The sequence below is a fragment of the Panthera leo genome, chromosome D1 (genome assembly GCF_018350215.1).
Source record: "Panthera leo isolate Ple1 chromosome D1, P.leo_Ple1_pat1.1, whole genome shotgun sequence".
Classification (NCBI taxonomy): Eukaryota; Metazoa; Chordata; class Mammalia; order Carnivora; family Felidae; genus Panthera; species Panthera leo.
Genome location: NC_056688.1, coordinates 25,318,564 through 25,462,207, shown reverse-complemented (window position 1 = coordinate 25,462,207; position 143,644 = coordinate 25,318,564). Strand labels below are relative to the sequence as shown.

Here is a 143,644-nt window from a genome sequence, read left to right as displayed (position 1 = left end):
AAGCATGGGCAGGGATGTGGAGAAAAAGGAATTCTCATGCACTTTGGCAGGAATGCAAACTGTGTTACATAATCACTGGGTAAGACGGTATGGAGTTTCGTCCAAAAAAATTAAAAATAGAATTACCATACGATTCAATGATTCTGCTACTGGGTATTTATTTACTTAAAGAAAATAAAAACCATAATTTGAAAAGATACATGCACCCCTATGTTTATAGAAGCATTATTTACAGTAGTCAAGATATGGAAGCAACACCGAGTGTTCATGGACAGATGAATGGACAAAGAAGATATGAGACACACACACACACACACACACACACACACACACACACACACAGGAATATTGCTTAGCCATAAAAAAAAGAATGAAATCTTGTCTTCTGTGACAATGCAGATAGACCTAGAGGGTATTATGCTGAGTGAAATAAGTCAGACAGAGAAAGACAAATACCATATGATTTCACTGACATGTGGAATCTAAAAAGAAAAAAAAAAAAAAACAAATGAACAAACAGAAACAGTCTCGTAAATACCGAAAACAAGCTGATGGTTGCAAGAGGGGAGGAGGTTTGTGGGATGGACCAATGAGGTGAAGGGGATTAAGAATACAAACTACCAGTTATAAAATAAATATGTCCCGTGGAGATAAAAAGTACAGCACAGGGAATATATTCAGTAATGCTGTAATACCATTGTACGGTGACAGATGGAGGCTATGCTTACCATGGTGAGCACAGTGTGATGTACAGAATTGTCTTGTCACTATGGTCTACACCTGAAACTAATATAACATTGTATGTCAACTCTACTTGAGTAATGAATGTAAAAAAGAAATAAGTGATATAAAATGCAAAAACAAAATGTTCTCCTTAGGTTTCTACTTACCTTCGCAGGGCTCATAACAGACTACCCACTACCTATCTATAAGGATTCTCTCTGTACTATTGACTGCTGTCTTAGAAGGGTCTTGCGAGAACGGTTTAGGCAAACCATACACACACTGTCCCAAAAGAAAACAGGGCTAGACAACTTAGATTTCTCCTTTATATAATTTAGAATCAAAATTTCCTCCCTCAAGACCCTATTCCTACAGCTCTGGTACTTGACATTGAGTTTTGAGAAAGACTCTGGGGAAATATCAAAAGATGGGGATAGATATTAACAACACACAGGGAGTCCAGGGAATATGTTTCAAATGGATTCAGCTGCAAAGGATTATTGAAGACTTACCTATTCTTGGGGATTCAAAGGCAGTTGCCTCAAGAGTTTACAATATGAAAATACAATGTCCCCAAAGTGGTTTGAACTGGAATTCAGGAAACGTTTTCTGACTGAAGCTTAGGGGAGTGTTCTTGCCAATGATTTCCCTAAATTTCTTGGTCCCAAACCCAAATAGGTAGCAGAACACCATTGCTCCATTTATATTCTAGTGGTTCTCATCAGGGTCTGGGAACAGAAGCCAAGGACGTTAGCCTTTGCTACTCAACAACTCAAGGTGACTCTGTTCAGTTCCAAGGGTATCACTACATTCTCAGCACCGTTGGCCCAGTTAGAAGTGGAACAGCCCCAAAGTAAACTTCATCCAGCTCTACTTTGAATGATTTTTTGAATATTATGGAGAATGTTGTCCCAATTAACGCACGCAAAATGTCCTTTGGGCCTCAGTGGTCATTTTTGTCTGGGCCACTATACTCTCTTCGTTGTCTTTACTGAGCTTAAGTGAATGGACAGTTGAAAAATGGGAAGAGAGTGTAGATAGTGAATGCTGAATCTAAAAGAATAGTGCTGAGTTTTTGTCTGCAGCTCAAGGGGAACGAGGGCATAGGAGATTCTCGAATGAGAGAATCTTACTGGAGGTAGCAAACTACCCTTCAGGGATGAGAATACCACCTGTGAAGCTGCTTTTGTTAATTAGCCCCTTAACATCGATAGATTTAACCACATCAAATTCTAGCAGAGTTTGATTCTCTTAACTGAGATTTTTTTATGGAGGTAGAAGGACCATGAGAGAAGAGAGAAAGAATGAAAAAGAAAAAGGAAAATAAAGGTTGGGCCAGTGGAGATTAGACTCCTCAGGAAATCTTTCTATGAATCTGCTGCTTCTCCTTTTGTGTCTTATTTTTTAATCCTCTTGCTCAATCCCAGGAATGTTAAGGGCCTGTTATAGTAAAATAATATCTACCTTATATTAGGATTCACATAGGCTATGACATGGATTATATATATTTAATTTTTTAAATTTATTTATTTTGAGAGAGAAAGAGAGCAGGGGAGGGGCAGAGAGAGAATCCCAGGCAGGCTCCACACCATCAGCATGGAGGTGGGGCTGGAACCCACAAACCATGAGATCACGACCTGAGCCAAAACCAAGAGTTGAACGCTTAACCAACTGAGGCACCCAGATGCCCCAACATGCATTTTATATTTTATTTTGTTTTATATATAATTTTCTTACACATATTTTATTTAATCCTTCCTACATATGAGGTAGGTATTATTCCCATCTTATAATGGAGTAGTAAACTGAGATTTAGATACGGGAACAGGCCTCGGCCCTTCACTAGTAAGCGGTACAGCCAAGATTTGAATCCAGGTAGACGCAGCTTCAAAGAATAGTGTTTAAACACCTCCAAACATGCCGCCTACACAGCCCATTTGCCTTCTTTAAGGAGTACTGGGTAGAGGCTATATTTTATGGATTTCCTAAAGCTGATGAAAGGACGGCACAAGTCCCCATACGTTGGGAGAAGCTGGAAATTTCAGTCTGGCAATCACTATCATCAAAACTTCTGCACAATTGATTGACTGAAAAATGAGTGATTATTATTACATAGGCCCACTTTTTGGTTTTCCCTTGGCATTTGTCCCCTACTGGTTCCATGATAATGGAATGTCTTGTAAGAACATCCGTTCGAGGTGTTTTTACAGAGTAAGATCACATGAAAATTCAAAAGCCAGGATTGTGTAAAGATGGCCAAGATTCTGCCTTGCTGTGAATCTTGGGTCTTTATTTGAAAATTAGGAGGGGCATCTGTGTGGCTCAGTGGCTTGAGTGTCTGACTCTTGGTTTCGGCTCAGGGTCATGATCTCCTGGTTCTTGAGCTCGGGCCCTGCGTTGGGCTCTGTGCTGGTAGCACGGAGCCTGCTTGAGATTCTCTCTCCCTCTCTCTCTTCTCCTCCCTCTCCCTCTCTCAAAATAAATAAATAAACTTTAAAAAAATAGGAAAGGTCGTTGTCCAATGCCTAAAGAAATGGATGAAAGGCAGTGCATGCACAGTCTGAGTAAGAGACCCTTCTTCCCTGTGTCTGTTTTGGGGGGAGGGGTGATCAACAGTTGGTTCTATTTTGTTGTCATCTATGGATGATTCCTACTCACATGCGGTTGTTTGATAGGAGGTTATTGTCCCATTCAGGTTAGAGTATAGAGATTTTCCTGTTAATATATTTCCGTATTTTTTTCCTGGTCACAGAGGCAGGGACCCATCAACTCCTACGAAGATCCTCGAATGGCCTGTGGTTTCCAGTCCAGTTATCACCCGCAAAGAGCTTACTACCCCTTCTGGGATGAGATGGCCACTCAGGAAGTTCCCACTGGTCTGGAACACTGTGGCTCAGGTAGGAGCATGAACAGAGGCTCGGGGTGCGGATAGAGATGAAGGACAGTGAAGTGTGATGAGGGCTGCATTCTCTGTAGCAACAACAGCTGCCGCGGCTTATGTGGGGACAAGATGCTATTGTTCTCCGGTGGAAAGTCCCCGGACTTCTCCATAATTCCGAGTTGCTTTCTTCTCCAACAACAGGAAGATGAAACTCTAGGAATGAGCCCAAGAGGGGTTGCTTCAGGTCTCCATTCTGTAAATAGTTCTGTCCACTGTGCATTTCCTGAGAGTTACCCGTTGCAGCCTCATTGTTGACAAAGGGCCTAGAAGGTCTGTGGTCCTGAAGGAAGAGCTGGATAAACAGTTGGCCTTCTTACAAAACATCATTTCTTTCATTCATCTTCTTTCCCGCATTGTCCTCGATCTCTTCGCCTGTGCCCACCTGCGTCTGGCTTCTTTCTGGTCCGCCCCCTCTCTCCCTCCTCTCAGCTCTCCTTTGCAGACCTCCTTCCTCTCCTCCCAGCATTCTCTTCTCTCCCAGGCTTGCTGCTCATGGTGCTGCCCCCTGGTGATCAGGAATCAAACTCCTCCAGAGAGTTCTCCCCCGGGTCTTGTCTCCCAAAGACCCGACAGGTTTTGAGCGTCCTTACCCCCATTCTGTTTTGCCGAAGTCACTGGGTGTCTCACAAATTCCATTAGTCTGTGCTTACCTGCTAGCGTTTTTGTTAGTTTCTTTTTACTGCAAAATGTAAACCTTGATTTGGGGATTCTGAAGTGGTGGGTTCTGCTATTAAGTTCAATGGATCATGAGACCAGATTATGTATCCAAATACCAAAAAGCCAGTTCAAATCTGTATTTTCTTCCAGGATGAATTCTTAGCCTAAGAAATCTCATTACTCTCACAAATGGAAAATATATAATTCCGGGGGTGCCTGGGTGGCTCGGTGGGTGAAGTGTCCAACTCTTGGTTTCAGCTCAAGTCATAATCTCATGGTTTGTGAGTTCAAGCCCCATGTTGGGCTCAGGGCTGACAGAGCAGAGCCTGCCTGGGATTCTCTCTTTCTTTCTCTCAGCCCCTCCCCTGCTCACACACTCTCTCTCAAAAGAAACAGATAAACTTAAAAAAATAATAAAATAAAATATGTAATTCTGAGGCTAACATAGGGAGAAAGCCACTGGGGCACTAACTTAAAAATATGTAATTCTGAGGCTAACACAGGGAGAAAGCCACTGGGGGACTAACTTAAATGCAACTTTTTGTTTAATGTTTCTTTACTCCACATAACGATACTACTTTTTATAATAGTGGAGAGGGAACACAAGTGTTAGTTTTGTTGCCCATTCTTCGTCTTTGACCAGAAATACCAAGACACAAAGCAAGATGCTGTAGCATCTTGGTGGGAGTTGGAAGGAAGGCATGTGAGTTGCTTTCCAGTTGCCTGGCTCTTCTTTAGGGCAGAATGAAATCAATCCTTGTGTTCCCTAGTCTCTCAAGTCAATAGCCATTGATATTTGTCATATTCTTCAGGGCACTGCCCTTGGATTTCAGACATCAGACATTATGCTGTCACTTTCTGCTTGGTTCTCCCAAGCATAAATACAAGTGTCTCAGTAACTATCTACCCATTTAAACAGGAGACAGGGAGGATTTGCACCTGTTCACAGGTTAGACTTAAGGACTTAAAATTCTAAGAGATGAACAAAGCCATCCTTTTTGATTCTAAACAAATAGATCTTTTTAAATAAAATTTTTTTTTGAGAGAGAGAAACAGGGGGAGAGGGAGAGAGAGAATCTTAAGCAGGTGCAGGGCCTGATGTGGGGCTCAATCATGACCTGAGCTGACATCAAGAGTTGGACGCTCAACCGCCTGAGACACCGAGATGCCCCTAAATAAATAGGTCTCATTTGTATAAGCAGAGGGTCAGAACGGCTGTGCCTCTATTTGTATAATTCTTGAAACTTACCAATGCCGCTGGGCTTAAGTCTTGTGTCTTTGAATGCAATCCAGGTTAAAGTTACCTTGCCTTAACCCTCTCTGCTCTAGACGGTGCTTCTGTTTGCTGCAAGTTACGCCGTATTAATAGCCGAGGTTATTCCACACTGGTCCATGGCCTCAAGATTAGATGTCCCTTCTTCATAGCTAAAAGACATGGTCCTTTTTTTTTTCCCAGCTAAGAACTACATAAATTCCCAAGCAAAGATGGTTTTTCATTCTTTTCCTTGTCAAGGTCCTCAAAGGCAAAGGAGGTTTTTTTTCGGAGCCAATGACACAGTGTCTGTGACGCATGGGAAGACCCTCTCAGGGCGAAGCTGCTTTAAAATGCAAGGATTCATAGCCATATGATATAGTCGTTTTCCCCACTTCGTCCCTTTTATTGTTGCAAGAAGAAGGGAGCTGGGGTCACCCAGACTGGTGGCTTTTTAGTAGGATGGGAAGATGGGTCCTAAGAGGACCTGGGTTGTCAACAACCACAGCTCAGAAAATACTAGAAAGCCTCCATGGGGAGCTGTGCCTTGGTGGCAAATGTGAGGTCCGCAGTTCCCTCTGCCCTAGGCTCCCTCTGATGGAAGTATCTGGCAAGAACCCTGAGCTTTTGCAGCCCCTCCTTTGCCTTTTGAGCTGTCCAGACGAAGTAGCTGCAGCGATTATTTCTGGGCTGTGGTCCAGCCCTCCTCAGTGATGGGTGTCCTTTGGAAGGAGATTTGGGGTTACAGAGAAGGGAAATGAAGATGTGGACCAACCAATGATTTCTCCAGCTGCAGCACATTTCCTTGGAGATGTGTTGAGTAAGAAGAAAGAGAGAAAAAAAATACGCTACATTTTTTTTTCATCTCCTTTTATCCTATTTTTAACTTCAATTTCCTTCCCGTCCTCCGTCTCATGGCCACTCCCCACCCCCGCTCCTGTCTCACGTTTTGTGCTCGCAGAAGGGATGAATGAACTTCTTTTCCAAGGACTCCACATCTGTCAGTGACTGGAATACCCAGCAGGAGGGGCACTCCAGGAACATTAGGCCCTTTGCTAATAATGTGGCTCCTATTCAAGGAGGGGCAGAGGCTGAGGAGGAGGAAGGGGGTGAGGGAGGGAGAGGGAAGAGAGAGAATGAATCGAAGAGAAGCCGTGAGTGGGAGAGAGCCTGCCAGGTGAGCGGGGAAGGGGGGGGAGTGGGGGGGTGGGAGGGTGGAGAGGGGGGAATACTCAGTAACCAAGAGAGTCAAGAATGGGTTGGACAGAAGAATAGACGGTAAAAGAAGCTGCTGAGGAAGACAGAGAAGGGTGGAAATAGACAGGAAATAAAGGTATTGGTAGAGAAGTGGAGGAGGATGGGAAGAGAAAACGAAAGCTGAATGGGAAGGCAGACGAAGGGGAGCCCGGAAAAAGACAAGGCAAGAAGGGGAGGGGAAGATGATATGATATGAAAGAGCACAACAGATGAATCTGAGGACATTAACTATATGGCTAAAAAGGGAAGCCACATTTGCATGCAATTGCCTGTGCAGCTGTACATTTCTTCATGACAATCTTGTAGTCATCATTTTCTTTTATTTCTACCTCCGCCTCCCGTCCGCCTCTTCCCCCTCCTCCCTATCAGCCTGGAGCCATTCGCAAGAGCCAATGGGGACGGCGAGCTGGTGTTCTGCATGAATGAATGGCCCTTTCTGTCTCAGCTCTTCGTCATCCCTCTGTCAGGGAGTCTTGTGAATCAATGGAGCCCCTTACACGAGACACGGCCGAAATGTCTGTTACTGTTTATAGTCTGACTGGAGTGGAGCCCACTGACCCTGCCTCCTCTCTGTTCCCGTCCTCTCTTGTGTCCCCAACATCAGCCCTTCCTCTCAATCATCATAGCTAGAATCACTTTTTCTGTCAGTCTCTGACTTCTTGTCCCTAAGAACTCATTGACATTTCACTGCCATTAACTATTATGACTAGTTCCTAACCGCAGCCCTGTTGAGAAGGGACGGAGTAGATGGCAAACCATTTTGGGATAGGGCCAGTGAGCTCAGAGTGGTGCCAGACCCAGCTGGAGCCATGCCGTGCCTGTTTTCCATTGGGAACTAGAAAACTGACATCGGAGACCCAACTGAGCACCCAGGCCACAAGACCACAGTCCATCCCTCTGATTAACACCCGTCCATATTTAATGTCAGTATTATGAATGACAAGAGTGCATATCAGAAAATACGATGCTTATGGAGCACCCTTCCAGAGTGATATCCTATCAAGTTATTTTTCATTTCACGGGTGGATTTGTCTTGAATTAGCCAAACTTACGGATATGATGCTGTAACCGGGGTTCACTTTTGCGAAATAACTGCTTAGGGCTGGAAAGCCGTCTGTAGCTGCAGAACATGGTACACCCAACTTATACCCTTATGGGAATGAACCTATAGTGTCATTACCACGGTCCTTGATTTCAGAAGTAAGACAACGCTCTTTTTCTTCTTGTAGAATGCACCTTGGTATGCTTTTGGTCATCAAACACGGTAAAAACGTCACCTGCTCACATTTACAGCATACTTTCCACTTCTTAATTCTTCACGAGAGAGGAAGTATATAGAGTATGTTGGTAAAGAATCCAGATTGTGGAGCCAGATTGCTTGGGTTTGCACACCAACTCTTCCTAACCGGGTGAGCTTAGGCAACTTACTTTGTCTCTGTACTTCCGTTTCCTCCTGTACACCAGGGGTTCTCAAAGTGCCAGCATCACCTGGAGGGCCTGTTGAAACACAGGTTGTTGGGTTCTATCCCCAGGGTTTCTGATTCGGTGAGTCTAGGGTAAGGCTGAAGAATTTGCATTTTTCACAAAGTCTTAGGTGCTGTTGCTGCAGCTGCTGCTGGTGCAGAGACCACACTTTGAAAACCACTAACTTAATCTATGTAAAGCTCAAAGCAGTGCTGTCACTTAGCAAGCACGATATGAATGTTTGCTATCATCACTCCTTGCCCCGAAATGTCCAGAAATGTCTGAGCATCATTGAGTCATAAAGTGACCCCACTGATTGGTTGAACACTTTGGGTGGTCGAGTGCCATCCACTGGAAACAGAGATGTACGGAGAAGGGGAAGACTCACCCCTTGTCTCGAAGCAACGTTGTTCAAGCGTGTATGGGGGGGGTACGTTTACACGATAGACGAAATGGTTCCCATGTGAAATATTATACTTATTCATAAGATAATGTTTGGCAGCGTGTGCGACTTTGGATCTCACTCTTTAATATTTCCGCGATAAATTCACTAGTAAAATGGTAGAACGAAAGAATGTCTTTCTCAAATAAACTTTGGAAGTTCAAGTGGGAGATGTGCTGGGAGACTGAGTTTCTGGTCTCTCCTGGGGCTTTGTTGGAGGGCCGGGGCGGCTGGGAGAGATCAAACCCCGGCCAGTGTTTGGAAAGGGCTATTGACAACCAGGTGGGAAGTTTCAGCAGGAGAAACATGCCTCCAGTTTGGCTTTTAAGCGTTGAGAACATTGAGAGAATGCCAGGCACACTTGTTGAATGGACATTCACCTTGCTCTGAAATGTTTACTCTCATAGCAGGTTTGGCCTCTCAACCGACTATCTCAGATGGCCCTGCGGTTTTAAGGAACAGTATTTTAAACACTGTCTGCTACACATATCTGGTCTTTCCTCATTTGGGGTGTGTTTTCCTTCTCTGGAGGACCTGTTTCAGTTTCTTGGTTCTTTAAAAGCAGTTCTGATCCTGTGTGTGTATGTGGGTTTCTGGGCTGTTGTGATGTGCATCATTCCTCTGGGGGAAAATTCTGACCTTCTCAGATGCTGACTTGATAGATGCCGCCTTTGGGAAGGAGGAAGGTCTAACCGTGTCTTAGGTTTTGGCCATTCGCAGAAGGCTCTGGCTGGGGCCCAGCTGCCCTGACAAGTCACATCCAGGGGACAGGGTTGAGGGAAGCTTGATGCAAAAGTACCCTCTCCCCACCTGCATCCCATCTCTGAGAGGACCAGAGAGGACTAGAGGTTGCCAGGAGGGAAAGAAGCAGGGCCTGCCTTGCCTATGTAGTGCATTAGGAAGAGACTCTATATGCAAAAAAACGACCCTCCACCCTTGCTATATTATTCTGGTCTTCCGGTAGTGAGATGTCTACAAATGCCTGACCCTGTTCTCCATAAACGAAGGCTATCGCTCTGGCCATGGACTCAATTTGCTCCTACTCGCCAACGTCACATCGCCTCCTCCTTTCTACTCCCACCTCTTGACCCCTTGGCAGCTTTCGAGCCTGGGCTATCTCATCTTCAGATTACATGAACTGATCGGAAGAAGTTTCTGAGTGTAAGCGGAAGGGTGTTGAGTCCAAACAAAGGGTTTAGCAGTGGCATAATGGAAAAAGAGCATCAACGTGCCTGGAATCTTGTGACCTCACCTCTAACAGGTGGGCTACGTGTGCTGATTGCAACCAGAAGCAAGGCAGACCCTGCTTCTTTTCCTCGTTTTAAACAGGGGTAACACTTAAAAGGCCATGACCTATAGCAGGTGGTCAATAAATGTTACCTTCCTTCTTGTGCATTTCAGCATGATTTCAGCATGAGCCAAAGTAACTAGATGCCCCACCCTTATCCAATGAATCTTGCCCACTTATCTTGCCCAAGGGCAATTTTCTGACACCCTCCCATTTTATCCTTTATGTGTCTCCTTTCACCAGTGAAGGGAGAAGGGAGCCTGGTAAGGACCAGAAAGAGAAGCTCCACCCCCACCAGGGCCCAGAGACTTTCTCTCTCTCTCTCTCTCTCTCTCTCTCTCTCTCTCTCTCTCTCTCTCATGACTTCAGCAGCCCAGGGCGGTAAGCAGTGTAAAGGTCTTCACAGATGTGAATCATCTTTGTAGGTGCTTGGGGAGGAAGGACCCCCAGAAGAAGAACCCGTTCGCGGAGTTACAATCAGAATACAAGCATTCTGTTGGCTACCCTCTCTGCATTGCTTCTCAAAAATCCTAGGATGTAACAACATTGCACTGAAAATCCCAGGGGGCTGGGGAGGAGGAGGGGAAAAAAAAAAGTTCTCTGAACTTTTTCAAACCACAAATATTTGGTCCGAGTTGGGAAAAGGTCCCCGGGGCACCGAGTTCTTATTTGATTCAAGCAGTTTGACCCCTTTTCTGGCACTCCTCGAGTGGGGGGTGGAGGGTGGCTGGGGACGGTGGATGCTGCGCCTGGCGTCGGCCCCCGCTTGGCTCGGCCGGCCCCGCTGCACTCTGTGAATGGAAAGCTCAGGCTGGGTGAGTGGTGTGGGAGCTGGAGTCCGGCAGGGAGGAGAGGGCTGCGTGGGACCGTGCAGGGGTGGGGGGCTGGATGAGCAGAGACAGCCTGTTTTTCTCAGTGTCTGGCCGCGGAGAGACTCTTACTCTCTCTCTCTCCAGATGTTCTCTGTGTTTATAGCTGCTGAAGCAGGCGACCCAGCTCCCTCATTAATAAGTTTCTTTCTTGCACTGCGGCCAGGGGTCTGAGCCTGGAGCCCGCAGCTGGAGGAGGCTCGGTGGGGGAGGGCCGCCCGCAGGGGGAGGCGTCTCGCTCCCTCCCCCAGCCTCCGCGTCCCTAACCCCTACCCCGCCTCCCTCCTCTGCAATCCTCCCAAAATACACGAGCACACAAAAAGAAAAACACCAGCAGATTTTTTATTTCAGAGAGTAAACACTTGGGCCATGGGGGTCTGGAGGTTATGGGAAAAGAGGAAACCATCAGGCTAATCAGGCAGGCACACACTTCCCCTGCTGAAATAAAACAGAAATCATTGCTCCGCAGGGCTGGCGGGTTAACCCCCGCGCTGCCAGCGAAGCTGGCGCGGGCGGAGAGAGCCAGGAGGTAGGGCGCTGGAGGACGAGAGAGTTCTTAAATCTAGATCCAGACAGGGAGGAGAGGAGAGGGGAGTGAACTCCCTGGGCCTGAATGCCTTCCATTCAGTCTGTGGTAGCACATCTGCCCATGGCCTGGCTTTGGAAAGAGACGGTTGGAACAGAAGAGATTCTGCACTGAGATGCAGTGTTGCAAGAGGTCGGAGGGAGTTCTAGGTAGGTCAGGGAGATAGAGAGATAGGTAGGGGAGCCTAACGCTCTACCCAGAGCACACGTGTGGATTGTTACCGTTTAGAAATGAGCGCGAGGGTTTTCCGGGTCAAGGTTTTGACCCTGCTGCCTACAAGCTCTGTACCCAGGGCCAAATCACTGAGCCCTTCTGAGCCTCAGTTTGCCCATTTGTAAGACAATAGTGCCTCCCTCACAGAATTAGTGTGAGGAACAAAACACCACACTGAAGGTGGAAATGGCAAACACCAAAGTCAATTTCATAGATTGCTGTAAATTGATCAGGTTCCTGTCTCCTTCTGCCCCCTCCCTTCCATTCATTCCTTCCCTTCTCTCTTCTTTCTCTTCCTCCCTTCCCCCCTCCCTTCCTCCCTCCCTCCCTCCTTCCTTCCTTCCTTCCTTCCTTCCTTCCTTCCTTCCTTCCTGTCCTCCCCTCCTTTCTTCCCTTCCCTCTTAAATGCCTTGCTTCAGCTTGGACCTTCACTCCCTCGCCCTGTTGCTTTCTGTCTGGAGAGCATAAATATCTCTTGGGCCAGAGGTCAGAGGCCAAACATGAGTCCTAATTGCACTGTGAGAGAAATTACCTTTCCGCTGATGTATAGGGCCACCTTCGGCTCTCAGAGGCTGCCGGTGTGAGTGGTCCGGCAGCTTTCCGTTCAGACCCTGCCCCTGTGTGGCAATCTAGTCAGTTGACCATCCCCTCTCCCAGATCACTGGTTTATAAAAATAGGGGCGTGCGTCCCCCAGTGCATTCCTGAACACCCCAGTGAGATGCACTTCCCACCTCTGTGAAAATGAGTGGCTCTTTCGGACTCTCTGGCTGCTGAAGAAAATAGACCTGTGGGACCTCTCATCCTTGCAGGGTGGCATTAACAAAACAAGACAACAGGGCTGATTCCCCAGGCTGTTCTGCCTCTTTCCCACGTCTCCCTGGACTCGATGCAGTGGTGCTTGAGAAACAGAGGTGTGGGTGATTTGAATAGCCACAGAAGCAGGGTTCTGGTCACCTTTGCTGTTCTCTGGATTTCTTACCCGCTTCATACATCGTGTTAATCAACCCTGACAACTTTCTGCCAAGTCTCAGACCTGCAGATTCTCATAGAGCAGGGATGCTTGACCTGGCTGAGACTCAGAAAGGCATGATGCCTCCGCGATTGCATGCAAGGAGTTTTCCAAAGGGTCTGTGGCTTTCCTCTGGTTCTCCAAGTGATCTGAGACCCCCAAGAAGTTAAGAACTACTGCTGTCCAAGAGAAAAGGTACTTTTGTAGCCCCAACAGCATTCATCATGCTGTATGTGGAGAGTATGCAAGGCCTATTTTGTTGAACTGGACTGAATTCTGTGGTGGAAGCTTCCTTCCTATCAATCCTTTGTCACCACTCTGGCCAGGCCCAAGAGAGTGTATTTAAATCTGGAAGCTGAGTCTATCCCATTGTGTCAGAGACACTGGGCATTGAAGTCTTGGCTGAAGTCCAGCCACATCTCTCCTTTTTCTTTTCCAACACCCCCTTTCATTTCATGCTCTTTTAGAATGATCTCTTCAGGGCCGCCCAGGTGACTCAGTCGGTTAAGCGTCTGACTTGATTTCGGCTTAGGTCATGATCTCAGGGTCGTGGGATCGAGCCCCGCATCAGGCTCCGAGCTGAGGGTGGAGCCTGCTTGGGATTCTCTCTCTGTGTCCCTTCCCCGCTTGCACTCTGTCTCCCACTCTCTCAAAGTAAATAAAATAAAATAAAATAAAATAAAATAAAATAAAATATCTCTTCAAATGTCCATGAAGGTTATGGATTTGTGGCCTCTCTCCTGTGAGGTGGAGATGGGGGAGGGGCAGAGCACTCCAGGCCACTTCCGAGTGCCGCAGGAGAGTCACCCGGTGATCTGCTTCTCACAGACTTGTCTCTGGTGACAGACCAGCACCGCTATCCTCTGGGGGGTGGAAAGTGAGCCGTGGAAACACTGCCTCCAGAGGGGGTGGGAGTCCAGAGCTGACACCCCCACCAGCAACGTGGACAGAAACAATGATGGCCCACAAAACTCCAGAAGCTGCATATTCCCAGCCAACCGCCTCCCACTCTGGGCATCCTTCAGGGTCTCAGCCCTCATTTCTGACCTTTGGCCTCTTGTGGAACCATTGGCTGTTATATCCGCACCCACAAACTGGCTTGGCCAAGTGGAGACAATTTTCAGAAGCCTTCCATCTAGGGAGAGAGATTACCCCACCCTGGGTCGGCTACTTTGAACGGCCCAGTGACATCTCAGCATTTTCTTCTTTGGTCAGTACAGGTGGATGTTCTTAACTGAACAGGGCTTAGAGCTTACATCGCGTTGATAAGTTGAATGTTGGGTTTTATAATGAAAGTGGCTGACATGCCTGCGGCCCTGTTCGTGGACAGTTGAGTAAAGACTGGAAAGAACAGAAAAGTTGTGTCTGCTTCAGCCATACCTGAAATATTCAGGCATTTCATCAGTACTTTGTGCTTTGAAAATCTGAGGTTAAAGTTCCTGAACAACAAAGCCAACCTATCGTAATGCAAAATTCCTTTGACTCTTAGTTTTTATTTTTTTATTTTTTTCCCCAACATGGTTCAGCTCCCTCAGAATTTCCAGTTAGATAGCTGTGCCTGTCTCTATTTCCTGTGACTTCTCTCCTGATTAATTAAAAGAATTAAGAATATAGAGTAAAAAATAGTCCATATCCCATTCTTGTTTAATTTTAAATATTCTTATTGTGCAAGAGAAGGCCTGCCTTCTTTCTAGAACAGATTGAGAGGATGACTAATTGCCGCTCATTAAATACTTTCTGTATGCTAAGAATTGCACATATGTGGTGATTTCACTCTTCAAACTTTCTTGTGAAGGTGATCTTATGACCCATTTTGCGGGTGAGATGAATGAGGCCCGGAGAGGTAACTTTGCTTCCCCAAAGAAGTCTAGCTGTAACTCTGGGAGGTGGGGAGAGGGTCATTTCAACTGGGATCCTACCCCAAAGCCCATGCTCTGAACCATGAGGCAAACTTGGCCTGCCCCCAAAATGTTACTTAGGACTTCACTGTTGCCTAATGCCTGCCCTATGGGATAAGAGAATGTAAGTTTCCTAGTTTTTCCACAAACCAGAGACCCGTGAAAATCTTGGGGCTGAATAGAGACGGTGAGCGTGGGTAGCCTATCTTTCCGGACCTACTCTCTGGTTCCTTTTAGTCTGACATTGGGCACGAAGGAGCACGGTCATCTGCGAGCCCTCTTGGGAGAATGTGTTTTCCTCTGCTGGGCATTCACTTAGGGTCTGTCACCTAAGCATCACACTCCCTTCGCCCCCTTTCTCCTTCTCCACCAACTAGCGTTTGGAGCAGACAGAGTCGCTGAGCAAGACTAAACCCTAAGAAGTTTGTGAAAGGTTATACCCTTGAAGCTATCCACAGTGAACACAGCACGTGCTGAAGTTTACACAGACTTCTCAGACCTCTGAATAGAGGGACTAATTGTGGGGAAGCTGCTTTTCAGCACACAGGATGGGCTGTTCTCTGTGGGTTTTACTATCAAAAGGCTTTTAAAAGTGCAGTGTAGCCATTGTTGAATATTTCACAATGAATTAAATACCATTTTTCTCCTCGCAGCTGTTCCGTGTGAGTGAGCGTAGAGTGCTTTTTTTTCCCCCTGGCAGAAGACGTCTGCTGTATAAACCCAAGCGCTGGGGTAATGAGATTATTTGTGTGCGAATTCTTTAGGAAAAGCATTTCTTTATTTTCAACTCAATGTGATTCGGGGCTGCTGCTCTGGAGACGGGAGAGGGGGAGCCTTGGAAAAGAATGGAATGGAAATGTCTCTAAGCAGAATTTGGAGCAGGCAGGGGTGAGGGGCTCAGAGATGGGGCTTCTGGCCTCAGTGTATTTATCCACATTTCCCCCGGGGCTGCCTGCCTCTCCCAGCCCTACTGACTGGGCTACGGAGGACGGAAATTCCATATACAATATATAATATATGAAAATATATAATATATAATTATATATTCTATTCCACATATAGTATATAATTCTGTATATAATATATTATATATGTTATATATAATATGTATATTTAGTAAATAATCACTTTTCCATCTGCCTTTTCAAAATTTCTTCCTGCTCTCACAAGTTTTAGTGGAATTGAAGGAACCCCGGTTTTGCTCTCTACCTGTTTTTACATCAGAGAGCACCTGAAAACTGTAAGTTGTGAAATATATAAGGAAAACTGCTTTCCTGTACCACTTAGGGTGGTTTCCACAATTAGGACATTTTCAACCTTACTGGTGCTGTGCCATCAAGTGCTATATCAAGGGAACACTCCTCTTCCCTTGCTTGAATTACTTTTCCTCTTCAAATTTTTCACTGCCTTTCATAGAAATCGGGCTTCAGGTAAGCAGTGAGTTGGAACTGAGTATAAAATCAATTAAGATTAAAAACTATGAGGACTTCACTCTTCTTTGTAAAGTATTATCAGGGAGTTACCAGGATCCCTTCAGATCTGCTGGAGACTGAGGGGAAAAAATGGGGAAAAAATGGGAAAACAGGGATTTAGATGAACTATGGTGAAATTTAACTCTGAAATCCATTATTCCAGGAGTTTGTGAATTGCCTATCTTCTCAAATGTCTTTCAGGTTATTTCTGAAGTAGGTTGAGTAATTTTTTATTATCCTTCCACTTCTATAATGTAAGACAAAAATTTTGAAACCTTTTAAGGGAACTTGAAGGGAATTTTAAAAAAATTTTTTTTAAACATTTATTCATTTTTGAGAGCGAGAGAGACAGAGCATGAGCGGGGGAGGGGCAGAGAGAGAGGGGGAGACACAGAATCCGAAGCAGGTTCCAGGCTCTGAGCTGCCAGCACACAGCCCGACGCGGGGCTCGAACCCACAGACTGTGAGATCATGACCTTAGCTGAAGTCAGACGCTTAACTGACTGAGCCACCCAGGCGCCCCTCAAGGGAATGTTTTAGGAAGCCATCAAGTGGGAAAGAGCAGGTCAGGCATGAAAATAAAGCTATTGACTTTGAGAATAATCTTTTAGAGTTTCTTCAATGAGTGAAGCAAAAAGGGGATGCAGCGAAGCATGCCCTTAGGAGAACTCACCGAATAAGATTTGGGGGCAAAGGGCAGAAGGTTTGAAATGTAATTCTGAATCTTTTCCCATTGCTATCAGTCACTTACGTAATCTTTACGCTACCCAATTTGCCAATATCTATGGCAGGTGGGCAAATGGAAATTAATCATTCTTCCCTCCCTCTAACCAAAGTGAAAAGCAAGAGGAAAGCAAGCGAGGCTGTGTGCAGTTTGGGTTGCTTTAAAACACATAATCATTTCCCTCTTCCTGGTGTGTGCTACTATTTCGCCATGAGCATATATGCCCTGCTTATTTTCTTTGCAGTAATTATTATAAAAATAATACATCGCTTTAAAGAAGATGTGTCAGTTAAAGAATACTTCGGGGGAAAGGGCACTTTGGTTTCATAAGTTAATGGTTACCGTTAAAGTCTATTCTCTGGATATTTTTTCCTATGAATAGTTCACCTGGATATCACACAGTTATCCACCTGAGTTCATCGCTTTCTCTCCTGCCTCTGTAACCTAACCTACACCCTTCGTCCTGTCTGACCAAGTGATCTACCAATCACCAGCCTTGAAAACTAGCTATTATTGACACCCTCCTTTCTGGGACCCTTGTGTTGTTTAAGGCTCTTTTGGTTTGCCCGTGGCAGAAATCTGGCTCAACTAGCTTAAATTTAAGAGGGAATTTCTTGATTTACAGAACTGAGAAGTCCAGAAGAGCCAGTCTGGGGAACCCTACGGAATCAATGATCTTGTCAAGTCCTTTGCCCTCCTCTTTCTCTTTCTTTCTCCTTCTCCTCCTTCTCTCTTAGCTCCTGTCTTGTGTTTTCTAGAAGGGAAGTGGGAGGGGTCCTGTACCGGAAGAAGAGGGGAAAACTATAGGGATACCAAAACAGCTGATGACCACTATATCCTAATATTAAGTTGGGTACAAGTCCTGTCAATCTCATCTTCTAAATTTATAAGGATTATTGTTATTATTATTATTATCATCGTCATCATTGTCAATCTCTTAGTTCAGGCCCCGGTTGCATTCCCCCAACAGTGGTGAGTACCTGAATTGTAGAGATTACCCGACTGTATTGCGATCACTGGTTTTTGCCTTTCCTGTTAGTCTATATGCACCTTGAGTGTAGGCTTTTGTCCTTGTCCTGTTCCTAGTACCTAGTAGAGTGCCTGAATTGTCACAGGCACTCAGTTAAGGTCTGTTGGATAAGTAAAACAGGGTTATGAGATTCCTCTGTCAGGAAGATCGTGAAAACTACCCAGGATTTTAAAATCAGTTAAGAAGTTACTAAATTAAAAAGACAAAACAAAACAAACAAACAAATAACCCCCCAAGCCTTTCAGACAAAATCCAAAGATTGTTCCATAAGGCTCTTTGTATTCAGTGTCTCTCCCTGTAAGGCCGAGGGAATTTACCATTTATTTCCATCTCCTCAGTGCTTAGCCCCAGTACCTACCATAGAGCAGAGGATGTGATGAATGTCTGTATCCTGGTTGTCCAAGCTCATCATAGCTCCTGGTGGGGTGGTTGGCATCTTGGTCCTCAATTGGACCAGAGGTAATTCAAGGTTTTTGAGCGGTTTAGGGTCTTGGTTACATTAGAGAACTTTTATTCTGTCTCTATCAATCAACACATATTTGCCAAGCCCTTATTCTGCATGAGGTATTGGGCACACAAAGTAGGGTGGTACACTTATGCTCAAGGAGCATCAGCATAACCTTGATGGGAGGCTAAGACAGACGTGACCACGCTGGGCAGTCAAAGGAGCGCCGGGAGTGTGGGAATTGTAAGGAGAATATTCTTGCTGTATACCAGAGTGAGGAGACACCAAGGCGACCTGGTTCCTCCTGTGGCCTCTTTGCAAGTGACGTGAAAGTGAAGAAACAGTGTGTTTGCGTTGAACAGCACTCACTTGTCCAAACTTGGTCAGCGGAATGAGGATGGACAGTTTGATGTGAACGGGGGTTGTTTTACTGATGTTTAGAATAGTGGCCACTCTTGCTCTGCTTTATGTATCCTCCCTCACTGTTATTCTTTCCTTCTTCACCCTGTGTTGATTTTCACCTCCCTGGCCCTGATCTGGGCCTTCCTGACCGCCTTCGGAGATGAGTTTAGACTCTGCTCGGGCCTCCCAACCTGAATGAAATGTTCCATTCGTTAGGTCTGCTGCTCCTCACTTCATTAGCGTTCCTGATGTTTATAAAGCCAGGAGATAATATTTTTAGGTTCCATTTGGAGTTTCCCCGGGCAGCCTCTCTCTGAGCCACTTAGGAAGTTTAGAAAAGAAGGTCATGGAAATGTTAGATGTTTTTCCACTGAACTTTGGCTAAGCAAATGGTCTTGAGATGATGTTCATTGACTCCACTGGGCAGGCTTTACTGGATGATAGGAAATTCTTTTTCTCTTTTATTTGTCTTGACTTCACCTCTGGAAAAGCAGAGGTTTTTTTTTTTGTTTGTTTTTTTAGAAAGTTTTGAGATGAACTTTATTGGGATATAATTCATACACTATGCAATTCACCCATTTAAAAAAAAAAAATTTAAGGTTTTAAAATACATTCCCCACAATTTAATTCTAGAACATTTTTGTTTCTCCTAAAGGAAATCCCATACCCATTAGCAGTCAGTCACATTCTCCTCATCCCTCCCACCCTTCTGCACTAGTGGTGCAACTTTTGTCTAGAACTTTGCCCATTCTGGCCTTCTCTTGTAAAGGCAGTCTTACAATATGTGGCCTTTTGTGACTGGCTTCTTTGACTCCTTTCAAGAGTTATCCATGTTGTAGCATTTATTAGTACTTGATTCTTTTTCATCACTGCAGAGTATTCCATTATATGGATATGCTACATTTTATTTACCCATCATTTGATAGACAGTTAAGTTGTCTTCACTTTATGTCTGTTATAAACAATGCAGCTATGAACATTCATGTATATATTTTTGTGCCAAGGTATGTTTCCATTGCTCTCTGGTTTATACCTAGGAGTGGAATTGCTGGCTTGTATGGTAACTCTCATGGAACTGACAAACCATGTTCTAAGGTGGCTGCAACATTTTACATTCCCACCAGCAATGTACAAGGGTGTCAATTTCTAGGTAGCCTCTCTGACACTTGTTCTTGTCTGTCTTTCTGATAGCTGTCCTAGCGAATGTGAAATAGTACCTCATTGTGGTTTTGATTTGATTTTCTTTAAAATATTTTTAATGTTTATTTATTTTTGAGAGAGAGAGAGAGAGAGAGAGAGAGCACACACAAGTAGGGGAGGGACAGAGAGAGACACACACACAGAATCTGAAGCAGGCTCCAGGCTCTGAGCTGTCAGCACAGAGCCGGATGTGGGGCTCGAACCCACGAACCAAGAGATCATGACCTGAGCCAAAGTCAGACGTTTAACCGACTGGGCCTCCCAGGTGTCCCGATTTGAGTTTCTTAATGATTAATGATCTTGAGCATTTTTTCACCTTCTTATTGGCCATTTGTATTTGGAGAAATGTCTGTTTAAAACTTGGCCAATTTTTTTTAAATTGGGTTGTCTTTTAACTACTGAGTTATAAGAGTTCTATATCGTCTGAATACAAGTTCTTTATCAGTTATATATGTTGCAAATATTTTCTCCCTTAACATGGGTTGTCTGTTACTTTTCAGATGTTGTAGTTTGCAGCACAAACACTTTTCATTATGATAGGCCGATATATCTATTTTTTTTCTTTTGTTTCTCGAGGTTGTGAAGATTTACTCCTATGTTTTCTTGTAAGAGCTTTATAGTTTTAGTTATTACATTTAGGTCTATGATCTACTTTGAGTTACTTTTGTGCATAATGTAAAGAAAGGGGTCCAATTTCTTTCTTTTGCATATGTATAGCTCATTGTCCCAGCACTATTTCTTAAAAGATTTTTCTTATTTTGGGGTGCCTAGCTGCCTCAGTTCATAGAGCAGGTGACTCTTGATCTTGGGAATGGGAATTTGAGACCAGGTGGGGCACAGAGTTTACTTAAGTAAATAAGCAAAGATTTTTTTCTCATCCTATCGTCCTGGCACAGTTAATAAACACATATTTTTAAATCCATAAACCACCTATGTATTTCTTAATCTATGGCCTAGATATTCATTTGTATTAAGTGCTTTTTCAATATTGCCTGCTGTGATAAGTATTTTTTGATGGAGAGTAGACTTAGAGGGTTGAGGATACCTGAGTTCTCAGTATGTTTTGGAGTGTAATTTTTAAATTTTGGAACCTGAAAAAAAATTATTATTTATTTTGAACCAGACACTGGTTCAATAAATATTATGTATATTATCTTATTTAAATCTTAACCAAAAAATCCTGTAAGTTATTATTAAGTCCATTTTATCAAGGAGGGAGCTGAGCTTCATAAAGTTTGTAGCTGAACATAAAGTTGCACTGTTAGAAGTTGTAGACCCCAAATTTGAGCTTCTATTAGCCTCGTATTAAACCGGGTGCTGGACCTTGGGTAGGTTCCATGAATGATAGTCACCAGGAAAAGGCAGCAGAAAGCAGCCACTGTGCATACCATTTATGAAGAATGCAAATCTAAAAATCTCGTTATGCTAAATGGATATTAATTGCCTCACCTCTGAATGGGAACATGGCACTTTCCTCTTACCTCTTGTATTACAATTAAGCCAAAACAAACAGTATTTTCGCAATGGTTATTTATTTTTGATAAATAAACATTTTGCTTTGAGAAAGAGAGAGGGTGTGCACCAGCAGGGGAAGGGCAGAGAGAGAGAGAGGGAGACAGAGGATCTGAAGTACGCTCTGCACTGAGCAGAGAGCCCCACGTGGGGCTCAAACTCACAAACCATGAGATCATGACCTGAGCCCAAGTCGGATGCTTAACGGGCTGAGCCACCCTGGAGCCCAAAACAAGCAGTATTTGATTTTTAAGTTACTTCAGTGTATTTCTTTTTGTCCTTTTTGATGCAATGTTTTTAACATTGTGGGGGATGTTAAGAGGATTCAATAAGGCAAAGGGTGGATAAATCAATCAATCAATCAAACTCCAAGAACTTCTCTAACTCCAAGAAGAAAAAAAAAAACAACAGCAGGTTTTTCTAAGAAAATTTTATTAATTCATTTTAGGAATTAATTGTGTAAATATCATTTAATGCATGTTTGTTTGCCCAGGACATCAATACTGATATTTATTTATTTATTTATTTACTTATTTATTTATGTTTTTGAGGGTCTTACCTTTGATAGATTTCAAAGAAAGTCACTCACAGTTGTTTTGAAAATATCCTGAGTCTGTAAGAGGTGGCCATAAAGAAGACTTTTAGTAAAATTAATACATTCGATTTGGGCATCTTGAAGGGATAAACATTGTGCATCTAAGGGAAGCCGAACTGCCTCTTGTTAGAGGTGTCAATAAATGTCACCTCTGAAATCAATCCCCCAAGTTCTCTTCCCGTTTCTTTCCTCTCTCTTGCTTCTTTCGGGTGCTCACTTGGCCTTTGGTGAAGAATGGGGGTATGTAACTTTAGAAGGACGGAACATTTCCCAGAACGTATTGTGTGTGCATTTGTAATGAATGTCTTACTTGTCCTGAAATCACTATTGGAACACGTTATTGTAAAATCCCAATATACATATATAAATAGAAAAAAGACAATTAGAAATATGTGTTTGTGACCAGCTGCTCTTACTTCTAATGCTTCCCAACATTTTCCTGCTGCAGCTGTGAGATGCACGGCCGATGTTGAGTGTTCTGAGTGCAGGAGTTTACTCCATGTCAGTTTCCCTTGCCTCTTAGTTCCCATGGGAAGGGAGCTGAGTCCTTCCTCCCCTTTCCCTTAATCCCAGCCCTTATTTCATTCTTCCTCTGGTTCATCCGTGAGCTCAGCCAGATGCATCACTTGGGATCCTACTCTATCCACCTCCCAATGACAGCTCTGCTTATTTCTATTTTGAGTGAAGATGGCTGGGAATTAATGCAATGATAATATATTCTCCACCACACCACGCCTTCCCTCCTTCTCCCCCTCACACTTTCTTGGTGGGAAAATAATGACTCAGATGGTTTATAGTACATAAGTGATAAAGGGTCTAATAAGAAATCCAACAAAGGAGACAAAAGACTTGGTGGGGAAAAAATGGCATTTAAAGGTCTCTGAGTGGTAGGTAAGAGCGAAGTGGGACATATGAATAATTTCAAAGAGTTGAGCAAATGTGTGTCTTCAGTATGTTGCACAGCTCTCGTAGATCAGAGTTGAGTGACTGGACAGACACTGGCATGCTGAGGGCTGGGATGCGCCAGCCCTGGGATGCGTACCCTCTTCCTAGATATATCTAGGAGGTGCTGGGACACGATGTTGGTGGAAGTGTTTGTGACCTTCTAGGCCAGACCAGGGAAAGCGTTGCTGTTCCTTTAATCAGAGGAAAGGCACCATGCTTACTCATATTCAGTCCTGAGGTTTGGCACATAAAGGATTGAAAATGACCCAAATTCTAGGAAGGTAGTGTGAAATGGATGTCTCCTGATTGCCCTCCTAAGGGCTCTCATTTGCAGAGATACATGGCCAGCTTACTCTGAAGTCATTGCTCAAATAACCTGCTAACTGGAATGTATTGACATGAACTATCAACACGGCTGTAATATACCATCAATTCTGAGCTCTTCCTCCTCCTAATGAGAAGATTCTTGTGTGTCTTGATTTGTCTATTTTATGGCTTTGAATGTTGCTGAAAAACCTCAATTGGATTTAGAAAGCAGCCATTTCTATCCCACATAAAGTATGCTATTTTCCAGGACCTTAATAATATTGTGCTTACCCAATGTCCTTAATCCTTGTACCCATTATCTCTGTGACAGTACTCACATCTACAAACACAGTTCTTACCTTGTGTTCCTACTCTTTGCTTAAAGTGCATTGATTATATGCATTTGGTATTTCTCTTTGATTAATACGGTGGCATTCCCACTTACATTCATTTCCAATCATTCTTCTCTTGGTACCATGTTTTCTATTTATTTTCATTGTAATAGTTTATTCCTGCCATGGAGCTTATTTGATCTGTTCTTGATAAATTAACAGGTGTGATTTTTACACGCTCAATGCTCAATGGCTGCTTTGTATTCACACTAAGCTGTATCTTGAGGAGACAGATCCATGTAGAAATGCAGGCCTATTTTTCTTCATTTATTATTCTATTTTTACATACCTTAGAGGTCTTGGATGCGTCTTCCTTAAGGCAAGATCTGAGAATGGGGGCACACTGTGGCAAAGGCAAGTAATAAAGAGCTTATTGCCAGCCAGAATCTAATTTTATGGCTTTCAATCCGTTATGATCATTATAAAGTGGACATTCCACTTTAGCAAGTAGGAAGTTTGCCAGAATAAAGTGACTGTCAAATGAATGATGGTGTTTTCTCCCTTAGTTTCAGGTTGGATGTTATAAATTCTTTTGCTGAAATGGTCACTTATTGCTTCCGTAGGATCGTGGAATCTTCCTCTGTGTCTGTTGTTTTTTCTTTTTCAATTTTTAAATGTGTCTTCATTTTTTGGGACAGAGAGACAGACCGCGAGGGGGGAGGGGCAGAGAGAGAGGGAGACACAGAATCTGAAGCAGGTTCCAGGCTCTGAGCTGTCAGCACAGAGCCCGACGCGGGGCTTGAACTGGTGGACCACGGGATCATGACCTGAGCTGAAGTCGGATGCTTAACCGACTGAGCCACCCAGGTGTCCCTCTTCCCCTGTGTCTTTATGCCTTGATTTCTCTCTCTATGGAAGGCACCCTCAAATATTAGAAAAACATCTTTTTAAAAATCGAGATTGTGGTGGCAATGTAACAAGGAAAGAACCAAACCCAAGTCATCATGTTCAGCTGTGACTTTAGGGACAAATCATCCGGTGGTGAGTTTTGCTATGGGGCTTTACATTTGCGTGTTTGTTTATTTGTTTAATTTTTTAAAGTCAGCTCTGCATTCAACGTGGGGATTGAACACATGACCCTGACTGAGGTCAAGAGTCACATGCTCCATCAACTGAGCCAGCCGGGAGCCCCAAGGCTTTATGGTTTAAAGATGGGAATCATTCCATGACTTTGGCTGTTTTTTTAATGTTGGGGAAGTTGGCAGATTTCAAAATCTCTTTTGCCACATGCTTTAATTTTTTTTTCTTTTTCTTTTTTTTCTAATTTGGAAGCCCATTAGTATTTCATGTGCAACTTAAATTGTATATGGGATTACTTTGTAATTTAGGCATCCACTCATTGGCATAAGATGCCCAAGAAGATTGGTGAGTCTTAAAAACACTTGGAAAGGAAGATTTATATGGTCCAGTGAACAAATGAGCTGGGAACCTCAAAGACTAGAGTGGGTTTGAAAAGTTGAGCTGTAGAACTTTGAAGCAGATTTAGAAAATGGCTTGCCTGGTCTTTCTCCACTTTATTATTTTAAAAAATTGTATCTGAAAAGTATGTGCATGTGTATGCATGTGTGTGAGGTCGGACCATTTAGGAGAGAGGGAACCATGTCATAAAACAACAGCGCCCCTTTTCAAGCACACAGTGCCAGGCACAGTGAAGCTGTGCCCAATTCTACCCTCTCAGATCACATTTAATGTCAAATGGTTGTTTTATTCATTTACCCACTTACTCATTATTCCATTCACTCACTCATTCAGGTTTTTTATTCTTTCACATTTATTAAGCATTTAGGATGTCCCTATGTCCAAGTCGCTGTGTTTTCTGCTGGAAATTAACATGTGAAATAGAATATGGTTCCTACCCTCCAAGGGCTGAGGTGTATTTTCGGGAAGGTTGAATGTGCTCAGTCAGAAGCCTGTGTGTGCTGACTCAGAGGCATTTCACAGTGAGAGAGCAGAGGAGGAAGTGTCGGATTTTATCCTGAAGGCCCAGGGAAACCTTCACAGGGGTGGTATGTTTGCTGCTCTGTCTTGACAGATGGGTGGGACAGGTGGACCAGGGCTTTCCAGAAAGGGCCAGGCCTGCAGAAATGCACAAAAGGGTGAAGCACTTGGGTGTGTTCAAGGGATTCCAACCAGCGCAGGTGCACGGGAGAGCAGCGTCCCTCTGAGAGAAAGAAGGTGAAGCGTGGTTGGAAGGTGGGCAGGGGCCAATTTTGGCCTCTTGGGCGGTGCTTGGATTTTATCTGGTTAGCAGTAAGGAGACTTTGAAGGAGTTCATTATTTCTACATCATGTTTAAAACATTTTGGTTGAAGGGCACCCGGGTGGCTCAGTCGGTTGAGCGTCCGGCTTCGGCTCAGGTCATGATCTCTCATGGTGTGTGAGTTCGAGCCGTGCATTGGGCTCTGTTGCTGACAGCTCAGAGCCTGGAGCCTGCTTCGGATTCTGTGTCTCCGTCTCTCTCTCTCTCTCTCTCTCTCTCTGGTCCCCCACCCCTGCTCACGCTCTGTCTCCCTCTCAAAAATAAAAATAAACATTTAAAAAAAAATTTTTTTTTAAAAACCATTTTGGTTGAAATCTCTCCTTATTTCCACTTTCCTCTCTAATACCTTTTCGAAAACCTTGTGCTTCATCTGTCACACACGTCTGCCTACTTCCGTGGTGGAGAACTGCCCCGTGGTCCCTTTTGGCCATGTCTTCCCCAGGCTCTGAGACCTTTGTTGAAAGTCCTTCACACTCACTCCACTCCAGGGGGTGGGACGGTAGGGGGGGTGGGGGGTGGGCAGCACTTTCAGTCCCACGTGGGTGGGTTCCCACCGAAGATTTTACCTTGGGACACAAATGTTGCCTTCCCAAATCATTCATGTATTTATTTGTTTGTTTATTTATTTATAAATAATGTTAAATAATACTAGCAAATAATAATAACAGGTAACAATCAATTTTACCCATTCCTCTAAGCTGGAGGTGACTTAAGTCTGAGCTCTGGATGAATGTGGGCCATGAACAGAGTCGACAATACGGATAAGGTGGCTTTTCCAAGGGGGAATCTTAGGAGTGGTACTTTGGCGTCTATCTCCAGGCGCCTTGCAGAGGTTTTGGACAGAGGAAAGCTAATCAGGAGACCTGCATGGGGAGAGAGGCGTGTTATTTAATTAGCTTTACAATGGGCTGACTTGAAGGCACGTGGTGGCTTTAATAGAGGGAGATAGATGTCCTTTTTTACAGGGCTAATTGTTGGGGAAAAGCAAGGTCTTTGTTCAGACCCAGCATGAGGGCTCTGATCTCTTGGAGCCTAGGGCTGCCCCTGCTTATAATTTTAGACAGAGCTATTCAAGGCTGCTCTGTAGAGAAAAGAAGAACAAGAACAGTATTGTGCCCGCAGGACCAGTGCCCAAACCTCCCCAAAGTCACTAGGAAAAAAAAAAAAAGAACGACAGGACGCAGCCATGTGCATGTTGGAGTATTTCCCCATCATTTATTTGCCACGGTCGTTGGAAAGGGCAAAGCTACACTTTAATCAAGTTGGAGCTGAGGTGGGGTGACTTAACCAAACACCCCCAGAAAACCAGTTCAGTCCACTTTTCCAATGATACGGCATTCATCTGGCCAGAACGGAGCAGGCAGCTAGTGAGGACACTCTGTGTGTTCTAATGTGCCAGCCTTGATGGCTAGGTGCCAAACACTGGTGGTGCCAGAATACAAATGATAGCTGGTGCCCCCGAAATAACAAACTCTGTGTGGCTATTGGGCAACGCAGAGCAATGAGGGTTCCGACGGGCAACAGGAGGGGCGGTGTGAAATACCTCTCCCTACGGTTCTTTCGGGCAACTGGTCAGTGCAGGTTGGCGATGCCAGCAAATAAAACCCTTCTGAATTCTGGGTGGCACGTCTAAGCTTGGAGAAGTGCAACACGGGTCCAGAATTCTGTAACTAAAATGCACGCGTATGGCGCCACGGGTAGTTTGAGGTTCAGATTTCCAGCCCAAGTTCAGGGGGTAGAAAACTCAGAAAAAGAGCGAGCCAAGAGAAATGTAGAATGGGTAACATACGAAAAGACTTCTGCGAAGTGAATGCAACGGCGTACTGCCCGACGGGGACCGGGTCAAGCAATGTCTCAAACGGTATGGTAAGGGGTATATATGAGACAGTGTGGAAGGTTCTGCCAAGTCACTGGCCAGCTTGAGAGCCAAATGGCAAAGCTCTTTGCTTATGGTCTTATCGTGCTCTGGCTGTACAAGTGGGTATCAGACCTGCAACCCCGAGTGGGGACGACCCGATATTGGAAGGAATCCCAGGGGGTGAATATTTCTCTTTGCTGCTAATGTGTAACATAGCTGTGAACATGTGACAACAGCTTCCATAACTGTACGTCACGTGTACGTAATGGGCATCAATCCCCTTTCGTCCAAGAGGATGGTGTCAGACTTCATGTGGTTTACGTACCCAGACCTAAAATTATCTTTATTATTATCTCATGATTTAATGGCACACAGCAAGCGGGACCACCATATCCTAAGCTCGTCGTGGAAACGCTGTGCACCACAGCTTGGATTAACTTCCATGAAAATGGTATGCTCACTAACTCCAAAGTCATAATTCTGACTTTTCATATTGAAAATAGGGGCAAAGTGTTGTCGAGTGCTCTTTCTGCATCAGACACAGGGCAAATTACTCGACACAAGTTCCTTCCATATTTAGTTCAACTCTGCGAGTGGGGCATGATGATCACCTCCATTATAGATGAAGAAACTGAGGCTTTCTGAGGCCAAAGGACTGACAGCTGGAGGGTGGCCAAACAGAAACTCAAACTTTTGTCCAGCTACCGCCACATCTGTGCTCTTAACCACACTATTACATTGCCTCCTCAGTTATTTGAGAGCTTAAGAGCCTTCTGTGGAGTTAAGAAATCAAAGCCTGATAGTCAACCCGACAAGAAGCTTCAGGTCTTCGTATGGGCTATTTCGAAGCAGGAACACTTGTTTGGAATCGTCTCTTTACCTCTGCACCTCAGTTCCATTCGTTCCAATTACCAAAATACTCTCCACGAGAGACAGTGTTAGCTCACTGAAAAGGAAGAGTGTGTATGGACGCGGGAAAGGCCGTTGCCAGCCGTCTGGTCTCTCTCACTGCTTTGGAATGCCCTGAAAGAAAAGTCCGTAATCTTTTTGATATTTGACGATTCTCAACATTATTTAGAATTTTTAATTCCTGGAAAGGGATCTCTCCGGGGAACCTGCCACAAGAGAGCTGCCTGCTGTTTATTCTTTCTCCCACAGTCTGCAGCCAGCTCCCCGCCCAGCTGCACCTCCCTCCTCCCCTCCCCAGTAGGTCTCTAGTGGCCCTTCCCACCCAAGGCCTTTTTGTGATGAAGTCTTTCAAGATGGTTTCCCAGTCTGGGGAAAACACGTGTTTCTGATCAGTCTGATGAAATACATTCCCATTAAGAAGTAACTTCTCTATTTTCTACTTTCTTCATTCTCCACATTACCTATCATTACCTATCATTTCAAGCCCTGGACGCTTGAAAGTGCTTCACAGGCCTGACTGATTAAATGGCGCCTTCTTGCACGTCACACATGTCAGATTTGCTTCCCTCCTCTCCGCTAACTCCAAGGAAGAAAGGTTTTTATTGTATAGAAGCCAATCCAGATAGATGAGATGTGAGCTGGGGTCTGTTCCACCTCATGCGTCACCGCCGGGACCATCCACCACATTCTGACTCCTTCACGTGAGGTGATGTAAGATGCCGAGCGAACACAGCTGGCTTCCTGCAAATGAAGGAAGGCTCCATCTCTCCTTGGCTCTTAAGAACAGAGAACTACATGTGAGCTCTAATCCCAGAAAGTTGACATATCCCTTCCTGAGGTTGTTTCAACTGTTGACTTTCTATCAGTGGCACGTTGGGTACTGGGTTCTAAAAATGAGTAATTACGCAGGACACCCTAGCGTTGTTTTCATGGGTCTACGGTCCTGAATGTGTGCGAAACTGGGACCCTGTGCCCATTTTTCAGGGCAGTGCACATACCAAGGGACATCCGAAACTGCAAGGGAATTTAAAAAATCCTCTGCATTGCACGATTCAGCAGCGGCAAAGGTGGCATTCGTGGTAATTCATTCTGACACGATAATGTTCAGTGAAGGATGCTAAAGGTAAGATAGGGATACATTCCTGAGTCAGATGTTTGTAGATGCCCACGATGGTGGTACCCAAAGGATGTTATTGTTATTAGCTAGTAAGATGTTCTCAGTGTGACAGGTTCCATTTTTTTTTTCTTGGGCCTGCTGTATGGACCGAGGTCTGGATGAAGTGGTATAAAATAATGTGTGGTTTATGATCCTCACCACAGCTTGGTGGTAAAGGTGGACCTTAACCACACCCGTTATTTCCTTGGTTTCTATGGTTTAAGATCAGCCTGCTTTTCTGTTGCGACACTTCCATTATCCGTTAGCAGACATAACTAAGTACAGAGAGTGGTAGTCTGTCACAGTCCAGCCAGCAAGAGGGGTTAGGGTTTTTTAGTGTGTTTTCTTGTGCCATCTGTTAGGTGCTGGTGGCTCAGTTAGCCTCTGCCTTCCCCATTCCCATCACCTGTCACTCTGGGGGGGTGCCTACAGGAAGGCCAAAGGATGTTTACAAATGTAGTGCTTCGGGGAACCTGACCAGTTCGAGCAAATTTGAGAAGGTAAAGGAGATTGGTAACAGGTACTGGCCTCCCTACAAGCATCTGATGGTCCATTCTTCCTAATGAAGATGGAGAAAATGAGGCCCATCGCATGCATTCTCTTGTCTCTTACAAATAATGGATGTAATGATTATATATCGTACCTTCATGACAATCAGTGAAATAAAATTCGATTCAGCTTGAAGTCCAGAACTCCCTAAAGAACTACCTCTGGGCAGCCGAGTGAGACTATGGACCATATATTGTATAAACGTTCAGACTTACGACAAAGCAACCGGTTGGCTTTGTGGGAAGCCAAGTGCCATCTTTTCACAAACAACTATCCCCAAAAGGCTCAGATGAGAAATAAAAAGAATATGCGGACCTTAAGCAACATTTTCCTTTAAAGGAGGTGGGAGATGACAGGAACAGAATCAAACTTCATGAAGACCTTTTCCGTTGGAAAAGAGTCACGTGGCTAGGTCTTTAAGTCTTACATTTTGGGGCAACTTTGAGTCTCGCATTCGACAAAACTGAACAAACGAGCAAGTCAGTGAAATGAAATCAAAGACTGATGTCTGAGTTCAAGATCCATTTGTGGAATGTTGGGAAGTCACCTGTTCATCAGTGAAATAATCAGTGTAGTTTAGTAAGCTCCTCCCGTCCTGAGCTGGGCACCGGAAGTTATGATACTGAAACTAACTGGTTGCTGCCTTTAGGTAGAGGGGGAGGTGGATGTGCACATTCAAATATTCACTCGGTGTTTGCACCGGCTGCTGAGCACGAGGAGCACCTCGTGGGGACCAGGAGGGAAATTCTTTGAATATAGCACATCCACATCCACGAGGGGGAAAGTCTGTGTTTGGTGTCGATTTTCAGCTTGACCTTCCCTTGCATCTTCTGTGACCTCCTCCTGAGATCCTCTCCCCTTGATCCCATTCTGTATCCTTTGCAACTCTTCCAGCTTGAGAACCTCCTATTGATTTGTTTTGTCATTCTATGACTGTCGGCCATGCGGGACAAGTAAATGGACTCTGTGACAATACTGGGACACGTTACTGGGCCTTCATTTCATTTTGGGATCTTGGGGCTTTCAGTCCTCAAGTGACCAGAACACAGAACAACTGTCACTGTACCTCCTCATGCCTGCCCCCGACCCCAACTTATCCTTTCTCTGTTCTCTGAGAAGATTCCTTCCTAGCGCTTCCTCCCATACCATTTTCCTTTTTCCCGTCAGGACTGTTTCTTCTTCTGGTGCTATCTGCTTCCTCTGCCTGCCTTACGACATCAAGAACAGGATGGAGAGGTTTTTCCACCCTGTCTCTGCTCCTTCATCTCTGGGGTGGTAACTGGTAGTCTTTTGGGGGCAATTGTCTTGGCATTTTAAAATGGAAGGCAGGGGAGGGGGGGGGAAGGGGAAGATTCCACAATGATATTATCTTAATTTAAGATTCAGACCACAACTGCAGAGAACATCTGTTTTGAAGTCTGCTGTTGTCTTTGTAACCCAAGAGAAAAGCAGGGGGAGATCAGAGGAAGGCCTTAGCCTTCCTCCAGATGAAACCACCTGCAGCCGCAGGAGGGGGCTGGGATTCCGTTCTCCTGGGGCACGGAGCTCCTCGCTAGGAGCCTGGTTCTGTGCTTCTGCATGTTATTAAAGAACACTGGTTCTCCTGCCACCTGTGCTAATGCTCTCCTCCCTCTACCTCCTCAAGAGGCCAATTTAGGACAATTTAAGTGGGAATCCAAATTACACGATCCCCAAAGGCTCCTAGGGTAGCCTGCGTTCTGCATTATCCAGGCCCAGGAGGGAGCAACAATCCCAGGAAACAGGGTCAGTCTGGGTGTGGAGGAAGCCTCAGAACCCTGGAGCCTTGATGGGCAGCTCTTCACCTCTTTCTGCATGAGCAGAGCCTGATTTGCTGCTACAGGAATACGTGATGTCTAAACTGGTAGCTTTTGTAATGTCGCTTGGTCTACGGATGGGGCCAATCCATCCCGCATTGTTGGGGCTGCAGATGCAGCTGAATGGTTCTTAATTGCAGTCTAAAGAAACTGCAGACAGCAATAGAGCCAACCCAGACCCTTTTCCTTCCTACCGCCCATGCCAAGCTGTCTCCCGCAGGGAGCGCTAGTGCGGTTATCCTGCGCTAGGCTTGCCCAAAGACGACACAGCGGGTGCGGAGAACACTGTCAGGTTTCTAGCAATGGAGTCGGATCATCATCCATCTGTGCCTGTGTACGTGGGATCCTGCTTTGTGTCTCCAGAGTGCCCGGTAACAGACTACGCTGAATGGGAGTGGCTTCTGCCAGCGTGGTATCTGTAAACCCAAGGAGAGGCCACAGACAGAAGTGCAGTCGGGATCCTGGACTGCCTTTGTCGTTTTCAGGCCATGTGGCCTCGGGCAGAATGACCTCTTCTCTCAAACTCATGTTTTACCCCTGGTAGGAGCAGGAGGGCTGGACTTGACCGTCTCTGAGAACCTCCCACCTAGCTCCGACATGTGATGAAGCCAGGACCTAAGATTTTGTGTCCACAGAGGCGCCACAAACACGATCTTCCTTCTGCATTTGAACTACCGTTTTCCTATACTCTTAAAACAAATACAGATCTGCGGTTTTTTCTTCTAATCAGGTAGTGCTGGAATGTCTCCAATGAGGCCAAAGCTGGGCAGGTTCCCAGATCAGGAATTGAGGAGAAGGGGTCTGGAGAGATTTTTTTCAATTACACACGATCGCTCGCCCTATCTCTCCCCCGAGGACAGTTCAGGTGAAGAGAGGATCCGAGTTACTCGGTAAAGGGGATGGTCATCGAGGTTCAGCATGATTTCTTGGCTATTCTTCCTCATACTGGAAACGAACACCAGTAACAATATGTAACTTTCACTGAGCACGTCTTGTGACCTAGACAGACACTGTGCGAAGGGCTTTGCATGTGTCATCTCATTTAATCCTCCAAACAACCTTAAGGGTGGGCGCTATTATGGCCTCTACCTTAAATGTGGCGGAGTTGAGGCTTTCGGGTTAGTGATTTAGGAGTAGTAATTCAGCTGGCTGGTTGGCAGAGCTGGAGTTTGAACCGGAGTCCTACTCCAGAGCCTCCACTGCTCACTCTTCTCTTTGTTTTATTGTGGAAGCTTCCCCCCCCCCCACCCCCGGGGGCCTACCAGCCCCTAAGTCCTACCCCTCCCTGCACCCCGCCCCCACCTCCTGCCCAACTCCCGCACCCCCCTCCCCCAACTACTGCACTTCTTATCGCCCATTGTTTATTGTACCTTCTAAACAATAGCTAATGAGCCTGTATTACACGGTAGGAAGAGCCAGGGGTGATTTTATTCCATGAAACAGAGAGGAGGTTGTGACACAGAAAGGTTAAGTGGCTTCACTGAGGTCACAGAGCCAGCCTGCAGCAGAGCAGTCCTGAGCCCGCGGCTGGGGTTCTTGAACTGACCCTCAGGCCTTCTGGCATCAGAGTTTAATTAGGAGAGTTATTTTCATTTTCCTTTCCATCTCCAATTTGCCATTTTATTGCTACTTGATAATGGTAGATATCGAAGCCCCAGGCCTTTTTCTGCCCCGGTGTGCTTTTTTAATGACTCAACTTATCACATAGAAACCACTTGCTTTAGAGTTAAGCTTTAGACGCCTGTTTCTAGGTCCCTGTGTGTGATGGGGACTGTTGCCTTTTCTCAGAGAAAAACAACCACAAACGCAACTCAGACAGGTTGTTGAGGACCTTTTTTTTTTCTTTCTTTTTTTTTTTTTTTTTAAATCTTACATTTAAACCAGTAAATCAACATCTGTGAGTCATAAACGTGTTCTGGATCAGCCGTTAGTGGTCTGAATGTTTTTGCACCTACCTCCAATACAGCATATTTTAGCTCAAAACTCAGAGGTTCTTTTGTTTGTTGAAGCTTAAGATTCCAGAAATAGACAAATAACTTATTCCAGCACAGTTGTGGAGAGGGGGAGTCCATCTTCCACGATTGTTTGAAATGGGGTGTATTTTTTATGTTTCTTTTTTTGTTAAGGCTGGCGTGGCATTAAGGGGGGAGTAGAAAAGAGAAAGGTTATGTTTTTGACATCTTCTATGTGTGTGAGAGAATTCTGTGTAAAAATGTGACTAGTTCTTTGATACCGTTAACATCTAATCGCATTCCCCTATGCCCCAACCCCTGCAGCTTTGTTTTGACCCTTATTGACACGATGTTCCTAGTTTAAGGAGTTTTAGCCCTTGAGGGATGTAATTCCCTAGGTTTCAGGGATGTTTAAAGATACAATTCTGTTTTCTCGCAAGTGCAGGAGGAACAGACTGCTGCATTACAAACAAAAGCGAAGAATTCCCTTGGATGATTTTTCTTGAGTGCCTCGAAATCAGAGAGTCTTGAAACAACTTGCCAAGTAGCTGGAAGGCAAGGCCCAGCTGATCTTGTTTTGCTGGTGGGGAAACTGAGGCACAACTGAAACTAAGTGGACATGAACGCTGGGGAACAGGGGTTCTGCTCTGCCCCGGGGGACAAGGAGCAGACCTAGGGGCACAGTCACTGACATTTTGTAGTTTATCTTCACAAGCCATAGCACAGCCAACTCACTTAACCTTTAAATTAGAAAGAGATGGTGACAAAGTAGGTGCCCACAGTGACCAGGAGGTTGACAGTTCATTACTGCGTACATATTGATTGTCTGCCATGTGTCCAGCACTGGGCCAGGTGTTTGTTGGTTTTTAGGCTACAGTAAGATAGAACTGCCATCGAAAGTCCATAGAACATTTACAAGAATCTACTTGTGTCATAAAGAGAATAAAAATCCAATCAAACTTGATTGGATACTTGCAAGCCTGATTGGATTATTAATATCCCAAATATGTAAAAAATGTTTTAACTTGTCTATACTAGGGCCCCTTGTCCCAAGTGAAGTTTCAGTTAGGTCCGAAGTTAGATGCATAATTTCTGATAACTTCACTATTCACAATCAGTGTCAATCAAAAGTCGACTTCCTGGAGGTCCGTGGTGGTCTTTGGCTATCTCACCCTCCTTCTTGTCTTCACCTAAACCCCTTCCTTGATTTGGACCTTCAGCTATTTTGAGTTTCTGTGCTGCAGGACTGGGTTAGAGAAAAGGATGAATGACAAGGAGAGATGTCACTTTTAAGGAACCGAAATAATAAATTCCCCCATTTCCAGAGTGGAAAGTATTTATGGTTTGATCATGGTGGCTTCTTCTAGTGTCTAAGGGTGAGGGGTGTTGGCAGCAGGAAGAAAGCTGAGGAGAATTCTGGGGAAGACAGAAAAGACTGGCTCCGAGGAAGCTTCCTTTGCAAATAGAGAAGTACGCACACTTGGATTTTAAAAATACCAGCATTTTCTTAACACAACATCAATAAAACAAGATTCCCCAAAGCAACTCTTGATTTGTTCAGTTGTTTTGCTGATGTGTTCAGAACGGGCAAGGCAGGATTGGTTCAAGATCCTCTCCTTTGCGGCTCATTTGGACGTATAAATGTACAATTCATTCATCAGCGGTTTCCCCCAGCTTTTCCCGGGATCAGAAGTGTCTGTTCTTGTCATCTGGAAGCCAGCATTGTTTTCTCACACCTTTTGGAAATCTAACAGTTGGATTACAACAATCCTTCAAAAATTAGGATTATCACATACAAATATTTTCCTCTTGTTACTGAAGGAGGGGCATCATCTGAAGTTTGAACCAAGAGCTAGAGCTTTATTTTCTGTTCCTGGCTCCTTCTCTCATTTGCTGTGGGAAACCTGCAAGTTACTAATGCTTCAAGGAGACAAAACTGGGGTTAGGTAAAGGTAAGCAGGTGTGTTCAAATTGATGGGGTGGGAGGCGGGGGGGGGGGGGGGGGGGGAGAGTGTTGGTCAGCAGTTACATACAGTTAACAGGCAGGTGGTGGTAGTTCAACATATGCTTAGAAATCAGGAAACAGTATTAAAAATAACTTTTTTCTGAGGTTCAGAAAGATATATGCTTAATCTTCTAGTTAACTAAAGGTAGATCTCAATGTCTGACTCTAGCTATACCTAAGCGTGTCTATGTACGTACCTCTATATTCACTGGTTGCTTTGTTACTTAGAACCAACTACCTCCACTTATGATAACCAATGTGTTAGTGCAAAACCATTAATTATTTGGGATCGCGTTGCGGTGTCCGAAGTGTCCGAAATTCCCAAGTGGAACAGGGGTTGTGCATTGTTGATTGTGTCACAGCTGTGAATGATGTACTCCAGAAATTCAAAACCACAGGGCCTCTGCATTTCTTTCCGTGCTGGTGGTAGTTGTGGGGTTTCCAGTTTTCTCCAGTGGAAGAGAGTCTGTGAAAGGAAGGGCCCATGACTACATAATTAGAAGAAAAATAGCTTCCCCTTCCACTCAACCACTGCTATAGGTAAACTGGAAGCTTATGGAAGCCCATGATTGGATTCCAGTTTGGGGGCCCTGTTCTATGCTCTTCTAATAACACAGAAGTATTTGGGCCTTTGTCTAGGGGTCTCCAGGAGGCCGCCTTGAGCTTGATCCTTCTCAAGGACAGCGAAACAAGATTTCAGCTCTCCAACGCTGCCTCGTCTTAAGTCATTTCGTAACCATGATACGGGTGAGCTCTGAAAAGTCTAAGGCTCCTCCAGAAACACTGAACCGATTCCTGACTCACAAACCGGCTGCAGTCCAGGACTCATAAAGCCCTTCGAGGACACTGGCTTCAGAACCCCCTGCGCCCGCTCGCACGCACGCCCCTTCCTCCGCATGCCTCACGTCCTGTGTGTCAGTCTTTGTGAATGAATGATGTACACGCACTCGGAAAACTATGCTGCTACTGGGGGGGGGGGGGCAGGAGCGGGTGACCAAGTCCTCAAGAATGCGTGGCGAATCAGACGGACTTTCCCCAACGGCCGTGGCAGCCTCTGCACCCAGCCTGCTCGCCGGCCCTGGGCCCTTCCCGGCGCGGCAGAGGGCTCAGCGCCCGGCCGGCTCCGCGCTCAGCTCTAGGCAGCAGGGCGGCTGGGCCCCGGCAGGCAGCAGGCAGGGGGCTAGGGCGCCGGCGGCCGCGGAGCCCCGCCCCGCCTTCCTTTCGTTTTGGGCCGCCGCCGACAATTGGCCGCTGGCCTCTGGCCCCGCCCCCAGGCCGCCCCCGCCCCGCCGTCCCCGCCCCTCGCTCCTCCCCCCCTGCCCCCCGCGGAGAGCCTGGGGGATGGGGGGGGGCGGGCGCGCAGACCCGGCGGCAGAGCCTCGGCGCCGCGAGAAACGCCCTAAAGAGGAGGGAGAGAGGGAGGGAGACCGCGGCTCCGGAGAGCGAGAGCGAGCTGAAGCTGCCTGCCGGCGGAGAGGAGGAGCGGGGCGAGGACGAGGAGGAGCGGGGCGAGGCGCAGGCGAGGCTGGGACCCGGGGCGCGCGCACTTCTCCGCAAAGTGCCAACTTCCCGGGAGAGTGCCGGGCGCGCACCTTCTGGGCGCGGGGAAAAGTCAGCGGCAATCTGAAATCTTAGGGAAGAAAGTCGGATCCCCCCCCCCCCTCCCGTCCCCTTTTCCCCTGTTACTAATCCCCATTAAAAAGACAAACAACAAGAATAACAGCAAACTTGCCATAATCCTGTCTGCCCCCCACTCCTGGCACCATGAAGGCGGCCGTCGATCTCAAACCGACTCTCACCATCATCAAGACGGAAAAAGTCGATCTGGAGCTTTTCCCCTCCCCGGGTGAGTGGTGACTGTCGAGGCCCCCACGCCAGCTTTGGGCCGGAGGCTGGGGTCCCCTCCGCTTCTCCCCCCCCCTGCTTCGCTGTTCCCTTCCAGGCAGTTCGTTTCTGCCTGAGCAAGGCGATGCTGGGAGCAGCTGGAAGCAAGGTAGAGAAGACTGTTGGTGGCCTGGGACCCTTGTTTGGGGGGTGGTATTTATTTTCACAGCTGTGTTTTTGTGAGTAATGGGAAAAAGCTTATAGAATGTCCAGCACCCCCATTCCTGCTTTCTTATCTTTCCAAATGAGTGAGAACGCTCTGGCCTTTTCCCCTAGCTTTGGGGGGGGGGGGTGGACACTGCCGCAGAAGACATCATCCACTGGCCCCCGCATTACCAGAGCTGGAGTTGGATGGAGGGCCCTGGGCAGTAAGAACCGACATAGTGTGTAACTGACTGGCCTGCAAGCACGTTTCAAACATCTTGCCGTCCTGCGCCCCTCTGTCACATGTCCCTTTGCTATCTAGCTCCTCTTTTCTGGGTTGAGGGCAAGGACATGGGAGGAGAACTGAAATGATCGTCTTAACTTCTGGAAACATCCCGCTTCTATTCCTGCAGGTTACTTACTTTACCCATCTTCCTAGTCTGCCATAAATTTGCCCTCTGCCACCAAAGATCTGTTACAAGAGGGAACAACGTCCTGACACCAAACGCGACTTTGTGTCTTTGGTTGGTGGTTGGTTGTCCAATTCCTTGGTTTGAAGGATTTGAAGAAGAGGATAGGAAAGGAATGTGATTTTGTCTTGGAATCCAGAATCCCTGGGATAGATGCGCTTTGAGAAGAGTAGATGTTTTCTTTTAGGATGGGCAACAGCCAGCTATCTTTTAGAAATTAGTGATTTTAGAGGTAAAGGTATATAATAAGATACAGTGCGAAGGTGATGCCATCTGGAAAATAATTCACAGAAGTAACCTGCTTCTCTGTGGTATCAATAAGTTTAGCTGCTCCCGCCTGTGGTTCAGGCTTCTTTGCCTCTGCTGTAATGAGTTGCTTAGTTTAACCCTTTCTTAATCTGCTTAAACTTCAAACCCAAGCCCAGCTGATGTTTTGTCATTTGGAGATCATTCCGAAATGTTCATAAAGACATGGATGACCATGTCCTCTCCTGTTAGACCCCCTCACATTCAGCCCCGGTACTGGGGGTTCCACTGGGAGGTGCACAAAGAAGGCTAAGACTGTTTGTTGTCACAGGGATGTTGATGGTCAGAGCAACGCTGAGTTCAGCTAGAACCGTGGAGACATTTCGGGCACTTAGAGCTACAGCTCAGAAATGATGCTGCTGTGATGGTTGTGTTTGGGGTTCAAGGAAGCCAGAATAAATTCTGTTAGTCACAATTGCACCAAACCATGCATGAAAGAAATGATAGTTCGCAGCCAAGATGTAAGCTCATCTCGTAGGTTCTTTCCTTAAGAATGGCTTGTTTGTATGCATGCCTATGGGGAAGAGACAGATTCGGCTGTCTGGGAAATAGCATGTAAGCTGGTCAGTTTCCATACCTACAGTGGATTTCAGGGGCTAGGAGTGAAGAGCCCCTGGCACCACGTGTTTTGGGTCACAGTGAACAGCTGAGGTGATCTGGGGGGTAAGTTAATATTAACACTAGAGATTTTGAGCATATGGAGCTGTTATTTTGGTTATTGATAAAAAAAATAAGCCCCCGGGCAAGTAACTTTGCTTAGCTTTCCCATCTGTAAACTGGGGACAGGAAGCCCTAATGCTACAGTCAGCATCTATTATAATAGGAATCTTTACAATGCCTCTCTTTTCCAGAAAAGGTTGACAAGCCACTGGTCAGGTTTTGTAAGCATCCTTCAATACAACAAAATGTCAGTGGGTCAGAGAAATTGGGCAACCTTCTGCCATTTATCGTAAGGAGGTTTGGTTTCTGGCACTGTCTTGGGGAAGACAGAGAATCTTGAAAATATATACAGAAGTTTTTGGTTTTGGTTTTTTTCTGGATTTTTGGTAGCGTATATGTGAATATTGTACCCATATCTTAGAGAGGAAAATACAGGCACAGAGAAGGTAAGTCACTTAAGAAAATCTAGTAAGCCCGTGGCTAAGGTAAAATTAATCCCTTTTCTAACTTCTCAGTGTACGTTGCCTTCCTTGAGTGATACTGCAAATTACGTTTGAAAAGCTCAGCAAAGAAACGTCAGTTGAGGCTTAAACTTGCAGGTGCAAGGATAGAAGAAACATTCGCCATGGCTGCTGCCTTTGTTGGGGGGTGGAGAAGACACTGGCTAAGTGGGGATTTGCTTTGCCCATCAGACCATATAGGACATGTGTTTAAAGTTTAACTTCTCACAGCGTGGCTTTGTGTCCACAGCTGTGACTTAAATATTTTTCACAATGATTCTTTGGGTTGTTTAGTTTCTTATGTGTGGAGACAACTAGTGTGGGATCTTATCTGCCTTAAATAATTAAACCAAGATTTTCCCTCCCCAAATCCAGGAGCCAAAGAGAGGCAGCAGGGAAGTAGGTGCTGAAATGGGAGTCCTGGGTTTTTTGCCTGTCTTTTGTGGCTAGGACCTGATCCTGAACCTTTTTACACTTTTCTTCTAGATTGAGACCTCACAGATTTCCAACAGCTTTAAGTACCAAATTAACCTACGCTTTGAAATAACATTGGAATTGCATATTCCTTGTAAGTGTAAAGTGGGTATGCCATTCTAATTGCAATATATGATGGCAAGGCTCTCGGGTCTTACATGGGCTAAAAGAAACAAAGCCATGGAGAGTCCATGAGTTCCCTCTTGGTGTGGAGCTCACTGAGAAGGGTGGAGGCTGGGTGCCAAAGCAAATACATTCCCAAGCCGCTTAATTTTCCCCTCCTTCTCCACTCCACCTTGCTGGTGAGGTGAGCGAAATGCTCAGGGAGGAGCGGGAGTGCTGATTCTCCCATGTTTGCTATTTTATGAGAATGAAAGGATCACCCCCGTCCTCCATCAGACACCCACATAGTCCTCAGAGACAGGAAGAAGATGTGTTCCTTCGGTCGTCCCTTTGGTCAGTCTTTATGCCTTCATCCGTGTAGACAAGAAAAACGGGCAGCGTTGCCCAGGCTATTAAGCTCACTGTGCTCCCAGACCCCCGCGGACCACACTCCATTAGTGACTAACAAGCCCAGTGGTTCAGAGCCCGGAGTCTGGAGCCAGCCTGTCTGGGATTGAATCCCAGCTCTGCCACTTACTAGCTGTGTGACTTTGGACAGATTACTTCATGTCTCTGTGCTCTAGCTCCTGCATCCGCAAAATGAGTGTGATAGTTGTTCTGTCTCACAGGGCTGCCAGGAGAATTGTGTCTGTTGAGATGTACAAAATCTTAAAGCAGTACTGACCCCAAGTAGATTCTAAACAGTTAACTAGAAAACAAGTCAACAGAAAACCAGTGTAGAATTTTCAGGGACCCCTTGAAATGTTTAATAGGGGCTGTTGCTGTATAATGTACTTCCCCTCATCTCCTTTTTTGGGAGAGAATGTAAAGTTGAAGAGAACTTTTTCATCTCCTTAGCTGAGATCTCATACCAGTGAGGTTCCATTCTGTGGCCCACAGAGCAAACACAGTGAACCAGGTAACTTTCAGAGTGTCCAAGTACCTCGAGGTCCCAACTCTCTGCTAAGGCACGGGGCTTGGTCAGTAACTTTGGGTGATGGGGGTTATCAGTGCTATCTCTAAGCAAGCAAGAGAGCCACCAAGACTAGGAGTCAGGGGGACATTTGAAGGGCTGACGGAAAAGTAGTGTTTCAATTATGCAGAGTTGAGAAATGCATCATGTCTAGTTATTATAAAGTATCTCACATTTTATTTATTTATTTGGTTGGCAAAGCTTGCATTCCTGGCATTTTTGGTTGGTTTGTATTGCTGTGTTTTGTTTTTTTTTTTTTGTCTATGTAACTTTTTTTCTTTCTTAAAGAGACCAGACCACCCTGTAGGAGGGTTCCCGCCCCCGGGAGACAAACCAGCCCGTGGGCAGCCTCCCAGAGCCCGGCTTACTCTGGGCTCCAGCAAAATCTCTACAAGGCAGAGAGCTGGTTAGCATAGGTCAGGATTTTTCAGGAAAGCAGCTCTCTCTATTTCAAAGAGCACAGATAACTCTACAATGGCTATAGCAACAGCATAATTACAGACGTCTCTCTGGTTTGCGGAATGAATAACCGGTGGCTATCATGGCAGTCCATGAGCTTGCATTGGAGGTAGTCTCTTGCCATCCCAAGTTACAGGGATTTCTCTGAAACATGCATGGAGCCTGGACTTTCCCATAAAATAACACTGTGACCCTTCACCTGGACTCAGGTGGGGAGAGCTATTTTTTTTATCTATTTTTCAGATGAGGAATGGGAAACTCAAAGAGATACATAATTTTGCCCAAGGCCACACTTGTTAGAAACTTACAAACTGATGAGCTGTTTGCAGGCATGTTATACCTAAAATAGAAGCCCCGTGTTATTCACAGACACTCTGGAAATTAAAAGGGATGCTCGAGAAAGCAGTGATGGTGGGTGCTCTGGGGGCTGAGGAGATACAGGGCTCCCTCCTTGCATGACTCCTCTGACCTTAGGGAAAGGGCCTATTCTGCAGACAGTCTCCAGGCCTGCCAGTCCTGACGTGTTGCCGTAGGAAGATGCTTGAAGGTTCGAGCAATGCTTGCCTTGGACCACCACGCGGAGAACCCGGGTTCTTGTTTGTCTGATGTCTTCCCAGATGTATTCTGCTCTGTCACAGGTGGCCAGATGATGCTGGTCACTTCCAAGTTCACATCCTTCCTGGAGCCTCCTGATGCTCCCTGTTTTGCCTCTTGTATCACAGACACAGCTCTGCAGAGAATCTCACTCACAATCTGGTTGATGAGAGACATAGATCAGCAACTAGTGTGTTTTCTTAGTTCGGTTGTAGTTTAATTTTCCTGCTTCCGGAAGAAGCTATAGGCGCCTACATTTTCTGTCTCTGCACCAGATGTTTTATTTTTTCCAACTAAAATGTAGCATTTTCAAGTCCGTTCCATGAGTCAGGGGACTGTTTGTAGTTATTTTGGCACAGGGAGGAAAGGCGAGCTTTGGGATTCTACCTGAAGATTCACCAACCCTCTACGACCCAGGGTTAATAGGGAACAAACAGATGTCCTGACCACTTGTCCATGGGGTAGGTATTGTTCCCTCTATCACTGCCTTATGGGGAGCATTTTCTCCCAAGTAAGTAACATCCTCGGGCCCACACAGTCATCGTAGAGATGGATTTGTATATTGACAACACAGTTTCCATCTTTTTATCTGGCTACTCCAGAATGAAATGTTGGTCCCACTTCTCCGCTCAGACAGAATCTCTTACAAGATTTGCTCTCACGTTCACAGCCTTTTAGGCCCACTCTTTGCTTACAGCTGCTAAGCTCTTAACTCAGCACTGGGAACATCAAGACAATTCCCCAATGTATCATTTCTGTTGGTCATGTGCCTATGGCTTTGCTTTTTTTCAGTTGGGTTAAAGACATCTTTTTTCAAAAGGTCGGTAGATGTTTTTCAAATTGCATTAACAGGCTATTTCTACTTGGCTACTTTTCGAAGCCCTGTGCCTATCTGTGTTACTTTTTTCATTGTGTAGTTTGGAGTCTCTGTGCAGATACGAAAAGAAATTGGTCTGTGTTGGAGGTTGCAGTATATCCAATTTCATTGGCAGGGAGCCATGCTTACAGACACACTCAAAATACTGCTGGTCAAGCCATAAATATTTATTGATTCTTTGGCCAATTTCGTCATATTTCCCAGGTGCTTTCCAGTTTCTGCTGCTTGTGTCCAAGCCTGTCACTGGGCACTTCTTACTGTCCTGTCACCTCTTTTCAATTGTCCTTTTCTGTAGCATTTAGTTTTGTCCCTGAGATTTGTAAAATATTGATGCAGATGGTGCTTGAAGGCCCAAAGTAGTATTGGCCAGTTTTGTATTGGGTTTCAGATCTTGATGTTGTACAGGTAGTGAGTTCATTTAATTTACCATCTAAACTGGGACGCTTTTGAGAGTGTGATGGGCACTGTGAATAATGATACTAGAATGATGGACATAAACTGAGACTCTCCCAGCAAACGAGGGTCACACTACTTAGACACTGAATTGAGATGACAATACTCTTTATGATACCTACTCTCAGTCGCTAATCTTGGGGGCTAGACCTTCCAAACTAAGCTACGAGGACCAGATTAAGAGTTTGAAGCAATTCAAGTTCAGTGTGGTTTCCCCCAACCATGAGTTATATTTTTAAATGTGTTTTTGACGCATAATATAATATTTCTCAGAGCCTGAGAAACAACTACAAATCAACCTCAAACAAGTCCACCTCAGGCATTTGAAACCTCTTGGTAGCTTTGGGTAGCTATGCTAAGCTGTTGATTTTTGCTTTGCAAGGTTCTGCAGAGAAACTGTAAACTTTCTGCATGTAGTGTGTGTGTGGTTGTGTGTGTATGTGTGTGGTGTATCTGTGTATGTGTGGTGTGTGTGTGTGTGTGTGAGAGAGAGAGAGAAAATGAACTTTCGAGTAGGGGGGAAATGTCATCATTACACAAGCAAAGACAATTAACATTTTTGCTTTGTTTTGTCTTAATGCGCGTCCACGGTGAGAAGTTTTACTGGTGGGATCAAAAAGGGCAAGGAAAAAAAAAGTTTTTTTGGTACCATTAAAGTGGGTAAAAACAAAAGCAAAAAGCAAGCCCTCGGTGCTTTAGGAGAGGAGGAAGGGAGTGGTGGATTCAGTTGCAACATCCCTTTTGGCTAAAAAGGAAGAGACAGAAAAACGAATGAGGGCAGGAAGAGAGTAAGAAAGTAAGAAAGAACTCATAAAGGAACAAGAAGAAATACTTAAAGAAAGGAATGCAAGAATTCACGTGATTATTTCATAGACTTTTGGAGAACTCATAGGGACCCATCTCAGGTGGTCAAGTGGGTGACCTCAGCTCTGTTGTTCCCACTCTTAGGCTGTGGAATCTTTTCAGAACCCCCTAAATCCCTCATAGATGCACGGCTGGTCAGGGATAATCAGATGGAATCTTCCCTGTGTTCCAGATGCTTCCATGGCTAAACATGCAGGAGAACCATTGTGTGAATTTATGGAACTCTGTGTGGATCAATGATTATTTCTGTTTCCTGGGCCCGTTGGGTTCTTTCTTCCAACACTTCTCAGCTAGAATAATTTCACGGGTCAGCTTTAGAGAGAACGTGGCTATTTCAGAAGCATTGGAAGGGGGCGTAAGAACAGGGAAAGGATTATTTTAGATAGAACAGTGTGGGATGAATGCCAAAAGTTTAGAGTTAAAAGAAAGGCTTACATAAATATGAAGAAAAATACCTTGATTGTAGAAAGGGAAGAGAGAAGGAAGTGTGAGGCCAGGACCCATGTAAGAACATTTTGAATCTCAGGATGAATTTTGCCTTTGAAGGTAGGGAGATTTTAAGGACAGAGAAGTGTTACATTGAATAGGCTTCTGAGAGGGGTGAATTTTTTTTTTTTTTGGTAGCATTACTTTACCTCCTACTCATACTGTTAAAACCTCTGTATCAGTTTATCAGAATAGGCGTTAAACCTCAGAGAAGATGACAGAATCAATCAGGTACGTATTTTCAAGGTACGAATGAAAAATAAAGAATCTAGGTCAGGCAAGGGCATTCCTAAACCAGGGAGTGTTTGCAGATCATGGTTTTTGAAGCATTTAGGAACTCTAAACTGGGTGCCAGGTACTGTAACGGCTCCTCTCTAATGACTTTTTTGTGTGATGACAGTTTAGTGCTGGGGAAATTCATTACTTCAGCGTTTAGGTTTAAAGTAAGAGTGTTTTGGAGTCGGATTTTAAAATAGCCTTCAGAAACTCCATCACAGGAAATTTTTGGTGGAAGAGTTTCCATGCGATGACCTTTCTACTTTCAGTATTTATATGTTTTTCCTGTCTATTGGCTATTCCTTGCCTAAAATTGAAGTGAATTCTGTACATGAGGCACAGGTTGTCTTATATCCTTGAAATACTGGTTCCTTGGATGGAACAGGAGACTCATCAGCACAGTAGGAATACATATTGTGTGTCGAGTGAATAGGGTGTCCTCTGGGGGGCCCATCATTGGTTGGAGAGTCAACAGAGACACAGAATCGGAAGCAGGCTCCAGGCTCCAAGCTGTCAACACAGAGCCCGACGCGGGGCTCGAACTCACGAACAGTGAGATTATGACCTGAGCTGAAGTCGGACGCTTAACCGACTGAGCCACCCAGGTGCCCCATGTTATTTCTACATTTTGAGAAATGTAGCCTGGGTGCTAGCCATGGCTTTGCACCTGTTTTTGTGACCTTGGGCGAGTCATTTCATTTTTCTGGACCTCAAGTTCTTCCTCAGTCAAATACATCAGCTGGAGAAGATGACCGATGAGGTTTCTCTTAACACTGACATTTTATTTATTTTTTATTTTATTTTATTAAAAAAATTTTTTTTTCTTTATTTATTCTTGGGAGAGAGACAGGGTGTGAGCAGGGGAGGAGCATAGAGAGAGGGAGACACAGAATCCGAAGCATGCTCCAGGCTCCGAGCTGTCAGCACAGAGCCCGACGTGGGGCTTGAAGTCATGAACCACGAGATCATGACCTGAGCCGAAGTTGGACGCTGTACTGACTGAGCCACCCAGGCGCCTCCGCCCCTTTTTCTTTTAATGTTTATTTATTTTTGAGAGAGAGAGACACACACAGAGTATGAGCAGGGCAGGAGCAGAGAGAGAGGGAGACACAGAATCGGAAGCAGGCTCCGGGCTCCAAGCTGTCAACACAGAGCCCGACGCAGGGCTCGAACTCACGAACAGTGAGATTATGACCTGAGCTGAAGTGGGACGCTCAACCGACTGAGCCACCCAGGCGCCCCATTAACACTGACATTTTATGACTCTAGATAACATGTAAGATAATTCAGGCACGGAGGGAGCGAAGAATGGCATTCAAGGGGTAGGCCAAACGAGGATGCTTTCCTCCTAATCCTCAAATTCTGTTCCTTACAGTTCCATCAGTGGGAGAATTTGGGATACATCTGTGAAGGTGAATAACTTGACTGCAGAGAGGTGTCCGGGACCATTCCTGGCCTCGTTTGCAGTCGGAGAACCCGGGCACGTTGCCTCAGGGGTGACACTGGGCCAGGAGTCATACCTTCCTCTTGGTCCCCCTCCCTGAGACGGCTTCCTCGTTCCAGGAGCCTTCGCTACGTTTGCAGCGGAAGGCAGTTCCAGGGTGGGGTCTCATCGGGAGGGAGGAGATGGAGGTTAGGGGTCCGGTAGGTGAAGCAGCCAGCCCCAGCTGCCTCCCCAGGGCTGAGCATGTGGTCTGAGCCCTGAGCTTATTTCGTCTAAGCTGCCACTTCTCTGTGCGCTGCTCGCTTGGTAGGTAAACAGTCCCCTCCTGCAGCAGGAATGCGTTCTGCTGAAAGCCACCTCAGTGCCTCTTCCTGACATAGTCAGCGAGTCAAGGCCCCTGACTCCTGTTTGTACAGAGGGAAGGGCCCCGGGCCCGCTTGCTTCTGGCCTTTCAGGGAATGGTGTCTGCGCAGCAACCGGCTGACCCTTCCGCGGGGCGCAGGCCGTCCGGTGGAGTCCGAGCCAGACAAGACACCACCTGCTTCAGTCTCCACAGCCGTCCAGGAAGCTGCGAGTGTATGTCGGGGTGTGGCGAGCACAGGCCGCCTGGCTTTGCAAAGGCCGCTCTCTGCCGCCGTGGAAGAGTGTCACCTGCACACAGCTGTTATCTGAAAATCGTTTTTCTTTTTCTTTCTTTTTTTTTTTTTTAAAGTCAACACCTCCCTGCTTTCCTTTTTTTGTCTTATATATTTTTTTAGTGTTTATTTCTGAGAGAGAGAGGGAGAGAGCATGAGCAGGGGAGGGGCAGGGGGAGAGAGGGAGACAGAATTGGAAGCAGGCTCCAGGCTCCAAGCTGTCAGCACAGAGCCCGACATGGGGCACGAACTCACAAACCGCGAGATCATGACCTGAGCCGAAGTCGGACACTGAATAGACTGAGGCTCCCAGACGCCCGTGAAAAATCATTTTCTTGATGTTACTTCTACATTCAAAAATTTTTTTTAACATTTATTTATTTTTGATAGAGCACAAGTGGGGGAGGGGCAGAGAGAGAAGGAGACACAGAATCGGAAGCAGGCTCCAGGCTGTGAGCTGTCAACACAGAGCCCGACGTGGGGCTCGAACTCACGAACAGGGAGATTATGACCTGAGCTGAAGTCGGACACTTAACCGACTGAGCCACCCACGTGCCCCATGTTATTTCTACATTTTGAGAAAAGCCTGTCACAGTTCGTCCTTTCTGTCAGCAGCAGGCGGACCAACAGTGGCATGTCAGTTTGGGGAAAAACAAGAAAAACTGCCACTGGTAATATAAGGTAGACTTTACTGGTACGTACATAGGGATAGAGTCTCTCCATTCCTCTTGATCCTTTTCCTTTTTTTTCTATTAGTTACTAGGTGCTAACTTATGAATGTGTCAAGATATTGATGTGCCAGGGACCTCATTATTTTACCCTAATCTCTACTAGCCGAGTATTCTTTCCATTTCACAGATGAAGAAACTGAGAGGTCACACAACTTGTCTGAGCTCACATGGCTGGTGAGTGTAGGGGTTCGGATTCAGACCCATGAACTCTGAAGTTCTGTGTGTGCTGCCTCCAGAATTTGCATAAATCTTTGGATGTTTGTTGAATTTGGGGGAAACACTACAGTCTGTCTGGGCTTAGGATTGACCAGTTCACTTGATTATCATTTGCTTATCATTTGGCAGAGATTTTACAGGGAGACACGTGACTTTACCACATTTGACGCTCACTCGAGGTAATTCTTTGGGTTAGGAACATTTTACAAATGGGGAACCTGCAGGGCGGATCCTAAGTTTTCTTTCCCCAGGTTACATGGTAGGTAAGTGGCAGAGTTAGGACATGAAGCTGTCTTCCTCCAAACCTCCTGACTTTTCCATTCAGCCACGTATATTTTCACTATTTCTATGGTACTTGGTAAATACATGGCTAATGATAGTAATGGTAATGAACACTAGCTCGAGATCAGAAATGCCAACAGGACACCCTCTTCTCTATTGTTAGATATAGATTTCCTCCACATACTTTATATGTAGTTAGTGGGTCCCACACAGTTGGCTCATTATTGAGCTCTGAGTGGGTTTCACCGACGACTCTGACATAGGATCTGAAAAATCTGCATAGCTTTCCAAGATGCCAACCCACTGGCCAACTTTTAAGTAGGATGGCAAGTTAGTTTCTTCTCAAGTAAAAAAAAAAATGTGAGTTATTACTCCACAGGCTTTTAGACAAATGGGCAGTTTCCCTCTGGGGTGGCTTGATCTTAGACTTTGGGAAATACATTATTTTGTTCAATATAAAGAATTTTGAAAAGAATTCCTGTCCCGCCTGTTTCCTTGTGTTGAAATATATAATCTTCTGTGCCTCTGTTTACCCGTTTTAGCAAATGAGGTCCATCTTAATGACTGGCAGAAACCTCAGGTAGCCGGAGGGGGAAAAAAAACCCCTAAAACCGAAAAACAAAAACCTTTGAATCTCCTCCTGCATTTTATGGGAAAGAATTGTGCCAAAGAGCCATATGAGAAGTGATGACGTCTTAGATGAGTGGATTTTAAACACCCCCCCACCCCCCACCTCTGCTAGTTTCCATTTGGGGCAGGGGCATTTGCTATGGCACCAGGTATAAACACTTGGAGTTTAGCAAAATTATATTTGATTACCCCTCTAATACAATGTGTTGTTCCTTAGCAGTAAAAAGAAGGCCCCTCCCTCCTTGTGTTGGTTGTTCAGGAAGCTAGAGCATTCCAACGTGGAGTGACAGGTGATTACACTGAGAAGCGTCCCCCTTGGCATGTTGTTGTTTTCTTGGGGGGGGGGGAATGTAATCCTGAGTAGCCAGCAGGGCCCTTGGGGGGCTCTGGATCATAGGGCAAGAGGAATTACTGATGGGGAGGAGAGGGTGGTACCCTGATTGCACCAAAAATGGAGATAATCACATTATGTTTGGTCCTTTTGAACCTCGGCACTGAACTTAGTGCTTGCCAGGAAAATGTAGTCTCTAAGGCATATCTTCCTGTGGCTGCAGCGTGTCTCCTTCTCAAACAGGGGATTGGGCCTTTGGCTCCCTGCTCTCCACCGGTGGGTAGTTTGGGTCAATCCTAAGGAGTCCTTGGTCTTAACCTTTTCCTGGTATGCACATTTTCTGGGCTGAAAACTGGACGGGTCCGCTTATAGGTGGTCATCCTTTACGTTGTATTGCCTGGGGTATCAGAATGAGGATACCTGTGTCTGTTTTTGCTCTGGGCTGCCAGATTGTCGCCACATCTCAGCATCATCTCTGGATTCTTCTGGAAGAAGGGTGCTCACTCCTAGTGAGCTGCCTCTCATTGGGAGAGAGTAGGAGAGTTAATGAGCTCAGGTTTGGAAAGTCTTCTGGAGTCATTGGCGATGCAGGGAATGTTATTAAATTAGTGGGAGAGATGATACAGACAGAGTTGCAGTACTGAATACATAGGAACTGGGATGAGTCATGTGTGTGAGTACAGGAAATGCTCCTTGATTTTGCATAAGAACAAGAGTTCAGTGTTACACCTTCCTTGCCTCCGAATGGCGACCGAACGTTCTTCAGAGCTGCCGGGTGCTCGTTTTTGGCCTTTGTGTGTATCTGGGCTTCAGTTTGGAGAAATGAGAGAAAAGTAAAGCTAATATTTACAGGGCACCCACTATGCGCCAGGCACACGGCGGGGTGCTTTGCACAAATAATCCCCTTCCTTAAACAACTTGGTGAGGTTGGTGTTTTAATCCCCATTTTGAAGATAAGAAACTGACTCTCGGAAAGGTTCAGTTCGTTTTCTGGAGGCCTTAGAGCTTTCGAGTCACAAATTTGAGCTTAGATCTCTCTGATTACAAAGTCCTACCAACTTAGAATCTGTTGGGAGAGCAAATTTGCTAACATTCTTATTGAAAGCTGTGATTCTTGGCACATTGTTTTGTGCTTTATGCTCTTTAGGCTCCTCATTATTACCAGGGTAAGGAAGAAAACATTCAGTAGATCTATAAATATCTACCGCTGGTATGTGTAATACAGGGAGAGAGAAAAAAAAAATAGTTCCCAGAGTTTTCATTGTGCATTTTCAAATTCAAAATTCACAAATGAAAAGTAGCTAACTGAACTGACCGAACTCCCATACAGAATTGGAGCCTTGGCCCCCATTTTTCAGATTGGGAAATCGAGGAATGAAGGAGGAGCTCCACCCTTCCTTGAGAATTCTCCAGGGAGGGGATGTTCAGAGGTACAAGCCTCGGCCTTGAGGCCACTTGATGCAACAGGAATGTTTGTAGATAAATAAACACACATGGAATGAATCAATGTCTACATGGAAGACCTGGCGTTAACCTCTGATTCAGTTGGAGATTTTTTTTTTGTTTTTTGAAAAATCAAGTATCTGTTTCTTTATTTCTGGATTTCCGAAGGCTTCTTTTGGGGAGCTTTGTGGCTTTTCTATGCCCTCACCTATACTCTTCTGTGATGAATGGGCTAATGGGGGGAATATGGAATTCCAGGCTGGCTTCAGTGTCTCCAGCGGGTTGGGGTGCTGGATGAACAAAACAGCGATGTTGTTTTTTTTCAATGAGATTGGGCCCTGGCAACTTGCCTCTGGGTTCATAGGGTTTGGTCACGTTGTGATGCTCACAGACGTGCTGCAGGCAGTGAGCGAGGAGCAAAGATGAGTCCAGTCTCCGGTGGCCCTTGGCTGCCTTGCTTTCTAAGAAGAGAATATTTTCAGTGTTTTTATGGGCAAACTAATTCTAAGGACTTAATATTTGAATTTCTGAAAGCTGGGGGTGCCTGGGTCACTCAGTCAGTAAAGTGTCTGACTTCGGTACAGATCCTGATCTCACTGTTCGTGAGTTCAAGCCCTGTGTCAGGCTCTGTGCTGATGGCTCAGAGCCTAGAGCCTGCTTCGGATTCTGGGTCTCCCTCTCTCTCTGCCCCTACCCCGCTCATACTGTCTGTCTGTCTGTCTCTCTCTTAACAATAAATAAAACGTGAAAAAAGTAATACAGTAAAAGCTGGTGCGAGATAAGCTCCTCCTACACACACCAGTCATAAATCTATTTGCAAATCTTTTCGAAATTCCTGCGTGTACTTCTGGACCCTCAATGCACTGCACCCTTTTTTAGTAATTGTATTTGGTTCTTCTGTTTGTCAGGTGGATTTGTTTATGCCATGAGTTTCTTCCCCTGATCTTCATATCTATATACCTATATACCTATATATATTTTGTACACACACGCGCGCACACACACACACACACACACACGCACACATTGACACATTCCCTTTTTCCCACATCCCATCTGAGTCAAAGGGAAGGGGTTTACATTTAGGTTGCTCCATAGAGAGGAATCTTTGTCCCCAAATCACAGTCTGTCATTCATGATGTGGGTTTTAATGATGTCCCTCACTGCAGGCATTATGGGGTCCTGGAAGGACAGGGTTGAGGTGAGCCGGCCCTGGGTTTGAATTCAGGCTTTCTGCCGACTTATTTGTCCGTAGGCAAAGTGTCGAAAAGCCTTGCTTTTCAAAAATGATCCTTACAGTGGAGATCCTAATAAAGAGCTTTCAGAACTGTTGTAAGGATTTGAGGTGATCCCTGTAAAATACTTTTCCACTGCCACAGGGTCTCAGTAAATGGTATTTTACCATTATCTCCTAGGCCACCGTGCTCTGCACACATCTTCCCTGCTGACAGCGCTCTTATTATTTCAGCGGTTGTTAAAACTGTGGTTTCTGTTAACCTGGTTACAGAAAATTTTCCACTTGACACCCCCATAACCATTGGGCCAGAGCAGTCCCTGCCTCCAGTCACAGTATTTCCCTGCACTCACGCATACTTAACCAAACTTGAGGTAGGACTTCGGTCACGTTTCCAACTCAGAAGCTTTATTTTCAGGCATTGCCCTCGCCTCACCAATAGGGACGTTTCTTGGAATTGTCATAATCAGGGCATAAAATTATTTTGACTGCCGAATGACTCTCTTCTTTGCCCTGGGATCCTTTCTTTCCTTGGGAGCGACCTCAGGCATCCGAGGTCTGGGACAGAAACACTTCTACCTGTGTATACGGCAAACCAGGGGGAAACGTCACTCTTGCCTGTGAGGGTCCAGGCCCGCAGATGCATTTGGCAAACCTGCTGAAGATCATAAGCCTCAGGACTTGAAAAAGCCCACTGATCTTTCTTTCCTCTCTGCACCCCGTCCCTTCTGTCCCTCAGCAAAAGCCTATTAGACCTTCCCAGCTTCTAGCCCACTTTCCCTAAAGTGCTTCGCAGCTAAAGACGTCTGTGGGAACCGTGAAGCTCTGGGATGTGCCACTTGCCCATTGCAATGGTTGATTTACAGCCAGAATCTGGCACCTAGAGAAGGGGATCCTGTGTCTTTAAACAGCTGTGTGCCAGTGTGTGTAAATGTGCTTGCTAATCCAGTGACTAATTCAGTATATTATAAAGCAGCCGTGAGCAGGCTGCCAAGGCAGGGCTGTATCCAAACTGGAGTGGGGTGTAAGGCTCAGAGAATATTCTTCCTTGAATTCTGCCACACCACCCGTCTCTGGAATGGAGTTAGAATTTCATCCGTCTGTCCCCTGCACCAGGCTCGGCACTTGCCTTCTCCTGGTTCCTGTCCTGCTCTCAGCCCCTACTCTTCTCTTTCCTCCTCCCCCTCCCTCCATTTCTTGGGTCAGTTTATTTACTCATCTGAGGGTGGAGCCCGTGCTCATTCTGAGTCAGGGCCACGGAACCAATCAGAACTGCTCTGGGGCATTCCAGGGGACAGAACTCATGATCCCTCTTGGAAAAGAATTTTCCAAAAGATCTCTTTTGGTCACAGTGCTGTGACTGCACCTTCTTTGGTTCATGTCCAGTGAGCCCTGGCCGGGTGTTTGTTTGCCTGAAGCCCTGTTCTGTCTGCCCTTCCTTTGTCTCCCTCCAGGGGTTGGGAGAGAAACCTCCAGAAAGCACCAGGTCCTGATGGAAATTTCTTTCTCTTGAAAGCCTTGTAGGATAGGAATCTGAGTGTTTGGGCAGCATCTCCTGGGGACATCTTGGGGTTTGGGGAATGTGAGGTGTTCTGGAGTCTGTGGCCCTCCCCTCAGTGTTTATGTATTAGTGGCTCCGGAAGTTGTAGACATCGCATGTCTGCCTCTGGAAATGGACCTTGCCCAGCCTCTCCCGTGGTCTCCAGTGAGCAGAGCCTATCTGTCATCTCAGAAGGCTTTCCTGTGGCAGAGTCCCAGCCTCTCCATCTTCCCTTTTCTCTATAATGCCATCCATCTGCCATTGGAGTTGGCCTTCATACCTTGACCACCCCCTGCTGCTATCTCTCACCCCCTACACACAGGACATCAGCAAGCTGTTTCCTGCCCTCTTCCCCAAGGCTTCTGGAGCCCAGCCACATCACTTCGTCTCCATTGCAAAACCTTTTGTCTTAGTCATTGTTGTATCGCCCATCATGAGATGTGACTGTGTGGCTATTGCTTGGGTGCCTATGTAAGATCTGTTTCCCCCACTAGAAGGGAAACTCCGAGTGAAGGCTCTGTGTCTTCCCATCACCAAGGCATTGCGTGGCTCATAGCAGGTGGCTCCCTAGCTCTTAAAAAAATGGTGATGTATTAAGATGGAGATTTAATTTCCATAATATAAAACTCACCATTTTAAAGTGTGCCGTTCGGTGGTTTTTATACATTCACAGAGTTGTACAGCCATCACTGATGTGTAATTCTAGTACGTTTTCATCAGCCCTGAATGGAAACCCCATACCCATGAGCAGTCAGTGGCTCTTTTTGCATAAAGGAATGCCAGCAAGGCTGCCCCACAGAGGAATGAAGCAGTGGATCCGTGTGTCCTGAGAAGAGCCCCCGCTACTCTCCCTGGTGATCCAAGCACTTTCCTGGGGGGGGGGGGGTGCTCTCTGCATGTCCACAGTCGCTAAAGACCCTCCCATCCCCTGCTGCCTCACCAGGCAAGCCCCAGCCTCATTCTGGTGGCTCCCTTGGTTAGGTGCAGAAAGCCAGTGGATGTCTGGGCAGAGTAATGAGTGCTTTCGCCAGCTGCATGCCGACCATTCAGTCCGAGAGCGGGGGGCTGCGGTGGCTGCAATTTCCTAATGGCTTCCTGATGAGGCAGAGCCATTTATTAGCAGCGGATGAGGGCTGAGGGCTGTGCATCTTTGTCTCTCTTTCCCACCTGACGCAGGCAGATGGAGAGTGGTTTCTGCTCCCTCTCCCTTCTGCATCGATCACTTGGTCACTGCTCTCCACCTATTGGCCTATCATACCCATTGATCTGGAGAGCAGGTCTGCCTGGAGACCTCAGCCTCTGGGGTTTGCCACCTGGAGAGACATCCGGTGCCTTCTGCTCTGGGCCAGTGTGGGCGGGACGCTGGGGCAGCAGTGGGCTTGTCGGAAGGTTTGGGGCCATTAGGAGAGAGAGGCCTGTTCCGATAGGAGAGAAACACACAAACCAACCAGCGCGTGGAGCCTGAGAGATCACAGCTGGGTGTATCTTTCCCTAAGTCCTTAGCTCCCTAATTTTAAATGGATTTCCTTTAGAACTGGAGCTGCTTGTGTTACTTTGGGAGATGGCCTTTGGAGTCAGACATGTGATCTGACTGATTCATTAATTAGAAGCATCAGGTTCAATGTACAGGCCAATGGCCTTGATTTTATGTTCTGGCTTTTTCAGTGGCGTTTGTTGTATCCCCTCAACCCGATCGGAGGACCAGCAGGACTGGAATGTTATAGAATCTTTGAATGGCATGTTGGTGATCTGTGCTCCTTTCAGTGCTTTTTAGGTCGAGGTTAACAGGTCACTAAAATTAACTGCTGCCTTCACTCTGGATTCATAGGAATAGCACCCTTAAATTTTAAAGCTGTTACATACAGCGGTATCACACAATTGAAGTTAGGCATTGAAGGTTGCATGCTTTCGAGTTCCTGGTATTCAGCCGGACTCTCTCCACAAAGGAAACGCTTCTGTATTAGAGCCTGACCATCGATATCGAGAGCTTACTGTCTGCGCTGGGAACAGGGAGCATCATGGGTCTGTACCATCCCGTCATGTGTATTGGATCTTTGTTTAGATTGATTCTCTGTGATTTTTAGGAACTTGGGGAGGGGGGGAGCTGTGGTTGTCCTGAATGATGAACCTGATCTTGATAGTAGCAAAGTTGTGAGGGAGACCGACTCCTCCCAGGTCCACTGCCTTAGTTAAACAGTAATGGTGTAGAGAGGAAAAAAAAAAAAAATACTGAACAGGGAATCAAGAGGTCTAGAATTAGTAACCCTGTGACCAAGGGCACATTGATGTCACCTCCCTGAGTTTCACCTTCCCTGTCTGTAAAAGAAAGGGTTTGAACTAGCTGACATCTACAGGCCCTTCTGATTCTGGGTACTGAGAATCATGTAGGACCCCGGACCGGTGACAGAGCTCGGCCCCTCCTCCCCTCTACGAACAGCCTGCTTTTCATTCATCTTGTAATTACGTCGAGTTGCCAGGAAGGAGAACATCCCTCTAAGGAGTTGTTAAAGTTTTATAGCAAATTCTATAAATTCCTCTTTCCTGCTTTCTGGCCCCAGATAAGGCTTTATGTGTCCTATCGCTATAGTGAGGTCGGTATAGAGGAGGAGAGACAAGGCAAAGTGTGAACACACCAGTGGGTGGATGGGATGATAGTTACTGCTCAAGGCCATAAAAAAGGCCAAAGTTGAAGATACAGGGGCCAAAATTACAGATTAGGTGGATCTAAACAAACCTTGGAGTGGCCTCAGATGATAGGTTTAAGCAGTGAACCTAATGATTTAGGGAGAATACCCATAATCCCTTTGCAGCAATCTTTCTGCGTCCTAAGTACCTCCTTTAGCAGCTCAGGGAACCTGAGCTGGTACTCTGAAATTACTACCTAAATCCCTCAAAGCAATAGGATTTCTGATTCCTCATTAGGGACGTACAATCGCGTTTACTAAACTGAGCGCGGCCTTTTATTTCATGAGTTGTTGAATACATAAAGCCTGATGGTGTAAGCTCCAGATGTGCTGTGTTAGGGCAACGCCGTCGGTTTTTGGTACATTTTATCGGGTGTGCAGGCATTTTTGAAGACTGATAGGTCTCAGGCAGGGCTGTCTCAGCCACTTGCCAAACATACCTTGGGTGGCAACTTTTGCATCTTCTCTGATGTCAGCCCCGCTTCAGGATGAGAATTTGTGTCTCTGACTTCTCCCTGCTGCTGCCATGTGGCTCCCATGTGGCTCTCTAAATTTTTTTTTTTTTTTAATGTTTATTTGTTTTTGAGAGAGACAGAGACAGAAAGCGAGTGGGTTAGGGGCAGAGAGAGAGGGAGACACAGAATCCAAAGTGGGCTCCAGGCTCTGAGCTGTCAGCCCAGAGCCCGACGCGGGGCTCGAACTCACAAGCTGCAAGATCATGACTTGAGCCGAAGTCGGACGCCCAACCAACTGAGCCACCCAGGCGCCCCTCCCATGTGGCTCTCTTGAATTGCCGTGGGACGGTTCAGCAGAGCCCTTGGAGTAGAAGGCAATGTTTAGCCTGTTGGGAGCATGGGTGGCGGGGTCCAGGAAGCAGTGTTTGAACGAAGCGTGGGTCCGCTCAGGTGGCTCACGCACCTGCTTCCATCCTCAGAGATTGGCGTATTTCAGGTGGTCCAATGTTTTTTCTGCATTTCTGTCTCCACCATCTGCCTAGAAAGAAAGATGTGTAGGAGTGTTTGCATGTTGTGGTACATATCATCTTAGCCTGTGATTCAGGTTTCTTAGACCACCCTCAAGTGGTCTAAACCCTGGGCATCTTGACTCAGGGACTTCTGAAGTCGCCAAAGAGGGTGTGGGGTGGTGAAGGAATACAACGCGTCACTCTTAACCATTTGTTGTTTGCACCGACTGCAGCCATGTCCGGCACCTGTCTGCCCTGTGCTTAAGCTTTTAAATTCCAAAACATTGTTTCTAGTTCCCTGTGAATGTGGTGACATTCCCTGGGATAGTTTCAATGACACGTCCTAAGCTTTTTCAATATAAAGGAGGAAAAGGATCTTAATGTTTAGGCTCCTTTTTGCCTACTTCGAGTTGGTTTTCTAGGAGCAAGGAGGGGAGTTGGTGACAGGAGCTTGTAGGCATGAATGGGAAGCGGAAATTACTCCTCGGATTAATTGCTGCTTAATCTCTGTATCAGCCATGAGTTTCTTGCCTTTGGGGGATACCAGCATTGCACTTAGGATTCTTGAGGTTGTAAGGTTGGACCGGATCGGGAAGGTGCAGTCGCTGGCCACCTGTGGCTCGTGGATGCTGAGGGCTGTCTGTGGAGGGGTGCAGCAGGGCGACTGCCCGCAGGGCTCACTGCCGCGTCCCTACCCCTCCTTCCCTGGCTCGGCTGTGGCCGTGTTCATTTCGGTGTCAGTGACAGGCTGAATGTGGCTACTGCTGATTCTTTTCAGGAAGGATTGGAGGATTCAGAATATAAGTAACACAGTAACTATTGTATACCTGAAACTAATACAACACAGTATGTTAACTATACTGGAATTAAAAGAAAAGAAAAAAATTCAAAGAGAAGCGGAACCATATAAAAAACGGAATATAAGTAACACAGGAAGGATTAAGATTGATGATCACTCCAGGGGCGCCTGGGTGGCTCAGCCGGTTAGGCGTCCGACTTCGGCTCAGGTCATGATCTCGCGGTTCGTGAATTCAAGCCCGGAGTTGGGCTCTGTGCTGACAGCTCAGAGCCTGGAGTCTGCTTCAGATTCCATGTCTCCCTCTTGCTCTGCCCTCCCCTGCTCATGCTCTCTCTCTTCTTCTCAAATATAATAAACATTAAAAAATTAAAAAAAAAAAAGATTGATGATCACTGCAAAGTAATGTTAGAGCAGAAGATGACCTTTCCAGAAAAGAGAGAGTCTGTTCGAAGGGGCTGAAATTAAAGGGGAGGCAGAGATCGTCATGAGACGTGAGACACACTTATCTTTGAGTTTCAGCTCCTAGCCTCTTTCTGCTAGCTCCAAAGGAGTAGGGAGGGAACTTTCCTGCAGGAAAACTCATAGTGCCCCGAGACATGTGTACTGAACAGATCTGATAGGACTCCTCAGTTTCAGGAACCGTAGAGTTGACCTCTATCTACTGGCTAGGCTTCCCTTGACATCCCCACCTTCCTTTGACCTCTATAGAGAAAGGCCTTCATTGCTTTGGCCTGGCTGAGCAGCAGTTACACATATGACCTGCCCCTTCTCAGTGACGGCTGTATTTTAGCAAGTAGGCAAGCAGACTTCACTTGGCAAAAGAGATCCTTTAGGCTAAGAAGAAACTATGCAAGCAAAAAGGAGCCCGTTATAAGCAGGCAGCATTCTTGGTGACCTCATCTTCCTCCCAGCTCGGGTCCAGTTGGAGCTGTGCATACAGGGCAGACTTCCAGTTCCTCCTGTCTGGGACTCACAGTGGCAGATATAAATAGACCAAGACTTTGTCTGTAGCCATTGTTCCCTAAATGCCCATTGTTTCTGGATGCAAAGTGGCTGCAGCTCCCTCCCTCCCTCTCTCCATCTCTCTCTGTCCCTCTTTCTGTTTCTCTCTTGTTCCCTCCCTCCCTCCTCCCCTCTCTCCCTGCCTCCCTCCCTCCCCCCTCCGTCTCTGGGTCTCTCTCTCTTTCTCTCCTTGTGTAGAGATCTGAATCCCAGCTCTCATTCCCTCAGCTGCCTTTGCACTTGCCTGGGCCTTAGTGACAAACTGGGAGAACTGGCTTCCTGGGCAGAGCATCTGAAAATTGTAGCCTCGGGTTCTGACTCCAGTGAAGCTTTTGTCCAAGTGTTTCCATGATATATCTGTGCTGAAAGTGAGGATATGGGGATCCAGCGGTGGTAAAATCAGGAGGATTTGTAACTGGTTGAGCAGCTGTACCCAAAGGGTCTTGATGAATGCGCCCGTGTCAGAATGATGCATGGTCTCTGGTGTTATGGGGCTCAGGACTTGGTCATTGCCTTTTCAACATTTTTATCGGGGGGTCAGATTGGAGAAGGACACATAAAGCATACTTACTGAATTGCACATGGCACAGAGCTCATAGAATGGGGACAGATTCGTGATATAAAAATGATCTCCGCACGTGGAAACACGGATCCAAACAAACGAGGTCAAGTTCCATAAGGATAAATGTGAAGCCTGACACTGAGGTTAATAAGATTCAGTCAACGGGTGCAGAACTGGCTGAACTTCAGTCCCTGTGGAAGAGTAGGCCTGGGAGTGCACTCTGAGTGGCCTCTGTCGTGTGGCTGTTGGAAAACCCCGTGGCCGGCTGGGCCCACAGAGGTGGACCGTGTAGGGTGATTGTGTCCTTTTCTCTTGAGAAGTATGATGTTGGCCTGGCTCAGGATGCTCTGTAGGAACACGGGCCCACAGGAATGCTTCTGGGTAGCGGGGGCAGATGGGCAAGAACCATACCGTCGTGAATGGTTGAAGGACCCACCAAGGAATTTGAAAGCCTGGAAAGAGGCGGTGACCGCGGGATGTTAAAGCCGTTGGTAAGCCGATAGCTGAAGAAAGTTTAAACCTGTATGCGTGGCTTCAGCCTCCAGCACGAGGGGCAAAGGCCAGAACTCATTAGAAGGCAGATTTGAGCTCAGTGTGTGTGATCACTAAGAAATCATTATTGTGGTCCGGGAGGGAACCTGAGTGGTCCTCACAAAGGACCAAGCGACTGAATGTCTTAGGAAGTCAGGTGTTGTCCTAAAAGACCACCGTGGGCCCTTCTGGGAAGCCTGGTGATTGGGTCTCCGGTCCAGCCCTACCTCTGATTGTCATTGCTCCTTACCACACAGTCCCTTGTCCACCTGGGGAGCCTGGGAAGGCTACGTAGGTAGAGCATATAGCTTTACTGGCTGTGGTTGGCATGTTGAGAAGCTTTGTCCCTGCACTCGGCAAACGGGCTTACGTATTCTTATTTTTCACTGCGGTTTCCCTGGGTTGAAGGCAGACAGTTGCACTGTGTGAATGTGTGTGCGTACGCGTTTTCCTTCTGTGTCCAGATTTATTTATTAAAAGAAAAACACATCTGCATAAAAAAGCCTTAGAACACAGGAAGAATGTCCACTTTGTTTTTCTTTCTGTAGCACCAAGACATGTGGGGTTTCAGCTTCCTCTGAGGGGTTTTTGAAGACCGGCTTTCATCTCAGACAAGGCTTTTTCCCATTGGAAAAAAACGGTCCTTTTTTGGTTTAAAAAATGTATTTATATAATGTATAAATAAATAAGAAAGTCGAGGGAGAATTTCCTTTCAAAATTGATGGAAAAATGCTGCTTTCTGAACATCATTAATTGGAAGTTGCTGGATCTTCCCAGCCCACTTCTCCTCTGCTCTCTGGCCTTTATTCGGGTTTAAGATTTCCCAGTATTTGCTTCCTCTGCGTTCTCCTCTCGTTGCCTCTCTTTTCCGTCTCTGCCCTCCTGCCTTCTGTCTTCCGTGCCAGCTCTCCCCCTCCTCCTCCTCTCCCAGCTCCTCTCTGTCTGCCCCCCCTGTTCACCCTGCCCCCCACCCCTTGCCCCTCTTCCTTCTAGCCTTTGCCGGGCTAGCCTTCAGCCACTGGAGCCCTCGCTGCAAGAGGCCTGTCTCTGTGTTTGTTTCCTGCGTGGGAGGGAGAGGCAGGCCTTGAGAAAACAGTTCAAAAGTGCAGAAAAACTTTACCTCTTCCAGCCTAAATAAACGGGCTCTACTCCATTTGTTTGCCCAGATTTTTCCTTTGCCCGTGGAGAAAACTCCTCATCCTCCACCTTGATCAGCCTGGCCTGCCTGGTGATCCTCATGAGCCCCCGCCATGCCTGTCTTGCCCCCAGACCCAAGTGTCAAGTGGGTCCCGAGCCAGGGGATTCTGGGTAGGTCTTGTGTTGGAGCCCCTAAGAGCTCTGGTGACATGACTGCTCTCTGCAGAGGGTCTCAGGGATTGAGGTGCTTTTCTTCTCCAGGAAGAATTTTCTCTCTAATAAAAAGGATGGGGGAAATAGAAAGACATGTCCTTGTGCTCAGCATTTCTCCCTGCCCGGCTTTAACCTCTGCTAATAGGTCTGGGTAGAAAAAACACCTGGCTTTAGTGTCCGAGGATCTGGGTGCGAGTGCTGGTTAGACCACGAGACCGGCTTGACTGTCTCAGCTAAGTCACTCAGGGTGGTGGAGAGGAGAGTGCACACTTCGTTGTTTGCAGGGTCATACTGGAGTATGGGGGCAAACGTTCTGCAACAGGGGAAATTCTGTTCCGATAACCGTGCTGGAAATTAAGAGGCGGTGCACTGGGGGTGGGGGTGGGGCGGGGGGCAATTGAAGTGAAAATAAATTGGTCAGCCCAGTTAACCAGCATCTCCGGGATCTCAGGCTGTGAGGCATCGAAGACTGATACGTAAACTAGGAGTGGTGGAAGCAAGATGTAAGATGTCACATATTTCCCTGGGTCGTCTTGGGTGGGGTTATCTTGTGCCACATGGGTACCAAGAGCCAATGGTCCTGTCATGGGGATTTCAGTTGAAGGCAGGACAGGAGTTTGCCCTCACAGAAGTATGAGACGGGAGAAGAGCCAGTAGGATCTCCTGTAACTGTCTTCAAAGCCTTGGGGTAGAAAGGGGCCGGTTCACGCTTTCGTCCTGAATAATGTGGAAACACGGCTGAGTGTTTTCCTCCGTGGTGTTCATGACAAAGAAGTTGCACAGTTTGGGGATGTTCAGGACTTGTAAAATGTGTGATATGGTGGGAATCAAGTGTGATCCTGCCCACAGGAAATGATATGAAACACGTGACGCACTCTGTAAATGGCTTTACGTGATCATTTAAGAACTTTTAGTTTTTCTTGAAAATACTCTATGGAGCTGGACCTTTTATGCAGGCATCCTAATCTCAGTAGTTAAATCGCGAGAGAGTCAGTCCATTTCAGGGCACGTGATTGGGGTCAAGTGCAGCTTGGGTTTGGGCAAGCTGCAAACCTACAGAAGAGAGTTTTGAGCACAGAATTACCATTTTGTGTTGTGGCACATTGGCTCTAAAGTGGCACTCTTAGGAAGTGCTGAACACCAAAAGGCGTCTTCGGTGCATTGGATCCTGTAGCTGTGAGGTCTTCTCCTGGCAGGACACATTTGAGAGGCTGTTGCTGCAAGAAAGATTCTCTCGTTTGCAGAGTTCCCGCTTAGTCTGGTAAAACAAAAAGCCAGATTCAGGAGATGTCAATTTCCAGTGACCTCTCAGAATCAGATTTTTTTGCATTAAGTTTTTCATTTTCTCAGTTGCTTCCTTGTACCTGGGGAAATGGCCAGAGGCCTTCTCCTTGGTGTCTCTTGAACATCAGGAAATAAAATTGTGTACATTTTTTATTTGTTTGTTTGTTTTTGTTTTTAGTCTTGGTGTTTTACAAGACACTTTTTAGTTCAGGTCACCAAGAATTTACTGAGCACCTACTATGTAGTAGGCTCTGGCATTTTCACACACGCTTAATTTAATTTAATCTCATCCTCACTGCAAGGAGGGGAGAGAATCCTGGGTAACGAAAGAATGCTCTGTCTCAGTGGTCTTGGAGACCCTGTCTCTGGCACTTTCACTTGGCCAGGGCTGCTAGAAACAAACAAACAAACAACATGTGATTTAGGAGTCCTTCCACTTGTTCTGATATTTCCTCTTTCAGGCCATTTGCCCAAAGTTTAGGGTAGGAGAGTTGAACTGTTCTAAGGAAAGAGCAAGAAAATTTAGCTGTAGGGCCCAGGGGGCAGTTCTGTTTTCTGGCTCAGATTCTGGAACGGAAGAGCCTCTCTGGGTTTCCCTGAACACCTGGAATTAATTTGGGTTTTGCTCTGACTTCGAAACATTTGCTGAGGTGGAGGATGGTGGAGGGGGTAGGAAAGAAATAAATCCAGTGATTAAAAATAGCTTTGCATGTCAGGTGCCTGAACGGATTTGGGAACATGCCTGCAATCCCTTTTGTCTGGCAGGTCTGAACTCCGGCGCTGCCGAATTACAACTGCTTTCATTTGTTTTTCCTGCTCCCCTACCATGTAATGGTCAAGGGCTCATTGGAACCATGTGTGAGCCTGGTGAGTCACCAAATCCTCAGGACTTCGGCGGTAATAATGTGTTAAAACTCCTTTTGGGGGATGGGGCAAGGGTGGATGAAGGGAAGAAGGGAGCGGACTGAAGTCACTTCCTACAGATGTTCGATGTTCAGGAGTCCTCTCTGCAGGCTTCTTTTCCCAGGCCCGGCTGCAGGACCCGAGGCCGCTGTCCCAGTGCACTTGGGAGGGTGCTGTGCCTCGCCGAGGACCATCTCTTTTGTCCCGAGGCGGCTTCCCCCTGAGAAGGGGCGCCTACCTCTGCGCTGGCATGTCGTACCCGAGAGGTGTGCACTCCCCAGTGGCGGTGCACCTTGGCAGTGCAGCCGAGATGCTGTCACTGGAGACTGGCTTGCAATTTTGGTCACTCATGTCATTGGAGGGCGGATTGGGGATTTTCTGTACAACTTCTCCCCCCCCCCCCCCCCCCCCCCCCCGCCTTTGGAACTTTGGAATGGTTTTTTATTGGCCGGTGACTCTTAGGAGATTGGATATGTAAAGAGAAGGGCGGAAGCTGTGAGAAGTCTGTTTCAGAGCTCATGGTGTCCCATTACTTGGGGGCAGTGATGGACCGTTTGGTAGGGATGGATGGCTCCACGAGGGCACCACGCCATATGTGCTTGCTGGAACAGAGTCCTGCTTGCCCCTCACTGCCGTCACAGCATTAGGTTTATGATAACAGAGCCGAGGGGCTGAGGAGGGACATCGATTTCCCTTCATTGCACTAACCACAGCCGGAAGCTTTGTGGAGTATAGGATCTAGGGCCTGCTACAGGCTTTAGACTCAGGAGTGTGGGAGAAAGAGGATCCTTCCAGGTCTCTTCATGCCCAGTTCCAATCCACCCTTCCGCAAATGAGAGAGAGGGCCGTGGAATGGGTTTTGAGATTCCCTTTCACATTTTTCAGAGATCCCAGTATCTTCACTGGGGGAAGTCCTCTGAGAGACCAGTGACAACTTTCCAGGAACAAGCCGCTCTGGAGTCAGTTATCAGTTGCTGGCCACAGCCAGTTTTTTCTATTTCTATTGATCTAAAAGAGCAAAGATGCCTTCCGTCCCACACTGGGACTTTCTAGGCGGCTTGGCACTCCCCTTTGGATGCTTCCCAGGAGCTCCAGCCTTTTCTTGCACACTCCAAAGTCACAGTTAGAAGTTCATGTGGACATTAACCATCAGGAACAATGATCCCTGCAGTCTCTTCTGGTAGGACACGGGAGTCAAAGGCACTGGCTTACCATCCCGATTTGAGTTCCTCTCTCTCTGATCCAACTTCCTCACGTTCCAGATCATGGTAGTGCTGCTTGAAAACAAGTTCTGTGGTTCAGATGGGCCAGTAAATAAAATGTAAGCACTGTGGAAACTAATCTTTATCATCTTTTTCCAGGAGTTTATCTGTCTCACGTAAGCTTTCACATTATGGTCCTCCTTTACCTAGAGAATGTCTTCGTGACAATAAAATATCTGTGGGTGAGAGGATGTGTGGCCTGGGATGAGCTTTACATGTCTTCAGTGTGTGAGGAAGGAGGCAAAATAGAACGGGTAGTGTTTTGATAGCTTTTGAATGGGATTTCATTGTACTATTCTCTCTACTTTGGTGTATGTTTGAAAAGTGCCATAAGGAAAATTCAAAATGCTCTGAGGGATGTTAGACCTATCAACAGACCTCTTTGTAGCAATGCACCGATTAAGTGACTTATCCAGGGTGATTATGTTAGTGGCAAAACTGGGATAAGAACCCAGGGACTTTGAGCAACAGGCTGGGTCAAGCCCCCTGCACACCCCCCACGCCATCTTTCCCCCCTTGTCTTTGGGGTTCTCTTTCCATTTGGGACTGTCGTTCTTATTTCCTCCCCCTATGAACTGGAAGATTTCTTCCTGATTTCCTTCACTTTGAGAAATATATTTCACTAAGACCTTATGTAACTAATGCACCTTATATGATGTGCACGATCACACATCAGGGTGACTCAGGGGTGAACACAGACAGGGAAGGAAGCCAGGTTGTCATTTAACTTGGGTACTTTGTATGGAAGGAAGGAAGCGTCCCTACCCGTAGCCCCGAGAACAAGGACAAGACTACAGTTGATTCTGTAAATGGCTTTTAATTATGTCTTTATGGGGCTAGTTCTTAGGTCTGTAATTATTTCCTCGAATGTATCTAATTGTCAAACTAAGAAGTAAACTTTAAGTTTATAATTATTTCCTCAAATGTGTCTAATTTTCAAACTAGGTAATAAAATTCCAAAAAAAAAAAAAAAAAAAAAAGAAAGAAAGAAAGACAGAAAGAAATGCAAGTCCCATTTTCTGTCTCTGAGCTGTCAGACTTTTAGTTTTCTTGGATCTCTGATCTGTTCCTGTTTGCTGCAGCAGTGGAGTAGAGTAGAAAGAGCTTGGATTGAAGAGTTCAAAGACTGGGGCACCTGGGTGGCTCAGTGGGTTAAGCATCCAACTTCAGCTCAGGTCATGATCTCACGGTTCGTGGGTTTGAGCCCCACGTTGGACTCTGTGCTGACAGCTCAGAGCCTGGAGTCTGTTTCGGATGCTGGGTCTCCCTCTCTCTCTGCCCCTCCCCTGCTCTATTCTGTCTCTCTCTCAAAAATAAACATAAACATAAAAAAAAAAAAGGCTCGCTGTGTGATTTCACGCCAGTCTCTTGCTCCCTTGGAGCTCTGTTTCCTCATCTGTAAAATGGGTATCCTGTAATATCTTCCCAGGAGCCTCAGAAGTTTCCCGGGTGATATTGTGAAATAGTGTTCATGGAAGATCTTTGTGGACCAAAAAGCAGCTTTTGGCTGCAAGGCATGTTATTCATTGTTGGTGTTTCTTTCAGGCTGCTCTTCCTTGGGACAGCACTCGCCACACACAGCTCATTATCATGGTAACCTGCTGGGGTTTGGCCAGTCCGATGGTTGTGCGAGACTGTGCGAGACTGGAATAACGCACCTGGCGTTTCTAGCGCTTGGCTTTGTCTTTCATCACCTAACCCTTGCTTTCCCGATGCTCCCCTTTTCTTCTGTAGTTTGAGAACGGTGAGGGGAGAAACATCTCAGGTCAGTAAGGCCATGGCCTGACTTTTCCCAGAACACACATCACTTCAGGCTTAGATTCTATGTAACATGGTTGATATGAGCCATTTGGTTTCAAACGACTTAAAGGGATGGTATGAAAAGTCACATGAAAACGTCTCTCAGGGGTTCTTGGACATCGAACAGCCCTAAACTTTGAGTTGCATATGAGTGAATCGAAACCCCTTGTTCTGCGTTTGACTTAAACCATCCATGGGGTGTGTATAAGCTGTTGTTCACGGGTCAGGCCGCAGTGAAAAATGAGCAGATGTTTCCATAAGTTCAGAAGGCCCCTGGTTCGTTATGCCCTTACTGATTCAAGTAGTGCTACGTGCTCATTTCCGCCTCGATACTGTACAATCTTGGTAAGATGGAGTTTGGGACTATTCCTTATTCCCTAGCTTCTGTACAACTCTTTTCTCCAAAACTCGCGGTGATTCTTAGAAATATTAACCCACATGTAGGGTCCTGAAGGATAATCACTGGGTTAGAAACCTGATACGCTCATAGTGTTTTCAATTTCTAATGCATCCTGTTTACTCTTCACTGTATTGGCATAATATATCTTCAGGTCAGGTTCTCCGCCTTTGGAGACAAACGTGTTATTTAAATTCAAGATACTGCCAATAGAAATATTAACATGAAGGCCATTTTAGTACCTGTCCATGAAATAGAATTAGTTAATTTCTCGGGGGGGGGGGCATTGATTAATTTCTAGAGGCCATTCCTAAAATTAGAAATATTTGGTACCTAGTGCAAAAATGTTATAATGGGTAATGAGACCAAATGTGGCAGGAATGACAGGGATGCCTGCTTGGGCTACAGCAGGTTGGATTCTCCACCCGTGTAATGATGTCATTATTATTGTTGATTAGTGTAATTAATAGAACTGCTGCAGCCACAGATTAGCAATGGGGGGGGAGATTTTGCGTTCGTATTTTATACAAAAAGAGTTTAAGATTTGAGATTAATGTCTGCTTTGGAATGTTCATCGTCTTTTAAACACAGCGCCCGTCCTGCTAATAAAGACGGGCCTGGCTGATTGTTCACTCGCTTGCAGAGGAGGTTTGAATTTTTTGAAACCAGCATTCCACCCATTTTAACAAGGGAGAATAGCTCTGATTTTTCTGTCTGAATCCTTTGGGTCCAGGAGCAATGACATGCCTTCTGCTGAGCTCATCGAGTGCAAGTGCAGGTGTCCCAAGTTTGTGGGGTTGGCCTTTGCCAGCCAGCTGGGCTGTGAGCACTTTTCCAAAGGATCCAGCACTTTGTGTCCTGGGCCAGGGACAAAGCCGATGGGTGCTGTACAGCTGCAGCTGACAGCGTGTGGACCAGGCTTTTGGAGATGGCATTGAGGTGGACAGGTGAAAGTAATTCCAGCTGCTTCTCTTGGAGAGAGCAAGCGAGAGCCTGAAAAGGCTCGTTCCCTAAAAGGAAGCAGGAGCGTGCATGGAGAGTTGTCAGCCCAGCAGTCCTGTCCAGGCCATACTTCCAGAGTGTGTGGAGTTATAGGAAGCAGACTCCAGGAAACCTCTTTGTCAGGCTTTCTGCTGTCATCCTTGGCCTTCACATCACCTTGGCATCTTCTGTTTAGAAAATGCCTGGGGCCTCCTAGCCAATCTCCTCCTTCACTTCCAGCTTGCAGCAGAACCACTTTGTCCGTTTGGCCTGGCCTGTATTTTCCACATGGGTTGTCCCGGCCAATATCCGCCATCAGTAAAGTCTTTTCATCGAATCATAAATCAGTGGAGGGAACAAACACACAAAACAAAATACACACCGTTCGACTTCGTGGGTTTGTGCTGGACAGGCGTGAAGGGAAGGAAAGTTGGTTCAAACTGGGATAACACTGAATTCACTGACCATTTGTTGATTGACTCGCATGTTCTGCGTGCTGGGAGGTAAGGATGCTACATTTGGTCGTCCCTTTCAAAAATAATGCTCTGGGGTTAAAGAAAAAGTTACTTTCTCTGAGGTAAAGCTGACTTCGACTCTAAGTGGAGACACTTCTGGACCTCGCACTTAGCTGTTCTTGGGTGTGTGGAGTAGGCACAAAGGGGCGGCATTGATGTCTCTCTTGGTGACTCATGTGATTACTCCATTGTTTGAAGGGCTGGATGTTATGTAATCAACATTTGATCCGCTCCCCCCCCCCCCCATTTTTCCCTCTTAACAATCTGGGATTTTCCATCATTTTGTCAACCTTCCTGGAGGCATGTTGGTTTTTCCACTAGATTACTAGATGTTTGGGGGCATTGTCCCAGGGCAGCCCAGACTCTCCACTCCTTAGACCTTCAGATTCACCCTCCGTGGCAGGGCCTGGGGAGCGCTGCAGTGAACCCTTCTGTCCTTTCAGGGCAAAGCTGGACCCCAAGCTGTTTCCTGACAGCAACCCCCAAAGCAAACCAGAGGGCAAGTGCTGGCTCTCCTTTCTTATAATGTAGTTTCCATTCATTTTGATATTCAGAGGCAATATGTTTGCTCCTTTTTGCAGAGGTCATCTATTGTCATCTTTTCCCTTCTGTGTTTCCATTTTATTCAGCCAATAACACATTCTGTGTGTCCAGGGAAGTTTTTTAAGTGGCCAGGGTTTAGAGATGGCTAGTCGAGGAACTTCTGCAGTAGCCGTGCCTGGAACTCAGCCATTGAATAAGTCATATGATACACTCCAGATTCAGGGTGAGGAAGAGGGCTTCTGGAAATTACTGCAATAAAGTGTAATCACTGCCTAAAGATCACGGACGGGATGGCTGGTAGGAATTCTCAGGTCATTTCTTTGCTGGTTGGCTTTTATATAGGAACTTGTGCCTGTGTTGAATACAGAGAATTTTTACCTTGAGCCATATTTGTGGATCTTTGCTTTGAACCTGTTCTCCAAGTACTAGAGGGATTGGACATAGAGATAAAAATGCAGATGGATGTAGCCAAAGACGACATGTTTGCAAATGTACAGATTTTGATACCTTACTCTTCCTCACCACCTACAGAAATCAGGTTTTATAGATAGTACCTCCCATATGCACTTCAACTTTGTCCACCTACTGTATCTGTAACACCGTCTCCCTACTCAAAGCCACCATAATCTTTCACTGCAACTAATGCAATAACTTTTTACCAAATTTTCCCACCTCTATTCATAGTCACTGCCTCAACCATTCTTTACAGAATAGCTAAGGTGATCTCTCTCTCTCTCTTTTTTTTTTCTCCTTTTTTTTTTTTATTGTGGTAAAATACACCTAACGTAAAATTCACCATCTTGACCATTTTTCAGTGTACAGGTCAGTGGTGTTACAGACATTCACAATGTTGTACAGCCATTGCCACCATCCACCTCCGGAACTCTTTCCATCTTGTGAAACTGAAACTCTGTCCCCGTTAAACTCCCCCGATCCCTTTCTCCTTCCAGGCTCTGGAAGCTACCTTTCTGCTTCCTGTCTCTGTGAATTTGATTATTCTGAGTACCTCATATAATTTGTCTTTCTGTGATTGGCTTATCTCACTTAGCGTAATGTGCGGGTTCGTCCCGCGGAATAAGACCACATTGCGTGTATACACTAAATTTTGCATATCCATTCATCTCTTGATGGCCACTTGGGTTTGCCTCCACATTTTAGCTATTGTGAATAATGCTGCTGTGAACAGAAGGATACGAATCTCTCTTTAAGACCCTGTCTTGACTCGGGTATGTAGAGAACTCCTAAAACTCAACAATAACAACAAAAAAACCTCAGCAACTCTGTTAAAAATGAGCACAGTCTTTGAATAGACCTTTCTCCAAAGAAGATACAAAGTTGGCCAGTAAGCACGTGGAAAGATGCTAGACATCATTAATCATTAGGGAAATGCAAATCAGAACTATAGTGTGGGGCCACTTCACATCCATCAAGACCCCTTAACAGATTCTGCGCTTGTCTATTTCCTCTCTCAAACAACTGTCCTTGGGGGTTCTCTGCTCCCACTGCATTCATTTTTTTGATACTAAAACAGGCAAAGTTTCCCCCATTTCACAGCCTTTATTTGTGCTTCTCCCCCTTGTCTAGGACCATGGTCATCAGGATCCCCCGGATTGTGTGTTAAAAGCACAGATTTCTGGGCTTCCCCCTCTCCCCCAGAGGTTCTGATTCAGGAGGTCTGGAGTGGGGCTGATATTTGCATGTGTAACAATTTCCACGTGATGATGATGCAGCTGGCCTGGGGACCACCCTTGGAGAACTACTGGTCTAGAGTACTTTCCTTTTTTAAACTAGTATGCATGGTTTAGATCTCTGGTCATGCACGTCTCTTCTCCTAAGGGAGACCCTTTCAGGTTCCTCCAGCCTTGCCGGAATTTTTGTTTCACGTTAACATCTCATCTTCTGCTTCTCCTTTGAAGCCCTTATTGACATCTTCGAATGTTTAATTGGGCAAATGGTTTTATAATACTGAATCCCCTGCCAGAATCTGATAACCCAGCTCCAGGAAGGTAGGGATCATTTCTGTTTTCTCTTGATTCCTTACACATGACAAGTGCTCAGTTTTGTCGAATGAATGAATGTTGTTTCCTCTTCATAGGTAACTGGAAGTATGTAGTCACAATAACACTCTCAGTGAATGTGAAGTGTGAGTAGGGACTCTGGGTGAATTAATAAAGCTACACAGAAAGAATAAGCTTTTTTTTTTTTTTTTTTTTTTTTTTTTTTGTGAAGGATGCACATCATTCTAGGCAAGAGTCAGGCTTTTTTTTTTTGTTTTTTTTTTTGAGGGGCCTAGCACACTGTGGAAAGCCCCCCAAATTTCACCTGCCCTGGTGAGGATGTTAGTATAGTTATTTCTCAACTTGCTTTCTTCAGACCATTCATGTCCTATTATATCTTACGGGTGGTTAACTACCTACTAGTTTTTTTAAAATTGAGATATAATTGGCATGTATTAGTTTCATGCGTACAATATAATGATTTGATATTTGCATATATTGCTTAATGATCACCATAGTAAGTCTAGCTAACATCCATCACCCGTGTTGTTTTTATTATTCATAGGATATTTTTTTTTCTTACAGATATGGAATGTGCTGATGTCCCACTGTTAACTCCAAGCAGCAAAGAAATGATGTCTCAAGCGTTGAAAGCTACTTTCAGTGGTTTCTCTAAAGAACAGCAACGACTGGGAATTCCCAAAGGTATTTTGTTGATAGAAAAAGAGATGGGATCAGGCCTTTAGGTGAGGTCAGTTTTCTCACCTATAGAGTGAGATAGACATGATTGCTAATCATACTTTGGTCAGTGCCTCCATGCTAATGTTTTCCCATCTGCCGGGTTTGACAACTGCCATCTTGGTTTTAGGACAGTGGTTCCCAAACTTATTTGCACATGAGATTCAGGATCTTCAAAGAATCCCCAGCCGGGGGCCATGTCTCAGACCCACTAACATGCAATTCCTGGTGGCATCAGTATTTTTGAAGCCTCTCAGGCAATTCCAAAGCACAGACAAGCTTGGAAAACACAGTCTTCAAGTCATTCTGGGCCATCATTGGATGAACTCAGCGAGCTACATTCCTTGGAATTTAACTGATCGCTCTTTTCTTTTCCATGTACTTTGGTGAAATGTGTTTATACTTGGGTGTTCTCATCTGAAAGGGTTTATTTAGGAATGTAAGGGGACTGGAGTTGTCAGAAAGGACAAATGACTGGAGAACACTTAAGCCTTCAGCAAGCAACATTTCCTGAACAATTGAGAGCAGAAAGAATACTTTTCTGTTGAGTAAGAGTAACACTGTCTATTGCTTCCAGCCCAGTCAGACCCCCATGTTAGATTCTGTGAATGCGTCTCCAAACCTTCTCTCGTGTATGTCCTACTTTCCCACAAACCTCAGCTGACAACAATGTCCAACATCTTATCAAGAACATAAAGCAGAATATTCACAAAGGGAATTCTGACCACTGGCTTGCCAGCATCTCATAAAGTCATCTGCTAGATTGAAGGGGGTGACCTTGACAGCAGGTCTGGGGTGAGCAGCACAGCCTGCCGCCCTCTGAACTCCGTGAGGGCCACGCTGATGTACTCACGTTCCACCTCAGGCCATGTAGGAAGAGTATGTATTGTCTGTTCTCTGATGCTGTTCCATCCTTGCAGGATGTCTGGTGTGATGAACACAGGCATCTGATAATATTGTTATTAGCAAGTACCGTTTGACTTACTGTTACTAGTTGCTATGATTATTACCAGTTGTAATTAGCCAAGGTAAAAATGATTAATAATAACGCCTCAAGTCCGTTATAACGGTGAAGAGCAGGGGCAGGTGAGTGCAATCTCTAGAACAGACTTGACTGTCATTATTGCTATTAAAGAAGCCATTTTGTTTCTTTGTACTGGACTTAAAAAAAAAAAAAAACTTAATGAAAATAAGGCAGTGAGAGAGGAGCTTCGTGAATTTTTTAATGAAGGGTGGAGAATACTCATATATTACTTTTTGGTCGATGATAGTGATCTCCTGACTGGCGAGATAGAGAAGCTGGGGATGTTGAGTGTTGGGGGGTAGTATTATAAACGGTGCCCCACAACGTGCCTTTATAGGCGGGTGCTTCCTAAATCTGTAAATGAGAGAACATCCTCAGTACATTCAGATCCTTTAATGTCCTGTCTGGGGCTTGGGCAAGAGGTAAAACGTGACCTGCTGGATCTCCCTTTGCTCTCTTTCCTCAGACCCCCGGCAGTGGACAGAAACCCATGTGCGGGACTGGGTGATGTGGGCTGTGAATGAGTTCAGCCTGAAAGGTGTGGACTTCCAGAAGTTCTGTATGAATGGAGCAGCTCTCTGTGCACTAGGGAAAGACTGCTTTCTCGAGCTGGCCCCGGACTTCGTCGGGGACATTCTGTGGGAACATCTCGAAATCCTGCAGAAAGGTAACGGTGTGGAGGCCGGGTGGGGCTGCTGCAGCGGTAGGTGAGGGGACACACCCAATGGTGGGACATCGATGCCATGATGTGTGGGTGTCCCCTCGAGGTCTTAATACGGGCTGTGGAGGCATGTCAGGCTGGCGTGTGGCAGGTGCTTAATAAATGTTAGTTTCTCTTTCTCCTATGTATTAGGGGTCCAGATTGTAATATTTCACAAGATTGCACTCTGGACGCTTCTTGTGATGCAAAATTCTCATCTCCGTCTTTATCTTAAACTCATGTTCTCTTCGAGCAGTGTCATCGGCCAGCTCCAAGACAGATAGTTGTTTTTTTGTTTTTTGTTTTTGTTTTTTGCCTGGCAGTCTTCATACCCATTCCCTTGATCCATGGCAATGTGGTACCTGTCCACATCCTGCAAGAAAGCTTCGATGCTCGGAGCTAACTAATAAGACCGGCTTCCCTGCCCAGTAACGGGGTTGGGGTTACAGCAGTGTGGTATACCTTTGTCATCCAGAACAGACACCGGGGTCATGTCAGGATACCATGTTGCAACCTTGTAATGACATGGCCTCCCCTATGAGCCTCTTCCAACCTTTTTGGACCAAGTGACTCATGTACCACAGTCCTGGCTGAGTATAGAAACAGCAGCAGGCGGCAAACTTGGGTGTTTTTGCACTTATTTTTCTGAATTTCTTCTTAAAATAAATTGCAGTTACCAGCAGTCAGCGGTGCCCTCCAGCTGACTGTAAGCCTAGAAGCCTGGTGGCCTCTCTGACCCAGGCCCACCCTTTCCCTGTGGTCACCAGCTCCAGCCCGTGGCGCAGACGCTGGGGGCGGGGAGCAGAGCTCCGGATTAGAACTTTTATTCCATATAATACCTTCCTTTGTTTGAGGAGATTTTCCACTCCGCGATGCTCAGGAGAGCCCCAAATTAGATTCCTCTGGGCTCAGAGGTGTTATCTTCCTTCTCCTCAGCCTCTGCCGGAAAATAAATAAATAAATGCAGTCAAGAACTAGATGAATCTCGCTGCGGCTACCACGCCTGAGGCCTGAGGACGGCCGGGCACAGGCTTCCTGAAACCCCGACATGTCCCTGTGACTGCACAAACACCCACTCCTACGTGTTGACACGAGTGACCTGTTTATAGAGGGAAGAGATGGGGCAGGCTCATAACAGATCTGATGTAACCATTGGCGTATAAACACAAAGGTGGATTCTACCAGACCGTGTAACCCAAATATATTCTACTGATACGCTGTTTCCCTCTCTTGAGCTCCATGGAGTCGCCAGGTGTTTCTGGAGCGTTTGTGATCACAGCTGTCGTTAATAACTGCGCAGCACCTCCTTGTTCCCCGAGTGCTTTCAAATACGTGTTGTCTCTGGATTCTCAAAACAGCCCCGTGAGATGGGAAGAGTAGCGCGGGTGCCGTTGGTGTCCTCATCTGTAAAATGAGGGCAGATTAGGTGGTTTCCTCCAGATCGCTCATTTCCTTAAACGTAGGTCTTCTTTGATTGAACTTCCTGCCCTGCCTTCTTTGTATCATAATATGGACTCCTGCAGGAGCCTCTGGGTCCCTAAGAAAGGTGTGGCTTACTTGCTCCCCGCCAAGGCATAATGGAATAGAATTTAGGCAGATGGGGAAATAATTGAAGATGTTTGCGAACACGAGTCCTCTCGTCCTACCCATTTTCTACTGGGAGAGGCAGTAAAGAACCATCTCCCTTCAGATCCTTGAAGAGCTGAGCAGCGTGTTTGCATGGAGGCTATGGCTTTTGTTCTGTAATTAAACTAGAGCAACAGAACATAGCTGTTTGGGGTGGGGTGGAAGGCCAAAGGTACAGGGATGTTTCAATCTGATAAGCTGCTAAAGCAGAGTTTAATCGTTTTATCTCGACTGGGAACTGTTTTTTTGGTGCAGGCATAAACTTGTTTTCCCAGCAGTCTCTGCTCCCAACAAGCTATCAGGTATCTGAGGAAAAAACCCAAACCAATACTCCCTCTTTATGTCTGATTCTTAAGGTGAAACAGAATCAGACCCCTCCGTACAATGGCTGAGGTCACGGCACTGGATTCCAGGGTAATGAGAGGATCCTGAATTTACCTTCGTTCAGCGGAGACCTTGTCTGTGCTTAGTTAATTCTCCTACATTCCTTTCTCCTTCCAAGGGGAGTTAGCACTAGGTCACCAGCAGCAGTTGGTGATAACTGTTTTCTCTCTTTGTACAAGCCCTGCCACATCCACCAAAGAGTCACCTTACCAGTGTCCTGTTCTCCTCTGGGCCCACACTTGAAATGTGGGGGCGATTGAAAAAACACAACACAAAAACCAGACTTCTGTTAGAAGAAGTTAAAATCAACCTACCTAAAGATTGTAATATGTTTCTGAAAGGTTTTGGAACGCATCAGCCTGAGTGTTGGGCACTGATTCTGGTAACTTCCCAAGCCTCCGATGGTAATGTGGTACACACGTCCATTAGAATGAGGGTGGAATGCCTTCCCAGCCCTTGGAGATTACTCACTGGTGTTCTTTCCAAGATATTAAATACCATTTTGCAGCTACTGAAATAATAGACTTAGCCATACTTTTGTGATCTCATTTCTAGACAAGGCCCCAGTCAGGGTAGACTCAGACACCAGCTCAGTTAATGAACATGCAGATTTCTTAGAAGAGAGACTGAGATCATTGCGGTCCTTGTGTCCAAGGTCCTTTTAGGCCAAACGTTACTTGCCCGTTGACCTCTTTGTTTCGTTCCTCGCCCTGTCTGTTACAGAGGATGTGAAACCATATCAAGTTAATGGAGTGAACCCTACCTATCCAGAATCCCGCTATACCTCGGATTACTTCATTAGTAAGTTCACCTTTCACTCATCTCCTGTGGTTTTTTTTCTTCCTATGATGGGGACCTAGGAAAGGATTCCTGTCCCAGATGATCTCAGGCTCCTTTGTGGTAATTCTGTGGAAAATAATATTTTCTTAACTGTAGGCTGTTTTATTTTTGTTTATTTTGTTATTCCCACAAGGCACAAGGCTTCAACCTATTTACATGTTGATGTTTTTATTAACCTGCAAACTCCTCCACGCCAGGATCTCTCCCTCTGATATCTTCAGCATAAAGGTCATGCAGAGAGACTACAACTTGACCCCTGAACTTTGACCTTATTTGATCCCGTGTACCATGCTGGCCATCAGAGGGTTGGGTTAGAGATATGGCTGTGGCCCTTTCTCTTTCCCTTTTACTAGCAGATATGACAACCTAACCATACTGGAGAGGTGGCCAGAAGAAGAGAATTAGGGTAGGGCTGTTCTTACCTGATGGCCTTGCTTTGGAAGGGAGTCTTGAGCAGGTTGTTTTCATTTTACGGGTTTATTATGATTTTTATTCTAATAACAACAGTGGTATTCACTCCAAGATGGCAAGTGTTGGTAGGCAGTTTACACATACACTCTCCTTTGATCTTTATCACAACGCTCTGAGGAAGATCGCAATCATCCCCATTTTAGAGATGTGTAAATTAAGCCAGAAAAGGGAAGTATCTTGTCAAGGAAGTATCTTGTTCAGTAGTAGAGCAAGGTTAAACACCCAGGCCCTCCTGACTTAAAATATGTTCCTTTCAATCTCTTAAGGTAGTAAGCTTGTTTTCAGCTTGTGAGGCTATTGTAAATGGTGAAGATGTGCTTATTTTAGGTGCAAATTGGCCCTCTCTCCAATGGCACACGCTCTTTGTTTCCAGGTTATGGTATCGAGCATGCTCAGTGCGTTCCTCCCTCGGAGTTCTCAGAGCCTAGCTTCATTACAGAGTCCTACCAGACTCTCCATCCCATCAGCTCAGAGGAACTCCTCTCCCTCAAGTATGAGAACGACTACCCCTCGGTCATTCTCCGGGACCCTCTGCAGACAGACACTTTGCAGACGGACTACTTCGCCATCAAACAAGAAGTTGTAACCCCAGACAACATGTGCATGGGGAGGACCAGTCGTGGTAGGTCCGATTTCTTCTCTAGAGGCTCTTGGGTTTCCGAGAAATTACCTAACTTTGTGAGTTTTCCAGGTCCCAAGAATAGGTAGATATTAAGGGCTTTCCAACCTGGAATTTTAGCCAGGTCCACCATCATGACAAAGAGCATGGTGTCCATGCTGGAATTGGCATGGTGACCAGTCACATTTCTTACTTGGGTAAGATATTTTATTAAATAATAACTGGTTGAATGTGGTGGTTTTTAAAGGTGTGATTTATCTTCTTTGGGAGAATTTTGCTTCAAGAAGACACAACCAGTTAAAAATGGTTCAGGTGACCCTCCTGGAAAGCCCTGAACTCCACATGTGCCCCAGTGTTCCTCCTAGAGTATTTCTGCATCAGACCGTAGACCCTGGCTTGGTATCTGAATGACCTCTACTTTGCCTGGGCTCTCTAGCCTCCGGTGACTTCTTTGGTTTGGGAAGACACAAGATGGTTAACCAGTGGATTATTTGGAATCGGTCATCAGCAGTGTGGTGGAAATGTGTAATATTTAGCTAGAGGACCAGGGAACAAGGTGGCCAGAGGCTTCCAAAAGAAGGTACTCTTGTTGACACGACTCTTAGGACAATGATAAAACATTCACTGACAGGGAAGTAAATGTTTCAAGATAGAGCTGACTGACTTTATAAAGCAAAGAAAGGTCAAGCACACCCGAATTTAAGATCAGGACATCAACACTCAGAGGCACAAGCCCGCCTTGTGAGGTGTCCAGATTGTTTTGTTTCTGAGAAAAGTAGTCTTCTGTCAGGAGATATTTGTTCGTCGAGGAAGAATGAGCTGATTTCTAGAAAGTTGGAAAAAAAAAAAAAGACTTCTTCCAATGGATAAATGGAGAAAAATTACAAACAGGAAGAGGAACAGGAGAAAGCTCCTCGAGCTGGTGCTCTGAGCACTTCGGCCACAGAAGACAGGCTGGGCTGGCCTCGGAGTGATTTCTGCTCAGTGATGAATCCCTCTGCTGCCTCTTCTGAGCCTCTCAGAGGGGAGCCCAAAGACCTCTTTACTTTGAAGAATCATTCTACAGGCACCAGGGGCCATACACATTGTCATCTTCTTTGAGTGTGAGGCTTACACTTCCTCCCAGCAGGCACTTAGGGTAGGCAGTAGGCCCTGCAGAGGGAAAGTCCCTAGCAAAATCTGAACCTGTAATCTTCCGTCTTAGGGCCCCAGGGTGTTTGTGTTTCAGACCGAAGGGGATGGGTGGAACCAGTTTTGCCTTCCCCTTTCTGACTCTTTTTTTTTATTTTTGGGTGCATGTCTATTTAAATACATACACACACATGTGTATGTGTGCACTTTTTTTTTTTTTTTTTCCAGGCAGGTCAAAGCAGTAGAACTCTTTCTCATGGGGCTTTCTGTACATATATGCGATGAGGCCGAGTGTGAGGGCTGGGCTCTGCCGTGGCATAACTTTGGGTAGCTCTGCCGTCACGCTGTTTTTAAATTGCGTCTGGCTTTGCGCTTGTGTGATTGTCCCTTCTCCCCTTCCTTCTCTCGTTCTTGGTTTTGGGCCCCAGCATCCTTCCGACCCCACGGTCAGTGACTGTGGACCAGAGAGTGACCCAGACGAAGGGGCGCGAGGTGTTTCTCTCTGGCCTCGTTCTCCTTCCCTTACGACAGACTGACCACACGAACTGGGGAGGAAGACCATTTTGCTCATGGCTGCTTTTTTGCAGTTGAGAAGTTCCGCAAACATGACATCTTCCAGGGGCTGACGGAAACGGCCATGGTGTGATTGGTTCGAATGAATGCATCACTGTTAGCAGATTATTAGTAGTAATAATCGTGGTATTCGTGTACAGCATTATAGTATACAAAGTGCTTCTGTGTCCCACTTATTTGGACTCTGAGTACTGTCTTTGTGCTAGTCTGTGCAGCGGGTTGCTGTGGGGCTATCCCATCCACTGTTCAGAGTGCTCTGAGGTCTCTTTGGTGGAGTCTGATAGCTTTGGACGGAACTTGCTCTAAGCCATTTCTCCGAGAAGCTTGCCAGTGGACGTCTTCGAGAGTACATGCTTCCCTGCATGAGCACAGTAGCATAACTGAGTGCCTAATCCAGTTGGATTCAACCCATTTTTGGAGAAAATACCCGTAAACGAAGGTTCCCAGCTCCAGGATTGTGAAATAGAGCTAAAAGAAAGCAGCCTACTGCCATAAACCACAACTCTCCACTGAGTTACATTTGGCTCATGTTTGAGAGGCTGCCAGAGGGTGGTTATGGCCTAGTTTAGTGCCCTTGCTTATTGGGGCTCCTTGGAAACTCAGCTGTCCTGCTCGTGGAAATTCCATTCTCCATGGCCTCCAAATATAAAAGTGACTGACGGAGGTAGAATCGGCTCAGAGAGATTTATGTATCAATACCACCTAAATATTGGCGACTCGGGTGGGGTGTTCTTCATGAAAAATTCTCTTTCTTCGGCTTTCTATCGGTGTGTTTGTCTCACAGAGAAATTGAATGACCATTAAGATGGAGAGCTGGTCTTAGCCAACACCTTTTTATGAGACACCACAAAATTTCCTGTTCTGTTCAAAAGAAGCTATTGCATTCGTGTTGTAGGCTGTTTTCTTGAGTCTTGTAATGTGAATTTTCTGGAAAAGACAATTCTTTCATTTGTCATAATAATAAAGACTTGCAAACGTGCCAGTGGACTGGGTAGGCAGAGCCAGTAACCCACGGAGCTCTTTGGTTTGACTTCTGGAGATTACTCTTCTTCGAATGGATGATTTGAGGAAGGAATGAGATTAAGTAGGTAAATAACTACCTTTCTGTTAAAAGCAGTATTGGAGGGGATAAGGGGCTCAGGAAATCTGTAACAGTGGCTTTACAAAAAAGTATATATTTAGTTGAATACCTTTTATCTTGGATTTTTTGGTTGTTTGTTTAAATTTTATGAGCAACATATCTTCCTTCCCAATTAGTATATATTTAGTTTCAGTTTGGATGCCATAATTAAATATTTGAATTACACTGTGCTAACCACAACCCCCACTATTATGAAGGGGAGAATACACCAGAAACCCACCAGTGTTAGCTTGTATAGGCCAACCTTACTCTGGGCTTTAAGCTTTCTAGTGGACCAGCCACCTCTGAACAACTGAGAGTTGACGTAGTATTTCTGCATATACATTTGTCACATCCTTTTGCCTCTTGGCTAGTGCTGAATCGAGATGGCCATTTAGTCTCCCGTGATTTAGTTTAGGTTGTCTGAAAACTATCTGGAAGGAGAACATAGAACATATTCCTGTGAGCTTTTTAGCTTTTAGATACATTTATTTTCCTCCAAATTATTTATTTTTTTGGTTAGTCTCCTTTTTAATGGCATTTTTGCCAATGGAAATTTCTCTAGGAGCTATTATGCAATCATAGCAGCTGTTTATAACCTGGTTTGGGAAATTAATGAACTTGCATGATCTTGTGGTCAGTTAAGAATGCCTGAAGCAACTCCTAGAGTAAAGGATTTCTGACATTGCTATGGACCTTAACTCTTTAATCAGCTCCTTTGTTTTTTATTGGCCACACTCCCCCAGTGAAGTATAAATTCCAAGTACAAAATTGTACTTGGAGAGGACAAAGAACATGGATAGAAGAGCGATAGTGTTTTTTTGTTTGTTTGTTTGTTTGTTTGTTTGTTTTTTAATCTCTTGGAAAAAAGCATCTCATAAGTTATTTCTGTATTTGAGAAGGCATAGAGGCATTGCATGTATTTCATTTAAAAATAGTATTTGGAAAAATGCTAAAAAATAACACTTCAGTTCCAAGGTCAAGGAAGGTGAATCTGCTCTTAGTCTAGTGGAAATTTTTTTTTTCTTATGACCAAAGTATTTTGCCAAATTGGGCCTTTTGAAATCATCTCATTGGCCTGATTTGGAGTAGGGAGTTAAGCCTGACACTGCTCTGATTTCTTTATCTCTTCGTTGAGTCTACTGCGTCAGCCAGAAATTCTGTAATACCGTGTATGATGCTCTGCTCTTGGATTTCTGGCTCTGGAATTCTGGTTCTGAACACTCCTGTGCCCCTCTGACTGATAAGAGCAACATGCAGCTGAGTCTCTGTCCCAGGGGCTGTAACACAGGACAACACGGTGGCGGTGGGCTCGCGGATGGGGCCCAGTGAGGCGCCCTACCCCCCCGGACACCCATATGCTTCCGTTTCCACTGGCCTCTCCATTCTTCCATCCCTCCTTCGGGTCTGATGAGCAATCTGTCGTCACTGAGAGGGTTTTTACAGTTGTCTTTTCCCAATTCCTCTCCCCCTGCCCTCTTCCCACCTCCTTTTCCCCAGGTAAGCTCGGAGGCCAGGACTCTTTTGAGAGCGTGGAGAGCTACGACAGTTGTGACCGCCTCACCCAGTCCTGGAGCAGCCAGTCCTCTTTCAACAGCCTGCAGCGCGTCCCCTCTTATGACAGCTTCGACTCAGAGGACTATCCAGCCGCCCTGCCCAACCACAAGCCCAAGGGCACCTTCAAGGACTATGTGCGTGACCGTGCTGACCTCAACAAGGACAAGCCTGTCATTCCTGCTGCCGCCCTGGCGGGCTACACAGGTAGGCACCTTGCCCCCACCTCAGCCGCCTCTGTGTGCTTATTGCCATGGGTGGGTTCAGTAGAAGGCACCGTGTGCATGTCCCTAGAGACTGAAGTCAGCCTCTTTCTTTTTTGCGGGGGAGCTGGGACGAACAAGCCTCAAAGACGTCCGATCCATCTGTCCCCCCATTCTGTGAATAGCCATTGACTTTTGGAAGTAAACAATGTCATTCTATCCCAAGGGATCATTTCCAAGAGTGGTAGGGAAAACTTCTCCCTCAGAGGCATCATGGAATGGCTTACACTCTAGATTGTTCTATAGGGGAGTTCTCAATTGGCTGGCCGTTCAAATGGTAAAAGTTCCCTTGGTCACCCTACACTGTCCAGATCCTGGCCTCTCTGTTGGGAAACCCTTGCTTTTTTTCTCACTTAGCTCTATTACTGATTTTCTTCTACGAGTGAATGAAGAAAGAGCATGGGGTGTGGGAGGTGGATATTGAGAGCTTAGGCTTTGATGGAGAATCTGGGTAATCAAACAGTTCATTGTCTGAACGTGTCGTAGCCCACGTGCTGCCTAACCTTGGAGGCTTTTGAAGAGGGTATCTGTGAAATATCCAAGGAGCGTTAATTTGTTAACTGTCAGATCCTTTCTAGAAGACTGTAGTGTTTTCTAAGAATTAGAAATTATGTTGCTTGAGTGGAGCTTATTTTAAGCTTCGGTTACTCTGTTGTGTAGGCCACCATTCTCTTGTACTTGACTCCACCCTGGACAGGTTGACATGGGGCACCCTTCGTGTGGATGGAGGCAAATCGTCATACCTGTGTTTCTAGGGCGGTGCCTGGCTGATCTCAAAAGCGGGCTTGATCCTCATTCTTCTAGCAGGGAACTCTCAGGGTTTTACTAGGGAAGCCAGCTGACCTTTGAGAACGACTCAAAGGCTGAGAAAATTTACTCCACCTTTAAAGTTCGGGAGTGTGTCTTTCGTGCTGTATGTTCCATGTAGCTCCTGGTGCAGTTCCTTGCATGAAGCGGTGGCCAGGAATTATTATTTCTGTGTTTTAAGGTAGCAACAAGGTCTATACAGAGTCAGGACCCAGAAAGGCACCCTGTTCTTTCTACGGTAGCTTCCCACAGTCTTTGCTTGAATGTCACTAGCATGTGGAAAAGTGCTGCTTTCCAAGGGAGTCCTCTCCCATCTCCAGACAACAGACTGTTAGAAAGTTTGCCCCTTTCCATTAATGACTTCTGGAATGAGGAAAAGTGTATTCAAGGTGTATATTCAAAAAATATATTCAGCCTCTTTCAAGGTGTATAAGAGTTCTGGCTCCTGTAGTCTCAGCTCCTGGGTATTTTAAGCCCCGGACTCCAGTTGGATACTGAGGAAGGAGTGGGGAGTCATGCAGCTTAATTAGGAGGAGAAAGGAAAGACCCAGGAACCTCCAGCATGACTGTGTGGGCTTGGGAGGTGGCGGGGTCTCTAGCTGGTCACGCTTGCTTCTGTTCTCGCGGCGCGGGGAGATCCGTGCTCTGCCATTTGCCGAATGTAAAGGCCAGCCCTTCTTCAGCCTCAACCCTGACTTCCAGTACCAAGTCCTGAACTTAGTTTCCCCTCGCTGAAGGCGTTTCTGTATTCTCTCTGCCATAATCACCCTTCTCACCACGAGTATCCACAATCAATGTTTCTCCTATGGCAGTTTTCATCAGTCTGTCTTAGCTAGGTATGTGATCATGAAAACTTGGCTTGGGAGGGTGGTTTTGTGGATACTGAAATTAAGGAAACTGACCCCTAAGTTCTAAAGTTTATGGCCAGATTATGCCTGAGAAATTATGGCCAGAGAAAATTATGGCCAGAGAAAGCCTGATGGTTTCGGTCGCCCTTCACGGGATAAGATTCTGGTCAGGATCTCTGGCCGTTGTGCAGATCTAGGAGTTTTTGGGAGGGGTGGCAGCCCGATCTCTGCCTCTAATAGAAACCCCTCTGCAAGTGTTACATGTCTTAGTTATTGGATTTCCTGTGTGGGAGAAGCCTGCCGAGCTAACAGTCTACAAGAGTGACTGAAAGGGTTTTGACTGAGATGATCTTAGTACCTCGAAAGAATTATCTGAGAATCTTTCCAAGTGTCCCTGTTTCAGGGAGAGACAGGAAGGGATGAACTGTGAATTCAGAATGAATGTGGAATACAAAGAGACATGAGCTGCCATCAAGATAGCCCAGCATCAGCCTGCTGCCCACGAGGCTTCCCTGGAAGTCCAGCTCAGAGCCAAATAGATAGGAGTGTCAGAAAGTTCTTTCAGCAGAAATACAGGTGTGCTCTGGAGGTCTGAGTTATGGCTGACGTCACCCCTGATTTGGATGGATTTTTAAAAATTATTTTATTTTAGAGAAAGAATGTGTGCAAGAGGGGGGCAGAGAAAGAGAGGGAATCCCGAGCAGGCTCCACGCTCAGCACAGAGCCTGACATGGGGCTCAATCCCACAACACCCTAATATCATGACCTGGGCTGAAATCAAGAGTTGAACGCTCAACCGACTGAGCCACCCAGGCGCCCCTGAGTGGGTTGTTTTTAAAAGGTGCTCTTGCTTTCTTCCTTCTTTTCTCTGTCTCTCTCTCTCTCTTTCTCTAAGGGAGTATAACACCCAGTGAGTGGAAGAAGAGGGAAGGTTACTGTCAGTTAAAGGCCTCGAAGACTAAAGCAGCCGCCTGCCTTTAAAAGCACGTTTTAAGCATCTCACCATCCAGTTTTGCTTTATGACTGGGGATACAGCTTTTCACCCTGTCTCATATGGTGGTGAGAACAATAGCCCAGAAAACAGAAGTCCCCTGGGCTGCCCCCCAGCTCTACCACACTGTGTGATTTTAGGCAAATTTACCTTGTACCCTTTTCTACTTTTAGTAAAGTGGAAGGTGTTCATCCTTATCTTGGTGGTGGGAGATCTGGGCAAATGTAATTGCACTAAATCAGTTAATGAAGCAAAGGAGTGCTAGGCATGATACTAAGCATGGGGGGTGTGGGTTGGGAGCTCAGTTGTAACAAACCAGTTGTTCCAACAAATGTTTCTGAGCACTGTTGAGTGCAGATAAGGGCCAGGAGTAGCCCTTGAGGGTTCATGATCTTGTCGAATTCGTGTAATGAGAATTGTCCTTAGACTTGGACTAGATTTTTTCTTCTTGCTGTGGTCTGCATGAAGGTCAGGATTTGTTAGGCGTGTGGGGGGGCCAGCCCAAATTTTGGGGACATTTTTCCTGGGCTCAGTGCTTGGTGGACATCTGTCCACACTGCAAACGAATGCTCTGTGGTGGTTCCCTTGCCCTTGCCCGCTCATTGTGGTCCCGTATCATTTCAGGTCCACTCTAGGGGATGGGGAAGGGGATGGAACATACCTGTTCAGCCTCCTCCGCCAGCCTCGGCGCGTGCACGTGCCTGGGATTCCTAGAGATGGGGCTCTGGCCTTATGCAGACATGTTAAGATGAGCTGAAGTTTGGAAGAGGCCTTTGGCAAGCAGAAAGCGTTGTATGAGTGTTGGCAAACTTTCTATTGCCTGTTAAAGTCACACCTATTTTCTCTCTCCTTTTTTGTTCATTCCCTTAAAATTCTGTTACTCCAGAGTATGTGTGGCCACACAGGAGGAGCCGTGTTCGTTTCCATCACCAGTACTTGGCTTCAGCTAAAGTGTGTATGTATACGTCCTCCGAGCTGGGAAGAGAGTCATTTCCCTGCCATTACGCACAGGGAGCTTGGGTCTTTGTCTCTATCACCTTCAAAGGACTGCATTTCACTTCTTCATGTGATGTCTTAGTTACTGCACTGTATGTGTGGAAATCAGTTAGAAACTGAATTTTCACATTCTCTTGCACTGTTACATTCTTCCTCCGAAGATAAGAAAATTGCATCAACCTTCACTGGGCTCCCATGGCAACTTGTTAAATTAGGTCAAGATGTGGGGGCAGATAACGTGGCTTGAAAGGCTGCCTGTTAGCTGAGTTAAGAATACATCAAATGCAACGCTGGCTTCCGCCAAAATGTACCTTCTTACCTTACTGTGAACTGCTTACGGTTATCAAACTGATACAATCAGAAAGCTCCATTTTCTCTTGTTTGAAGATACATTATGAACCCTGTCCAATTACAAAACAATCTGAGAGAAGTGGCCCAGTGTTTTCCTATCTGTTTGATAGACCTAAGCAAAATGCTTCCCAGATCCCTGAAAAACATAGCAGTCTCCGATTATTTTTTCAATTGCAGTAGCTACAGAGGAGCATTCTGTGTTGTCAAATAGTGTTCTCTCTTCCTCTGGCCCCATTTTGTAGATGAGGAAACTGAGGCACAAAAAGTGACCGCGTCATTGCCACGTGCCCAGAAGTAGCTCCCGAATTGAACTTCAAGTGCCAGTTGTCTCACTCACCTCTGCAGTCCTTGTCCACGTTAAGGAACGAGAAGACTCCTTGCTTACCTCAGTTGCTTTCCTATAGTAGATTAGAGACCTCATCTCCCGCTTGTTACCACTTAGCACCACACGTATACGGGTTGGGGCTCTTGGGAGGACATAATGCTAGCCTTTGGCTTCAGTCTAGAGTCGTTGGCCTGTTAGGTCACCTTTGATCGAACTTCATTCCGGATGGCCAGACATTATGCCAGATAAGGCACCCTTCCTATCACTGCTGCTTCTTGAGCAAGCCTGGTGGTAATGCTATTGTTGTCCAGTGCCTGGGTATGTCCCCACCCAGAGTTGCAATTGTGAATGAAGTGGTTAGGGTCTCTTTTTCATCCTGAAGGCTGAAAAAGGCTGAGCCCAAAGCCGTTCATTAACTTTCGTTTTATTAACTGTAACGAAATGACGGAGTGCTCTGCAGATTGGTGAAAATACGGTCCCTCATTTTCCTTATGGCTAAATGTGGGACTGTCGGGAGTTCAACTTTCAAATACTTTTGCATGAGACATCACCAAAAACAGGAGTACTAGTCTTGTAGAAAACGAAGCCCCATGCAGTGCATTCCCCTGGAACCCTCTCAAACTGCTTCTGGACTGAAAGACTTCTTGCCATGTCGTCGATGGCCCTGGAGCCAGTCTAGAGTCATACAGTAAGAAAGTCCCTAGGCCAAGCCCAGAACCTTGGAGTTCTGGCTCACAGTTAAGTTTTAGGGTTCAGTAACCCAAAGCTACTGTTAAAACGTGTTTTTGAAAATAAACAACTTCACTGCAAAAGGAAGTGCTTCAAAGCCCTTCAATTCAGAATGAAACCCGAGATTTGGCAGTGTTACCTGAAATCGGAGTTTTCTGAAGGAAAACGGGATTGCAAAATAATCTCAAGGTACTCAGGTACAAATAGCAACCTAGGAAACCTTTGGTATAAGCCCAAGTTACCGATAAGGAAAGGGGAGAGGGGTCACCAAAGCAAATTCCTAGTGCGGCGGGACTTTGTGCGGGAGATTTCTACAATTCTGAATCCAGATGGGTATGTTATTAGGAACAGCATAGAGCTTTTTAACTTGGGGGCCAGGGGAGGGATAACTACCGAAGCCACGCTCTGGAATATAGTCTCTGGGTGAAGGCCATCAGTGTAAGAGTGTGTGCATGGGCTGTAGATGAGAAGAAACAACTTGTGGACTTGAATATAGAACTCTGGTCCCCATTTCGGGCAGTAACTGCCTTCTCCAGGTGCCCTGAGGTTCTGGGGGCAGGCGAAGCTGGAGCTGGCCCGCAGGCTTGCAGGCGGCCAACCACAGTCTCAGTGTAGAGCATCCTTGGGTAGCACCTGAATGGGCAGGAGGAAGCGAGCTCAGAAATGAGAAAGGCAGCAACAGAGAGTGTCTCCCCTTTCCGGTTCAGAGGCCCTGTGATGAGCAGATTGTAGGAAGCCAGGCAGACACCCCTCTTGGCCTAAAGTGGGGCATTGCTGCCAGCCAGCATCTCAGAAGCCGGGCGGGATTCTGATTCTCTGTGCTGTGTTTGGCGGTGGGTCCTGGGATGGGGGAGGGGTGCGTGGAATGCTTTGGGGGGAGGGATCTCCCTGGAGTGATGGGTTAACATGCCGCTCAGTTAGGAGACTGATGGGGAAACACCGTGGGTCATGGGGGAGGGAAACTCCTTGGGAAATTTGAACTGGATGAGAGAGGTCCCTTTCTCTGGTCTGCAGGGCCCTTTTCCTGCTTCTGCCCCCTGATTCACTTTGTGGTAGTTCTTTGTAATCATCTGACACGAGTAGAAAAGGATCACAGGGGAGCAGGATTCGGCTTCATTATTAATTTTCTTTTTTTCTAAATGTCTTAAAAAAAAAAACGTGGAAAGGGAGGCTCCCTGTTTCCGCCAGTTGTTTATGAAGGCCACAGCTGACTGAGCCCCCTCCTCGTCTTGATTCAGCTACAGTAATACCTCGCAAGCTGTCTTTGCCCATTTACCCTTCACACGGTGTGCCTCAGTCCCTGGTGCCGTCCCCAGCTACCCGAGGCCGAGCGGGTACCCGGATTTTGGATGGCAGGCGACTTGCAAGTTGACCCCTCTGTTTTGGGGACGGCCCCCCTGCCCGTTTTGGAGGAGTCCCGAAGTCTCTGATTTTGTGGGTCCCTGTTTCTTTAACAAAAGCTAACTACAAATGATGGAATTGGGTGGTGACTGTTCTGGAATTCCTGCTCTGTCTCCAGTTTGAGGCTCCACCTTTTTGGTCTTTGAAGTAAAATGTTTCCACTGAGCAGAAGTCAGCCAGCACACTGCTGAGGCATCCACACAGGTCCTCGTTGCCTTCAACCAACAGGCCTTGGAAACTCCCCGCAGCTTCTGTTGGGAAAGGCCCTGCCAGACGTCCCAAATATTCCTGCTTTTGCCCCTTGGCATCTTTCTCTTTTCCTTGGATGGCCTTCACTGCTCTGGAGCATGAGCAGTGAGTGGCTCCTTGGTATAGAGACTCAGTTCAAGAGCAGCTGTACCCCTTCCGTTTCTCCCTAAGGCGACTTCCATGTGACACCCACAGGTTGGTAGGTCTGTCACTTGGGAATGCCTTCCCATTTCAGTCCCGGCAAAACGCCCAAGAGGGAGGCCTTCCTAGGCTGTTTAAGCCCTGGTTATGTTTCATGGAGACGTCAAGAGCTGGACTCGGCCGCCGGTCACCCTGCGTGTGTCCCAGCTTTGCCACTGACCGTGTGTGACCTCAGGCAAGCAGACGTCCCCGTACCTCAGTTTTCTCATCTGCAAAATGGTAGCAGTAATAGTTATGGTCTCATAGGACGGTTGTGAGGATGGAAGGAATCGTTTGGGGAAAGCGTCCAGAAGCCTTGCTAGGTACATAGCAGGTTACCACTGTTCCGTATCATCCTGCAACTTTTGTCTTTCCGGTGTAATTCTGTATTCCTTGAGGCCAGAGGTTAATGTATTTTATTTAGAGAATTCCAGTAATTGGTGGCAGTGACTTAGGGCACGAAAGATACTTAATATCAGATTAGGTCACTCTGGCCATTCAGCTCAAACCATCTGTGCTAAGCTCCTACTGTGCACTCGCCTCTTTCATGGACATTACCTTTTTTGAACTGTCACCGACCACCGCACCGGCTAGGTTCTGTGAGTCTCACTGTACGAATGAGGGAATCGAGGTTCAGAGGGGGAAAGAGGTCTAGCCCAACGTCGCCTAGAAAACCACAAAGAAGATGCCTTTCAAAGTTTTTCACGGTGTCGGGCGATTAGTAGGAAAAGATCCACTCTTAGTGGCCGGGTTAGTGTCATTCTGGGTCTGCTAAGACGTAGATGTCAAGACGGGATTAGACTTGCAAGAAATGTCTTGGTGTGTGAGGGAGGTCCATGAAGGACAAAGTGGGGGACAGCACGGGAAGGCCGGGGAGCTTTTAGACCAGGCTGCAGGTCTGACACCTGTAAAAGGAGAGAGGGAGGGCGGATTTGGGTGGGGAAGAGCCTCCATGAGTGGCTCAGTGCCAAGAAAAGTCTGGTCAGGCTCCTGGGGAATCCTCATTCCAGAGTCGCCCAGCGGAGCAGCTCTGTGTCCCCCAGGAATGAACCTCATGCCTCTGGGGAGCGGCCCCAGATGGTGTGGCCTCAGCGGGGACATGGTGGATCCCATCAGTCCTGCTGCCTGCAGTCAGAGGTCTGAGTAGCACCTCGTCACGGCTGCCGCAGGTCTGCTGACCGGCCACATCAGCCCCCCCGACGAACACGGGTTGTCGGGTAGGCCAGCACGGCAGGACTCAAGGCCACGGTCCCGATGCTCTTGGTGGCCCATGATAGGCTTCAGAGCTCTGTGCCTGTTGTTGCCCTCAACAAAGCAAAAATGGCATTGTCTTCTGTGTGACTCACCTCTCCCTGAGAATCACAAGAGTGAAAGTGGTCCTGAGTGAGTGAATGTGAAACGTTGACGGGAGGCCGGGGCGCTCCTCTCCACCCGCTGGAGAGGTGCTCGCAGGGTGCAACTCTGTGGAGGTGGTTGACATTCAAAGCTGAGATGGGTGCCGTTTCTCGGGCAGGGCCCCTCAAGGCAAGGCTCTCGGTCCTTTCTTCTTTAAAGGCAAGGCGTAGGTAGGACACAGGCCATCACACGATGGCGGAACAAAATACGTTCCTTTGTCTACCTCCTCACTGTTGTTCACGTTCTGTTTGCTACCCAACCCGGTCTGGCTACCACACCTTACATCTGAGGGGCGTTCGGAGGTTGATTGCTGGATAGAATTGAAAAATTCGGTGCTTCGATGGTCCCTTGGGGTCTAGCTCACCTCCCCGAGAATTCTAACAGACTTAGCTGGTCATTTCGTCGCATCCTGGACACGCAGGGGGGACTTTGCTGCTAGGAGAGAATAAGTTCCAGAGAGTGCCCTCCGCCCCCTGAGAAGCACGGGTGCCCGACTCCTCCAATTCTGTGTTCTAATCCTCATCAGTGAGCACACCTTTCTTTCTTCCTGTTACCCAGATACATCATTCGGGAGGCATTTTCTTTTGACATTTGCATTGGTACCACAAAGCGTCTCTTGGGTTTCTAACAAGATTCTCACCCCATACCCTCAAATCCAAACCCAACCTGTTTCTGGGGACTTCGTAAAAGAGTCCGTTACCTAGAAGACATCAGGAGGAAAAGCTCTGAATAACCCACTTCCTGACTCGAGCTTCCCCCTCTCTGTGTCCGAGTCTGTGTGTGAGTGGTGGGTCGAGTATGGTCAGGGCTCTTGGGTCTGGTGGCAGGGGTGGCTGTATTTGAATATAGGCGGCCCCTTTAAGAGAAGACCCGTCTCCTTTCTCCTTCCACCCCCACGCAGGTGTACTTGAGCACATGCAGGTGTGAGGAGCCCAAGCAAAAACAAGGGTCTTTCCTCTACACCCTAAAGCGTGTGACTGTCTCGTTCTCAGGACCGAGACAGACTCGCCCGGGAGCCTCGCCGACGTCTGTTCCAGGTGGGGCGGCCCGGCTGGCCTGTGGCCAGCCACCTCGGCTTGCCCCCCGGTCTGTCTTGCACATGGATGAGCTGGACAGGACTTTCTGCTTTACCTTCAGGTCATGCTCATGGGATCCGCCTCCGGGTCCGACCCACCGACGTCTGTGGGCAATGCTGCTGAATTCCTAGGTCAGCCCTACAAAATAAGTAGGCGGAGCGTGCTTTGTGAGGAGCATAAATGATTAGGGAAAAAAAGCACACTGGGGGAAAGAGGATCTAAGTCTGTCTGTGGCCAAGATTTCCCCAAACCATAAATGTGTGTGATACTTTCACTTGCAAAGCAGTGTGCATCTGCTCTTGTCTGTGTGCACCTACTTTGAATCAGAGCGAGAACTTCACAGAGTTATCCCTAACTTTAGCAAATCTTCACTGGTTGTTCTCGTGTACAGTATCTTTTAAAAATCACGCATTTATATACTTGAACCTTCCTTTCAGCCTGCCACTTCCTCCTTTTCCAAGTTTGCCATGTAAAAAAAAAAGGCCGGTTTAATTCTTGGAAGAATAGTTGAATTTTATCTTGTGCTTTGCTGTGTGTGTGTGTGTGTGTGTGTGTGTGTGTTTTATTAATTTCATCTTTTTTGCTTGTCTTTCTCTGACAAGTCTGTTTTTAAAAATATATGTTCTAGGGGAACCCAGGGTAGCTTAGTCAGCTAAGCGTCAGACTCTTGGTATTGGCTCAGATCATGATCTCACTGTTCGTGGGTTCGAGTCCCCACTTGGGATTCTCTTGGGATTGCTTCGGATTCTCTTCTCTGTCTCTCTCTGCCTCTTCCCTGCTCATGTGAGCATGTGCTCTCTCACAAAATAAAAAAATAAACTATAAAAAAATATATGTGTGTGTATATATATACATATATATATATATATATATATATATATGTATATATATATTCTGCTGTGTTGTTCTTCTGTTAAATTCCACTGTTGTGTTTTATATTGTTCCCAAACTGTTCAGTATTGTGGTCACCTCTTTATGTACATACATAATATGTGTGTGTGTATTTATATTTCTATATTTCTTAATAACAGGAACTTAATTTATGTCTTTATAAAGTAGGGAGGAGCAGGGATAGCTGTTTCCATTTTAGAGATGGGAAAACTAAAGCCCAGAGAGGTTCAGTTAGTTGCATAAGATTGTGCAGTGAATCAGGGAAGTGCCGAATGCTTGAACTCCCCACTTGGGGCATCCCGTGGGCATATGTTATGTATTTTTTAATTTCGTGGGATGCTCTCTGCTCTCCTCTCTCAGTTCACCACCGCCTGACACGTTTGTCTGTTTTTAATTTTTTCAAGTTCTCCTTTCTTTTGGTCTCACGTGCCAGAGACATGGACTTGACATCAAAGGCTGGTTTTAATTGATTTGAGAGCGGTTTTCTAACTTGCTTCCATTGTTAGGTACTGGCTCTTTGAGCAATAAAGTTCACGGAGTTATTGTGCGTTATGTTCGTGGAGTGTGTTTTTCCATCCCCTGTCAGAGAGTGTTCTTTGTGGTTGTGCATTGAATTATTAGAATTTATATCCCCCAACTGCTGTCCTTGAGTTTCTAGGCACTGATATGGGAACTCACTGATAGAACATGCGATTCATTAAACCAAGGCATTGTTGGCGAGTTATAGAACATACCGTATCTAGATCGTGTTGGAGGTGAAATGCGATCGGGTTGGGGTTGGGGGGCAAGAGATGGGCGTAACTCAGAAGAAAAAAGGGGAAAGATACCTTTTTTGGACAGAAAGCTAAGCCAAAATATCAAGCAATCTCTGCCCTTCCTTTTCTTTTAAAAATCTTCCCGGTGCTTTGATTGTCAAACAGCCCAGCAGTTACTCATCCTCAGGCAGAAGATGTCTGCTGCCTCAGGTGGCGTTGGGTCCAGAGAGCAAGAAGCTAACTGTCAGGATGTTTCCTGGTCGTTCCTCAACTTCATTTCGTAAGGACTTCGTGGAAATAGAGACATTTTGGAATCTTTCGTGAACGAGAGCTTAGAAGGGGGTTGACAGGAAGGGGTGTGATGCTTAGGCTCTGGGGTCACCCCGTCTGCTGCCAGAGGTGGACACCTTTACAGTAGTAGGAGAGGAAGATAAGACTTGTGAACAGATGGGTCATTTCTGGATTTGAGGGTTCTGTTTTTGCTATCATCGTTTGGCTGTGGGTAGAGACACCTGGGTGGAAGGGAGGGGCCCATCAGGCCCGTTCCTCTGTTTTAGGACCACCTGCCAGATGTGTGTTCTTAGGGCAGAGTCTGCCCTTGTGCAAGGGTGACCAACCATGAGAGTTTCATAGGTTAAAATAAATGTGGTGTCCTGCCCACACTGAGGTATTTGATTTGACTTTTAGAGTCAAGCTGAAGAGATTAACTTCTCAAAGTAGCAAATTAATCCCCAAAGGGCAGGCGGTGTGGTCGTTTTTATTTTGGGGAACATGTTGATGAAACAGCCCGGGAGTCACTCATGTTGATTAGTCCCAGATCTGGTTTAATAGAGAGAAGCAGGTGGGGTGGTTTTTAAGATCCTTACCCCTTTCTTCAGAGGACGATTGTTTGAGCAGTACAAGTCAGTAAATGTTTATTGAGCCCTGGTCTGAGATGCCATACCTGCCATTGAGAAAATAAGGATCAACGAGGGGTAGTCCATGCGCACAGCGAGCCAACAACTGGGGTCATTCGGCAGCAGGTAGCTTTTTGATTGTCGGTATTTGCCGGTGAGGCACCATCTAGGCTCTGGATTGCAGCAGTGAAGAAGCACAGTGTGTGTCCTCAGAGCATATATTCTAGTGATGAGAGAGATGGGCCTGGAGCTGATGGCCTTGGTATAAATACACCATAATGGATGGCTACCAGACAGAGCGACTGCTCTGTGCTGACCTCTGTCTGCATGGAAATCAGCTCTGATCTGTCAGCCTCGTGCTGGGGTGCAGATGACAGGGTGAGACCTTGTGGTGGCAATGAAAAGGAAAAACTCAAGTCCAATCCTGGGCCCTGTTCGCTAGCAGTGAGTCCGTTGGGCAGATAGCCCCCAAAGCTAGAAAATGAGAAGAAATCGACTGACAGATTGGCAAATGGAAGGCATTGTTACCAGGAGAATCTTACTGAAATTTGGTCCTAGCCAAATTTCTGCTGTATATCTTAAGTCTCTCACTTCTTGGGGCGCCTGGGTGGTTCGATCGGTGAAGTGTCTGACTTCGGCTCAGGTCGTGATCTCGAGGTTTGTGAGTTCGAGCCCCGCGTCGGGCTCTGTGATGTCAGGCTCGGAGCCTGGAACCTGCTTGGGATTCTGTGTCTCCCCCCTCGCGCTGCCCCTCCCCCGCTCACGCTACGTCTGTCTCTTTCTCAAAAACAAATAAACATTTAAAAAAATTGCAGTTGCTCACTTCTTAGACTCAGAGTAAGGGAACAACAACAATAACAACAACAACAACAACAACAACAACAACAAAAATAGAAGGGGATTTTTAACAACCAGCCCTCATCAAGATACGTGGCAGGCCTTCCAGTTCCTAGACAAGGAGAAGGGACTTAACACATCACCAGAATGAGTAGGAATTTACTCGAAGCTGTACCTCAAAAAATTGTAGATTGGTGCCTTGGATTTGAAGTAAGCCTTGAGGGTCCCCACCTGATACCTCTGCTTCGAAGATTGTATCACATTCTTCACATCAGGACTGTCACTGTTGTACCTTCCTCTGGCCCAGAAGCTGAGAAGAACAAAGCAGTGTGAGGAACTGAGGAAATCCCCCTGCTGCAGCCAGCGAGGGAGCTGGGGGGTGTGCAGGCCCAGCGCGAGCGTGTGTGGGGCCCTCCCTCCTGCACTTCTTTGCCGAGAGCCTCCCTTCTAACAGGGACCCCTCTGTTGTTGTGGCTGAGAGTCTCTACTTGAGAAGCATAGTTTCCCAGTGATGCCACCGGATTCCTGATGTGTGACACCCCAGGGCAGCATGGTGAAGGACGCCGTTGACTGCCTTGGGGGCCCCAGACAGGGACACCATTGTGAGTCACATTGAGTCTGTGAACTCCCCCTTCCCATGACTGGTACTATTCTTAGCACCATCCTCTGCTCCCTGGGACAGAGGTCACTGGGAGCACCTTCGAGTTGGGTGGGTGGATGGGGCTGGGCCCGGGGTGAGAGGAGGTGCAAGATGGGGCAGAGCTATGCTAAGCAATACAGGAATGTCCTGTGGGAGATGTGTCTCTGGGAGCGCTGGCCTCCTTGCAGCATTTCAACCATTGTGGGGCCTCAGCAGTTCCCGAGGGCCTAGATGTGGATGCTCTTGGCAGGGGGCCACCATGCATTCCAGCCCTAGAGCTGCCTGCCGGCGGTGTGCTTCCCTCAGGTGGCCCTGCTGTACCTGCCCAGATCTGAAATGAAGGTGACAAGTGGCTGTGTTAAGTCTGGCCACTGGTTCCGGCCAGGGAACGAACCCCCCCCAGAGACCAGAATGCTTGCCCTGACCAGGCGTTTCTAGCCGGAAGAATAATTCCACGTCCTTCCTCTTTATGGCTCCCCGCAACCAAAGGGCAGTTTGGGAATCAGCAAGTAGGAGGAACCTTGCGGGGGGTGGGGGGGGTCTCCTGGATTCCTTTCGTTTGGTACCACGCGCGAGCCTTCCGAAGGGGGAAACAGCCACTTCAGGAAAGCCATGGCGAGAAGGCTGTGTGTGCCTATCAGCGCTGGGTGGGCTTATACGATCTTTCTCCCAGAGTCGGGGGAAGGAGGCTTGAGCTGACATCACCCTGTCTTGACTTCCTTGCTGTGACGTTCCCCAGACACATTTCTCCTCATTCAAGTGTCTATGCTGTTGTTAGACATCTGGTTTACCTCTTTACGCTCCCTTCTTCCCTTTAGTGTAAAGACAAAAGAGAAGTTTGAGAGCCCCTCCCCTACGACCTGGGCTCCGCATTCCTAAATGTGTCAGTTTTGTATTCCTTGTGAACAGAGGAAAATTCACAATGAGCAAAAGAGGAGACCCGTGGATAAGAATATACCCTGCCCACCACCCAACCCGGCCGTTATATGCAGACGGGGGTCAAATGCACACAGAGAAAGAGCTGGAGCAGGCATATAGAGCCCGCGCCTCTGACATTTCAATTCGGGAAATGGCCCTGCCAGGAAAAACAGCAATAATAATTCTGTCTGACGTCCCTGCCTCTGAGCTGGTTCCACCGACATGACTTAAACTCCCCCTTTGCACTTTCTGGCTGCCCCATCTCAAGGGCAAGGGACTGTGGTATGTTCTCTGGGACCTGGAACAAGCTAGCGGCTCCCTGCCAATGACTAGGACTTGCCTGGGTAGAAGTAACCTGGTATGTCCTTCCTTTCCCTTCCTCAGCTTGGTGTGACTGGCCCTTCACTCCCCAAAGGGATGTTAAGATGAGCAGTGTGAAAGAGGTTTGGAGGCAACTGAGGGAGGGAAGGGTAGCGAAGTAACATTAGCCTAATAGTTACCGGGAGGGGGACTGACTCACTGGGCTGGAAATACCACCTGTGGAGGTGAACACCAAGGTCACCAATGGTCAGATCGTCTGGAGAACCACTGGCCGTCCAGTGTCTTGTGTCTGCCGTGAGAGGTGAGGAAGACACGTATATATATTTTTAAAAGCTATGTCCTTTTATCATGTGGTCACCTCAGCCAGCCGGGCTGATTAGATGCCATCCTCTGGGTTGTTTTTGTCTAATGACAAAGCAGCGCCGAGGCAAAGGGGTTTGGAGTGCCAGACTGCCTGGGTTCCACTCACGGCCATTTTACTTCTGAATGGCCTTGGACAAGGCCAGTGGACACAAGCCGCACAGTGTAGCAGTTTTCCCTGTCGTAAAAATGGTAAAAGCAAATTTGGTAATAGTATCTACTCCCTGGAGTGATTGTAAGGAATAAATGAGATCAGCATAAAGCAGCAAACGTAGTATCGTGCATAGTAGGTGTGCAACAGCTTAACGGCTCTCGCTTGTAGTTTTTCTGTTCAGGGTCTCAAAGCAACTCCTGTCTCTGTCTTGTGTCCACAGTGTGTGGGCCTGGCCCAGGAGAGGGCTGCAGACTCCAGGGCTCATTTGCCTAGCTTTGGAGTAGTTGACTTTTCCTTTGTTCTGTCTCTCTTCAAAATAAGAGGAAGACAGCGGTGTCCTGTTGGGTATGGAGCCATTCTGTACCTCTTCCAGAAATCTGTTCTTTTGCAAGGATTCTGAAGTTCTTCACTGCCAGAAATTCCATAGCATTTCTTAACAGAGGTTTGTTCACTTAATGCCTGTCCACCAGGATGGCTTCTCAACGGATTCCTCATATAATGTCACATCTCAGCCCGTGAGCCCAGGCAGGCAGTGGTAGCCGGTAACTTGAACTCCCCTCCCAAGAAAGTTGCAAATGTGTCTGAGTTGCATCCGAAATGGTGTTTTAACAGCACAGGGAAACAGGAGAGGCTAAGGCTTTACCAGTGTCACACTCTGGGCTGTTTCTTTGAACGTCCGGTTATTTTGCAGGGCCCACTGAGTCATTGTATTCTAGAACCTGCATAAGGTGTTACTTGCAGGATGGTTTTAAAGAGCTCCAGGTGCATTCTTGGAAGGATAAGGCAGAGCTGTTCCATCTTCCATATTTAGCCTGGGCTGTGCCGAGGACACCGAGACTCGCCCCCCGCAGGCCGTTACTGGGGTGGTAGGGGGTGGGGGTGGCCTTTTCTTTGGTTGCTTAATAGCAGTCCATGCCAGTCGCTGTCGCCCTGGTACTTGGAGTGAGTCTGCAGGCCAGGGCGTTAGACCCCACACCACCATTTTCTCACTGTGCCCTGGAGCAAAGTCACATCGCTTTCTTGAGCATTTTTCTTTCTCTGCCTTAATAGGATGGAAATAGTAAGACCTGTTGTGCCTCACCTACAGAGAGAGCCGGGGGACGGAGTTTAAGACTAAGCAAAATGATGCGTGTGAACATACCTTGTAGAAGTATAAGGCATAACAAGAGATCACCCTTCTAGATCATAAAGAGCGTTGCCTTTTTTGACAGAGAGAACCTAAAGCTTGTTTTCTATTGAATCTCACTTTACTTTGGATCAGATGAATCTGAAGCTCAGATTAAGGATGAGGGCCTTAGAAAGTCAAGTTTTTCTGTAGGAGTTAGAGTGTTCCTGGCTTCCTTCATCTGCACAGACTGGGTCTTTCCCAGCCCTGCTCTGCCAGACGGCTTCTAAGATGGTGTTGTGAGTGTAGACATGTGACAAGCAGCAGAGACAATTGAACCCATATCTGTTTCTCTGGCTACACCCGTAAATTAGATAGGAATCACTGGCAGCATTGTCATATCTGAATAGAAAGTGATCTTAAAAGGAAATCTATTAGCAGAAGTCCTTTAGCATAAGATAAATTGAGTATCAGAGTATGCCTGGCTTTTGATAGAACTAAGATCTTGGCAGTGTTGATGGCTAAGATAAGAGGGGTGTGTGTGTGTGTGTGTGTGTGTGTGTGTTTAAGTTAGAATATACTATGGGGCACCTGGGTAGCTCAGTCGGTTAAGCGTCCGACTTCAGCTCAGGTCATGATCTCACAGCTCATGAGTTCGAGCCCTGTGTCAGGCTCTGTGCTGACAGCTCGGAGCCTGGAGCCCCTTCGGATTCTGTGTCTCCCTCCTTGTCTGCCCCTCCTCCGCTCATGCTGTCTCTCTCTCTCTCTCTCTCTCCTTCAAAAATAAATAAACATTAAAAAAAATTTAAGTTAGAATATAGTGAACCCATGAGGAATTTCTGAGACAGTCCTCACCTCACCTGTGAGGATTTCGTGGGTGGCAGGTTAATCACTTACAAAGTAATGATGTTCTCTTTTCTTAGTTTGGGTGCCTGCCAGTGGCCTGGAGGAACAGGATGGTGGTGGAGAATATTATGACCTTATGACTAAAGAATATCTAACTTCTGTGTCCTTGTTAGATGGCCCCAGGGTAGCAATCCTTGTCACTTACAAATCAGGGGCCAAGAGCTCTCAGACACAGAGAAGTGTTTATGAGCTCTGACTTCAGATTAGAACTGGCAAAGATATTCCTTAGTTAATATCCTTATTACGAATTAAGGCAAAAATAATGACTTGGTTCTTGAAGGCAGAAAAGATTATGCTGCCTGAGGATATCTCAGAGGATAGATCCAGTATTTTCTTTCTAGAGTTTGTGTAGCAACAAAAATGGACTGACCTTTAAGCCAATCAAGATGAGATCGATAAGACCATGGTATACTGTGTGTGGTTTTTTGTTTGTTTGTTTGTTTGTTTGTTTGTTTTTGATAGAAAGTTTTTCACCTTTCAATCCATTTGAACTCTTAGCACCTCCTCCAACACTTGGGCTACATGTTGCCTCCATTCTCTCTAGGCTGGATGGACTGGAGAGGAGGCAAGAGGGACACGTAAAATGGGATTCATTGCTGGCAGTGCTGAGCATCTGGTGTAATGATTCACAATGCCTTGTGTTTCCAGGCAGTGGACCAATCCAGCTGTGGCAGTTTCTTCTGGAATTACTCACTGATAAATCCTGTCAGTCTTTTATCAGCTGGACCGGAGATGGCTGGGAATTCAAGCTTTCTGATCCAGATGAGGTATGAAGGAATCGACTTGTGAGGACTCCTTTTGAGGGGGAGGAAGGTGAACTCTGGAAAGTCGTTACGTGGGCCTGCATGACCTGTCCTAGGATTCCAGTCCCACCTCTGCCCCTGGGTACTTGCCTGACCTCGGTCAAGCCAGTTACGTAGCCTGCCTGAGCCTTAGTGGTATCATTTGGAAAATAGAGAAAATACCCACAATGCTCACTTGCTTTCCAGGACTCACAGATACGATGCGCAAGGGGTGCCTGGCACATAGCAGACCCTTCATAAATATGTCTTAGCATGTGTTCTGGCCCTGTGGCTCTGTGAATCTGGAAGAGGTCGGACAATTCAAGAGGTGTTAGAGGATTACTACAGTTCATTCATTCCACTTATTATTTTATTCGACAAGTGCATATTGAGTGCTTGCTCTGGGCCCACATCAAGAGAGAATCAAAGATGCTGAAGAAGAGAGACGATAGCTCTGTCCCGGCAGACATGAGACATGGTGCCCCCGTAGATAATGGTGCCCCAGTACAGGAAAAAGGCTTCCTGTGGATGAAAGGCAGGTGTCCTCTGGATGAAAGGCAGCTTAGTTCTGCTCCAGTCGCTCACGTTAAATTTCACGCTTTCAAAGCAAGGATACTCTGCCAGTAACATAAGGAAAGGAGAGTCTCTAGTGTTGTTTGTCTTATCTTCCTTTCAGTATCAGGTAACTCTTATCACATAGAGATACAGGGTCCGTTGATTTTCATTAATTTAAAGAATCAGCTTGATCACCGTTGTTGCCCAGCTCTTGAAAGTGGGAATTTAGAAGAGACAGGTCGGAAAAAAAGATCTTCGGTGCACGGAATCTCCCATCGGTCCTACTCGAACGTCATGGGTCCCCAGGAGTACATATTGAGGCATATAAACACGTCTCTTTGGAATATCCTGTAGGTGTTCACCCCTTTCTCGTCCTTTAATTTCAGGTGGCCAGGAGATGGGGAAAAAGGAAAAACAAACCTAAGATGAATTATGAGAAACTGAGCCGCGGCCTCCGCTACTATTATGACAAAAACATCATCCACAAGACAGCGGGTAAACGCTATGTGTACCGCTTTGTGTGTGATTTGCAGAGCCTCCTCGGGTACACGCCCGAGGAACTCCACGCCATGCTGGACGTCAAGCCCGATGCCGACGAGTGATGGACACCAAAGGGGTCGGGGCACCTCTGCTGAGACATTTCGAAGAACAACCACGTCGGTCGGACTCTTAATTTTTAATTGTTATTCTATTTTTAATTTTCCAGAACTCATTTTTTACATTCAGGGGTGGGCGCTAAGTGGGCTGCAGCTATAATCAATTGTGCACAGTTGGAAAAGGACGGCCAGGACTTGAGGGGTGGGGGGGGGACAAGAAATTCTTGAGCAAATTTTCAGGACAGAGAGAAGGGTCTCCTTAAGAAGCTTGAAGAATCTGGCTTAAGGGAGGAGACTAATGTGTCCCATTATTTTTAAAACTCATCCGTGAAAACAATGCGTCTCGAGTGGTGGACCTATTAGCAAAAGAAGTTGACACGTCAGGAGTCATGAGACCCATGAGAGACAATTTATTTGCTTTTGTTTTTAGGTCTGGGAGGGCAAAAAAGAGGGAGGTGGGATAAAACATTTTGTTTGGGGGATGCACTAAAAACCAAGGACTATTTACCTTTTACTCTACTTTGAAAACAAAGATAGACTTCAGTGGGGAGGGTCCAAAACTGTTTTTGTGTTAAAATTTTATTTTATTAAATTTTGTGCCAGTATTTTTTTTCTTAAAAAATCGTCTTAAGCTCTAAGGTGGTCTCAGTATTGCGGTTTCATGCGAGTTTGTTTTTATTTGCCGACTGAGGATTCTGTCACAGTGAAAGGAAACTGTTTATATAGACCCCACTGGAAACGCAAAGTGCTGTCACTCAGATCGGGGATCCCAAATTCATGTGACTTCTATATGAAGGAAAAAAAAAACAATGCTGATTTGGGTACAAGGGACCTGTGCATGTGAATTTCATCTGTATTTTAAAAACTGATCACACCCCTCTACTTACTTGTCATTAGTGGATTCTCGGGGTTTGGGCTTAACGTTGAGTTAAGAAGCATTAAGTCTTTGAACTGAATGTATTTTGCCGCCCTGGTTTTGGACCCCAGTAAATGTAGGAGCACTGTTGAAGTCATAGAATGGGTATCGAAGGAGGAGGACTGACTTGGTTCTTAATGGGTTCTATACCTGTAACATACAGAACTTGGAAGAAAAGCTGTGTGCACGGGCATTATCCCTCAGGTCTTAAGAAGTAAGTCCTGAATGCATGTCATTGTAAACCCTACACTTCCTCCTTTATGTCTGATTTTCCCGGCATCCCATACTTACTGCTTACCCCCTCGCCGCCCCCCCCCCCCATGACTCAGTAGAGAGAAATGTACAGCTTTCCAATTGGTGAGTGAAAGAGGAGTGGCAGACGTGACGTGAGTTGAAGAGTGTCGGACAAAGCCATTTAGACGTACTGAGTTTGGGGAACAGTGGAGACTAGGGTTGCATAGGAGTAAAAATGTGGCTTGGCCGTCTTTGAGAGAAGTACAAGGCTTTCCTTTGAAGAGTTTGAGCTAGTTGAGTCAGACGTCAGGTGAGGCTGTGCATGCAGAGTGAACAGTGCAGACACTAGGAGAGCCCTGTGCTTGGATCAGGGTTAAGTGAAGGGTAATAATTGCAGAAGAGAGAAATGAAGGCAAAGGAAACATAAGAAAAGGAGCTTGGAAAAACAAGGTGGTCTGTGAGATTCGAATATGCTATACTAAAAACTATGGTTTTTAGTTCCTCCAAAGTTTAACAAGAAACTTAATCACCTGGGGCAGTGGTGAAGGGTGGCCTGAAAAATGTGTGGATTTTTTAGGGGGGAGGGAAACCAGCATCTAACCAGTGAGGAAAAGTGCCTAATACAGTTGAACCCCGGCCCCCCACCATAGATGCCTGATTTAAAAATATTTTTAAGTGTTTATTTATTTTTGAGAGAGATACAGAGTGCAAGCGGGGGAGGGGCAGAGAGAGGGGGAGACACACACACACACACACACACACACACACACACACAGAATCTGTAGAGGCTCCAGGCTCTGAGCTGTCAGCACAGAGCCCAACGTGAGGCTCGAACTCCCCAACTGCAAGATCATGACCTGAGCCGGAGTCGGATGCTTAGCCGACTGAGCCACCCAGGCGTCCCATAGATACCTGATTTAAAAGGATGATGACAGAGAGTTAGCTCTCGCGGACCAGTGGGCAAGGCGAAGAAACATTTTAGGTGGGTTTCTCAGGGGCTAGCCCTTCTTGGGATCTGGCTGAGAAACAGGAGGTACTAACTACCTGCTGGCTTATCTTCGAGAACGTGGATTGTTTACTCCCAGGTCCTCTTACAGACCCTGAATGATCAGGAACTTAGCTCTGTGATTCATGAGTTTCCTCATACTGATAAATCAGAGCATCCACTTGGAAAGCAAAAGCAGAATTGGCCCAGCTGTGTATTTTGATCTCCTTCCGGATGCAGGTGCCTTAATGAAGCTCTCGAAATATTTTAGGAGCTGCTCAGGGAGTATTAGGCGGAACTGTTGGACTACATTGTTTTCTCTTAGATCATGTGATCTTTCTTGGGCACTGGCAAAGGTGTGTGTGTGTGTGTGTGCATGTGTGTGTGTGTGTGTGTGCTTGCAGACATGCAAAACTACAGCTGATATAATACCTGAGTTTTTCAGTTAAGTCTTTCCACATTTCAGTAATGAACAGGCAAGAGTAGAACCAAGGCGGGACATCGGTCATTGCTTGCTATTCGCAACCAGGCATAACATCACTTTCTCCGTGCATCAACCTTTCCTGTTAAATTTGTGCTGAAAACTCCCCTTGTGTGAGTGTGTCTAAGTCCTGCAATCATTCCATAGCAGATAAGAGATAAGAAAGTGCCTCCTTAATGCTCCTCAGCCCGCTTGTTTGCTAAGATGCCTTTCTCTCGAGGTCGGCCGTTTTCAGTATTTGTAGATAGTGTGCTAGTTAAGACAGCTTTGTCGATCTGGCCAGATGCTTTTTCTCCTTCTGTCCAGAGGCCAGAGACCATCCCAGGAAGAGTGGTGGGTGGTTTATACACTGGAAATGTAGCAGAATTGTTGCATTTATGCTTTTTAAAAACACATTAACTTCAGAGGAAGGATGGGCAAATCTGGTTTAGCTGGTGAAACCCTTATTTTCCTGGAGATGCCTTAACCCATGTTGGTTTTGGCTGTAGGGTTCAGGGTCACTTTTCTTTCCTTCTCCATGCAGGGGAGGGACTTCCCTACACAGAGCCCTGGTTTTGTGGCTTTGGGGATCGGAGGTAGCATTCAAAGATCAGATATGCTTTTCCTCACTTTGGAGATGAACACTCTGGGTTTTAAAGCATTAACCTGCCTAATCTTCGTGGTGAAAATTAAACCTTCTCTGTTCTAGTCATGCTGTGCATGCTGCTTTCTGTTGGGGTCTATATAAATGTGTTGAACTCATATCTACATTCCAAAGAAATTTCAAGGAACCATAAATATATGTATACATATACATATATAAAGTATATATATTAAAATGAAATTATCTCTATCAGGAATACTGCCTCAGTTATTGAACTTTTTTTAAGAATACTTTTTTTTTAAGCTGAGAAGTATAGGGGTGAAAAAGATGTTATATTGTGTTTGACTATTTTCCAACTTGTATTTTCATATAATTTATATTTTTTAAAAGCTGAAAATTTAAAAGCAAGATGAAAAAAGGAAAAGCAGGTGCTTTTTAAAAATCAGAACTGAGGTAGCTTAGAGATGTAGCGATGTAAGTGTCTATGTGTTTTTTTTTTTTTTAAAATGCAAAAAAAATTTCTTACAGGGGAGTTTTTTTGTTTGTTTATTTTAGTAGCTGATGCTGGCACATCATTTTGCTGGAGAGTTTTTTATATACTGTAGCCTGATTTCATATTGTATTTTAAACTGTGTGAGATTAAAAACAAAGAAATTCATTCATAACAATGTGGGTTTGGCTCGATTCTTTCCTGTCTGGTGCATGTGTGAAAGCGGGACAGACTCACCAACCAGAGACAAGCACAGGAAGAAATCAATGCAGTTCAGTCTCGCTGATCTCACTATCTCAGGGCCAGTTCAGCTAAAGATTTCCTAATAAACTTACAATGAGAGAATACAGGGAAGTATAAAGTAAGGCCCTGATTATTGACTATAATATGGTGTCATCCTAGCTGGATGTCCGTGGCCTTTCACAACGCATTTTGCTCATGTCTGAAGGAACTAAGAGCCACGTGAAACAAGTTTTAAATGACCCAACAGATAAACATTTGATTTCAACTGGATAAAGTTCCTGATATTAACACAGAAAGATGGGGCACCCAGGTGGCTCAGTCGGTTAAGCATCCGACTCTTGATTTCAACTCAGGTCACGATCTCACAGTTCGTGAGTTCAAGCCACACATCGGGCTCTGCACTAACAGTGCAAGGCCTGCTTGGGATTCCCTCTCTCCCTCTCTCTGCCCCTCCCCTTTTTCAATAAGTAAAAAAAAAAAAAGTTGAACATCTTCGTTGGTGCTTTGGACATGAACAGTGTTCTGGTTTCTTCTTCTGAAACTAATTTTGCTCTGTGCAAATTTGGACCCATCACATTCACTTCCATGGCCCCAACTCTTTCATTGGGACTGAAAACTGAGAATGATGATAATCTGTCAGAACCCCCAGCAGCCCATGCCATAAATAAAATCATATTTGTAAGTGCTTTGGGGATGAGTGCTTGGGAACACATCCTGCGTGGAACTCCTCTCTTGTTGTTGAAACTGTAGAAGGTGGATGTTTTTAATTAACACCAGCATTTGCAACACGAATCCCAAGTCACAGCTGGAAAGAGAATTTTTGCTGAATTGTTCACAAAGAGAGCTCTGTTTCTGGAAAATCTATTTCTTCAGGCCTGGAGCTTGAGGTTTGCTGAGTGCATGCTGAAAGCTGACTGTGTGGTCTAGTGGTTAGAGCGCTGGACTGGCCACGAGGGGGGCTCTGGGTCCTACACCTCAGACAAGCCACCACCACCCCCTGGGAGACTTTGGGAAGGTGGCTTGAGGTCCTTATATGGTTTAGTCTTCAGCTGCAATCCCAAGCAAAGCCAGAGTTCCTGAGCCAATCTGAGGCCCCATCAGAGCTATCTCCCCTGAATAAACACTACACAGAGAATAGATTTCTGCCTCAGTCAAGGAGTAGGTCAGAGAGCTTTCCTTTGGTGCCAAGTTGCTTCTCTCCCCCAACGAATCTGATTTAACGCCGACCAGGTTAAAAGATACAAGATATGCTTGAATGAAATAAGCTAGACCTCTGTTTCTCAAACTAGGAGCTAGAGTTTAGAGGGCAAGTCTCAGACAACTTGGTTTGGGTGATTTCTCTTAATGATACTGCCAAGACCACCATACTGGAGCAGTGGTGGGAGCAGCTGGGCCAGAGAGACAGTATCTTCTAAAACAACTACAGGACCTGGAGGAATAGGGTAGGGTGAGGATAGAGACGCAGGGAAAAGGGGAGTCGTTCAGAGAAGCTGGTCATCAAAAATCTCTAGATTTGACAGGCTTTCAGGAGGTTACGGGATAACGTAATTGCCCAAGGCTAATCTGGCTCACCACTGCTATGGCTTTGGAGCAAATTGTAACATTCAGGCCACACATACAAATACATAAAAATCCTGTATAATGAGGTGTAATTTTCTAACCTAAAAAGGAAAAGGATTGTGATTTGTGCTTTGGGTAAAATGAGGCAGGCAACGTAGACGAGAAGTTACGTGGGGGCCGACCGTGGGCTAATTGTGCACCATAAAGATGTTCAGTTTGGCCTTCATGGTGTTGGGACTCACCTCTGCAGCTCCAGGGAACAGTGTGCTGCAGGACAGTCATGGGTGGTCTTCGAATCCCAGCATTCCTTTGTAGCAGGCACCCGTGGACACCGAGGGGTAGGTGCCCCTCAAGGTGAACATGAATCTCCTATTCTGTCTCTAGGTCAGCCCCACACATTTGCACTCCTGCCTGGTCCCTGTAGAATTTGACTTGGTGACCCTTATGAAGCTATCTATTCAGGATCTACGCTTACTTGGCATGAGACCCATTTTATTCTAGAACCTATGGTGGAAGGGAGTACAAGAGGTCATCACATTCATCAGCACCCTCTGACGTCTGAGCCCTTGTTCTTTCCGTTACGTCCCGTTGCCACCCAGCAGCTCCAAAAGGTCTCCTCTGATGATGTTGGCTAATGGCCCTCCATCCATGGGAGCCACAGCCCCAGTTACTAGGAGGTACACCTCATACATCAAACACGGGACAAGGGCAGTCTTCTTTCCATGAGGAAGCTTTTCCATTTCCACAACCAGCTTTCTAACCTCTGCTTTTTCCCAGTGGTAGCTCTGGGAAGGCGGTTTGTAATGCATTTTCAGTTGGACAGAGGCCTTTCTCTGGCTCAGCTATAGGGAAACTTGACCTGGGTAGCTGGCCCTTGCCATTTTATAGGTAAATAGACTCAGCATGCGGCTGGTTGTTCACTGCTGTTTGGAATCCCTCCGTACTATGAGAACCCTCCCCTAAGAACAAGTAACAGAGCAAAGCATTTTCCTAGCACCTCTGACAATGAGGCAGAGATTTAAGGATTCTGATGAAAGCAGGTGCCAATCCATTGTTGAAAAATTGAAAAGGCTCAAAATTTAGGTACAAACCATTCACTGAGAATTTAAAACTGCAAATTTGGGAGTAAAGTGGCTCTGCCCCTGCCCCTTGTCCAGTGCCATTTCCTCTTTTACTCAATGTTCTGATCTCTTTTCCCTTTTCCTGGAAAATATTTCTATCCCGAAAAAGCCGGTTTCGTTCAATTGTCTGGTCTTTCTCCATGTGCTGACGTCCAAAGTAACGATAGTGACGATCATCTGCCCATGGCAGCACTAGAGAATCAACAATGACCCCCAGGTCTCATGACATGCTGTGCAGTCCCCAAGCCCTTTTGAGTTCCCAGTCTGTCCCTAATCTCTCATTTCTGCCACTCAGGCTCTAGTGCTCTCTCAGCCACGGCATTTTTACAGAGCTTTGATGTCAGGTCAGCTCTGGTCATTCCATGAGATGCCACGTGGAAGACCAAGGAGGTTTTCAGCAGCCACTTGTGGGAATTACAGAGGGTCAGGAGATAGCTTGACCACTACCTTCTCTCTGCTCCTTCCATGCTGTGAATCTGAGCCACTGACCCTGGGCAGGAGCAGGCCAGTTTTAATCTTTCCACAGGCAAATCCTGAACTTTCAGCTGTAACTCTTCTTCTACCCTTAGAAGGGCTGTCCCCCAGATGTGCCTGGATATAGTAAGTGGCCTGAAGAGGTGGCAAGAATCTTCACAAGGCTAGAAAATTGATGATGACTATTGGCTTTGATCTGGGATTGCCTTTTGGAGGCAAGAATATTCCAAATATTAGAAGGAGAGATGAGAAATGGGACTGGGAACTTCAAAAAAGCTTTGGGCGGGGGGGCACCCGGGTGGCTCAGGTGGTCACACATCTGACTCTTGTTCTCGGCTCAGGTCATGATCTCACGGTTCGTGGGACTGAGTCCCGCGTCAGGCTCCATGCTGATAGCGTGGAGCCTGCTTGGGATTCCTTCTCTCTCTCTGCCCTTCCCTGCTTTCTCTCTCTCTCAAACGAACTTAAAGGAAAAAAAGGCTCTGGGAATGGTAGTGCTCATATGAACTGGTCCTTGCTCTTACAGATGTCAGGGGAATACAAGTTCAGAACCTCAAAAGTGATTGAACTGGGGAATCTTCTCTACTAATCTACTTCTCGGGTAGACTGATTTTGTCCCGTGTGTTCTAGTTTCCATGGGAATCAGAAAGTTTACAATTACAGTCCAGCCACTGCACCTTTTATTTGAGATGTTTACATGTATCAGAGGAAAGGTAAGGGTGATGGTAAAGACAACGAGCTGTGTTTGGAGGGTAAATAGATATTTCATTCAGGGATCTGTTTTCTCTGTGGTCAAGTTTTCAGAGTGATGGAGCAAAGCTGTACATGAGCCCATGGGGATTTAAAGTAGTTTCTTCACTGACTTTAGACCACTGGGGTAGGGGATGGGCTCCTCTGGGCTCAGGCTTCTTGCTCAGGAGCAGGTAGGGGAACCAGGTGGGTCAACTGCATGATGGTGGTGAGGGGGGAGGGGAGGAATCTGTTAGCTGTTCTGGGCACCCATGTGAGCAGCCTGCTTGAAATCCCAGATCAGAGGCTTTGGCACAAATTCCAAATTGTCTTCTCTGCCACCACTAACAACAGCCAAAGGCCTGAAACCCTGCCAACAAAGACGGAATTAAGACAAGGGTGACCACAGAGCCTGGTATACCTGGGACAGTCCCAGTGTCTACCCATTGTCTGGGATAATTCACAGCAGTTCCTTCCACTTTGATGATATTTTATATGGTCTCCTTATAAAAACCATTAATGGCCTAGAAGCTGATGAATGAAAGAGTGAACGCCATAATTCAAAATTCTACATTTTCAAGTTAAAAGGGGCCTTAAAGATGATCTAGTCCAGCCTCTTCAACTAGGAAGGCATGCATGAACTCAAGGTCCAGAGAGGCCCAAAGACTTGCCCAAAGTCACCCCATTAATGACAGAAATGGCACTAGAAGGTAGATCTGATTCTCCCCATGTCCCCTTATCCTTCTTTCTCTACTGGATTGGATCTCATCCAATTTCCAGACGACACATCCTAGTTTAAAGTTGACCTTAGTTGATTCGGAATTGATAATGACAGTTCTTTGTATTAGTTCTGATGGATTCCAAAAATCTGCGAAATGCACATGTTCAGGTTGGGAACCGAAGATTCCTGGGGTGAAGGAAGATTTCCAGCAGGATGTGACTGCCAGAAGGTACCCTATGTGACGATACTACCAAACAAATTTATTCAGGTAGCAAACATTCATCGACGCCCTGCCATTGGCACTGGGTTCAATATCAGGGAACCGTAAAGAAAATTTAGGCACAACTCTTAGCTTACTCTGCTCTTCGTAAATTGAGGCTGTAGACAAGTAAAGGGAGAATGAGCATCCAGTGCAGTAACAGTGTAATTTGACATCTAGGAGGAGCACTCAGCCAGGAAGAATTTATATCCTGAAGGTAAGTAGCAGTCAGCCAAGTGGAAAGTGGAAAGAGGTCCAGGTTGAGGCCTAGAGGTGAGAAAGTTCATGGACGGATTGAGAAACTGGAAGTCGTAGTGTGGAACCAGTGCGCACGGTGAAATGGACTAGTGGTGAGTGGTGCTGAGAGGGAGAAGGGATAGATGATACAAAGCCTTGTGTCCCCTGCGATGGGTAAGGTGGAGGCCCGAGGACCTTCCTGCAGGCCAAGTCACGTGATCCGATCTCTGCTTAGAAAAATAGTTCTGTTCATCAGAGAACGGATCAGAGGGCACGAGGATGGAGGCAAGGGGAGCGGTTGGAAAATGGCTTTATTTTTCCAGAAGAGAGCCCTCCGAGAGAATCAGCAGCGAGCAGATCAGAAAGGTACTTGCGAAATGGAATTGCTAGGACCGGGTGATTGGTCGGTGTGGATGGGTGGTGAGCCACTGGTAGGAACAACACTTGGCGGGGGTGGGGGCGGGGTGGGGGGTGGGGAGGGATAGAGGGGGCTGTATGCCAAGGCGCCTTGTCCTTCGTCACAATGCCACCATTATACAGATTTTATTTTTGATTTATTTTTTTTAATGTTTATTTATTTCTGAGACAGAGAGAGACAGAGCATGAGTGGGGGAGGGGCACAGAGAGAGGGAGACACAGAATCTGAAGCAGGTTCCAGGCTCTGAGCTGTTCAGCACAGAGTCTGACGCGGGGCTCGAACTCACAGACAGCGAGATCATGACCTGAGCCAAAGTCGGACGCTCAACTGACTGAGCCACCCAGGCGCCCCCGTTATACAGATTTTAGATCTGGAAAGAACCTTGGAGATAAAGTCCAATCCTCTCATTGTATACATAAAGGATTTAAGGTAAGAGGGTGTAGGTGACTTATCTGAGATCACCTTGCTAACCCGTGACAGGGGCAAATTAGGTCTTAGGTCTTCTGACTCTAAACCCAATTTTATGTATCTGATGAGGGTCAAGGGCTCCTCCCTCCAAACACAGGCCACCAATAACCTATCTCTTCCTTCCCTCCCTTCCTTCTTTCCTTCCTACCCTTCTTTGCTGGGAGGACAAGAGCTATTTAGCTTACAAATGGATGTGACAGGCCTCCCCGCTGGGCTGACATAAGCTGTCTCTTCTCATCAGGGTGCTAATCTCTCCCTGGAGCCCTGGGCACCTGCCTCCACCCCAGGCTGTAATTGGAAGAGAAAGAGAAGGTGCTCATTTCTCTTCTCCAGCTGCATGCTCTCCAGCCTCCCTGAGAGCTGTTTGAGCCCCATTTGCTGAGTGATCTCTGAGTATTATTTCCAGAGTCCTATTTGGGGCTTACGAAAGAGCAGGTGTCTGGCCAGGACCATCATGGCTTCCATTTTCAACCTGGCTTTTCCTGCCATGTGCATACCTTGGCCTCACACACCTTCTCCTGGACTGACAGCTTCCTGCCTTTTTTTTTTTTTTTTAAGTCTTTCTAATATTCTAGTCCCCGGTGATTCCTTCTCTCTCTTTCTCACCCATTCCCTTCATTCTTCATCTGAGTTTCCTTTCTCTGCCCCTCCTATCTCTTATTCCTGGAGAGAAAATGCATGTGATTGGCTGAAGACAAGAGGCAGTCACATTTAAGAACACAGGTTCTGACTCAAAACGGCCCGGTCCTCAGTCCTAGCCCCGTTTGCTTTCGAGCTGTGCGGCTTGGGCAGGTGATTTAACCTCTCTGTGCCTCAGTTCCTTCATCCAGAAAAATAGGAATAATAATACCAACCTAAAGGATTGATACGGTGATTGCCAATTCATATCTGTTGGTGTTCGACACAACAGTGTTGGGTAAGCGGGAGTTATCAGTAAATCTGCAACTACGGTTCAAGAAAGTCTTTTTCTCCCTTGAGAACCTTTTTTTTTTTTTTTTTCCTCCCCGATTCCCGGATGAGAAGATTTCAGCATTCGGTGTAAGGGCTCTGGGGGGTCCTGTCTGAAGAGACAGGAGTGTCTGTTCCCTGCCCTCCCAGCCGTTGGACGGGACGCTGGGTGCCCAGGCCTCCCTGCTTGCTGTGGGTCACGCTTGCTGTTGCGGCAGCAGGTGGGCAGAGAGACTGGCTCTGAGCGTGGAAAGGCAAATGCTGTTCCGGCCAGCTCCAGGACTCAGCATTTTCCACTACTCCTTGCTCTGTTTGCTTTCCTCTTTGGACTCCCCCCTCGATGGAGCGGGGACTTCTGAATGACGTCCAACAACAACGCTGGGCCTGCCCAGAGTCCTCTCCCAGGGCTGGGCTCCGAGCCCACCTCTCGTCTCCTCCCGTTGGCCGGCAGAAGGAAGCAGGGCCTGGCCGGCCCCTGCCGAACGTTCTCACACAAAGTGCCATTGTATGGGGCTGGTCTGTGGGAGACAAAGGAAACCGATTTCAAAATCAACGGCAAGTTATTTTTATCCATGGAAGGGCTGAAATGCCTTTATTTTCCATCTTGGAAAACAAACCTTAAGGGGTCATTGTGCTGGTGCGTGTGTTTCCATTTATTCTGGTATTCAAGCATTTAGGAGGGAGGCCTGCGAAAGACCTGGATTCAGAAAGGATAAGTGAGATCTAGAAAACCAGGCTGTTGGAGCCTATGGGCCCTCCTCGGACGGGGGTGGGGGGGGTGGGGGGAGGTGTGCGGGGATGGCCCAGAACCCACTTCTAGTGGGGCCTTCATGCCCCAGAGCTGTTCTGTTGCCTGTGCTCAGAGTGTTTCCTGTGGTCCTCCAGCCTGGGCGTCCTCTGGTCCCAGCCCCACGCACTGACTCCCCATGTCCTGACAGGCTGCTTTTCTCATCCAAGCCCTCTGCCTTCTGTATCTGCATCAGGAATATAGCATCGGCCTCCTCGAGGGCAGGGGTCTCCCGGGGAGGTCTTGCCCACTCCAGGAACTGCACAGACGGCATGGGGTGCGGCAGAAACCATTTAAAACTTCGAGGCATATTTATTTTTAGTCTAAATATAGGCGATGCATTTTTATTTACTAATATTGAATATGCATATGGACCCTGAAGCCTCCAGTCAGGCTGCCTTGGGTCATCTGCACATATTCCAAGCATGATGGGGGGAAGTAGGAATTCCAAGCATGATGGGGGGAAGTAGGGGATGTAGAAGGGGGGGTCTACTCTGGTGCTCTTACTTCTTTTTTCCCCTTTAGCATATTCTGGAGTGTTACCGTGTACAAGGCACACAATGAGCAGATTTATAAACCAGAATATCTAATTTTAGCCAAATAACCCTCACAGAATGGACAAGTGGCTTGCAATGTCTCCGGCAATGAAACTGTATTGCAGATTCAGGAACAATTCAGGCACATAAAGACAAGAAAAAAAAAGCCAGGGGCCCCTGGGTGGCTCAGTCGTTTGAGCGTCTGACTTTGGCGCAGGCCGTGATCTCAGGGCTCGTGAGTTCGAGCCCCACATCGAGCTTGCTGTTGTCAGTGCAGAGCCCTCTTCGGATTTTCTGTCCCTTTCTCTCTCTGCCCCTTTCCCGCTCAAGTTCTCTTTCTCAAAAATAAATATATCTTAAAAAGAAAAAAAAAGAAAAAAAGCCAGATTACTTCTATTCCTGGAACAAATTCTTTGTCGGTCACATGTTGAAGTTAAAACAACAACGATTTAATTAGATTTGGTAGAAAGATGTCCAAATTATCAACATGATATTAAATATAGACTTACGATTATTGTCATGAATGAGAATTAATGCCCTGGGGTATTGTATTATCAACCAATTCTGACAGATACTAACTAGTGCATCTGATTTATAAATACATATGCACATATTAGAGGTGGTGCTTAAAGATATTTCCTGATGGGCATATGGGGTCAGAAAAGTTTGGAGATGACTGTTCTAAAGGAATATTTTCTGTGGGCCAGCAAGATTTCTGTTTATGGTGAACGAAAGTTCAGGATTTGCAATCAGTTAAGATCTCAGTTTAAATTCTGACTCCACTGCTTAATAAACGATGTGACTTTGGGAACAGATATCGTTTCTCTGAGCCTCCGTTTCCACAAAATCACAACGAGGGCACCTCACAGGTAGAATTTGAGGATCAATTAATTTATATTAAATGCCTAGAATAGTACTTACCGTATAGTAAGCACTCAAGAAATGTTTTGCTTTTTCGGCTCTCATCTTGCTTCTGCTGAGAAACTCAGGAGGACCCAAGGGTTTCAGGTGAAACTCCTTCTCTATGAAATCCTACTACTGCCCGTCAGAGAAAGTTCCCTTGTGGCTGAGAAGGTAAGCCTGTGTTTTTCAAAACAATCACTGATTGGCTGTTCCTGGCTCTAAGGGGAAAGAAGGTTTGAGTGTGTATGTTTAAAAACCACTCTGGCTAGGCCTTCCTGGTGGCTTCCTAACAAGTGTGCAATAAATGGTTGTATGTTGGTTTTAGCCCAGTTCCCAGCAGAACCATTTTTTTACGTCAGAAGGTAGAACACAACAGTTCCACAATTGGCAGTAATTAGCCCCCCATGATGCAACTCGGCCAAAGGTCTCAGAAGTGAATGAGCCATGGAAACTAGGAAGCCCCCACTGAGCCTGGGGCCTGGCCTTTGGCAGAGAATTTGGCACAGCCCGGCCCTGTTACAAAAGAGGCAGTGTTGGTGCTGGCGTGGGGAGTGAGGCTCAGTCCTTCTGGTTCCTCTCCCCAGCTGCCATTTTGCACCCACGGATACAAGGTGAAGAATGATGGAGCCATCAGAGTGCGAGAGCCACACTCTTTCTCTCTGCCGGCTCCTGTCCCTAGCTGTGGCTCAAACTAAGATTTAGATGATCTCCTAACAGTCATATGCTAGCTTTGAGAGAACACACACCAGCTTGCACATACCCGTCAGAGCCCCTCATTCTAAACAGAGCTTTAGGTTCAAGTCAATCCCAGATCCCCCCGCACCCCTTGCAATTGGACCTGGGAGAGCTTTTTGGGAATCAGAGATTCTCTGTCCCAATATTTAAGAAAATGGCTGATGAAAAGAAAGCAAGTGAGGTTTTCTAAAGCCCAGCAGTCGAAGTACGTTGTGTAGTTATTGAAAGAGACTCCCTACACAAAGAAACAGTCTTCAGCAAAAGGTGAGTGAGCTGGTGTGGCCTGAACAGGTTGACAAGGAAACTGGTCTGGCCCACTGCTCTCTGGGTGACCTCACTGGTGTGCTGTCCCACAGTCCATTCCAGACAGGTGACCAACCTGTGAGTCAGGCTTGCTTGGGCAGGAGGCAGCCAATATAGGGAATACCTGCGTTCCTGTAACCTGACAGCCATGACCCTTGACCTTAGAGGGGTTATCCCATCTGAGGACAAAGCGGGCTTTGTCCTTATAAGCTGTTGACAAATTGTTAGGAAGAAGCACATCGCTCTCTCTCCCACCATTAGCCGCACAGGGTCTTAGATTGTTTGGAATATCTCTGAGCCACCCAATTCTCTTCTTGTTTTAGGCCAGACTTCCGAGTTTCAGATTAACTATACTTGATTTGTGGCTGCCTTCACTTTTCCATGAGAGTGAACTCCCAGAGTTGAGGGTGCCAATTCCTAAGCCAGCAGACAGTGATATATTCCTGGGACTTTCTCATCCTGCCAAGCATTCTTTATTCTCGGAATTTCAAAAGTCCATACCGGGAGCTTCAGTCTCTTTTTAAAATCCAAATGTGGACTCCAGAAGGAGGCAGACCTAAGATCAAGTTGGGGGACCTTGAACTAATAACAATCTGCCTGAATCACCATTTCTTCTTTTGCAAATGGGATAATACCTACTTCATAGAATTGACATGTTGATCAAGTCGAATAATGTAATAAATTTCCCTGTATGGGGCTGATACATGGCAATGCCCAGTACACATTTGTTTCCTCTCCTTCATCGATTCCACACGGCAAGGAGTTCCCCCAAAATACTTTCGTTCTTTTTTCAATATTAGCTTTATCTGTGTTTTAAAAAGATTGTGCATTTATTGAAAATTTAAGTAATACTGAAAACCATTCAGAGGATAATTTTACAAATCACCTTATGTGCTTCACTATTGAATATGTGTATTGTTAATACCAAACTTATGTTTTTATTGAGGTAAAATTTATGTACAATGATATTCACAAACCTTAATTGTTCAATTTGATATATCTGTGTATATAATGCTCCAGAAAGTTCCCAAATCCACCCCCTGCAGTCAATCACTGAACTCGACTACCATAGGTTGGTTTGGCCAGCTCTTGAGCTTCATAATTCATAAGGCATTGCATAGAGTACTGAGAAAGGTTTTGCATCAGTCATGAAACAAAATTAGGCCTGTAGTAAATGCTGTGTACTCCTGCCTAAAAAAGCTTAAAAGCAAGACTCAGAAGGGTCAAAATATTTCCAAGTAACGTAGCTCAAAAATATTTTTAGTAATACAAAAATATCCAACAAATCCATAGTGTCTGGCATCCCATAAACAATTACCAGGCATACAAAGAAGCAGAAAAATATGAACCATAACGAGGAAAAACATCAGTGAGGAAATTTCCCACAAATGACACAGATACTAGAATTAGTACACAGTATATTAAAGGAGAGTAACAATTTCATATGTTCCAATAGCTATAGGAAAGACTGAACATGCTAAGTAGAGATGCAGAACATACAAAAAAAGAGACCCAATTCATGCTTCTGGAGGTTGAAACTATAACATGAGAGGTGAATGGTACAGTGGATGGGATTGATGGTAGACTTAACACTGCAGAAGAAAAAAAAATAGTGAACTTGAAGTCATAGCAAAACAACTAGCCAAAATAAAGCACATGAAAAAGAAAGATTAAAAAGAAAATGAGCAGGGTACCAGTGAGCCGTGGGAAAATTTTAAGTGTCTGCATAAACATGTAATTGGACTCTCCACAGGGGCAGGGAGTGTGTTAGGGAAAAAATTATATTTAAAGAATTATTACTGCCTGAAATTGTCACAGATTTGATCAAAATTACAGACTCAAAGATCCAAGAGGTAGAAGTCCACCAAACTCCAAGCACAAGAAACTTGAAAACAATTATGGCAAAGCACATGATAATCAAATTTCTTAAAACCAGTGATAAAAAGGAAACTTGGAAGGCAATTAAAGAAAAAATATATATACAGAGAATAAAAAGTAAGAATAATAGCATATTTTTCATCAGAAACAATTGAAGCAAGAAGACAGTGTACATCTTTAAAGAACAGAAAGAAAAAATAAGTCAACCTAGGATTTATACCTAGTGAATATATCAAAGACAACAGCAAAACAAAGGCCTTTTCAAACATAAAATATTGAAATATTTTATCATCAGCAGAACTACACTATGAGATATCATAAAGTTTTAAAAGTTGTTCTCATAGGGGAGCCTGGGTGGCTCAGTCGGTTGAGTGTCTGACTCTTGATTTCAGCTCAGGTCATGATCCCAGGGTCATGGGATTGAGCCCCGCCTTAGGCTCTGCACTGAGTGTGGAGCCTGCTTAAGATTCTCTCTCTCTCTCTTTCTCTCTCCCTCTGCCCTTCTCCTCACCCCCTTTCTCTTGTCTCTCTCTAAAAACAAATGTTGTCATCGTAAAAAAAACAATTTGTAACAATATGTGGTGATAGATGTTAACTAGACTTACTGTGATCATTTCACAACCTACTGAAATATCCAATCAAGAATAAAATAAAATAACCCCACACCTGCCAGAATGGCTAAAATAAAAAACACAAGAAGCAAGAAGTGTTAGCGAGGATGTGGAGAAAAAGGAAACTCTTATACTCTTGGTGGGAATGCAAAATGATGCGGCCACTCAGGAAGACAGTATGGAAGTTCCTCAAAAAATTACAAATAGAACTACCCCATGATCCAGTAATTTCACTATTGGGTATTTACCCAAAGAATATGAAAACACTAATCCAAAAACACTAATATATAATATAATTATATAATATTATATATATATATATATATATATATATATATATATATATATCATGAATATTATTCAGCCATAAAAATAAATGAAATCTTGCCATTTGCAACAATGTGGATGAACCTAGAGAGTATAATGCTAAGTAAAATAAGTCAATCAGGGAAAGACAAATATCATATGATTTCACTTATATGTGGAATTTAAGAAACAAAACAAATGAACAAAGGGAAAAAAGAGAGACAAACAAACAAACAAAACAGACTCTTAACTATAGACAACAAACTGATGCTTACCAGAAGGGAGAGGAAGGGGAATGGGTGAAATAGGGATTAAGAGTGCACTTCTCTTGATGAGCACTGAGTAATGTATTGAATTGTTGAATCACTATATTGTACACCTGAAACTAATGTAACACTGGATATTAACTACACTGAAATTAAAATAAAATTTAAAATATTTTTAAAAAGAATAACATAAAATGAGCAATTAAAAAAAAGATATCACAAAGGATATTTTTTAAGCACATGGAAAATAACACCAGATGGAAATCTGGATACACACAATACAATTAAAAGCCTTGGAAGTGGTAATAATGAGCAGAAATATAAAATACTTTTTTTCTTATTATTTAAATCTTTCTGAAAGAACACTGACTGTGTGAAGTAAACATAAGAGCACTGAAGAAATAAAATGTATGGCAACAGGTGTCCAAAGGTCAGCAGGTAGGGAATGGAAGTGCATTGTTGTAAGTTTCTTTTACTGTATGTAAAGTGGTACAGTATTACTTGAGAGCTGACCGTGATGTTGAAGACATACTCTATGACCATTAACATAATACAAGAGATAAAATGAAATAACAAAAATATGCAGCTAATCCAAAAGACGGCACAAAAAGAGGGCAAAGAGCACCAAAAAACAGATGGCACAAATACAAAAAATTAGCCAGCTGGTAAATTTAAAACCAATCGTGTACATAATGTTAAACAGAAATAGTTTAATCACCCCAAAGTGAAAGTCAGAAATATCAGAGTGATAAAAAGAAAGACCCAGCTATATGTTAGCTAGAAAAAATGCACTTAAAATATAGAGGCACAAGTAGGTTAAAAATTAAAAGATGAAAAATTATATACAATGTTAATACCAGTCAAAATAAAGCTAGAGTAGATGTATTAATATCAGCAAAAGTAGATTTTATTTGTTTGTTTTGTTTATTTCTTTATATATTTATGAGAAAGAGAGAGAGTGTGAGCAGACAGGAGCAGAGGGGGAGAGAGAGAGAGAGAGAGAGAGAGAGAGAGAGAGACTCTTAATTAAGCAGGATCCATGCTCAGTGTGGAGTCCAACGCAGGGCTCGATCCCACTATCCGGGGATCATGACCTGAGCTGAAATCAAGAGTTGGACGCACAACTGATTGAGCCACCCAGGCACCATAAAAAGTAGATTTTAGAACAATGAATAGAACCAGGGGTAAAGGGGGTCATGTAATAATGATAAACTGGTCAATTCACCAAGATATAACAATCCTAAATATTCATTCCCCTAGTAACTGAGCTTCACTAAACATGAGACAAGAAAGGATGAACTGATGGGTGAAAAAAACAGATCAAAGATTATGGTTATAGTCAAAGATTTCAATAACTGATAGAAATTATAGACAGAAAGTCAGTAAGTATCTAGAAGATTGGAACAACACTATTAATCAAGTTGACTTAACTGACAATTACAGAACACTGTACCCAACAACGGCAGAATATACTTTCTTTTCGAGTATCAATGAAACATCTACCAAGACAGACCATATGTTGTGTTGTAAAACAAATCTAATTAATTTAAAAGGAGTCAAATCATAGAAAATCTGTTCTATAACCACACAGAATTAAATTACAAATTAGTATCAGAAAGATAGCTGGAAAACCCCCAAGTAGTCCTAAGCTACGTTATAAATAACTCATGGTATTTAGAATAAATCAAAAGAGAAACTTCCAAGTATGTTGAACTGAACAAAAATAAAAACCAACACTAAAAAATGTGGATTTAAGTAGTACCTAAAGGAACATTTATGGCACAAATTTCTCGTGTTAGACAAGGGAAAAAAAAGGCCTCAAATCGATGCACACGGTGTCCACCTTAAGAAGATATCCAGATGGCCAACAGACACATGAAAAGATGCTCAACATCACTCATCATCGGGAAAATACAAACCAAAACTACAATGAGATAATCTCCTCACACCTGTCATAAGGGCTAAAATCAAAAACACAAGACACAAGTGTTGGCAAGGATGTAGAGAAAAAGGAACTCTCATGCACTGTCGGTGGGAATGCAAACTGGTGCAGCCATTCTGGAAGAGAGTATGGAGGTTCCTCAAAAAGTTAAAAATAAAACTACCTATGACCCAGTATCACACTCCTGGGTATTTACCCCAAAATATGAAAACACTAACTTAAAGGGATACATGTACCTGTGTGTTTATTGAAGCATTGTCTACAATAGCCAAATTATGGAAGCGGCCCAGGTATCCATCAACAGATGAATGGATAAAGACGATGTGGTACATACATATAATGGACTGAATACTCTTGAGCCACAATATACTGAATACTATTCAGCCACAAAAAAGGAATGAAATCTCGCCATTGCAACAACGTGTATAGAACTAGAGAGTATACAATTCAAAGCAAAATAAGTCAGTCAGAGAAAGACAAATACCATAAGATTTTACTCACGTGTGGAATTTAAGAAACAAATGAGCAATGGAAAAACAGAGAGAAACAAACCAAGAAACAGATTCTTAACTATAGAGAACAAACTGATGGCTACCAGAGGAGAGCTGTGAGGGGGATGGGGGAAAAAGTGATGGGGAGTAAGAGCACATTTACCATGATGAGCACTGAGTAATGTACAGAAGTGTTGAATCACTATATTCTACCCCTGAAACTAATATAACACTATGTATAACATGTGAACTGTACTGGAATTAAAATAAAAAGCTTACTCAAAAATAAAAAAGCAAGAAACTAGAAAAAGAAAAGCAAATCTAAAAAAGGACACAGAAAGATCAGAGACCAAATTAATGAACTAGAAAATAGAAAAGCAATTGAGAAAATCAATGAAATTAAGAAAATCAATGACTTTCTTCGAGAAGGTCATTAAAACCAATACATTTCTAAACTGATCAGGGGGAAAAAAAGACCCAAATCACTAATATCAGGAATAAGAGAGGTGGCATAGCTCGTTTCTAAAGATATTAAGGGATACAATAGCACCTACCGTATGATTCCATTTATATAAAATTATAGAAAAAAGCAAATTATTCAGCACAGAAGAAAGCAGTTCTGTCGTTGCTGGGGATGAGGGGGAGGGAACAATGGGTTACCAAGGGGCACAAAGGACATTTTGGAGTTGATTAAATATTTGGCACTTTGATCGTGGTGATGGTCTCATGAGAATATACATCTTTCAAAGCCAATCAAATTATACACTTTACACATGTGCATCTTAGTGTACTTTAATTAGAAACCATTTTTAGAAAATACAGTGCTCTCCATTGCAACCAACAGTCTGCTAAGATCCACTGCTTTTAAACAATTTACTTGGAGAAATTCTATCTTACTTATAGTAATTATGAGTTTCCTTAAGCCGTTCACATGGTAATTCAATGACCTTAAAGTTTAGGGAAAATACAGGCGCATTTTGTTGCTGCTGGAAATAGAGCAACTAACTGGCCTATAGATAACTCAAGCTCATGGTCTTGGCCTCACTGACATTGGACATCAACCAACTGAGCTAACCAGCCACTGATAACATTATAAAGAAACTTTATTGAGGTTTTTGTGTGTACTAAGTTTTCAACTCCTTTGGGTGATTGCTGGATTGTATGGAAAGAGTGATATTTATCTTCACATATATATAACTTCACACATCCGCAACTATTTCCTAAGGCCAAACTTCCAGTGTCTTTTAAAAACTTTTTGTTGAGGTATAATTGACTTACAACATTATATTAGTTTCAGGTGTATAACATAATACTTCGATATCTGCCTATAATGCAAAATGATCACTGTAGTAAGTGCAGTTAACATCCATCACCATCCAATGGGATTACTGTTGAGACTTGTTTAGTTACAAGTAATAGAAGACATCTTGAGATCTCCTAGGGAAATATGCATTTTATGGATTCGGGGGTGAGTGATGGGCCTCTGTGACTGTCAGGAAGGCAGCCGGAACTGTGAAGTTTCCAGAACCAGGGACTGAAAGATCATCAGGACTTCCCGTTCATCTCTTGTTTCTGCTTTCTGTACTTCTGCAGGTTTATTCCTCCTCTTTGTAGGCAAGCTTCCACTGTTTTTCTTGTTCCATATGATAGGAAACATGGCCTTGCAAAAGTTCCAGAGTTTCAGTGGCATGGGTCCAACCACATAACAAGAAACCAAATCTCTCTCTTTCTCTGTCATCATTTTAAAAATCCCAAGGAAAGGGCTCCGATTAGTTCAGCATGGGTCAAATTCTTACCTCTGACCATGTAGCAGTGGGAAAGATATCCTTTTTCTGGGAGCTTCTCTTGTGGGTAGGGCAGGCAGTGTCTAGAGAGGAGTGTCTGGGCAGACAACTCACTGTTTCCACTCTATGGTGTCAAAATGTATGCAGGTAACAATTTTAATGTATATTACCATGTTTTCCTCCAGAATGGTCTACCTTCCCACCAATGGTGCCTAGGAACAACTATTTCTAAATCAAAATAACAGCTCTGCAGTCTGTCCCACTATATCCAAGTCTTTCAAATGTAATATTCAATTTAGATAGTTAAAATATCGGAAAGGGACAATCTAACGTTATATCTTGTTCCTTCTGTGTCTTTAACTCATTCCCATACTCCTTTCCTAGAGTCTCCTTTTCTTCCGCCCCTAATTTTGGGTGACCTCAAAGGATCTGGGCATGGAATTCAGGGACTACACCCTCTCAGGAAGCTTACCAATTCTCATAATTTCATTTATCACTTTTATAATATTGATCTCCAATACCTGTATCCCCTTCTTAACTGCTCTTCTATTCTGTCATTAGTAGCATCATCTCCTACAATATTCATGGCCAGAAGCTGAGGCATCAACCTGGACTACTCTTCTTCCCCCCTCTGCTGTGTCCAGTCTCTTGCCAAGTGTTTTGGCCATCCATGGAAGCATCTTTCTTCCCTATCTGCTCACCATCAATCTCTAGTATTCAGTCCACACAAAGGCAAAAGATGGTGGATGTTCAGCTCCCAAGTTTAGATTTTATAATTTAAGTCTCATAAAGGATGAACTAACTCAGCCCCAGTTCCAAATTCTCTGCATGAGTCAAGTTCCTATTTCTGAACCAGTTAGGTATAGTCAGGGGTCAGGGTCACACAGCAGAAATATGACGGGTGACCAGCCCCTATGTGTGGGGTGCATTGTTCCCAGAAAAGAGGGTCCAGGGGGAAAACTCTGTAGGTGGTCATTACATGAGTCACTGAAACACCATAGAGTTTCAAGTATTGTTAGAAATCAAAGTTTGGGATATATTCCACACATTGGTGATGAACTTTGGGTTCAAACGTAGATTTCCTGAGTAAAGGAAGCTTAATTTTCGGCTGGAAATTTTTATATAATTATTTCATGAAAAAACATCCTGAAAATGAAAATAAAGGAAACATCATCTTATCTGCCTGGCTTATTTAAATAGGAAAATCGTACCATCTGCAACGAGAAGCCTTTTCAGACTCTCATTTTTCATCATCTAGACATGCAGTATGTGGTTCCCCTGATGCCAAGGTTTGTGGCCTCTTACTCGCTGTTGCTTCATACTGCTGGAGTGACATCAGCATTCTGGGTTTTCCCAGATGTGAGCCCAGAGGCTCTTAGTACTCTAAGTAGGAGTTGTTTTTGGATCAGGAAGAGTAAGCAGACAGGTCTAGAGGAGGGTTCCCTATAGCTTAAAACATGGTCCCGACTGTACTAATGATCAAAATTAAACTCAAAGAAAAAACAATTAAACTCAAGGAGAGAGTCACCCTTTGGCTGCTAAATTTTTAGGTATTTCTATGAAGTATTCCAGGGCGGGGAAACACATGAAGCCCTTCCTGCCTCATTCTGTACTACATTCATATAGGATTTTTTAAATCCAGAGACTTGCTATGCAATCTCATGCCTGCCTCTGGGTTTATGCAATTGTTGTTGCCTTTGGCTTTTTCTATGTAGGAAGAGTCTCCATATTTGCCACAGTCCAGCTTAGATATCTCCTCTTTTAGGAAGAGTCTTCCTTCCCATTTTTCCTCCTATTTTTTTCCTTCTCCTCCAACTTCTGCTGATAGAGCCGTTCCTGCTTAAGTGAACCCACCACACTTTCGCTCTTCACTCTTCAACATGTTTAACAAATAGGTTGAGCACCTACTTTGTGTCAGGTATAAGTATTTGACTTGTAGTTATATAGGATAAAAAAGCATGTTTCTTGCCTACAAGTATCTTTTAAATCTCATGGAGAGACAAGAAAAGACTAATACCATATAAGATATAGTGTGTATGTGTGTGTAGCAGAAGGGATAGGCAATTTTCTTCTCTGCTCCTGGTGTTTCCTTTAATGTGGATGGAACGCCATCAGTGTAACCCTCCTAGCCTTTCTCTTCCCTTTCCTTACCCTACTCCAAGGACTGATGTATTTGATGACTGAGTTTTGAAAGAAGACATTAGTCCTGCTCATGAGGGATTCATTTTCTCTTCTGTTAGCCCATGCTGTAAATCTTATAGTGGTAGGCCCTCTAGTGAGGTAGACTGACCAGTCCATCTGAGCCTGTGCCTTGACGGTTAAGTTAGCCCCATTCTAGGGTCATTATTAGGAATGTCGTTTGTCTAGTTGCCCATAGCTATTCACTCCTCATTATTATGTCAGCTTTATCACTAGGAAGGGTAATATTTTGGGATCCTGTTCCATCTACTTTTTTTTTTTGGTCTTTTTCAAAAATGCATTTCAGAGCTCATGTAGGGAAAATGGGTACTATGTTCTGACCACTCAAACTCTCCCCATCATTGTGTAGTTAGATGCAGATTGCAAGGAAATTTGATGAAGGAGGAACTGGAGGATTCAGGGAATTTGTTACAGAGGATGCACACATTGTTTAGTAAAGAAGGAGGATGTGCGTTGCTAACAGGGAGAGAAACATGCTCACAGAGAGAGCACAGTAATTCCACAGAAGGATGTGTCACCTGGGTTGAGGGGCTGAGGGTGTCCAGAGATGTGAGTGGAAAGGAAACTAAGAACCAGATCACAAAGGACTCTGCCATGGTAAGGAATTTAGGTATTTGTCCATAGCCAATGAGGGATCAATGGAGAAATTCTGAATTGAGGAATGCTATGAGGAAATTTGAGTGCCAAAAACATGACTCTAGCAGCAGTAAGAAACAGATTTGATAATGAAAACCATATGGTATTGGCATTAGAAAAGACAGTATAGACCATTGGAGCATAAGAGAGAGCCCAGAAATTCTCCCTCCCTTTCAGCCCCTCCCCCACCCCTCTCTCTTTCAAAATAAATAACTAAACATTTTTTTTTTTTTTAAGTAGAGAGAACCCAGAAATACATCCAGGCATATATTGTCAACTAATCTTTGGCTAGGGTACCAAGAATACACAATAGTAAGGAGATAGTCTCTTTTTTTTCATAAAATGTTTTTAAATGTTTTTATTTACTTTTGAGACAGAGAGATAAAGCATGAGCAGGGGAGGGGCAGAGAGAGAGGGAGACACAGAATCTGAAGCAGGCTCCAGGCTCTGAGCTGTCAGCACAGAGGTCGACACAGGCTCGAACTCACAGACTGTGAGCTCATGACCTGAGCTGAAGTCGGACGCTTAACCGACTGAGCCACCCAGGCATCCCAAGAGATAGTCTTTTCAACAAATGGTGCTGGAAAAACTGGATGCCCACACACCAAAGGATGCAAACGGTCCCCTCTCCCATCATGCACAAAACTCAACTCCAAATGGATGAAAGATTTAAAATAAGACCTAAACTGTAAAACCCCTGGAAGAAAACATAGGGGGAAAGTGTCAAGACCTTGGTCTAATGATTTCATGGACATGACACCAAAGGGACAGGCAATAAAAGCAAAAATAGACAAGTGGGACTCTGTCAAATGAAAAAGTTTCTGCATAGCAAAGAAAGAGTCGACAGAGTGAAAAGGCAACCCACATAATCTGAGAAAATATTTGCAAAGCATGTAGATGGTAAGGAGTTAAATTCCAAGATATGTGAGGAACTCCTACAATTCCATAGCAAAAAACCCAAACAGCACAATTAAAACAAGAACTCGAATAAACATTTCTCCAAAGAAGACATATAAATGGCCCATAGGTATGTGAAAAAAGTGCTCAATATTATTAATCATGAGGAAAGTGCAAACCAAAACCACAGTGGGATACCATCTCACACCTGTTAGGTGAGGATGTGGAGAAATCAGGGACCTTGGGCACTGTTGGTGGGAATGTACAGTAGTACAGACACTACAGAAAACAATATGGAGGTTCCTCAAGTAATTAAAAATAGAACTATTATATGATGCAGCAATCCTACTCTTGGGTATATAGCCAAAAGAATTGAAATGACAATCTCAAAGAGCTCTCTGCACTTCCATGTCCATTACACCATTATTCACAATAGTTGAGATATGAAATAACCCAAATGTGCATTGATGGACAAAGGATAGAGAAAACATGGTATATACATACAGTGGAATATTATTCAGTCTCTAAGAAGAAGGAATTCTTACCATTGGTGACAACATTAGTGGATCTGGAAGACATCATACTAAGTGAAAGAAGTTGGTGCAGAAGGACAAATGTTGCATGATTCCATTTAAATGAAGTCTCTAAAATAGTCAGACTTACAAAAGCCAAAAATAGATAGGGGGAGGAAGAAATGGGAAATTATTGTTGAACGGGTATAAAGTTCTAGTTATGCCAGATGAGGAAGTTCCAGAGATCTTCTATACAACATAGTGCCTATAGTAAACAATACAGTGTTGTGCACTTAAACATTTGCTAACAGGGAGGATCTCATGATAACTGATGCTGCTACAAACAAACAAACAAACAAACAAACAAGCAAAGAGGTGAAGAAAACTTTGAAGGTAATGGATGTATTTATTTCCTTGATTGTGGTGATGGTATCAGAGGTGTGTGTGTGTATGTTCAAACTCATCAAATTGTATATATTAAATATGTGCATTTTTGGTATGTATCAATCATACGTCAATAAAACTGTAAAGAGAGAGAGAGAGAGATGGAAGGAAGGAAGGAAGGAAGGAAGGAAGGAAGGAAGGAAGGAAGAAACTGACTTAGTAGAGGTAAGGAGACAGCTTACCTCCTGTGATATGGAAACTGGTTATAGACTCACTAGTCCTTATAAAAGGTGACAAGGAACCAGAGTTAGCATAACAATGCAAAGAGCAAAGGAATGGGATGCAGATGCAATTGATCATAAAGCAGTAGACTCTGTGATTGAATGTGGGGGTGGGCAGTGGAAGAGTCCACGCTGGCTCCTAGATTAGGTTTGATCAACTGGAAGGATGGAGAAGATCAGATGCCTGTGACTGATACCTTTATCTTACCACCTAAGATACTGCATCGTAATGCATTGATAATTCAACCACATTTGTTCAGGACTTCTTAAAAAGAGAGACTGGGACTTTTGAGTATCCAGAAGGCCTTTCACTTGCCTGATATATAGCAGGCTCAAAATACTTCTTGAACTTCTCAAAAAATTTTTTTTGAAAAACACAAATAGAGCTTACTATGTGCCAAGCACTATTCTAAATGTTTTACAATAATATTTCACACACTTCTTGTAAGAACCCTACAGGATAGGTACAATTGTCTTCATATTACAGATTAGGAAATTGAGGCACAGAGATTCATTAACTTGCTACTAAGTTGCCAATCTGGGTTTCAAGTTCAGGCAGCCTGGCTTTGGAGATGTTTCCCTTAACCATTGTATTGTACCAAATAAATGTATGAATCTCTTGAAGGCTGCTACGTTAATGTATCCAAAGTGACTTCTATCAATGTCAATTGAGAAAGATCTTCGAAACTCAGCTCAGGTATCCTCTGACATCCCAGCACTCACCTGAGCCCCAAGCCTCGGTTCAGAGTCCCTCCTGTGTGCTTCTACAGTGTCCACCATTGACTTCTGTCCTAGGATAGACCCTATCTTCTTGGAACCGCCTGTTTTTTTCTCTGTCTCCCTTGCTAGCTTGTGAGCTCCTTGATGGCAAAGGATTGGGTCTAACACATGTCTATGGTCAGAGCACCAAACATTCATTCATTCTGGCTAAATTCAGAAAGAAATAACCTAACAAGGTAGATACCCACATGGCAAGGTTGCCCACAAGACCCTTGCAAGATGGAGTAGCAGTTGGGGGTGGTGGTTGGGAGGAAGGTGAGACATAGGTAGAGCAAGAGAGTGCCCTCAGGGACTAAGCCCTTCTAATCTCATGAAGAGAGGAGGTTGAGGTGGAGAATTCCCTGCCAGTGAAGGCTCCAAACATCTGTTTCTCATCTTACTATCCATTTATGATTTTCTCCCTCTTCCTCCCTCTGACTCTTTGGGGTTGGTTGCAGCCGGAAAGCCCATGTGGAAGTACAGTTCTCGGTAAATCACCAAGAAGGCTCCAGGGCTTTAGGGCTCATTTCTCACTGGAAAGAGCCAAATCCAGCAGAGGCTGGTGAGGGCTGGTAAAGAAAGCCAGGCGTGGGATATCTCTGCCTTTTTTCTCCGTGCAGTGAGTGGGCAGTGAGGGGATGGGGGCGGTGCATATTTGTGTATGTACGTGCCTCTGTGTGTGTGTGTGTGTGTGTGTGTGTGTGTGAGAGAGAGAGAGAGAGAGAGAGAGAGAGAGAGAGAGAGAGAGAGAGAGAGAGTCCAGGTTATGGCTCAGATCCTTTCTTGCAGCTTTCAGTAGGACTCAGAAAGTCAAAATCTCTAGGAGGCTGAGCCTCGATATCTCTCCCCGCACCCGCCTGCCCCATCCGGCTAAGCACAGGGGTGTCTCTCCATGAGAAAGTCTCTGCAGAGGCCAGGTCTGTGCCAGGGCCCCTCTCCCTGCCTCCCGCCCACAGACTTCACAAGAAAGTCAACAGGGGCAGGGAGAGCACACCCAGATGACTTGGAGTGGTAGCCAAATTAGAGCAGAGCTAGGCAGAGACTGTGAGAGCATGAAAACTAAGTAATAGGAAATGCCGTTTGTGGAATCTCAGTAGGGCCGGTGGTAAAACTGAGTTTCTCTGTAACAGAGTTGCCTTTTAAAGTGAAGCCTCTTTCTACTTATTAAGCTGTTTTATGTTGACTTTCGGGGAGAGCCAGGGTGGGGCAATGGGTTCCATGGGCTAAGACGATCACAGACGAACCTGTCAGCACAATCAAATTCCAGTCTGATCGCTCTGATGGACACTGAAACTGCATAGATGGTTCAGCCCGGGTCTCTGTTTCATCAGCCTTTAAAATTCAAATGATGCTGTATTAGGACTAAGTAGATTTCGGTTTAAGATTCCCAAGGGATGCTGTTAATGTATTTCTCTATTATGAACTCCATCGTTCTCGCAGGGAGGTTTTTACTGAAACTTCAGGGACTCGTGGGTCTTTCTGGAGGCCTTGAAATGATCTAGAATGGGCCTTTGTGGTATAGCGCTTGCTTTGAGTTATGTTCCATGAATTCTTCCACTTCTTAGTCCATCAAAGTCTTCTACTCAAAGCAGAACTGATTCTCATCTAGAATTCTTTCCATTAATGAACTGGCCCCCTCTGCCAGGTTAACTGGAGACTCACATGGTATAATAAAGGATTTCTGTACCACATCCAAGTGTGAGGAAAAACCTGGGAAATGTAGTTTCCAGAAAAAAATAGATGGGTCATGAGAATAACAGATGAGATTATTTGAAATTGAGACCATTCCTAACAGCCGGGGACTCAAAGTTCTCGTTGTACAAGTGCCTTTCCCATGTCTTTTAGGATCTCAAGAAAGTACCTTCTGCTTTACACAACATTTGCTGCAAACTTCCATTTGACCCAGAGAATGAGTTTTCAATGCTTCAGTTGTGCAGGAGAGCTAAGAGCCTGATGTAATTCATACTAAGGGCTAAATGACTAACACCAGAGCCTGAGGGCAATGGGAGAGAGTTTGAGTGTCTGAGCTAAAATGAACAGATGACACCCCCTCCATCACCCCTACCATACACTAAGGTGGGAAGTCCCATTAGAAGGGCCTTGATTCTTTTTACAGGAACATCTGAGAATCTCCCCACAGCCTTGTTTGGCTAAAGCTTTGCTACTGAAATAATTCACTATAGCTGTACCTAGCTCCAACTTTCCTTTGAATGAGTCCTCTCTCGGAGACCTCCCCCGGCTAATAATAATAAACATTTTTGGATGGCCTCAACTACGAATTTGACTGAAACGCACAAACACGTTTGAATCCAGCAGCGCACGTAGCCTCGACTGAATGATAATAGTAATGGCAACGACAGCATTGGTCAAGTTTGTGCCGGGCTCCGTGCCAATCACACTGCACAAAATTATGTCACTTAATTGTCACAACAATGCTAAAGGGAAAGCACTCTTATCACCCCCGTTTGCCTATGAGATTCCTGCAACTAAAGTGGTTGAGTTTATTTGCGCCCTGGCTGATTGACTGGAGTGTATACTCACCCCAGCTGGGGTTGCTGCTTCTCTGGAAACTGAGAGCTCTGTGACATGCATCAACATGTAGCCCAGAACATCCTTCCAGTGTCACGTGGCATGTCCTTGCCACTTGAACTCATACCCACACTGGTATTTGGGTATTTGCTAAGACAACAAGGGTTCCGCGGGAGCTTAGTATCTTTCTTTTCCATCTTCCCAGGAATAGTTACCAGCAAAATCTCTAGTTCTAGTGCTGGTGTTAGTTCCACTTCAGTGGCTGGATGTGGGTGGGAACGGAAAACTTAGCCGTCGTCACCTACTGAAAACGTGGCATGGAGTATTCATATTACCAGAAATGCCAGGATACAACTTTCCTTGGGCAAATCCAAAGGAAAGGAGAGAAGACAGAGGTGATTCCATCCCTCCAACCGACCCCTCCCACTCTGACATGATGGGAAGAATGAGAAGGCTGAGCATGACAGAAAACGGTGATGGCGATGAGGGTTCTCACCTCTGGGCCAACCAAGAAGGGCCTGGGATCAAACAGTTCAGCCAGAGGGAATTGGGTCCTTCCACAATATCCTAGAGCCCAGGAGGGTACCTCATAGGCCGTCACCCCTGCGCAGGGGCCTGCATTGTTATTATTTCGACTGTTTTTATGAATGTGGCCCACACTGTGAGGAAGGGAATGCCCCCTTTCCTCAGTCTGCACAAAGGCTACAACCCCAGGGCCTCCTCTCTTCCTCTGGCCCCAGTGCTCCGCACTTGGATGGGGAACCCCCTATTGACCTTTTGGAGAGAAGAGAAGGGAGAGAGTGGGCGAAGGGGTTCCAAACTCTCTTCCCTCAGCTGTGACCTTTAAGCAAGCTCTGCATTCTTGGGGCCCCCAGAGCCCACAGTAGGCTCTCCCAGGCCTTGATTTGCATATCTTCTAACTGCCTTAAACAGACCAGGGCTAGGGGAAGAGGGGGTGTGTGGCCGAGAGGAAGCTGTTGAGGTGGAAGCTATCTTTGTCTCAGACAATGAGTGCGGGAAGATGTGCCAACCAAGATGTCCGCGCTTCCCAGTGGAGGGAACTGAGATTTGAAGGTGACCAGAGGGTCCTCCCACCATTGTCTGCCACAGGCCCTGAAATCCTCACCTCGCCTCACTTCAGGTGGGAGGCCTCCCGAACAGGACACGCATGATTTTTTCCTGGTTCGAGATGTGATGTCGTCTGAAGGCAGATCATATGGGTGGCTGAAATTCTGTCTTGGAGTTTGAAGGCCTGGTGTCAAGTCCAGCACGTTGCCCAGTCTCCTCCAGCACCATCTGCAAGTGAAAGTAATGCCCGCCATTTTGTAGGCTTTTTGTAAGGCAAGTGAGGTATGAAGGTCAAATGTCCTGTGAATCTGTAAGGGACTGTTCTGTGTATGAGGAGACTATTATCACTATTCAAACAAGGTAATATGTTATTAGTTAGTGATACATATATCCTATACTATTAGTTAATAATATATGCAGCGAATATTTATTTAACCGACATTGCACTAAATAATTTAATGTAATAAGCTATATTTATTTAAGTGCTCATTACGTGCCAGGCACGGTTGTAGGAACTGGCAATACAGTTGAAAACAAAATCCTTGCTCTCCTGGGGCTTACTTTCTCCTGGAGGAGAGAGACAGTAAACAATTACACAAAAATAATGAAGACAATTTCAGACATTAATGACTGCTATAAGTAAATGCTACAGAAAATGGGATGGAGAGTCTCTGGGGGTGGGGAGCATGGCAGTTTTTTATAGATGGTCGCCTTCTGAGGAGTTGACTTCTGTGCTCAGGTGGAAGAGACCGACCAAGAAGCCAACCACGTGATACAGGAGAGGTGCTCCTGGTAGAGAGAAGAGCAAGCGAAAAGGTCCTGAGGCAGAAGTAAACTTGAAGAGCAGAAAGAGGTCCTGGGGAGGGGAGGGTGGGCGGGGGGGCTGGAGCAGATCCATGAGTGGGGCTGGGACAAGAGGCTTTATGGGGCTGCCAGCAGGTGTGGCCTTGTGGGACACGGTGAGACTCTTATTGCCGGTGGAAGCCACTGGAGTGTTTCAGAGGGGAAGCAACATAATCTGATTCACATTTTAACAAGAGCTTTCTGGCTCTTGGTCGATAAGAATCCGAACGAAGCAAGAGCGAAAACCGGGAGCTCCATCAGGAGGGAACTACCAACAGTATTTCAACTGATTATCCTAACAACCCGACCGAGGATGATGTGCTATTGTCTTAATTGAGAAACTGAGGCTTCAGGGAGCCTGAGTGGTTTTAGGAAGGCCATACCCCTAGTAAGCAGCGGAGACGGGATCTGAACCCTGGGGAAGCTCTGACTCCAGAGCCTGAGTTTACAAACCTTCGGTGCATTGTTTCTCCCATCAAAAACCTCTGTAAGTCCCGTCCGATGATGCTGTTAATAGTGGCTAGCCATGCACGGAGGAGGGCACTTGTTGGGATGAGCCCTGGGTGATGTATGGAAACCAATTTGACAATAAATTTTATTTTAAAAAAATAAAGCAAAAGAAAATAAAAAGAAAAATTGTGGCTAGCCATCCGTTAGGTTAGAAGAGTCCAGCCAGGGCGGGGTTGGGGCTGGTGGGGGGGAGGAGGAGACCAGGCAGCTGATGGTCTCCCTGCAGCAAGGAGGCTCGGCTCCACCCTCCCGTGGGCTTTCCTGCCTACGACACGGGGTCTCGTTCCCACCACCACCCCACACCCCTGCCTGCGGTCCCGATTGCGCCCCACCGAGGCCCGTGGCCGCAGGATGGCTCCCCTCCACATGTGGCTGCGAGCCACAGGGTGACGATGGGACAGCTTTGTTTTGCCCTAACAGCTGCCTCCATGGTAACAGCCTGAGGCATGACTGGAAAAGCCATTTGTAGGACTACAGAGCTGGAAGCAGGGAGCCCAGGCCGGAGGGAGAGGGGGAGCCCCGGCCCGAGAGGGGGTGGCGTCCACGCCGGAGCTGGAAGGTGCGAGGCGCACCTGTCCCTTTCTGTGGGCCTCGTCATGTCCTGTCTTTCGGTTTAGGCTCAGCAAATCCAGATGTTCTTCGACCAGCTTGGGCATATTTGGCCCAGGCCTACGCGTCTCTTCATTTTTCAGCCAGTCTGACAAATATTTGTAATAACCTCATTCTGTGAATCCCAGGACGCCTTTCGGGCTGTAGGGGGTTAATGAGAACCGCCCCTGCCTGTGGAGCTTCCCAACCACCCCCCCTCACCCCCCTCACCCCCACCCCTGCTACCCCTGGGCCATGCCTAGGCCAGCAGGACTTGCTGTCCAAGGGACCTCATAAGACATCCGAGGAGTCTTTTCTTAGAAACAGGAAACAGTCTTCAGCCAAGTACAAATGAACTGAAGCACCCAGAAACCTGAGGATTGCTCCAAACTCGGGAGGCCCGGAGGCAGACAGGGAGGGTTGAACTCCTGGCAGGGTCTCCCTGACTCATTTGCTTATGAATGGGATTGATCTCAGCTGTGTTCTCAGCCTTTTCTTCACTGCACTCAGACCATTATGTAAGTGCTGGTAACACATTCATTGAAATACTTTCAGCAAAAGTCTTTTCGATCCTAAGACAAAAATATGAATCAAGACAATATTACTTGTTGTTTTTCGGAAACTCGTAACCTTTTCATTGGACGGATGCTGGATTGGGGACCTGCTTGGGCAGTTGTTTGAACAGAAGAGGATGGCATGAAATAATGATGTTTTGTTTTTTGTTTTTTTTCTTTTTTTAAATTTACATACAAATTAGCATATAGTGCAACGATGATTTCAGGAGTAGATTCCGTAGTGCCCTTTACCCACCCCACAACCCCTCCGATAACCCTCAGTTTGTTCTCCGTATTTATGAGTCCATTCTGTTTTGTCCCCCCCCCCATTTTTATATTATTTTTGTTTTCCTTCCCTTATGTTCATCTGTTTTGTCTCTTAAAGTCCTCATATGAGTGAAGTCATAGGATTTTTGTCTTTTGCTGACTAATTTCACTTAGCATCATACCCTCCAGTTCCATCCACGTAGTTCCAAATGGCAAGTTTTCATTCTTTTTGATTGTCGAGTAATACTCCATTGTGTATATATATATATATATATATATATATATATACACGTATATATATATATATATATACGTGTATATATATATATATCACATCTTCTTTATCCATTCATCCAGATGATGTTTCTTTCCAAATACAGCAGGCGTAGTAATGGGGAGCCCCATAAGTGGGTATTTGCTGTGGCTTATTTGTGAATCTATCGTTTTCAAGGGGTAAATAAATCTATGCTCCTTGAGGATCGGGAACGAATCCCTAAGTTTGCTGTGGCATCTCCAGCACCTGGTTTGATGCCTGAAATTTGCCTCAAAAAGTAAGGGCGCCTGGGTGGCTCAGACTGTTAAGTGGCGACTTCGGCTCAGGTCGTGGTCTCACGGTTTCGTGGGTTCAAGCCCCACGTCGGGCTCTGTGCTGACAGCTCAGAGTCTGGAGCCTGCTTTGGATTCTGTGTCTCCCTCTCTCTCTGCCCCTCCCCTGCTCATGCTCTGTCTCTCTCAAAAATAAATAAACATTAAAAAACTAAAAAAAAGGGGGGGCTCGATGGATAAGTGACTGACTGAATGAATAAATCCATAATATTTGCTCTTGATTCATCAAGGTGAGACTAAGCCACCACTGGAGTGGGGCATATTGCTTGTCAGATATTGAGGGAAGGGGAATAGAATAGGGAAAGAGTGCGGTGTGGTGATGGGAAAGAATTTTCTTTGGGGAGTGGTGGTACGGCATTAGGGAAGGACCACGAGACTTAAAATCAGAAGAGCAAGTGTCCAATCCTGACTCTCTGAGTAGCCCTGTGACCCTCAGGCAAATTGTTCAATCTCTCTGGGCCTCGGTTTCATTGCTAAATCAAGACTTTTAATACCTACAAATATTATCGTAATAACCTTGGGATCAAATGAGACAAGAATGGGAGAGCATCTCCAACACACGAGAGAGCATATCTGCACACTTTTGAGAAGTTGGCATCTCGTCAGGTCTGGCTCTGGCTCAAGGTCTTTTCAATGCACCGTGTAATTTATTTTCCCGATAATGGCACGCACCACATACTTTCGTGACTAACTAGTGTCTTACCCTCCTCCGGGTGTTCTCTCCTCCAGGCCACGCAACCAGAAAGCTTCCTCCTGTCCTGGTGCATGGGCTTCTCTTGGCTGGGTCGCTTCACAGAGTGGGCCCGGCCTTTCCTCTATGGCGACTCTAATTCTCGATGCAAGGGTCTGAGAGGGGGCCTCATAAGAGCTTCAGAATGTCTCCTCACCTGTTGTCGGAGCTACGGAGTGTCAGCACTGACAGAACTTTGCATGTGTGTGCTTTTCTCTAAAATTGGGCCTGGGACCAGCATTAAGGATTGTGCAGGGTCCCTTCCTTTATGAGCAGCAAATCAGGCAGGAAGGAGAGCCATGCTGTGGGCCCGGCCCTCCTTGGGCCTCGCACTTGTCTGCCTATCCCTACCACCACCGCCTACACAGAAGCGCCCGTGACAAGTCATCTGGAAGCAGCCCCCTCCCCCTCCCATGGCACTAGGGCTTTCCGAGGAGCTCGCCAGCTGAGGGAGTGGTTTCTGTGGTATTGTTGCCACAGCTCATTTTCCATTAGGGTCACCAGGCAACCACCAGGAAGCGACAACTCCTGACGTAAACCCTGCTTCGCCCAGCGAGAAGCTCTGTATCCCATTACTAACCCTGGGCTGGATGTGCCAAAGGCACAAAGGCGAGGGCGGATGGAGGCTTCCAGAGACCAGCTCTCAGCAATGTCGGTGCAGCTGTGAGGCTGGGCTGAGGGAGTGAGGGAGGGTTGGGTGACTCAGGTAGAGGCAGCAAGGTTTCAAACCAGACACTGATCCCAAATGAAACATTCTCCTTTGTCCCATTCTGACTGGACCTTTTTTTTTTTTCTTTCTCTTTTTAGGGTGTCACCCAGGAAATACACTGCTGTGTTCTTTTGAAATAAATGATGCTAACATCTCATTTTTGTGTGGTGATTGACAGTGTTTAAGGCAGTTGTGTTTCCACAGTTGAAATTTATCCTTCAACCAGCTGTTTGAGGTAAGTACGGTATGGTCTTTATTTGAGAGATGGGGAAACTGAGGCCCTGAGAGCAATGTCCTAGGCCAGTGTTGTATCAATGAGTAATTATTGACTGAGACCAATCAGGACTTCTTCCCACACCATGCTGTGGTGTTCATCTATCCTCCTTTCTCAAAGATCCTGCTCTCCTTGACAAAATTAGTTAATTAATCTGGTCCTTTATGCTTATAGAGTGTCTGCTACATGCCATGTATTAGTAAAGCATCAAATACAACATGCAACCACCCTGTCCTCGTGGTACTGAAATTCTGAGAGGTGATTAGTACATGCATGTGAAATGTCAGGTGCAGGTAAGAACACTGGCGAAAAGTTCAGCAGGGTCGGAGGTGGGGGAGAGCCTCTGTTTTATGCAGGGTGAGCCGAGAAAGCCTGCCAAGAAGTCGCCATGGGATCAGAGCCCGAGAGAAGTGAGGAAGCCCCTGGGGTGGTTCTAGGGCACCTGCCGGACGACAGCACAGACCACAGTACGTGCCCCTCAGCTCTCCAAGGTAGGTGTCATTACCCCCGGGAGAGATAAAAACCCTCAGAGCCGCTTGCTCAAGTCCCACAGCTATCAGGAGGGGAAAGAGGGTGCGGACCAAGGTCTGTCTTCAAAGCTCTGCTCCTAACCACCGTCAGTTTCAGGCAGGAAATCTTAACAGGTGGGGAGATATTTGGGGCAGGTCCTCTGCACTCAGATTCCTCGGAAAACACTTGGTGTTTGCCAATGCCACCGACATGATGTCACCAAGGCACATACTGGCATAATAAAAACTGGCCTGCTTTTATTATTTGACTTAGTTTTTATTTCATGTTTATATTTCCTAGTGGGCAACCGACCAGAGCCCAGCGATTACAGTCAACGTCACGTGCCTTATAGCGAGAGAGACTGGGCTAGGGATAATCGTTCTTTAAATGTCACCGTATGCCAGGCACTGTTAAGTGCTTTATATCTAGTATCTCACTTAATTTTCACAAACAGCCTGTGAAACAGATACTAGCTTTATCTTCATTTGAGAGATGATGAACTTGAGTTGAGGATCCGGTAAATCTTACATTACTGAGACGTGTCTGATTTACATTCAACTCACCTCTTACACCATAAACCGGGCTCTCGAGCCCTAAGGAATGGGTACAGCAAATCTTGAGTGTCAAGGGCTGACGGAGAGGAGGCCTAAGGGGGGAAAGGCAGGGAGACTGTGCGTCTGCTTTGTTGGGGGTCACGTATGTATCCAATACACCCAAATGGAGTAAATTGGGACTGGTTGGGAGTGAAACCTTTTTTCTCCAGAACTGCACTCTAGAATTATGAAGAGCAATTCATCAATCCAGGAAGAATGCAGGGCAAACCCCTGTCACACTTGACATTTGATTTTTAAATGTCCACCTTTTGTGGGGGAGGGGTATTAAAATATGGGCTTATTGGTAACCCATGAGAATATCAAGAACAAGGGTGAAGACAATGAAAACATCCCTAATCTTCCTACTCAGAGACAACCACCATCGCCATTCTGATAGCTCAGTGTTCTAGCTTCTGTGTAAGCCTCCTTAAAACATGTACTTTAGTCGAAACAGTTCTTTACATAGAATGGTGCAAGATCACCTCTTTCTTGTGAATTGAGCTGTACCCCCGTCCCCACTGCACACGCACAGAAACAGCTCTGGCTCAGGCTGCAGCGCCCTCCTTTTCCCTTTTGCTTATCACCTTGAGTTCCACAGGAGTGTGTGGTAAAGCCAGGCCCCAACTGGGCCCTGCTGTCTCTGGAAGGATTTCAGCTGACCCTGAGCTCTGGCACAGCCAAAGGGCATCCGCCTCTGCTACCGAGCCATACATTTCCCCTGACAGGAGCTCCTCTTAGACCTCCCTAGACAGCAGACATCGCGAGCAGACAGCAAGATTCACGGCTGTCTGGCTTCTCCCTGTCCTCCCCCAGATGGGCTGAAGCCAGATGACAGAGCATGAGACCCGAGGAGGAACAGCCTGGGGGTCGACGGCACGCCAAGCAGAAGTGGACAATATCTGGTCCCAGCTCACGCCTTGGCTTAATCGCAACCACATGAGCAAACTCAGGGCTGCACAGCACAGTTGTAATTGGAATAGAGTGTCCTCTGGGAGACTGTTGGGGATGAAGCTGTTCACCGCATGAGACGACGCACTGCTCCAGATATCATCCATTTACCAACGATCGTAACGGTGGCTAATGTTTACTGCGTGCCTATCGTGCCCCCGGCACAGCGTTCGATACCCTGGGAGGATCACCTCATTAGTTCTCATAACACATCGCACAGGTAGGTATGATTGCGCTCCTCATCTTGGACACGAAGATGTGGAAGGCTCAGAGAGAGTCGGTAGGGTGTCCAAGGTCACCGAGCTAGTACGTGATGGAGCTGTGGCTTGAAACAAAGCAGTTTTACTGTAGATCCTAGGCCTCTCACTTAGGTTTGATTTCATTCATTCACTCACTCATTTAATTGTCCACTCACTCACTCATTTAATCATTCATTCATTCACTCATTCACTCACTCATTTAATCCATCATTCATTCGTTCACTAAGTATGCTAATTCAAGCCACGATCCTCTCTCACCTAGACAGCAGGTGGTAATAACTTCCTACGTGTTGCCTCTCTCTAACACAGAGAGTTTCCACCTTGCCTGCATCTTGGAATGACCTGGGAAAGTTTTACTACTGCAGGTACCTGGTCCCAGAGCTACTAATTTAACTCATCTGAGATGTGGTCCACTCATAAGGTAAGAGAGATATATATGTATAAGCTCTAAACATGTCCCTCTTGTGCTACCAATATATTCCTGGAGAAAGGCCCAGGCTCTTAACGTGGCTATATTACACGGCTCTTTGGCATGTGGCCCCTCCCTCCTTAGCAGACCCCTTTTATACAGCTCTTTCTCTCACTCAGCACATTGCCTCTCTGGCTTTCTTGACTTCTGGGAACGTTCATGCTTCTTTCTGCCTTAGGGTCTTTACATGCCGATCACAATTCTCTTCCCCGTCTGTCTGGTTGCCTCCTTCTTGTTCTTCTGGTCTTAACTTGATACAGCTGATCACAAAAATGGCCATAATTCTCCACCCCTCCTCTAGCTGCACTTTTTGCCATGTGACTTTGCAGCTCTTTCCATTGAAAGCCGGATTCTCTTTTCCTGCCCTTTGAATCTGAGGTGGCCATGCAACCTGCCTTGATCGATAGAATCCTGCAGAAGAAATGTTGTGCCAGTTCTGAGCCTGAGCCTTGCAGGCTTCTGCTTGCTATCCTGGAACTCCACCATCACCACGTGAATGACCCTGGTCTGCCCTCCTGGAGGATCATAGCTGAGGCCATCCCAGACCAACCAACCTGGCCCACAAACTCACGAGGAAGCCTGGCTGAGATCAGAGCCCGGGCCAGACCCACAGGACCTTTCAGTTGATCTACAGACTTGTGGGCAATGATAAATGGTGGTTATTTTAAGCCACTAACTTTGGGTTGATTTGTTATGCAACAGTAGGTAGCTGATACACTTCAATATAATTTCCTATTTCTCTTTGAGCCTAAATCGGGTTCTCCCTTTATCCACTCTCATAGAACCTTATACTTGTCAATTGTATAATGGATGACAATGCTTATCAGAACTAAAAATTGTGTAAATAATACTTTTTTCTCTCTCTGATTAGAGTTTAAGCCCCATGAGATCAGAGACCACATTTGATTCGCTCCCTGAAATATTCCTACCATCTGGCATTATTTTATACACGGTATATGCTACACTTGATCTTAACCAAGAGGCCGAGAAGTGATACACATGGTAAATGCTAAATAAATACTTGTCAGAAGACAAACGCAAGGATGAATTCATATGCTCACTAAACATGTCCTAAGTACTTTCTCCATTTTGGGTACCATGCAAGATGTTAAAGATATCAAAATGAATAAGGCATAGTCTTTGTTCTTAAGGAAATTCACGGTTTAAAAGCTGGGACATGAACATGTAAATAAAAATTGTAGGCCACGTTAATAAATGTAATTGAGGGTGTTTAGCATGTTGATAAGAGCAGGATAGATCAGTGGGTTGAATAAATCTGGAGAAAAGAAGTTCCTGGAAAATGGTTTATGGAGTAAATATTCTAAATGATGATTCTACACCTGACGAGTGTGTGGCAATGGGCGTTCAAAGGCCGTAAGTGGTATTGCCATTGGAAATAGGACTTTTCAGAATGATTAACGGAGCTTGCTAAATTTCCATACAAGCCAAAATGCAAACTTCCCTTGAATTACATAACAGTGGCATTTATGGAAAACTCAAAACACATAAAACCATGTTTTAAAACTGTATGAAAATGAGATCCTTGGTGTTTATATGTAAATGCAATTAAGTATTAGGCTCAGATACTTACAAATAGGTTTTCGCCCATATGACTGCAGGGGCATTTGAAAAGTATCTGGAATGTGGGGTAATTTTTCGTTGCATGGTCATGTCCTATACATTCCGTGATCGGCATCTGTGGCCATTGCCCACTAAATGGCAGTAACATCCCCTCTCGATATTGTGACAGCCGCAAATTCACTTCAAATTTCCGAGACTGTTTTACCAACGTGGAGCTACATCTGCACTGAACTACTCAGGTAAAAAAAAAAAAAAAATACTTTGAGAAATTAGCGTTAACGTTTTATGGAACAGTGTTATTTAAAAAACGTACGCTATCTATGCACATGTTCTCACACTTCCAAATTACTTGGGTATTGTGGCAAAAGATGAGTCAACACTTTCTTGAGGGAGAAAGAAAGAATCCACTCCATTTCTCTCTTGGGAAGCAAATAACCTTACCATCTGAGCTGTTCACCGAAGCATGTGGACTGGAAGTCCAGCATACCTGTATTTCCACAGCACTGGGGGACAACCGGCTAAAAACTCACTTCGTGGTTCTGAGTCAACAACAGCACAAAAACATGTAAAAATTGCCTGGGGACTTATCTTGAAGAGAGCAATTCCACATTAATTTTTACAGATTAGTGAAGAATCCTAGTTGGTATATGTTTGTAAGCATTTCACAAATCATTTTAAAAGGTATATAATCAATGAGCTGATATTTGAGTACCTACAGTATGTGAAATCACTGTCCTAGCCGTTCTGAGAATCCAAAGAATCCTACTAAGTGTTTCTGATCTTTAAGGAACCGAAAAATCTAAATTTGGTAATAGGATATAATCATGCAAAATTTACGGAAACACAAGCTGCAAATACCTAATGAGTGGTACAGAACCCAAGGGCTTTAGAAGTTCAAGGGCAAAGAGAATTGGAATGACCAAGGAAGTTTCCCCAGAGGCTGGAGCAGGCCCTAAAGATAGATATGAGCCAAATAAGAAAATTAGGGAGGGCATTCCAGTGGAAGCGATGGCATGGGAAAAGAAAGGAGTCATACAATATGAATGTCATATTCTAGAAATTATGAGTAGACTCATCTGGCCAGAGTCACACTAGGTAGTAGCTAATAAGGTACATTGTAAATTAGAGCCAGATAGCTAAGCATCTTTAATACCACACTAAGATATCAGAATTGGTGTTCTAAGGAAAGAGGGGTTATTAAACATTTTGATCAGGAATTATTTAGGTATTGGGAGAAACCCTTTCTTTTTCTCCCCTCACTTATATTTCATTGTGAATAAACCTCTAGTGCAGAAATACTTCTGACCTCATAATCCCCTAATTCAATTCTCCCACCCCCCCGGGAGAGGGGAATTACTTTTCTGATTGAGAATTTGAGAGATAAATCTGACTTTTACAGGGATAGGTCCACATGGAGAGACCTGCGTCCAAATGTGCTTGTGATGGGGTAAGCCAAGCCCGCCTAATTCAGAATCAGGTGCTAGCATTCCCTTTTTTTTCTTTTATTTTTAATGTTTTTATTTATTTTTGAGACAGAGAGAGACAGAGCACGAGCAGGGGAGAGGCAGAGAGAGAGGAAGACATAGAATCCGAAGCAGGCTCCAGGCTCTGAGCTGTCAGCACACAGCCTGACGCTGGGCTTGAACTCACAGACTGTGAGATCATGACCTGAGCTGAAGTCGGATGCTCAACC

At 45.5% G+C, this 143,644-nt stretch overlaps 1 protein-coding gene and 2 long non-coding RNA genes across 5 annotated transcripts; 2 read left to right on the top strand and 1 right to left on the bottom strand.

Moving 5' to 3' along the window:
- The first annotated feature begins 37,521 nt into the window (after window positions 1-37,521).
- On the top strand, window positions 37,522-103,714 carry ETS1 (ETS proto-oncogene 1, transcription factor). 2 transcript variants are annotated; one of them, XM_042906811.1, is made up of 8 exons: window positions 37,522-37,992; window positions 72,314-72,433; window positions 73,957-74,157; window positions 76,924-77,001; window positions 77,885-78,133; window positions 82,455-82,715; window positions 100,551-100,669; window positions 101,626-103,714. In XM_042906811.1, the coding sequence occupies exons 1-8, from the start codon at window positions 37,911-37,913 to the stop codon at window positions 101,839-101,841; spliced, it is 1,326 nt and encodes a 441-aa protein (XP_042762745.1). In that variant the 5' UTR covers window positions 37,522-37,910; the 3' UTR covers window positions 101,842-103,714. The 2 variants fall into 2 exon arrangements, with proteins under 2 accessions (XP_042762745.1, XP_042762746.1); XM_042906812.1 differs by lacking the exon at window positions 37,522-37,992 and adding an exon at window positions 64,006-64,197.
- LOC122200987 lies at window positions 74,164-96,051 on the bottom strand. Of its 2 annotated transcripts, XR_006194031.1 has the most exons (5): window positions 95,674-96,051; window positions 92,175-92,257; window positions 86,079-86,188; window positions 77,012-77,106; window positions 74,164-75,594 (listed from the first exon to the last, which is right to left on the bottom strand). It is a non-coding gene; the product is annotated as an uncharacterized LOC122200987 (long non-coding RNA). The 2 variants fall into 2 exon arrangements; XR_006194030.1 differs by lacking the exons at window positions 74,164-75,594; window positions 77,012-77,106; window positions 86,079-86,188 and adding an exon at window positions 93,838-95,135 and having other exon boundaries at window positions 90,947-92,257.
- A 36,006-nt stretch (window positions 103,715-139,720) lies between the features above and the next one.
- Window positions 139,721-141,466, top strand: LOC122200270. The gene is made up of 3 exons (XR_006193770.1): window positions 139,721-139,861; window positions 140,211-140,322; window positions 140,749-141,466. It is a non-coding gene; the product is annotated as an uncharacterized LOC122200270 (long non-coding RNA).
- Window positions 141,467-143,644: the final 2,178 nt, after the last annotated feature.

Excerpts from the sequence above, each read along its gene's own strand:
- ETS1 (XM_042906811.1), top strand. The coding sequence starts at position 37,911 with ATGAAGGCGGCCGTCGATCTCAAACCGACTCTCACCATCATCAAGACG. Across the intron at positions 74,158-76,923 it reads TCTCGAAATCCTGCAGAAAG|AGGATGTGAAACCATATCAA; the intron begins GTAACGGTGTGG and ends TGTCTGTTACAG. Across the intron at positions 78,134-82,454 it reads CATGGGGAGGACCAGTCGTG|GTAAGCTCGGAGGCCAGGAC; the intron begins GTAGGTCCGATT and ends CCTTTTCCCCAG.